We start from the raw sequence: 144,179 nt of genomic DNA, 5'->3' as shown, positions 1-144,179 counted from the left end.
GGCTTAGCCTCCTTGGACGGTGTCAATATCTATCTTCTGGGCATCTGTCAAGTCAGCAGTCTCCCCCATGAACTTTTTCATCATGCTCTAATTTTCTGAGACACTGAATTTTGTGTTTTCATCATCTGTAAGCCATAATAATCAAAGTTTCAAGAAATAAAGGCTTGAAATATTTCACTCTGTGTCACTAGCCTACAGTATATCATGTATGGGTTTGATTTTCTGAAATGAGTGACAAAAAATACTGTGTGTGTGTGTGTGTGTGTGTGTGTGTGTGTGTGTGTGTGTGTGTGTATAATAAAAGGTTGTCTATCTTTCTTACATTCTGCAGCACACACAGAAATACAGGAAGTCGTCCTTTCAAACTCAGTTTCTTACTTTTTGCTTATAATAAATGTTAAAAAGATCATTTCTGGCTAAATTCTAACACTGAGATGTTTTTATAATCTGTAATATGATAAATAAAGTTAAGTAACTTTCAACTTTAACATTTTAAATAAAGCAAAAACTAATGAAAGCAGTGAGTTTACCTCAGCAGAGCTTCTCTCTGTCCTTCAGCGTCTCCAATCTGAGCACTGGGACGATTCAGGATTATTTAATATAGTGTGTGTGCGTGTGCGTGTGCGTGTGCGTGTGCGTGTGTGTGTGTGTGTGTGTGCGTGTGTGATAATTCACCAGGCAAATGTATCAGTCCCATTAACGAGGCCACAGAGACTTGTATTTGAATGAAACAGTGATAATCTGAACAGGAAACACAGACTTTGACTGTCACACGCTAACATTAGATATCATTTCACTTCACGTCCTCTTAGTTTGGTGAATAATCAGCAGATAAATACTAAGGTGTGTCAGAGCCACAGAAACACATAAACAGGCTCAATGGATCCACTTCATGATTTACTGCAGCATCGTAGCAAATTCTGGAGTTTAGCATTTGTGGTGTACTCTTCTTCTTCATGGTCTCCTGTTCTGAGTTGTAAAGATTACATGTAAAAGCCGTAACATATCGTATAGTACTTTAGGCCTCATTCACCTGAGTAAAAAACATCTGATTTTCACATTTTCAGAATAATGAATATGTACAAAAATGTACTTTTTTCAAGACTTTCTTCAAACAAATTCATCAAGGTTAGAGATTATTGCATATTATGCTTTGAAAGAGTTGCAGACTCCTCGTTTTTGTCTGTTAAATGTATTGAAAACTAAAACTAAAGAGAGAAGCTCTTTAACTGTTCAACCGTGTCATTGTTTTGAAAATTGATTTTCATGGTCTTGGTTTTGTCTTCGTCTTTGTTTGTTTCCTTCTTGGTCTAGACTTGGTCTTGACTCCAAAAAGTCTTGGGCTGGTCTTGGTTTTGTTAAATTCTAGACTCAGGCTAACACTAGTGCTAGCTATTATTTATTGGTGTCATAGCTTTATTAAGTCACCCATGACTAAACAAAAACCCCCCACAGAGGAAGGTTCTGTCACTGTTCTACTTTCTTTATTTCTGTGTTAATCTTAAGTTAGTTGGCAGGGAGCCAGGGCCACTCCTTGTGATGTTTTTTGAAATCTTTTTTTTCACTATTATATCCTGTTATCTTATACCTTGGGCCATCACGAGTTGATAATGACATTTCCAACTCAGCACTGTTTTTCAGGGGCCAAAAAAACCCTTTTAGGGAAAAACTTCTGGCAAAATAATGTATCTGTGAATTTTAAGGTACTGCAGCTATTAATGCTCATATAACCCTGATATTTTGCATGGTGTATCCTGACACATAGTGGAAACTAGCAACAAAATATTCTGGGGATTGCTGTGTTTTTGATGTCAAATATCACCCTCAACATATCCCAAAAAACAAAAAAAATGGTCTGTCCGCCGGACAAATTGGCAACAAAAGTGACCATTTTCAAGCATTTTATGTATACCACTGCCTCATAAAAAGGGTTAGGGTTAACCCTTTCTCAGTTTATAAGCTTTAATTTAAGTCCAAGATGACCTTTCTATCTAGAGGATGACAGCTGCTATGACCAAACATCTCCATTGTACCTCAAATCGGAGAAAACGGAACCTTCAAACAGCTATAGTACGACATGGCTGGTGTTGGAGGACCCGTATGTAGAAAAGAAGGAAGCAGGCAGGCAGAAGTTACACTTCAAACTAAAGTTTCTTTATTAAAAACAAAAAGCTTTATATAGCGAGGAATATCCACCATGACATGAGGCACACCAAAGTGACAACAGAACGGAGCCTGAAACAGATGTAGGGTTTTAAAATGATAATATTAACAAAATATTTATTAGTGATGCCATCTTTTAAAGTGTCCTACATCACTTTATGCATTATTGATTAATACATTTTCCCTCATGTTGATTTTTGGCTTTGGTTCAAAAGTCTTATGAGTTATAGTATTAATAACAAAGAAGGTAGATTTCATGCATTCATTATAAAAAATCACAATATATATAATTTACAAGCACAATGATAATGAGCAAAGTCAATCCTAAAATACTACTACTGGTATAAAACATGATACTCATTTTGTACACAGATTCATATACATGTTATAAATGAAGTGTTTAATGTTCCATGTGTGTGTTTATGTGGAGTAAGTGTTTGTGAGGGGGAGAAAATAAATAAAATCAATTAATAAACGGGCTAAAATGGAAGTTAGGTTAACTATAATTTGGAGTTGATCAAAGACTTTCAGTTTGGGTTTACGACACCTTTGTCGAATGTGCTGTGCGTGCGTTTTATACTCCGTTCGTCAAGCTGGGTGGAAATGGCTCCAGATACATAGTCGGTGAAAGAAGAGTTCGGTTTGCTTCCGCAGGGTGCAGAATTTCTTTCCGTCTTAAGGCACGACTCGTGGAGATACCGTCTGGGCTTTTTCTGGGTCAGAAGATCTCTGGTCAACGTCTAGTGGTTGTTCTTTCAAACTGGACTCTTGGTCACGCACAAAGAAAGATTGTTCAAAAAGTTTACTGGTGGTATAATATTAAAAAGTTCTGGTTTCAAAAAGATGAAAAAGTTGCAGAGAGCATCAGTCTGAAAATAAAAGCTTGTTAAAGTTAGTTAAAATCTGGAGGTGGACAAGGCCCAAACTTCACAGGACAAACTTCAAAGTGATCTCATAATATCAAAACATAATTCATGTCATTTACAATGTGATAATAAACATTTCTGAGGGATGAATTGTTCCAATGAAAAACTCTTAAAGAATAATTCTTAAAGAAATAATTATTCACACTTTAGAAAAAAAAGACTCTTGGTCGATAATTAACAGTGAATGATTAAATCCTGAAACTTTTCTCTTGAGAAGACTTTGTCTGAATGCTGGTATTTCTAAAACTACAATAATATGTAAAACAGGAAAGTTTCTAGGATATAAATGATTAGGTTAATTACTTTAATCCCTCCTAATTTAAAACAAACAAACCAAAGATTATGGAATTTGGACTCTCATGATAGCCTACATCTAGATGAAACTGTTTGAGTTGTAAAGGTTACATGTGGAGGGCGTAACACCAACTGGTTCTCAGAGAAACTGGGTTTCATTGTAGTTTGATGGTCTGTGTGATCCACACTGGTCACACTTCAGGTCTGACTCTTCTTCTGACAGCAACATGCCAGTTTTCCCATGCGGTGCAGGTACAACAGAGGTAAGACCAGACTGGTGGGCATGTGTAACCATAGCCCTGACGCCTCCATCAGACAAAAGTCCATTTCATCTGAAAAAATGATCTGGTGCGCTGCAACAGGACTCATTATCCCTAAGAACCCCACCCACAGCACCACCGTTATGACCATCATGGTGAAGAAGGCCCTTTTCTTGGATTGGTTGACCCGCTCCCTGGCCCCGCCCACTTCCCCCGGCCCTGGACGAAGGAGAACACAAAAGACGGAGAAGCTGGTTACAGAGACAACGAGCAGAGAAGGGACCAGAATACAGAGTAAAGGAAGCATGGCCAGGTGATAGGGTGCCCACATCTGGAAAGTACTCCACAGGATGGATAGGATCCAAACACAGACGATGAGGGCATTCCTGATACCGACACCTCGGACGTTCTTTAGCTTCCTGTAGGTGATGGGATGAACTACCGCCACGTAGCGCTCCACACACGTCAGGACATGGAAGGAGACTTCTCCGATCAAATACATCATCACACAAGTTCTGGACACCATGGACCACACGTTCAGATAGAGGTAGTACCCCAAAATAAAAAACACAATGCCCACTGAGTAGATCAGCTCCAGAACGGCCCCATTGTAGGTGAAGATGTGAAAGTGACTCGAGGATTTGAAGGAACGCTTCTGCTTCCATTGATGGAAGGCCTGGCCGAGGATGAAGATGGTGAGAGGGAAGACGAAGGACAGTCGGACGACAGCATGACTAATGTAGACAAACTCACATGCTCGGCTCCTACCATAAAGAGAAAAGTTGTAGGACATTTTGATGAATCGAGGAGAAAATAGAGACCTGAAGAAGACAAGGAGAGAAGAAAGATATTAATAACTGCAACATTACAAGTGTTACCATCAAACTTATATTTGACTAAGTTATTCTAATCTTTGCTGTCAGGGTGTGTGGTAGAGGAGGTGGACCTCACCACAGGGGTCATTTTCATCAAACAAGACCAAGATGAGTTCTCTCCAGTTCTCCCTCTAAGGCAGGGGTGTCCAAACTTTTTGAAGAGGACCAGATTTAGCGAGGTGAAAATGTGTGGGGGGCCAACCATTCACCCTGAAAATCTTTCAACTAATAACATCAAATGCAAATAAACTATTTTATCTAAATCTAAATAAGTTTACATTAAAATCACTGCATTTTATATGTGAAGATCACAAAATGAAGAAAATGTGTCTGGAAAAAAAAAAAAAACTTTCCGGAATATTAAATATATCTGGGTTTATGTGCAACATTACATATGAAATGCTCACTGTAAATTCAAAACATGTAAACACCAACAATTATCTCATTCAGTGAAATATAAAGTTGCCTTTTTATTTTATTTTACTGTGATCAAGGTGCCAACGGGCCACATGTTACTGATTTCATGACAGAGGCTGTGGGCCAGTGGAAATCTGAACACAGGCCGCAATTGGCCCCCGGACCGGAGTTTGGACATGCCTGCTGTAAGGAATCAAAGAAGGGTGGATACTCTGATGTTTGGCTCATAGTCGGAACTTCTCTACCTCACACACAAGCTCGGGGTCCTTCCCCACCAGAGAGGTGACGTTCTCCATCCCTAGACCTAGACTTCTGTAGTTTTGTCTCATAGAGAACCATAGAGACCATAAAGTAGAAGAAGACATCTAACTGACATAGATTTATTAACAAAAGAAAACAAGAACAAGAGAACAACTCATCAGAACAATTTCACCGTGGAAAGACCTGGACCTGACACTAAGGATGTATAATAAAAAGTACTGAGTGGAGGCACCTCAGCAACTAATTAAACCACAACAACCTGAACATGTTAATGAAAGACAAACATCATTAATTAGTGTCACTTTGATTTAATCCTCATTGGTTTTTTGATTTTTTATGTTGAGTGTATTTCATACTTTGTTTGAGTTTTCACTGAAATAGACTAATACTTATATCACTGTAAACCCAAACAAGTTAACAGAACTCGATTGCAAGTTGATTAACTTAAAAGTCTAAATTTTCCAGAACTTAAAAGATAGGATTATTGGCTATAATAACTTTTTGATAACAGTTTAATGAAAGAGCTATTATATGAATTAAGTTCATTTTTAAATAATCCTTATTTGAAACAACAGAAATAACTTTATCATTCTTAGCTTACTTATAAGCAAATATAGTTAAAGTTACTCAAAAAGGAAGAACATGTTACACCAACTTGACAAAATTGTGTATATAAATAAAAGCAATATATATATATATATATGTATATATATCATTAAACTTCATCATTTTTCCTTATAATAAATGTTAAAAAGTTAATTTCTTCAAAGCCTACGGCTAAATCCTATCATTGAATTTAAACTTTAACATTTTAAATAAAGCAAAAACTAATGAAAGCAGTGAGTTTACCTCAGCAGAGCTTCTCTCTGACCTTCAGCGTCTCCAAACTGAGCACTGGGACCATTCAGGATTATTTAATATAGTGTGTGTGTGTGTGTGTGTGTGTGTGTGTGTGTGTGTGTGTGTGTGTGTGTGTGTGTGTGTGTGTGTGTGTGTGTGTGTGTGTGTGTGTGTGTGTGCGTGCGTGTGTGTGTGTGTGTGTGTGTGTGTGTGTGTGTGTGTGCGTGTGATAATTCACCAGGCAAATGCATCAGTCCCATTAACGAGGCCACAGAGACTTGTATTTGAATGAAACAGTGATAATCTGTCACACGCTAACATTAAATATCATTTCACTTTATTTGGTGAATAATTAGCAGATAAATACTAAGGTGTGTCAGAGCTACAGACCAAGCATTTCTAATCCAAACAAACAGTAGTTTATGTTGTACATTTTTACATAGAAACCATATTCACGTCTTACACTTATTATATAATTTATTAGAGCCATACAACAAATAAAAGCAGATAAATATCAGATAAATAACAGATAACTAGCCGATAAATGACAAATAAAAGAAAAAACTGATAAATAACAATAAACTTGCTGATAAATGACAGATAATTAACAATTTTTTAATTCAATTTCAATTCAACTGTATTTATATAGCGCAAAAAACAACAAAGTCATCTCAAAGCGCTGAACAAAATATAAAGTCCATAGTAAGAAAAAAAAACCACATAAGATCCACATGAACAAACATTTAGTGACAGTGGGAAGAAAAAACTCCCTCTTTTTTATATGAATAAATCTCCGTTAGAACCAGGTTCAGAGGTGGAGAACATCTGGTTCTACTGGTTGTTGTTAGTGAACAGAAGGACAAACAGAATAGAATAGAAGGATAGACTATCAGAATGTTCTAGACTAGTTGAGCTGTGAACCATTGATCAGGAACCACCAGCTCCAGCATCAAAACATCTGAAACAGAAAAGAGAACCCTCAGAGGAGAGGAGAAGACACAGACTGCAGAAAATCATGATACATTATGACACACTCGTTCCTCGTGGTTATGTTAATATTAAACATATTGCAGCATCTTCTATGCTCTGAAACGTTACCACTACAGACAAGGTTTCATCTTGTACTGGTATCACATGTAATGATCTATGTGGTGGACATCAGTGTAAATGGTGTGAAGCAGTGTGAGCAGTATGATGGTTTATACATCAAGGGACAGAAGTAGGAGGTTGTCTACAACCTGGTACAACTGTGTCTGACTGGACATCATCCCATTACAGCCCATTAGAGCTATGTGTGTAGATGGTGGATCAATAAATACAAATATTTGCTAAATAGGTGATAAATGACAGATAAACTTACTTTATAGCATCAGTGTTGTCGGCAGGTTCCATCAAACAAACACTACATGTAGTGCAATCTTTTGTGACAGCTACGCAGGTTTAATTATTGCCATGGGGGGCGGTGTGCCTTGCCAGGAGACCAGCCCCGCCTGATGCAGATCAGCCATTCCGGAAGGCACAGGCCGCATCCCCACATCCCTGCCATAGGGAAAGCCCCGGCACGGGCGAGTTCCTTGCAACACCGTGCCCCCCGCCCCCTAACATCATACACACCACATACCAGCCCTCAAGATCCGTCCCAGTAAGCCCCGGAGGGAGCCCGGCCTAGCCAATTGTTCCAGCGACAGCCTTGGTAATAGCGGACCCCAGGGAGCCAAGGCAGAGCGCTTCTTGCGCTTAAGAAAGACGGATGCTTTTTTCTCTGCTCCCTCCCACCCTTATCTGCCCTGCTGCTGCTTGTTTTGTCCTGTGCTGTCTTTTTGTCAGAATCTATTGGGAGCCTCTCTCTACATCTCTATCCAAAAACCAAACCTAGGGAATTTATCAGCTGGTATCTCAATGCATTCAACCACATTTTTTTGATAAAAAGAATGGGCAGAGGTGAGCCCTCTGTCCCGACGGAATGTTTGTGGTGAGATACAAGATGGACTCCTGGGACAAGTGGAGGATCATGTGTCTGTCTATCATTTCCGTTGAAGATGTCTACATAATTGGAATTATGGTAGCAGGTATGCTGCTGATTGGAGCTGGCAGTTTTCTGAGCTATTGCAAAGTCCAGATTACGAGATAAGGCCAATATATTGGATTTACTGCTTGAGACCTGGACTCCAAGGCTGACGGAAAATTGTGCTTAGCCTGGCCGAAAGCAAACCTCTTACAGGCGAGGCACCTGTCTCGAGCTCTTGGCATACGGTTGGTCCGAGCGCTATCACAATACCGGTCAATATGACCGACCTGTTGGCAATTAAAGCAGATGGGCTGGCCAGTAGCACTAAATCTAGGCTCCTTTCTCCCGGAAGGAGCCCGCTGCTGCCATGACATATGCAAATTTGCCACTTTCTCAGACAGGTCAAAAATTAAAGTCTGTGTGTGTTGTAACAATGAGCCTGAGCCTGAGCAACAAACTGATATATAAATGAGTCATCAGCATACAGTACAGACACAATGCACATTTATATTGTTGAGAGGAAGGGGGCGGGGTTGAAGTCCCATAAATCAGGGCTTAACCAATTCTAACACTTCTCCATCACATTCTTTTTTGCACTTATAAACCCATTTTATTTGTGATTAAAACAAGGATTTCCATCTTTAAGATGACGATAATAGTAAACTTCCTGGATAACATTGAATATTGTACAGATGAATAAATAAATGTGGTTATCACAGATTCAATGGACCATCATTTTGGGGGTCGGGGCCTGAGAAGGTTGAGAACCACTGCCGTAAATAATGGATATATTTCCTCTGAGCAGTAGATCTTGTATCTCTCCATCTTTACTTGACTTCATCTGCTGATCTTCTTGTTTTCCTCACAGCGTTTACTTTCCCACAGATAGACAACCGTCTGGTGTCCAACAATATGTTCATCCTCCTCTTGTGGAGAAAGGAAACAGTGAAACAGTCATTTGTCAGGAGGAGATTTCCCTGTAACATTAATTACGCTGATGATCATGTCATGCAAAGCGGCACTACTAAAGGTTCCCGCCCCCAAAGTTTCCCACCCCCCCACATCCATCCTGACGTGCTTGACTGCAGAGAACCATCAGAACTAGGAGCATCCGACATTCATCCTACACGTCCGTCAGTGCAAACATGGTGAGTTCATTCTGCTGCTGTGATGTGATGTTAACCTGAAGTTTAGGCTCCGCCCACAGTCTCACAGTGGGTCACAGGTAAAGGAAACGCAGCAAGTAATTCAGTGTTTTCAGAATGACAGGAAACTTTTGGGCTTTTGTCTCGATTTGAAATCCTTTCCTTTGTGTGTGCGTGTGTGTGTGTGTGTGTGTGTGTGTGTGTGTGTGTGTGCTGTTATTCCCAACCTAAGGTACATGTAGCGTGGAAATATACATGAAGTTCTTTTGAAGATAGGCTGATATTTAATGACATCAGTCAATGATAAAGAGTTGTTTGACTCTATATTGACACGTGAAATGGTCAAAGATGGCGAACACACCTTGTTGAAGATCATTAGCATTAATCAGAAATAAGATGTCATGAAATCTGTCTTTAACTCATTCAGTTCCAGCCATTTTCAGATTTTCTACCCCCTCAGTGCCAGCTGTTTTTGAGCATTTTGACTGTTTTTAAAGACCCATAGAATATTTTCTACTATGACTATCTGAAATCTGACACCAGATTCTGAAAGATTGAAAAAAAGAATTTGATTCTGGCTCGTTTCGTTCTTTTGTAATCAGCTGTTGAATAGAGCAAGTTTTACACAAATCTTCAGTTTCAGAGCAAAAAGCTGAGAAAAAAGACTTTTTCTAAAAAAAAATCCTGTCAGTGACTTTAAAGCTATTTTTTTTTTTTTTGCTTTAGTGACAACTGTAACATCTGAACATTCCTTCCTTATTTAAAACAAAACTAAAAGACAGACCAGGCTTTTGATGGCAAAATTATTATTATTTATCTATCTGGGTCGGAGTTGGATTTCTTACTATATTTTGGTGTTCCTCCAACTTTCTCTCCCGTCAGTCTGCACACACACGTAACTTCCTCATCCTCCCGGACATACAGAGTGTCACTGCGTTCCCCGTTATTTTTATCGTTTTATCTCACCATCGCCACATTATCCATGAGTTCCACACATGCTCTGGTCGAGTATCCGCTGCTGTGCGCTGCTGGGAACATCAAATCTCGTACGTAGCACCATTTTCTGTCTCATAAACTCCTTTCCTCTCTCCCTCTGAGCTCTGCTGAGCATGGATGATCTCTCATCCAAAGGTGCGCTGCTACCTCCTACGTGTCACCTATTATTTTGCTATCTGGCTCACAGGCTGGGGGTATTTTGTACACCCCCAACCCCCCCGACATGCAGGGATGACCCGTTTGGCCCGCTTAGCTGATGGTTTTATCTCACGATCACAACATCATCAATAATCCACTCAGGTCCACACATGTTCTGTGTTAGTATGTGGAGCTGTGAGCTGCTGGATACGTCACAATATCACTCTGAAGCGCCATAATCTCCCTTTTTCCTGCTTCTTCCTGCTTTGCTGGGTAGCATCAGTGGCTAATCTCTCATCTAAAGGTGCACTGCTGCCATCTTCAGGGCACAGTTGGTCACTACAACACCCCACAGCTTAGATATTGATGAGGGACCACCGCCAGGGTGTTTTCTAGTAATCCCCGTGAAAAAACGCAAATGACGAGTTATCTCATCAATGGCACTGAGCGTTTGGAATTGAGTGAGGGAAGTTGTTAACCTAACCCTTCATTATCCTAACCCTAAACCTAACCCTACCTAACCTAAACCTCTTTAGCCCCAATGGACCCGCCGGCGGGGGCAGCTCCATCCTCCTTGACTCTCACGAGTCTAAATGTTGTAAATAATGACTGAAATCACACATTCTATACCTCTCTGTAATCCTGAGAAACTATAGAAGCTAAAATTGTAGCCGACCCACATTCAGAACTAAAGATCACAGCACACACACTAGGCCATTATGTTCAAAGAGGGAAAAGTCGACAACTCTGCAAACTGGGTCGTTTTCCACTGCTGTGAGTCACAAAATAAACACAAATCTCTATAACAAGACTTTGTGAAACTATAGGCTGAGCTGAATCCACTGATATACAGGTCAGGTATGTTACGTACCGAAACAATGCCCCAAAATCTGTGTCTTATCTTTGTTGTTTCTAATCAGCAGTTGCTCAAATGTGCATAAAACTCCATATTTTGATAAATCCAAATCATGTAGTCAGATAGATACTGCCATTACACACATCTGAACATTTCTCACTCGAGAAATCCGTTCAGTGTGCGCTTAGTACTTGTGCATAAAATGGCCAGTCCCTCCTTTACCCAGCTCTGATTGGCCAGAGCGAAAGCCACTCCCATAGTGTTTGATATATCACTAAGGTCTACAGGTTCTGAGCTTTACAACGCTGTGTCAATCATTCTGATAGGTCAAAGCATTGCTGAATAACACCCTTGCATAACAGAGTCAAATCAAAAATATCATTACGCATGGCACAGCAGAAACCTGAATAAATAGAAATTTTGTGTTTATTTCAAGCCAAATTACAACACCTGACATATTACAGTTACACACTTGTTTGCAAACTTGTGGAAAAGTTTGGTACAGTTGTGGCAAAGTGAGCTTCAGTCTGAACTTTTTTGTACAAAATCATGTATCTTTGGCCTAATGTTTATTATTATCATCAAACTTGCTGCAGTTAATACACGTTAATACATGAGTTCAATTATTTCTGTTTTTATAGCCTTCGATAATGATAAGTGGCTTTATATTTGATATAAATCTAGATTTTATTTTATTTTTTTCAGATTTCTGTATTTAAAACATATTGTCACTCAGTATTCTAAAATTTCACATCATCTGTAACCACTAATGGTCCTACTTCAATCTGAACAAAAGTCAGCCATGTAGGTCTTGTAGAAGCTTAGAAAAACTTTGTTTGTTAAAGGTATGTGATTTACTGAGAAAAGTGGCTGGAACTTAAGAGGTTATTATTTCCTCCAACAAAGAACGGTTAATGAAAGGATTGTCTCTTTTCTGTTTCTGTATAGGTCACACCTACTAACTCCTCCTTCTCTCTCTACACCTTCTACGCCGTATGTCGGGGCTCCATCGTACGCAAGGTGCTAAACTATAGCTACGCCTTTGCCATCGTCTTCGTCCTCCTGCCGATCTTCGTCATCGTCCTCTTCCTCGGTTTCCAGCGGTGGAGACGTGGTCGCTCCTTGTCCCACACTGACGTCTTCACCCTTCACATGATGGTGGTGGAGATCTGCTGCATTGTGGGGGCATGTCTCTACACGTTGGGGGACATGGTCCCAAACCCGACGCTCATTACCAGCGGCGTGTTCCTGGTCAGCAGCTTCCTGTCGGCGGAGACGCTGTTCCACGTGCTGACGTGTTTGGAGCGCTACGTGGCCGTGGTTCACCCCGTCTCCTACAGGAAGCTGAGGGAGGGGGCGGCAGTGCAGGTCAGGAACGCCAGCGTGGCAGTGGTGTGGCTGGTCGTTGTCGTGTGGCTGATGGTAACCATGAGTTTTTACCCAAAGTTTCCATCTGCGCCGTTCATCCTGTTCATGGGCATCGGCGTGCTGGTCGTGGCGTTTTTCTGTCTCTCCGTCATGGTCGTTCTCATCCGTCCACCACCCGGGGACCGACCGCAGCTGGACCCATCCAAAACCAGGGCCTTCCACATGATGGCGACCATCACGGCGGCGCTAGTGGTGCGCTTCGTGGGCCTGTTGCTGTGCTATAGTGTGGAGTGGATGCTAAGCGCTAACTCCCAGGGTCCGTGTGGGCTGATGGAGATGGGCATGTGGATGACCACACCCAGCACCATGGTTCTCCCTCTGCTGACGCTGCACAAGGCGGGAAAACTACTCTGCTGCAGACCATGACCAGAACCAGGACCATGAACCACATCTGTAGTCCACTCACCGCCATCTTTGTAGCCTCTGTGTAGATAGTTGGTTAATGTATTTCTACAGATGTGAGTCAATAGACATGTGGTTTTCAACCAATTTGGGATTGCGAGACACTGGGCGGGGGTCCCCAGATGCCTTTAAGAAACTAAGAATATTTTTTGAACAATTTGAGCCCATTTTTGCTTATTTTTACCCTTTTTCTTCAACTACACCAAACTCACCATATTTTAATCTATTTTCAACACTTCTTTTGCCATATTTTTGCTCCTTTTAATAAATTTTTGCTACATTACTCCCAATTCTGACACTTCTACAATTCAATGTGTTTTTTGCACATTTTTTCCACTTTCAAAACATGTTCAGCACTTATAAACCCTTTTCCACCTAATGTCACATATGTTCACCCATTATTTAGTCAGTTTTAACCTGTTTTCACCATATTTAATGTTTAATTTATTTTTTTTTACCAATTTTACCTCATTCAAGAATTTTCATACCCATTATTTGTCAGTTTAAACTAATTGTTCCTACTTTTAGAATTACATTAACCTCTTACCTGTTTTTGAGTGAACCTTTTGTTGTTTTTATCCACTCTATTTTGCAACTTTTAACCAATTCTGTGTTTTTTTAAATCCCATTTCACCACCTTTTCCACCATTTTTGGTCAACTTTAACCCATTTTATTTCTGAAAATAGACACTGTCCTTCAAAATAAAGCATATCGACGTGTGTGTTACGTTGGATATTTAAATGTTGTTGTGGGCAATGTTTGGTGAGCGTAATGCAAACACCTGAGGGTGATCTGAAGGCTGATTTTCCTACAGGTATGATGAACGTTCCACCTGTTACGCTATAGAAACACAGCATTACCTCTGGTTTGCATTTGTTCCGTCACTAGTTTCAGCCGCACCTGCAACGTGAAATTGTCGTCCACTGTTTTTACAAATATGTCCTAAAACCTTCTAAATGTCCTTATTAGTAGATCTGTGTCTAAACACATTATTTAGCACCATATTTGTTTGATTAACTTTTAAAAATGGGACTACTTTACAGAGTCTGTGTTCCTCCATCTTCAAATCATGTGATTGATGATGTCACACGGCCTCACTGCCTGTAAACATCCCATTGTTTTCTATTGGAGTGAAACATTCACCCTGATTTATACATCATTTAGCAGTTTTTTTAGATCATTTAATAATTAGTAGCTTTTTACATCATTTACCAGCTTTTAACATCATTTAATCAGCTTTTTAATTCATTTTGTAGCTATTTTCAGTCAAAATGACAACTTGTGCTGCTTAACAGGAAAAGTTAAAGATGTTGATGTGAACCTCTTTTGTTTACAGAAAAAGGGTTAAAAAAAAAAAACAGTGTGACCTGGAAAAAAAACTCTGTGACCACAGGGGGTGACAGTTCCAACTCTGAGGTTTGGTAGGAGACAATGAAGCAGAGAAGAAGAGCTCTCCTCAGGGACCTTTACTCTCTCTTAAACAGTGCGCTGACACGCTGTGGTGGCTGAAGTTAAATAGTAAAGTACGGACTGTTGAAGACACACATTCCCTAAGGATAGAAGTGTTTTTAGGTGGAAGTCTGTGGTGTTTAGATCAGTAGTTCTAGTTTCTTCCATAGCAGTGCTTTGGAAATAAAAAGAATTAAAATTGTATGAAGACAAACAAAGAGCACGGAGAACATGTCTTTGATTCCAGTTTAATATTTAACACAGCAACTCACAGAGAAAATGTTACACAACACAATTATATAAATAAACAATAAACACCCATAATAAACGTTGAACCAACACTCACACTGTGGCACAACATTAGACAAATGGGAAGCATCTGTGAAGCAGAGCCTAAACACACACACACACACACACACACACACACACACACACACACACACACACACACACACACACACACACACACACGGCTCGTGATGAGTTCTTTTAAATTGTCCTGAACTGAGGCCTTGTCTTGTGGTTTTTAAGTGTCATCTGACAGAAGAAAAAAAATGTCCCGTATTTGTAAATCTAAATGTTAAATCTAAATGTTAAATCTCAATCTAAATGTTAAATCTCAATCTAAATGTTAAATCTAACTCTAAATGTTAAATCCAAATCTAAATGTTAAAGTGGTCACCAAGTGTAAAGCTAATGTTTAGAAATAATACAAAGTAGGCAGGTCAGCGTCTATTGATCACGCAGCCCCCCCCCCCAATATAAATTTTACATTTAGATATACATTTAGACTTTATTTTCAAGTGTACACATTTTATGAAATGGTAATAGATTGGGCAAAAAATGGTTGTCAAACTAAAACATACGTCTCAAAAGGTTTAAGTACGAATGCAATGGGTTTCAAACCCGAACCGTCATGGTGGCGCAGTAATGTAAATCTAACTGTTAAATGTAAATCTAAATGTTAAATTTAAATATAAATGTTAAATGTACATCTAAATGTTGCATTTAAATCTAAATTTTAAATGTAAATCTAAATGTTAAATGTAAATCTAAATGTTAAATTTAAATTTAAATGTTGAATTCAAATTTAAATGTTAAATATAAATCTAAATTTTAAATGTAAATCTAAATTTTAAATGTAAATCTACTTGTTAAAATGCTCACCAAGTGTAAAGATAAAAGTTTAGAAATTAAACAAAATAGGCAGATCAGCGCCTGTTGATCACGCGGCCACCCGACATTAATTTAATATTTAGATATACATTTAACATTTAGATTTAGACTTATTTTTCATGTGTACACATTTCATTAAATAGTAAGGGGTTAGGAAAAAAATGGCTGCCAAACTAAAGCTCACGTCTCAAGAAGTTTAAGTACGAATGGAACGGGTCGTCATGGTGACGCAGTGCAGCAGCGAGGCAGTTTCCTATTGCGCTGCAGAAACAGCAGCGGTAAAACCAAACTGCTCGGCCACGAGAACCAAATGACGTTTGTTCTCGCCAAACATGCGTCGCTGGTGCTCAGCGAGGAATCCACGGCTTCACACGCCAACATCCCGCCCAGACACAACCACAGCACCGCCATGATGGTGGCGATGGTGTGGAAGGCCCTCCTCTTTGATTGGCCGACGCGTGCCCCGCCCCCTTCCCCGGGCCGTGGGCGAATCAGAACGCAGAGAACGGAGATGCAGCAAAAAGACACGACGATGAGTGCGATGGCGATCACAACAAACTGAATGACTAAGGTGATGACGTAGTTGGTGAGAAAAGTGATGACCGACCAGACGACGCACAGCAGCCACACGGCGCCCACGCTAATGTTCCTGATGCGGACGCCATCCTGACCCTTCAGGGTCAGGTGGGTGATGGGATGGACCACAGCCATGTAGAGCTCCACACAGGTCAGCGTGTGAAACTGGATCTTCACGCACCAGCTGGTGTTGAAGAGCATCAAGCTGCTGCTCATTAACGCCATGTTGCCTCTGTACGCGCCACCGCAGTACAGCACGCACTCCAGGATGGACGCCATCTCCATGGCGACCAGGTGGAAGACAAAGGCGTCCGAGTGACTCATCGACGCCGCCGAGGAGGAACCACGGCGTTGCCACTGAGCGATCCCGTGGCAGAGGATGAAGATGAAGAGGGGGAGGAGCAGGAAGTTAGCGGTGCAGAAGGCAGTGAGGATGGAGATGCTGATGGAGCTCATGATGCAGTCAGTAGAAGGCGATGTAGACCAGGAACCATTACCGCTCTCAATGGTGGAGTTCTGATTATGAAGAACAGAAGAAAAATATATTAAGGTTTCTTTTATTCTAACTTTTTTTTAGGAAATTGGCTTTGATCTCCTGACATTTTTCGACTATCAACTTTCAGTCTTCCTCAGAGGCCTCTGCTGATCACTTTTTTTCCTCGCTCTTTTCTGCACATGCTATCAAAGGTTAACGCTACAAGAAGTGCAATAATTTTAAGACAGCAGTGCATGTTTTGTTATTGTAATTAAATAAATGAATTTATTTTATTGTATAATTGTGATCATCACCAGCCCTCCCTAAGGAAGGGTAAGAAACACTTTATTAAAGGGAGGATATAAAAAGGGAGAGTAGTGTTACACCTGGGTGAGGGGGTGGGGGGAGGGGGGGAAGGGAACAGGGAGGAGAGATTCAAGGTAGAAAAATGTAAAGGGTGGGAAGAGTTGATTATTTTAAAGTGAGAGTGAGATGTGTAGTTATAGTTGTGTATATTGTGTTTATTATGTTGTGTAATCAAACCAGTCAGGTGACCAGTGTGTAGCTTAGGTATAATGGTGGTGTCTGTGGACAGAGGGAAGGAGTGAGTGGTAAAACCTAAAACAGGTTTTTAGGATCAACGTGTCTAAAGTTAAGCCCAGTTTTATCTACAGTCTAAGACATGTCAGTGTATCATAGACCAGTGTATGTGTAAGAACCGCTACTGTAAACCAAAGTGCTGCCCCGGGCCCGAAGACGCAGCCAGCCAGCCCCCCCCCCCACGGCCAAGCAGCCCTCCAGGCGTCCCCAAGACACCGCCCCCCAACATACAAACCTGAGAAAGAAACCCTTAAAACCACAATGATCCAAAAAGAAGATCTCTGAAGAAGAAGAACCAACAAGTTAGTATTACTGTAGCAGGCTCTCTCTCTCTCTCTGTTGTTGCGATGGTGAGGCAGTGTGCGTCATGACAACATGAGTGATCAGAATGATTATAACAACAATTTAATGTTAACAGTTTCATATTTACACCTGCTCTAATGTGAAGCTCATAAAACCGTGAAAAATCCACAATTTAGCTGAGTCATTGTTTAGGCCTCAGGGTTCAAAGTGTGAGAAAAAAGGAGCTGCTTATAGTCTAGAAAATTACAATAGATACATAGATAAACAGATACATAGATGTATAGATGTATAGATAGATAGATAGATAGATAGATACATAGATAGATAGATAGATAGATAGATGTATAGATAGATAGATAGATAGATAGATAGATAGATAGATAGATGTATAGATAGATAGATGTATAGATGTATAGAGAGATAGATGTATAGATGTATAGATAGATAGATAGATAGATAGATGTATAGATAGATAGATAGATACATAGATGTATAGATGTATAGATAGATAGATGTATAGATGTATAGATAGATAGATAGATAGATAGATAGATAGATAGATAGATAGATAGATAGATAGATAGATAGATAGATAGATAGATGTATAGATGTATAGATAGATAGATGTATAGATGTATAGATAGATAGATGTATAGATGTATAGATAGATAGATAGATAGATAGATAGATAGATAGATAGATAGATAGATAGATGTATAGATGTATAGATGTATAGATGTATAGATAGACAGATAAACTCACCATATTTGTGGTTGTTCAGTGTGTATCTTCACTGTCTGTTCTGCTGTCACTGGTTGACTGAACATATATATCTACGTTTGTGGGTGCGTGCACATGTGTGTGTTGGTTTAATGCGTGGAAAAAGTAAAAAAACAGCACTTGGTGGTTTTTTTGCATCTTTGCACCATTTTCTGCTGAACTTTCGAATGCAAATGTTTGGGTTCCATTAACGAGAGAAGACGTAAAGACGTAAACAGTGTGAATATCAATGATGAGAAAAGTTTAAAACAACAATAGTATCAAAGCTGAGTAAATCCTGCTCGTTAACGCAAATGAGTTCATCTGAGTTACTAAATTAGTACGATTGATTTCAGTCATTTAAACAAACTATTATAGATCTAGGTTTCATAGATTTCATAGTAATTACTTTAATTTGTAAATATAATAATCATTTGTAGTAATAGTATCATCATAATCATCATTTTTATTAGTGTTATTATTATTACTATTTATTTCTAAAATACATGAGCAAAAATAGTAGATATACTGTTTTTTTTGTTTTTTGACAAACGCAATAATACAAGAAACAACTTAACAATATAGAAAATATTTGATGCAGATGCTTCCCTCTAGGAAAAACTAAAGCAAAACAATAATTACATACGTATATAACTGCATACACATACTTTTTGTGTTCTAAAGGGAGTGGGTGGAAGTATAAACGTATTAGTCCCGCCCCTTTTCCTACATTACAGAAACAATCTAATTTTCAGCATTCCTGTTTTCTAACTATTGCTGCTGTTAATAAATGTATTTTGTCTCATCTTCATATGATTTTCATTAAATACACAGAATAAAACATATTACGCACTTTAAAAATTGTCATATCAACGTAAACATATTTTCTTTATCTTTTCTTTTAAATGACTTAATGTTTGTTCTCATTAACGTACGGTTCCAGAATCGTATTCCACTAAAACACAAAAGCATTTCCTTGTTGTCTGCACACTAACAAACCTAAAAATAATTTCACTTCTCAGTTTTTAAGCCTCTTCCCTCTCAATAAAGAGCTTTTGAATAATTTCTGGTAATAATTTAATGTTGGCCTTGTATTAGATCTTGAATTGTTTGAAAAACTACTAAATCTGCAAATTTAAGTCACTTTGAATATCTAGCGTTATGTATATAGAGTATGTCTCTCTTTTGAAGTTTAACTATGATTGTAAATGAGTTTTGTAATTATTTTCCCACACTTCTGTGCAGTCTGTGAGATATTATATTAGAACCAGTGAACAGTAAAGAATATACTGTGATCCTTCATCTAAATACTCAGAACTGCAACACTTTTTGAAACCTTTTTATTTTTTATTTTTTTGCACGTACTTAACATGTTATATTATATCCATTTATCATATCCAATTAATTAGATTGTCCATAATAACGTGTAAAAATCTAATTTACGTGTTCAACACCATGCACCCAGATAATGCTTTTCTGCATTATTTGATTCTTGAACTAATCTTTGTGGATCAGAGCAAAACAGGTTTAAAATAAATAGAAAGAAGCAAACCCCATTCATAATCAGATAGAACAATAACAGATGATAGAGAATAATAAGAAATATTGTTAATATAGTATATGATCATTTATAAAAACGATGTGCCAAAAACAGGTTATAATGAATGAATGAATCTTTATTTATAAATGACAGAAACTCATCCGACATTAATGATGACACAACCATTATTATGTATACAGATCTATTCTTTATACGTCTATGACAAAGGACACACAAATACATTTTAGGGACACATTGTCATTAAATATTGATCTTTGTTTTGATCAACATGTTTAACCATCTATAAAACAAATAAAAACACACAAACACAATTATTGAATGAGTATAAATCTGCATTTTCCTACAGATTTTAAGAGACACACTTTCTCATGTGTAACGTAGAAAAGTAATTCCAGCAAGTTCTTTTTGACCAGGTAACCGTTTTTCAGGAAATTTACTTTGATCTCCTGCCAGTCTTCTTCAAAGGCGCCTCTGAGGAAGACTGGCAGTTGACAGTCGAAACATGTCAGGGGAATAAATGAATCCTTATCATTTAATCTAAAAACAAGACAAAAAATGTTTTACCTGGAAATCAAAAAAACATCAAAGCGGTCAGCATACGCCTCTGAAGAAGACTGGCAGTTGACATATGAAACATGTCAGGAGATCAAAGGAAATGTCCTGAAAAACAGTTGTCTGAATAAATTAAAGCATAACATACTACTCAAAACGTTGACAAAAAAACCTGCATGAATTTTTACATGGAAGTCAAGAAATCATCAAAGCAATAAGCAGATGCCTCTGAAGAAGACTGGCAGCTGACAGTCGAAACATGTCAGGAGAATAAATGAAACCTTAACATATTATGTTGAAAAGTTGTGCCAAAATATGAATCTGACCAGGATCAGTCTTTTGTTCAGGTCAGGCAACACAACGTTGCTCTGGTTTTGCGTAGATACAAGAGATGTTGGACCAGACTACTGGGAATGGTGAAGAAGAAACCCAAAGCCATCAGAACACACCGGAGCCTTGGTTCAAGTAGCTCCATTTGAATAATCACCAGAGGAACCAGGAAACCAAACATACTGAACCACAGGGTGGACAGTATGGCCAGAATGGTAAACAAGGCCTTGTCCTTGGATTGGTCGATGGCCACCTTGTCCTTCCCGGGCCCTGGACGACTCAGAACACAGAGAATGCTAATGCTGAAGATGGAGATAAGCACCAAAGGGGAAACCAGGAGGACCAGTATTGGGACGATAGGTATGCGAGGGTGGCTTAAAGTAAACAAACCGCTGAGCAACAAACTCAGACCCCAGACACTGGACACCAAGACGTTCCTGATCCGCACGCCGCGGGCATTCCTGAATCTCCTGTAGACAAGCGGGTGAACCACTGCCACGTAGCGCTCCAAGCAGGCCACGATGTGGAAACCAGTCTGTCCGCAGAAGACGGTGTAGGAACAGTAACCAGATAAGACCAAGACGGCGACCAGTTGGGGACTGAGCATACCAGGGATGTATAGAATCAGGGCCACGGCCCAGATCAGCTCCAGGAACACTACATTGTAGGTCAGCACGTCCGAGTGACTGCAGCCTTGGAAGGAGCGGTGTGGCCGCCACCGGTGATACACCTGGTGCAGGATGAAGGCGTTGAGCGGTAGCATCAGGACGATTCTGGAGCAGTTGAAGGCGCTCATGAAAGACAGGTATTCTGTGGAACCAGTACAGGTGAGGAAGGTTTGGGACGAGTTCACCGACATGTTGACTGCCGAGGGACACCTGAGGACGACCAGAAAAATCGATTAGCATCCCCTCATTCTGATCCTGAAACCAACCAAACAGCTCACAGAAAAACACCCAAAATTACTTGAAAAACTGACCGAAACCCTTTGTTGTTTCCTGTGTTAATGCTCAGATCAGGTCATGGTTCTAAATCTGACATGAATTTTGATCATGTGACCCTCAGATCAGACTTAACAACAGTTGCCAGCTCTGATCTAGATTATAGATTCAAAGCGAATTGACGTGTTTGGTCAGTTTTTTGTTGAAGACTTTTAAAAAATAATGGTTAGGAATGAATACCCACCTGTAGACGTTGGCGATCGACTGAACTCCCTACACTCTGACAGACGTGCTCTGGTCTCTGACAGACGTGCTCTGGTCTCTGACAGACGTGCACTGGTCTCTGACAGACGTGCACTGGTCTCTGACAGACGTGCACTGGTCTCTGACAGACGTGCTCTGGTCCCTGACAGACGTGCTCTGGTCCCTGACAGACGTGCTCTGGTCCCTGACAGACGTGCTCTGGTCTCTGACAGACGTGCTCTGGTCTCTGACAGACGTGCTCTGGTCTCTGACAGACGTGCTCTGGTCTCTGACAGACGTGCTCTGGTCTCTGACAGACGTGCACTGGTCTCTGACAGACGTGCTCTGGTCTCTGACAGGTAATGGATATGCGTCGGGATGTTGAATGTACATCGGACCACATTTGCATGTTCTAAAACAACCTAACAAGGAGTATGCAAATGTCCCTTTGTGTTCTTTTTTTGTGTTTGGAGTTGATAAATCTTTGTCACTGTGGGTTCAGAACCTGCTTTGTTCTGTTTCTATAAATAAAATGTTCTGCTCTTCATCTTCTTCCCATCTTCTACTGTTTCTGAGCTATGTCTCTCTAAATGCAGTGTAGTGTCAGCAACTTTCAGCATTGGGCATTCTCATTTATCTGTTCTTTAGAACAGGGGTTCTCAATCTTGGGGTCTGGACCCCAAAAATATAACAATTTGAGCCCATTTTTGTTTATTTTTACCCTTTTTCTACAACTACACCAAACCATATTTTAACCTATTTTCATCACTTTTTCTTGCCATATTTTTGCTCCTTTTAATGTATTTTTACTCCCATTTCTGACACTTCTACATCACGTTTCAATGCTTTTTCTGCAAAGTTTTTCCACTTTCCAGACATGTTCAGCACTTATAAACCCTTTCCACCACTTTTCCACCTAATGTCACATTTGTTGAGCCATTTTTGTCCCTTTTCACCATATTTCATGCATATTTTTGCCAATTTCACTACATTCACTCTTTGTCACGCCCATGTCCATTATTTGCCATTTTTTCACACATTGCTCCTACTTTTTCCAATTTCTGCCACTTTTTAGAATCAGAATCAGAATGTTTTTTTGCCAGGTACAGTTCAGAACAATTCTAAATCCAAAATACACAAAATTCATAGAGTACAAAAATACACAAAGCACAACACTGCTCTACAAAAAAACCCTGGCTTCCTGGTTCTGGGGTCTGGTTTAGGCCCTCCCTGGTCTCCTACATCCCGGCAGGTTCCTGTTTCTCTGCAGAAACAGGAGCGGTAACACCAAACTGCTGGGCACCTTGAAAATGACCACGCAGAACGGAACCATATGTTTAATGTAGCCCGGCAGCGACGACACCATGATGAGGTTCTCTATCAGTCCGACAAAGAACCGCATCCACAGGGCAAGCATGATGACCACCATGATGTGGAAAGCCCTTTTTTTTGACTGGTCCCCCCCGGTCCTGGTCACGTCTCCTGGTTTGGGACGAACCAGAGATGAAAGAACAGAGAAGCAGCAGAAGGACACGAGGACCAGGGCCATCAGTCCAAGACTCAACGAGAAGGAACTTGTCGCTTTGTGGTTGACATGAGACAAACCGGTTCCTGCAGTGATGCACAGCAGCCAGACACAAACTAGGGTGATGTTCCTGGTCTGGATTCCGGCTCTGGTCTTCAAGCTCAGGTAGAAAACTGGGTGGAGCACGGCCATGTAGCGCTCTAAACAAGTGAGGACATGGAACAGGACCGGCCCATCTTCTATGATCATGAAAATAATCATTGCAGACTCAGATAAAGGGAATTGGTGAGTGTAGATGTACGCAACGTAGATACAAGTCCCCAGGATCCCAAAGAGATCCATGACAATGGAGTTATAGGCGAGGACATCGGTGTGGCTCTGTGTCAGAGAAGAACTGGATCGTCGGTTCTTCCAACGTCGGTAACCCACAGAGAGAACAAAGCCGTAGAGAGGGAGGAGAGAGCTGTAGGCCACCAAGAATCCGATGATCACGTACTTTTCCTGGTTGGATCCAAATGGAAATGGATCTGAGGTGTTGGTGGAGACTCTGAGACACATGATGTGTGACGGGGGGTGGCTAAAGATGAGGAGAAAGAAAGAAAAGAAATGGTTTTGATACTCAAACAGATCCGTTTGAAATCTTAAAGGGGCAGTAAGATGAAAAATTAACTTTATAATGGTTTTTCTACAGTGATATACATCCCTTTAGCCTTAGTTCTTGTTTCATTCCTCTCTTGTTATTCCACATTTTGTAAAAAGTCAACTCCAAACAGGCCAGTTGGATTTTTGGGAAACTCCTCCTTCTGACAATTCTGGCTCCTCCTACCCTATAAGAACGTGAGCTCCTCCCTCTCAAACTACTTCACAGCTAAAACAAACATAGCGACGTGTTTGTGACCCAATGCTACGCAGTGGTTGGACAAAACAGTGGACTATCGACAGCCTGTTTTTAGGAGCGCTCTGAAACAGACTTTTCAGAGGCTAAAACTCCAGAAAACAGTTGAGTTTGGAAAAATAAACCTCAAATATAATACGCTCACTTTTAATGTCTCGTCTGTCTTTGCTAACAGTGATTAGCCTGTTAGCTTGTGTGTGTACTCACTACAACCTTTCAAAACAACCCATCTGTTCACACAAGCATTCAACTAATCATCTTCTCCACTCTTACTGCTTCCTGTGAAGCGTCTGAGTTTTATTTTGAAAAGCACCATAAAAGACTGACTTAAGAAAAACACTTTGTCCGATTTTGACAAATAAGCTATCGGCTAACTTTTTTCAACCCATTTCAACCTTTTTCAACCGTATTGGTAATGTTCAGCTAATGCTAGGTTAGTGCTAACAGTAGGCTATGCTAAGCTAATGCTAACACTAGGATAATGTGAATGCTGAGCTAATGCTAATGTTAAAGTTAGGCTAATGCTAAGCTAATGCAGTGCAACGCGGGCCAGCACGTGCATCCTCACTTGCATTTTCTTCAAGAAATGCAAATATTCTAGTTGTTATGAGGCCCGAGTGTCACAGACTGGCAAAGGGTCTCTTGCTCTCGTAGTAGCCCACTAAAGGGGCAGAGCCTATGCAAACGCCACGTACCCGTCAGTGACCCTTGTCATGTCGTAGGCATGCCCCTGCGCTTTCCGAAAATGTATAGTTCATGGTACTTAAAAAGGGGGAAACATTGTTATTGGGTTGGATTATTATTATTTATTTTTTTCCCGGTGTCAGAACCAACTCACCTACTTTTCACCCACTGAACCATTATGTAGAGTCACAAAAATTCTGGCTATTTCCAATTTTAAAAATGCAAAAATCTGACACACCAGCGCCCCCAAGTACGCCAAAAATGCATTACGAGATGACAAGACAAGTAGAAAATATTAATAAGACCACGCCAAAAAACACACAGGAAGTTCAGAATCTTGAATTGAGAGTTGAAAATATCAAAATTGCTATTTTTGCTCACATTGTATTTTAACGCATTTCTCCAAGTGCGTTTCACTGACGGGGTTCAAAATCACTGGAGATCATCTGGAGAAGTGGGACACCAAAAGATCTTTATAGAGTTTTGGTAACTTTTACAGTGTTTGGAGGGCGGAGCCGTGAATTTTGGGCAAAAATGACAAAATATAAATATTTGTACATACAAACTCTGATTTGTATTGGTTAGTTAACCCTAACTCTCGGCCCTAAACCAGCTCAAGGTGAAAAACGGACATTGGTGTGTTAGCGCCCCCTACAGAGTGAAGACAATTTAATATAGGGAAACATTGTATTTTAACTCACTTCTTTTTTTTTGAAAATGCTCCCATTTGCACATACAAACTTTTATTTGCGTCAAATGTAACTCAGTTGTTAAACTCTCGGCCCTAAAATAGCTCAATGTGGAAATACGGAAATTGGCGCGTTAGTGCCCCCTACAGAGGGAAGACAATTTAATATGGGGAAAAATAAAAATTAAATACGTTTGGAATTTTTCACAAAATTCTGTTTTGGCCTCTCGATCAAAAAAGTTAATGAGACGCATGTTTTATTTTTTATTGTGTTATTTTATATCGATATTCTCTCCATTTTGTGTTAATCTTGAAAATTGTCAGCTCAAACTTCAACACACTCTTCCTGGAGCTACTATTACTACTATTACTAGTACTACTACTATTATTACTATTACTACTACTACTACTACTCCAGCATTGTTGTTGGATGTGTTAGTACAACAAAAATCATAAATATGTCTAAGTTTATATCTCAATAGTATATTTCTGTCTAAACAAATCAATAATAACGCATTGATAATATAAAATTCACTGTTATATTATGTCTTTGTATGAACTTGAGGCGACACAGTGAAGGCGGTGCAGTAAAGTTGCATTTCTCACCCGAACATTGATCATTTAAAAATCAGAGGTGAAAGTAACAGATTACAAGTACTCACGTTACTTCTATGGGTACTTGTCCTTTTTTGAGCACATTTCTAAATCAATAATTTTATTTGTACTTCAGTACGTTTTAAAAGAAGTAATTTGTTACATTTTTACACCAAACTGTTACTAAGTAAATTATTATTTTTGGTTTTTAATATGATCAACGGACATTGTAAAACTACAAAAAAAAAATTAATAACCAGAAAACAGTCAAATGCATCACATCATAGCCGACCAATCACACTAAACATAATGCTAACAGTGCTAACTGAAGCTAACGAAAGCTAAATTTAACTGATATGTTAAGGTGACCATACGTCTGGTATTATCCTGGACATGACCTCTTTTCATTTGTTGTACGGACCGTCTGGGGATGTTTTACAAATTAATGTAATTAACTGGGTTTCCCAGAGACCTTGAACGCATCTTGGGAACATTCAAATTCGAAACAGCGTAACTCCGCTAATACTTGCTCTATCTGAGAAATTCCACCAGTTTCTGAAAGCTAACGAGTTGCTTTTATAGCCAATATGGTAAGAAATAAGTTTAATAATGTTTTTACTGTTTAATACAAACCATTGTTTATTTTATATCTGATAATGAGTTACATAAAGTTATGGCTGATAAATATCTCTGATTTCCGATAAATAAACCAGCTCAGACTTGATTTAATTGTTAATTACTGAGAGCAGAACTAATGACATATTTAGGTGTAATAATCACATTAAGTTACATTACTGTCTAATGGGACCAGCTTTGTCTGTGAACATGTGAAATATAATTACAAAATATTGCATTTCACAAGTCGGGACGGATGAATAGTGATGTTAGCTTCATGCTAACATGCTAACGTTTAAAGCACAACCTGTGACATGTTAGCTTTTATCTTCTTTTAAGTGTTAAATCTGATCATAAAGTAAATCAGTGGCTCTTTGTAGTTTAATGACAGTAAGACGTAGACTTTTTACTGGTCTATTCCTTTAAATGAAGTCGTTAGTGTTAGCGCTTAGCACAGTCTGATGTTTTGGTGGGTTCGCTTAGCATAGTTAGCTTTTGTCCAAAAAAAAAAAAAAGTTAACTTTTTCTTTATTTTATTCATCTGCTGCTGGAACTGTGCAAAGGTTGTCTTATCTTATCTTATAAATGTTGCTGCAGGTTTATGTGTGGGCGGCGCTCTGCTCCAGAGAATAAGTTGTCGACAAAAAAACTCAGGGACAATTTTGTCCAGTGGCCCTCACTAATTTCTGACATGGGAATTTATCATTTTTGTCATGGGATGACATATTCTTACCGGTGAGAATGTTTTTGACGATGTATCGTAAATGATAAAAAATCATTGGTGACTAACAATGCGCGATAAGTTGTCTTTGTTATAGAGAGAGAAATTGATTTCTTAACCGTATGGACAATAACAACTTGTTTATTTATTATATTTTATTTTGCCGTTATAAAGTGGACTAAAAAAAAGGTTGAGTACTTGGCAGAGGTCGGCCCTAGTGTCCTATTTTTTAGAAATCACAATATGGTGACTTTATGATATGTTGCTAATGGGCAATAAAAAACAGTTAAAACTACACACATATGGGTTGTTTGTGTGCTTGTGTCACAAATCCTTACCTCACAAGTAGTAGACCAGGTGTAAAGGACAGGTGTTACTGGGACCAGGTGTTGCTGGGACCAGGTATTGATGATCATCAGGTGTTGCTGGGACCAGGTGTTACTGGGACCAGGTGTTGATGATCATCAGGTGTTACTGGGACCAGGTGTTGATGATCATCAGGTGTTACTGGGACCAGGTGCGGGTGGTGGATGAACCAGAGAAAGACGTTTAACAGATGATGAACCTTTGTAATGTTAAACTTCCTAATCAGTGTTTGAAGCAGAACATCATTTAAATAATGGTTTTACTGACTAAACAGTGTTCACTGTATTTACATTAACGGACATTCTTCTTTTGTTATTCAAAGATTGTACCTGGACATTTGAATTGAATTAAATCCACATTAATGAACTTTATTTTGCTAACTTTGAACCTGACGTTTGACTTGTTCAATCATTTAAATAAAAAAAACATCAGTATGTGTGTATGAACACAATGTCCAATGTTAATGTTACTCAGTAATATTATTTATTTGGGTTTATTTGACGTGATACCTAAATATTCTGTCCAACTGCATTACTTTTAGTTAAAAAAGAAAAAAAGGTTTTAATGCATAAAATTAGACCAAATGTAGTAACTTTGTATGTGTGCGCTCACTTTAACATTAAAAATTACTTCTGTAATATATCTGTTATTCAGATTGTCCATTTATCATGTGGTGCGGCTCTCTAGCCATGACTGCTTTAAAATGACTCTTAATCTATTCACATTTCATTTCTGCCATATTTTAGTTTTCTTATCGTCCTGTATATGATACATATGTTTTTCTATATTTATTTCCATCATAATTTTCATGCATCCTTGCCTGATGAACAACATTATGTGGTTAAAATCCTTATACGTCACTGATCCTTTACTCTATGTTTAGTTATCAGTAGAATTATGCAAAGAAGGTCAGCTGATGTTTAAACCTTATATATATAAATTAAACCTTTATATATCTTCTCTAGTAATAGTAATAGTCATTACACTCTGAAAGGTATCTTTTTAAAGTGTAGAAACGTCAGTTTAGTGGCTTCATTGTTCAGAGTAATAACTATATAACTGGTTGTGTTAAAGGATCTCACCTGGTTTTTGTGTCACCTATGTTCCTCTGAGGCTCCGTCCAGCATCCGACTGATCCGACGCATACGACAACGTGTTAAAGCTAAAGTGCACGTCAGGTTTTCTTTAACCATTATGGTTATTTGCATGTTGCTGAACCACCCGAACAACGACTAAACAAACTTCACCAGGAAAATCAACCATTTAGTCTGTACAGCCCGAACCCTCATCAAAGCAAATATAGAACATTTAAAGCAGACATAGGCAACTGGCGGCCCAGGGGCCACATGCGGCCCCTGAAGTAAATGTACAAAATGACAAAAATACACAAAACAAAAGCAAAAATACATGAAAAAATACAAATAATTACAACACTGCAGGAAAATACAGTAAAAAACCAGATAAAAACACACAAAACTACTACATAAATGAACAAAACGACAAAAGTAATGCACAAATTTACACAAGACAACAGAAATGCACAAAAGGCTTCTCAATGAGCAAAACAAAAACAAACATACACAGAAAAACACACAATGACTATAAAAACTCTTTGTTCTTTCCTGTATTAATGCTCAGATCCCTTTTTATTCTAATGCTGACATGAATGTTGATTATGTGACTCTGATCAAACAAACACATTTTTTTTGTCCCGCTGTGATAATAGTTGCGTACCTCAAATTTAAAACCAGGGGAATTAGAACTGGAATTAATAAAGGACACAGAAGAGCGAGAGATTTATACGTTTATTGATGTAGAAATGCAAAATGAGTAGATTTATACCACTGAAGAAGCAGATGTTCATTCAAAGAAAATATTTAATTTCACCAGATGTTGACATGAAGCAGGTGTTCAGGTGTTAACTTACACACACAGAGTACAAGAGCTAATGAACAAAAACACACATTCACTTTCTTCAGCTTTGTAATAATTTCATTACAATGATTATTTTCAGATATCTACAAGTTGATTATTCAGAAATTCACACAATAATTCATGTTTTCTCTCATTTTTACTGTTTCCTGCGGGAAGAATTGAATGTTCTGAAGCAGTGGTTCTCAACCTTTTTAGGTTCTAGTTCTTTCTCTAACTTTTGAATCCAACTCCCCCTTATGTCTGACTACAACGTTTTAAAAAACAACTATAGATCATAATGTCCATCATTTTGTGTTGGTATTATTTAAATTATTCTCAGTGTGTGTTTTTAGTGTCTGTTATTTGTTAGTATTTTGTAGTGATCTTGTGTTTTTCTCTTATTGAGTGTGTCTTTGTTTTCGTTTTGTGTGTTAGTGGTAATAGTAAGTATTTTTGTGTGTTTTTGGTGTCGTTTTGAGTATTTTATTGTTGTTCGCCTGTTTTATTTATTATTCAGTATAATTTTTCTTTTAATTTGTGTGTTTTTTATGTCATTTTGTGAGTTGCTGGTGATATTTTGTATAATTACCATTCTTAACTAAAACTTAACTAAAAATAAACATGAAACCCTGTGTTTTTAAAGCATAGGACAAAGCAGGTCTGAAAATGGATTCATGGATATTTTTAAGATATTCATTTGTTAATTTTCCACTCTCTCTCTCTTAAATACACCCTATAGTACTATCGTGTACTCCTATTTGAGAACCACTGTTCTGAAGGGCCAGACTTGGCCCCCGGGCCCTGAGTTTGACACGTGTGATTTATCGGATCAGTTGGAAACACACCAGGTTGTCTTTACATTAAGTATTAGATTATTGTCATCAATCTATGGTTAGAAGTTTGATTAAAATGAGAAAGCAGATGATTCTGATGAATTAAATTTAAAAACCTTTCTGCGAACCTTCAGGCTCGGCCGGCGGACTTCTTTCTGATCCTCTGCAGGAAAAGCAGCGGAAGGACAAGCGAACACGGCAGGTGGAAGCCCGTGAAGGCGACCCTCACCACGCACGAGACAAAGGTATTTGGATCCACAAAGAAATGGATAATCAAAAACACAACGGCAAAGAACCTGACATATAGAGCCGCCATGATGGCAAACATGGTGTGAAAAGCCCGCCTCTTTGATTGGTCAATGCGCCCCCGGGTTACCCCCCCCACATCCCCTGGCTTTGGACCAACCAGAGCGCAGAGGACGGACTCACAGCAGAACAATACGACCAGAAAACCAAGACTCGCTGGTAAGATCTCTAATATATACCCACAGGAGTAATAGCCACACCAATTATTGAAAGGAACTAACAGCAGACTGATCAGCCACACACCCACAACGCTCAGGTTTCTGATCCGCACGCCGGACCGATTCCTCAGACCACGATACCGGACCGGGTGGATCACGGCCAGGTAGCGATCCACACAGGTGAGCGTGTGAAACAAGGTGAGCGCATTCTGAGTAAAGAACATCCAAGGTATTGCACCCTCGACTACATCGTTACAACCCATGATGGTGCAACTAACGTAGACACCAACCAACACATTGCCCAAGATCTCCACAACCACGGCGTTGTAGGTGAACACATCCAAGTGGCTCGTCATCCCAGAGGGGGAACCGGGTCGCTGCTTCCTCCACCTCTGGAACCCCACGTAGAGGATGAAGACAAAAAGAGGGAGAAGCAGGAGGTAGAAGGTGAAGAAACCCATCATGATGAACTCATGACCGCAGGAGACATAGGACGAGTTGGTCCACATTTCACTTCTGCAACAAAAACGGAAAAATCAAAATGAACATGGGACACTCAGCAGCTACATTGAGATGGTCAGAGTATCTCCAACACTGCAGATCTGTATTTGTCAGAGTTAACCTCATAAGCCCCAGCCACCTCTCCTCAAAAATCACATAACGTTTCTCTAAGCTTCTACATGACCTACTTTGCTATTTTTGTTCAGATTGAAGTAGGATCCTTAATGGTTACAGCTGATCTGACATTTTGGAACTATATAATACAGAGTGACAATAATTCATGTTTTAAATACAGAAATCTGTAGTCCGCCCCAAAATAGTAGATATTTACATCAAATATAAAGCCAATTCTCAGTTACGAAGGCTATAAAAGCAGAATTAATTTAACTAATGTATGGACATATCAAATACTATGGGAGTGGCTTGAGCTCTGACCAATCAGAGCTGGGTAAAGGAGGGACCGGCCATTTGACGCACAAGCAATATGAGCTCATTGGACGGATTTCTTGACTGAGAAGTGCTCAGATGTATGTAATAGTGGTATTTATCTGACTACACAATTTGAATTCATCAAAATAGGGAGTTTTATGCACATTGGAGCAACTTCTGATAAAATCAACAAAGGTAAGACACAATTTGTCATCATTGCTGACTTTTTCTGCTGTGTATTTTCAGGTTTTCTGTGTTTTGCTATGTTTATACGTTTCAACTGTCAGTCAACCTCAACTTAACATACTATTCAAAAAGAAGATGAAATTAATCTCACAGGAACTGTTACACAGAAGTCAAGTGAAACTTCAAAGGAAACATCAAAGGCCATCAGCAGAACTCCTCTGATGAAGACTGGCAGTTGAAAGTTGAAATATGTCAGGAGGTAAAAAAATAAAAAATATATTCCTGAAAAACCTTGCCTGAATAAACAAAAAACCATAACTTAACAAATTAATGTCTCTATGATTCTATGCAGAAATCAGACTCAAACCCTCTTGATCTGAACCCAAATAAACAAATTACTTGTTGTGATAGAGCTAGCAGCTAGTCATGGCTCAACCAAAACATTACGACCAGTAGAGTGGTTTACAAAATTAATTTTCACCAAATTTTGCTTTGAGGGGAAAGTTTCATGTTCTTTCTACAATTTACAATTACAAATGACTGCATTCATGTGATATAAACAAAGAAAAACTGTGAGCCCCTAAAAATATTGTAGTTTCATTAAATTGGTTAATTTAAGATATCAACAACTGGATTATTTGGTAATTTACACAATAATTCATATTTTCTCTGTCACGGCCCTCATGCCGTGAGTTTGACACTTGTGAACTAAGAAGTTATTTTAGTGAGTGTTTATTGGTTTATTCAAGAAGATCATTTGTTTAGTCGGCCGTCTGTCTCTGCGCACTTTGGTTTTGTTTGTGGCAACCCTGTCATTTGTTGCAGTAGAAGTCAACTCCCTGCTGGTCAATGATCGCCAAACGCTACTGATCTTTGACTTTCGAGCCTTGACTTGGTGAATATTAAATGTGGGAGGCATGGACGTTTTTGCACACCTCTCTTGTCTGGGATACCGGCTCACCTCCGTCGTGTGTCGGCTCCACCTTTGCGGAGAACGCGACGCAGACACCGGGGGAAGCGCGGTGGAAGGCTGGTCAAACCAAAGGCCAGGTTTCAGCCAGGATTGCGCAGGTAAACGCCAGATTGCTGGTGAACAAGTTTTTATTGTGTCTCACGGGCTGGATTTTTTCTGCGTAGCGTAGACGTGGAATGGCGTTGGTGAGTCGAGTGCCTTCGCTGAACTTTTGCCTGTTGACTTTACCTATCTGTCCACGCCAAGAGCAACGGGGCGTGGAGGTGGAGTAGCGACTGTCTATAAGAAAAGTGTTTAGTGTACACAGTTCGCTTTGAATGTTTCTACGTCAAGCTTTGAGATAAATGCTAGTTTTAGCTTCTGATCTTCCCGTGTTGTACGCTGTTGTATACAGGCCACCCAAATACAACAAAGACTTCCTCAGTGACTTTTTCAATTTCTAAGCTGAAATATTGCTGAAATGTGACCGCGTACTGATTGTGGGTGAGTTTCATATCCATGTATGCTGCACTTATGGTGAAATACTTAGTGCAGTCTGTTTCTGGACCCATACAGGAGCATGGACATACATTGGACCTGGTTTTAACATACGGTCTTTCAGTGTGTAAGTTGGTAGTTTGTGTTTTCAGACCACTTCTCTTTGACGTGCTACTTTTGTGTAATGTTAAACTGTGGCTCCTGTGTGCCGCTGTCATATAATCAACTCTTCCACTGCTGCTCAGTCACTATCGTACTGTATCAAAGAGCTTTCCATACATTTTCACTCAACTTGTCTATCATGTTTGGACATTGTGGCTCTGCTAAAAGCGAGGCGTGCCAAGCCTAGATCTGAGCCGTGGCTTAATGAGTCCACTAGCGCTGCTCAAAGTGAGTGCAGGAGAGCTGAGCGAGTTTTTTTTTCAAATGTTAAAGAACAGTTTGCATAACTATAAGAAAAGTGTGAAATCTGCCATGCTATGTATTTTGCTCATATGGTCACATCCAACAGGAACAACCCTCAGGTTCTTTTTAATTTGGTGAATTCTGTTCTTAATGTTCCTAAATCCAATAACCTAGAAGCGACACCAGCAGTGTGTGAAAACTTCTTGAACTTTTTCATAAATGAGGTTGTGACCACGAGGGCCCTTATCAGCCCTGCTCCTGTTGGCGTGTTCGATGATCTCACATGTTCTGTCAGTTTGAGCCTGTGACACACTCTCATTTAGAAAAGATGGTCAGTCAAATGAAGACGCCTGGTTCACCCTTTGATCCCATTTCTTTGCACTGAAATATTGATTTAAAAATGGCAGCAACTCCACCACCTTTCCTGTAAGTACGACACTTATTGAAATAAATAAAGTCTTGTGGTGAACTTTCATTGAGAATAGTATTACTGATACCATCATTCAACCATGTTTCATTAAGAAATAAAAAGTCCAAGTGATGTGTTAAAATAGTATCATTAATTAGTAGTGACTTGTTAACAAGAGATCTAACATTAAGAAGAGCTAATTTTAAAGACTTTACTGGAGACACTGGTGGACTTTTTGGATGACATGTTATAGGAGTCACATTTTTATCTCTATAAAGCTTTTTGCTTTTCTTTAATTTAACAATTTTACCTGTGTTACCTGTCACCACAGGAATTAAAGAAGCTGCATTAACTCCATAAGGCCCTGACTTTTTCTGGTTCCTAAAAATAGAGCTATTGCAGTCTAGACCCAGCACACATCAGACCTGTGTCGCTCTAAGATGAACACATCTGGCCTGAGGAGAAGAGTGATCCTGAGCCTGGTATCACTGAGGAGGGATGGGTGGTGCTGATTGGTTCTGTAGAGGAGATAAGATGGGACCATGGTGGGGTAAAGGGTGGGGTGTCAGATTTTTTTTATGAAAACAGTTACGTTATAAAGCACATTTAAACCCTGTTTAAGATGATTAAACTGAAATGGAAGCACAAACAAACGCTCTCGCGCACACATCAACACTCGTGCGCGCACACAAACACACAATAACTCATGAGAACACAAACACTTGTGGTGCAGCACACACAAATGCATGCACACGCACAAACAGTCATGCACGCACGCACTCACATTCCTGGTGCGCGAACACAAACACTTGTGGTACACGCACACACAAACAAACACTCATGCACGCACGCACACAAACACTCATGGTGCGGGCACAACTATTTGTGTGTGCACGCACAGAGTGTTTGTGTGCGTGCGTGTGTGAGTGTTTGTGCGCAGACACAATCACTCATGCGCACACACACAAACACTCATGAGCACACACACAAACACTGCAGGTGAAGTAAACGTCTCCGCATCACAGTCAGTGAACTATAAATCACACGACGTAACGAATCAATAATTAGTTTTGTTGCCAACGCTTTTAATAGTCGGTTTTTATCGATTGGTTGTTGCAGCCTTAATTCTTAACGTACCTTGTGGAGGAAGCTTCTCTGTGACGTGACGTTCCTCCAGTGTGACCACAAGGACTGAGGGCTGCTGGTTTAACGTTGATGGTTTTTCTGGATGTGATGGATGGTTCCCATCTGGGCAGGACTTAGTTTGGATATTGCAAAGCAGACATTAGCATCTATCACAGCTAAAGGAACATTTCACCTGCCAGTGGCACAAGTTCACGTTGAACATCTGAACTTTAATTCGCTTTTTCTGATTCTTCAATTTTTATTATTGGCTTTTTAAGATGAAACTTTAACGTGCTTTCAATGTTCGTAACCGTCATTAAAGCTGAGTAAAATCATCTTTATCGTTTAGAAATATTCCTGTTTTATATTTTAGGTTAGAAGTACAAAACACAAGTATTCATCTAAAATTTAACTAAATTCACCCAGAAGGAATTTCTATTTCCCTCTTTTTGTTTACGTGTGAGAATTAAAAATAGTTTTTTTTCCTTTTTGATGCCAGACCCAGAACGTACTACAGTTAGTATCCACGGGTCGTGCACGGACAGAACATCCTGGCAACGGTGGCTTTTCAAACTAAAACTCTTGTACCAAACTCCCCAAAATTACAACCAAGTCATCTTTCATTTTTCTCCATTTATCATTTTTATTTTAATATCGTTTCACAACACACTTACACAACATCAACACACATCATATATTTATACATACATATATTTCATTCAAATCACACACAAACACACACACACGTGTGTGCAACATGTAATAACACACAATGAGATCTACTTTAAATTCAATCCTATCAGTCATTCCCTTTAACTCTTTAATATTAATAATCTTTATTTTTGTATAGTAGTATTTATATTCTTTGTGTCTTTGTTCGTAGTTTAGACATTTGCTACTGTAATGAACCTATTATTTCATCTGTTTTGGCTTTATCTAATAATTCTTAGCTAGTTCTTAGGTTTTGTTTTACTCACTTTATGTTTAGTTCACTTATGTATCTACAATTTTTATTTATTGATTGATTTATTTGTGTTTAGCTTGTTCAGGGAAATACTGTTAAATTCCACCTCATGATATTTATAACAGAAAATAAAGATTAATTGAGTCCAACAGGTTCATTTTCTAACCGATACATCAGACGTGGTTCTCGGCGTCTGTAGGTGATTAGTCACATGTGCAGAGCTCTGTGATTAATCACATCTGTTTTAAAGGTTCTAGGTGTGGCTGCTTTCTTTCTATTGGCTGAGCACAACTCAAATGTTCAGCTTTTTTTACATGTATATATTATTGAGTGTGAGTGTATACGTTGTCGTAGTCGTTACACTCCAGGTTTAGGAGGCATAACGTAAGGCAGGTGGTTCTCAACCTTGGGGTCGCAAGACACTGGGAGGTGGTTTCCAGATGCCTTCAAGAAACGTAGATATTTTCTTAACAATTTGAGGCCATTTCCCTTTTTTTTGCCATATTTTAACCTGATTACATCCCTTTTTCAAAGACTTTTCCACACATTTTTTCCACTTATTATCCCTTTCCACCACTTTTCCACCTAATGCAGACCCGTCTCCAGACCTCTGTCTTTAGGGGGGCTGTAAAAACCATGGGTGGGAACAATTATCATTAGTTACTTTTTTATTTTATCATCACTGAAACAACTCCATCCTCAATAAAATGGGCTCAGATATAAACAGAGGAACTGATTTGATTATTGGCACCAAGTAGGGTCGCACGTGCCCACCATCAGCTACAGTGGGGGTCCTCGGTCTCTGGAACCTTTTATTTTGGGGGTCACGGGTCATTATATTGACCCATTAATGTCACTTTTAACCTCTTTTCAATATATTTAATGATTATCTTTTTGTCAATTTAACCACATTCACCATTCCTCATGCCCATTATTTGCCAGTTGAAACTAATTGTTCCAATATTAACACTTTCAACCCTTTTTACCACTTTTTCTGTCAGTTTTTATCCACTTTCAACCAATTTCTGTGGTTTTTAAAATCCCATTTCACCACCATTTTTGGTCACTATAAACCATTTTATTAGTGATTAAAACCATCTTTAAGATGACTATAATAATAATAATAAACGTTCCTGGATAACAGTGGATATTATTCAGATGAATAAATAAATGTGGTTATCACAGATTCATAGAACAATGGACCATCATTTTACTGACTTTATGTATGGACCCCAAAAATCTCTCCTTTATTCCCCCTTATAGATGGTCCTGTCTCCACATGACTGTTCTTCAATGTTCATGTCTGTGTTCAACCACCTTTTAATCTTCTAGAACATTACTTTTCTTTAAACAAAACTAAAACACTGTCTCCTAATTCTAGAAACAGAAGTTGTACAGGGTGAGTGGTGCTGGTTTGTTGGTAGTGAATAAACAGAGCAGATGTTAGCAGCTGGTTTTTATCCATCATCAGCCTGGAGTCAACCAATCAGGAGCCACTCAGTGGCTGTCGACGCCCCCTTCTTTAATAACCACACAGATGAGTTCCACCTGGGAGGAAAATATTATATTATACCCTTCCATAAAACACACAACAATCAAAGACCTTGGGTCATAATTTAACTACATTTTTCATGGCCATTATTCTCCAGTTTAAACTCATTTAAAGTTGTTATAATGCTCGTGCAACTTAACGTAAACATGCTCAGAGTTGATTAAACTAACACACATTAGCTGTTCAGGAATCAAGTTTCTCAGAGTAAGTCAACTCAGAGTTCAGGGATAGAAACTTTATAACATTTAGCAACAAACCACGCTTAAAAAATGCATGTGATTTTTTTTTATTTTATGTTACTTTTGACCAGATTTACAGCAATATTTTCTTTTCTCCTCCTATAAATATATATCTAAATGTTAAATGGAAATGTTAAATCTAAACCTAGATGTTAAATATAAATGTTAAATGTAGATCTGAATGTAAAATGTAAATCTTATATGTAAATGTTAAATATAGAACCTAAGTCTATGTTAAATATTTATTCTAAATCTAAACATTAAATGTAAATCTTTCAATTCAACTTCATTTATATAGCACAGAAAACAACAAAGTCAAAGTGCTCAACAATTTAAAATTCATAGTAAAAAAATAAAGATCCCAACAAGATCCACATGAACAAGCATTTAGCAATAGTGGGTAGAAATAATTCCTTTATTTTCTTAAATGTTAAATCTAAATGTATGTTAATTAAATCTATATCTCAATGTTAAATGTAAATTTTAAATCTATATCTAAAACTTAAATGTAAATCATACATGTTAAATCTAAACCTAATTGTTAAATATTACATGTAAATCTAAATGTTTAATATTAAATCTAAATGTTAAATATAAATCTATGTTCAAAATATGAAATTGATATCTAAATGTTCAATGTAAATCTTAAATGTTAAATATAAAATCTAAATCTATATGTTAAATATTAAATCTAAATGTTAAGTCTAAAATTTAGATTTAGATACACTAATCTATTCTCAGTAAATATGGTCACACAGAGGCTGCTTTATATTTCATGTGTTTTTAGTTTGATTTACAAATAGTTTTTGCAGCTATTGCTGATGCTTTGTCACGTGATGAAAAGCTCGACTAAGACTTATTTATTGATCTTTGGTGACTGACGACAACAAAACTTTTGCATGGAAAACAGTTTATATCCTTTTATTATTTACAGATTTTTCCCATCAGAGGAAGAGGGCGCCCCCTGGTGGCTCCTCATGTGTGTTTTCAAGCTGTGGCTCTGGCTGAAGCTGCAGTGGCAGACGGCGCACGTGTACGGCCGCTCCCCGCTGTGCGTTCTCACGTGCGCGCTCAGGTAGACCTTGCGTGCGCAGGCCTTCCCACATGTGGGGCAGACGTAGGGTTTCTCCCCCGTGTGCACGCTCAGGTGCTGCGTCAGGTTGCTACGGCGCTTGAAGCCGCGGCCGCAGTGCGAGCAGCGGTGGGGGGCGTCGCCGCTGTGTGTGCGTAGGTGCAGTGTCAGCGCCGTCTTCTTGTTGAAGCCCCGCCCACACTGGGCGCACAGATGCGGCCTCTCCTCCGAGTGTGTGCTCATGTGGTTATTGAGCTCCTGGCTCGTCAGGAACATCTTGCAGCAGACGTGGCAGAGGAAGGAGCGCTGGCGCTCCGTGTGGATCTTCTGGTGCTGCCGCAGCGCTCCCAGCAGCTTGAAGCTCTTCCCGCACTGAGGACAGCCGTGCGGTCTCTCCCCGGAGTGCACCATCATGTGGCGGGACAGGGAGCGGTAGTCAACCAGAACTTTACCGCACACGCCGCACTGCTGCGTCTTCTGTTGACTGTGCGTTTTGCGGTGACTCTTCAGCTGTTCTTTGCGCGGGAACGCTCGGTGGCAGATGTAACATCTGTGGAGCTCAGCGTGAACCTTCTGATGATCCTCAAACAATTCCTTTAACACAAACGTTTCCCCACACTCGGTGCACTCGTACGGAGGCTCACGGGAATGTTTGTCTAGTCCGTGCTGCACAAGAAAATGTTCCTTCAGGAGCTCCGCCGACTCCGAGGAGGCTCCGCCCACTCCACACGCACTTCCTGGTTCCAGTTTCTTCTTTTTCTTCTGCTCCCGTTTAGAAACAACATCCTGCTTCAGCTCCTCCTCCTTCCCGACTGAAGTCCACATTTCGTCGCTCTCGCCCGGCTCCAGGGCCGCGGCGTCCATCTCACAGGGAGGGGGCGGAGCCACTGCGCACGCTTCCATCTCCTTGACGCCAACGCTGCAGAAACAGGAAGTAAAGGAAACATGGACTAAAGGAAAGGTTGGAACAAATGATGAATCAAAAGAATCTAAGAAATCTTAAAAAAAGGAAGAAAAAAATAGAAAGAAGAGAAAAAGGGAAACGTAAAAAATTAAGAAAACAAAAAACAAAAAAAAACAACTTAAAGTAAAATTTACAATGTCTTCATCATGAATCATTGAATAAAAAATAGATTAAAATTAATTAAATATGATACAATTAATATTAATCAATAATTAATAAAAGTATTTAATAAATTTGAAAAAACCATCTACACTAAACTATTCAATACATGAATTAAGATAAAAAATATTGTTATATTTGAATATGTTCATGTATTTTTCTTTTTTCCAACAGTGTAATATTTCCTTTAGGGGACAATAAAAACTAAACTGGAAGCTGTTCAGGAACAAATGATCATTTAATGAGTTTAAAACCAGTGAAAAACAAAACTACCAACAAATCCAAAATTAAAAACATGAAACAGAACAAAATCCATTTAAAACCATTTTAAATTCAGTCAAAAACCAGTAACAAATACTAAAATACTATTAAATGAGTCTGAAACCAGTAAAAATAAAACAAACCAGTAGAAACATGGTTTAGTTCATCAGTGCTGTCTGCTGCCACCTGCTGGTTAGTTTCATTATTACATTAATGACATGTTCAGCACTTATAAACCTTTTACATCTAATGTCACATATATTGACCCATTATTGTCATTTTTAACATATTTTCACTATATTTCATGATTATTTTTGCCAATTTAACTACATTCAAGATTTTTATTGCCCACATTTTGCCAGTTCAAACTAATTTTCCCTCCATTTTTTAATTCCATTATCCACAATTTGCAACATTTAACTCTTTTTCACCATTTTTTGGTCACGTTGAACATATTTTATTTGTGATTAAAACAAAGGTTTAAGATGACTTTATACTATGACCCAAATAATAATACACTTCCTGGATAACAGTGGATATTATTAACTTACCTTTCTTCTGGCTCCGCCTCCTCCTTCAGACTGGAGGACTGAATGTTGCTGGTGATGTTGCTGGTGATGTTGCTGGTGATGTTGCTGGTGATGTTGCTGGTGATGTTGCTGGTGATGTTGCTGTGTTCCTCTGGTTCCTGGGTGAATACAGACCACCAAAGGTTAAAGGTCAGATGTTCTCAGTGTGAGCTCTGAGGAGGGCGACGCCCACCCACCTTCATCCTGATGAAGAGGATGGACTTCTTAATGCTGGCCTGGATCAGCTCTGGGGTTCTCCTCCCCTCCCTCAGAGGCTTTAGGGTCCATCCAGGTCCAGGTCCTGGTGCTGGTCCAGAGGTCAGCAGCTCCAGGTGCTTGGCTCTGAGCTGAGGGAACGTTCTAGTGAGTAGATCATAGAAGTTCTCCTCACTGAGGCCTGAAGAACATCTGAGCACCAGGACAGGACACCTCTGTAGCACTGAGAGGACAAAGATCTGATTTATGCTTTAATTTTAGACTTATTCATTTATTTTAGACCGTTTATTTATTTATTTTAGACTGATTTATGGTCTTCAACCAACTGAGTCAATTCTTAACATTCAACAAAATATTTGATAAATTTCAGTCAGGTTTTGGTTCTCATCACATCACAGAAACTGATCTGATCAAAGTGATCAATGACATAAGGTTGAACACTGATTCAGGAAAAGTATCTGTTCTCATTCTGTTGGATCTAAGTCTACATTTGACACTGTAGATCATACAATGTTGTTGCACAGATTGTAAACATGGGTTGGACTAAATGTTAAAGTAATGGTTTAAGTTCTACTTGGAGGATCAAAGTTATTTTGTAAACATTGTAAACTTTGAATCTGACAGATTACCAATGTCCTGTGGGGTTCCTCAGGGATCTGTTCTTGGACCTCTTCTGTTTAGCCTTTATATGCTTCCTTTAGGACAAATTTTACACAACTGTAAGGTTGATTATCAGAGCTACGCAGATGACACACAACTATATCTATCACTGAACCCAGATGACTATGGTCCCATTGAGGTGTTGTGTGACTGTTTAGAAAAAGTAAACTGCTGGATGAGTGAAAACTTCCTTCAACTAAACCATGACAAGATGGAGGTGATTGTCTTTGGTAACAAGGAAAAGAGGACTGCTGTCAGCAAGTATCTGAGTCTGGATCTTTAGAAGATAAAGACCAAGTCAAAAACCTTGGTGTTCTGATTGACTCAGATCTGACATTCAGCATCAGATCAAATCTATCACAAAAACATCTTCTACCACCTAAAGAACATCTCCAGAGTGAAAGGTTTAATGACTCAGAAAGATCAGGAGAAACTGGTCCATGCTTTTATCTCCAGCAGACTGGACTATTGTAATGGTCTTCATCAAACATCTACAGCTGGTTCAGAACGCTGCAGCTCAGGTCTGAACCAGAACAAAGAGGTCAGAACACATTACACTGGCTCCCAGTCAGCCTCAGAGGAGACTGTAAAGTTCTGCTGCTGGTTATAAATGTGTGAATGGGTTTGGTCCAGAATACATCAGTGAGATGTTAGTCAGGTATGAACCCAGCAGGTCTCTGAGATCTATGGACACAGGTCAGATAGTGGAGCCCAGAGCTCACAGTAACCATGGTGATGCTGTGTTTAGTTGTTATGCTGCAAAGAAGTGGAACAAACTGCAGCAGAGCTGAAGTCAGCATCACATGTGAACATTTTTAAATCAAAGTTAAAGGAACTTTTTTCTCTACTGTGTATGATTGATAGAGATTTATGGTCATGATGATGATGTCATGTGTTTGTTGATGATTTTAAATGTTCTTATTGATTTTAAACAGTTGAATGTTTTATCATGTAAAGCACATTAAGTTTCCTTGTGTATGAAATGTGCTATACAAATACAGTACATTTGCCTTGATTTATTCATTTATTTTAGACTGATTTATATATTTATTTATTGTTTTTATTTTAGAGTACAGTAATTTATTTACTCATTACTTTTAGATGGATTTATTTATTCACGACTGATTCTCACATTTATATATTTATAGTGATATATTTATTCATTTTAGTCCGATTTATTCATTTATTTTCAATGATTTATTTCTGTTTTCTCTTGGTGGTTATTGTGTTTTATTTTTGTTATTATTTCTGTTCCATATATCATGATTTTCCAGGTCCAACCATCAGATAAAGACGTGTACAGTTATTAGAGCTCAGAGTTATCAGGTGTGGGACCGTCGTATGGGCCTCGTACCATTCTTGGAGACAACGTTGGTTCCAGGCTGGTCCAGGATCCTGATCCTGAGGTGGATCCACTTCTTGGAGCTCTGAGTTCTACTGGAAAAACAACACTGACTTTACATCACATGACCTGGACCAGCTGAGGAGGGGGAGGAGGAGGGACTCACATGAGGGGAGGGGCCAGTTGCAAGTTCTCCAGACGTTCCTCTTTCTGTTCCTCCTCCAACAAGCAGCAGCTGCTCTTAGCGCCTGGACAACAAAAGGTTCACATGCTAATACACGCTAACACATGCTAATACTAGGCTTTTCACCGATCTGATAGGCTACATTGGATCAGCCGATATTTAGCATTTTATGTAATATTTCACTTGTATTTGTGCACAAAGGTGAAAACCTATCAGTTCCCTAACACACGCTAACACACACTAACACACACTAATAGACGCTAACACATGCTAAAACATGCAAATACGCTGCCAACACATGCTAACACCGCCAACACATACTAACACCGCTAACACACACTAACACATGCTAACACCACTAACACATGCTAACACACGCTAGACTGAAGCTAAACAGGAAGTCCATTAACACTTGTTTATAGTATGATTTCATTGTTTTGCCATTACTGCTGATTCTTAACTCACTCAGTGCCATTGACGAGACAATTTGTCAATTACGTTTTATCAAGGAGATTACTAGAAAACACCCTGGCGGAGATGACTCATCAGTATCTAAGCTGTAATGTGATGTAGTGACCAACTGTGACATGTAGGTGGCAGCAGAGCACCTTTAGATGAGAGCTCACCCGTGATGGGCAGAGCTCAGAGGGAGAGGAAAGGACTTTACGAGACAGAAAATGGAGCTACGAGAGTTGATACTGAAGTTTCCACCAGCTCACACTCAACCAGAGCCTGTGTGGAACTAAGTGGAGTATTCAGAGTGTCACGATGGGGAGAATAAACGATTAAAAAAAAAAACGGGCAAGCAGTGACACTCGGCATGTCCGGGAGAAGGAGGAGGAGGAAGTTGTGTGTGTGGAGAATGATGGGGGAGAGACTTGGAGGAATGCCAAAATACAGTAAGAAATCCATTCAACTCTGACATAGATAGTAAAATATTAATGATTTTTCCATCAAAAGCCTGGTCTCAGTGTTGTTTTATAGAAGGAAACTAATGATGTGTCACTAAAGCAAAAAATAAATAAATTGCTTCAAAGTCACTAATAGATTTTTTCAGAAAAAGCCGTTTTTCTCAGCTTTTTGTCACAAACTGGTGATTTGTGTGAAACTTGCCTCTGTTTAACGTCTGATTACAGAAGAACAAAACAAAATAGAAACCAAATTATTTTTTCTGATGAAAGTAGAAACTTTTATCTGTCAGAATTCAGATTGTTATAGTGTAAAATATTCTGTGGGTCTTTGAAAATCAGTCAAAATGCTCTAAAACGTCTGGAAATGAATGCGTTTTACACCACATACACCAGTGTTTCTCAACCTTGGGGTGGGACCCCATGTGGGGAAGCCTGGAATTAAAATGGGTTAGCCTGAAATGTCTATTAATTGGTTAATAATAATTATTATTATTATGACAAGTGACACACTATAAATATCAAATAAATGTGTTTCTACACTTTCTAATATAAATCTCGTTCAAATAAAATGCAGTATAAAAAACTCTAAGGTGGAGCATTAGGAACCACTGATATACACAGCGCAGACAAACTAAATCTATAATATATATAATTATTTATATTAGAACTATTATTGTATTATTGCCAACTTCTGTAGCTTAAAATTGAATAATATCAGAACAAACTAAAAACTGGCAAATTGAAATAAAATAATATATCCAAAAAAACAGACAAAATGACTAAAAATACTGAATAAGTACAGTGACATTTACAAAATGATTTTTTTAAAAATTAAAAATAAAATAAGAGAAAAATTAAACAAATCAAGAATAAAAACAAAGAAAATGAGTAAAAATACACAAAACAACAATAAAAAGTTAAAAACAAGTTATTTTATAGTTTCCTGTGTTAATGCTAACTGGTTATTAATCTAATGCTGACATAATATTAATGACGTCACTGACAGTAACCCACCCCTCAGTGCTGAGTGTGTCTCCTCAACCTGCGGTTCCCACTCCTCCATCAGCCGGTCAAAGGCCGCTAAGATGTCCCGGGTCGCTGCGTTCAGTCGGCCGCTGACGAAGCTGCGGAACTCGGCTGCTTTATTCATGTTTCCCGATGATTGGAGCTTTAGCTTTAGCTATGTTAGCTGTGCTCAGCTACAGCTGTGTGTCGCTACGGTACAAGTCCTCCGACTGGACACAAGGACCCGATAAAAGGTTCCGGCTCCTGACGTCACTTTATTTATTTATTTATTTATTTATTTATTTATTTATTTATTTATTTAATATCTTTGGGTTGACAGTTTGGAAATAATATTTAGTGAGTTTGAACTTAGAATTAGAATTAGAATAAAGACCAATCTGAGCAATAACACAGGAAACTACAAAGTCCAAATGTAGTTTGTAACGTAGTTAGGACTATTTAAGTTAGTTTAAGTCTAGTTTTAGTTTTTTTTTTATAATTCATATTGTGCTCTTTTTTGGAGTCATTTTGTGTTTTGGTTTTTTTTTTTGTGTATTTGTTGTGTGTGCCTTTATGTGTTAATTTTTAGTTTTATTCATAGTCTTTTGACTTTTGTTCATTTTGAGTATTTTTTGTTGTGTTTTTTTATTTCTTATTGTAATTTTGTGTATTTGTTGTATCTGATTTTCGAGCCGTTTTGTGTGTTCTCTGAATCATTTTGCATGTTTTTTGTGTATTTCTTGTGTGTGCATTTAAGTTTTAATTTTGACTTTGTTTTTTTAATAGTTTTTAGACTAAAATACAATGTAGTTTTATTCTTAATTTACTCATCAGGACTATTTCACTTACAGAGTTTTATTGTATATTTTTGGAGTCGTTTTGTGTTTTTTTCTTGTCTATTATATGTATTTTTGTTGCTGTTTTGTGCATTATTCAGTCAAAGTTTGAGTGTTTTTTCTTGTTGTTTTGTATAATTGTGTTATTTTGGGGTATTTTTCTGAAGAACCTCTACATACTGTATGTCTATACTGTATATTTAAATGTATAAATCCACGTTGTTGCCTGTACTCACATATAAATGTATCATGTTGGTTTAAAAATGAGCTCTGTGGTTTTCAGTTTGACGAGTCATGTGACTTCCTGTGAGCGATGAGCTGAGTTTTAGGGAAGTTCACACACTTGTTTCTCACACACTGTTGTTGTCGTCAGTTGTTTGGACGATGAGTGAGTCGAAGGATGAAGGAGAACCGTTGGATTCCTCTGATGCGTCTGAACAAGTGTGGAGTGAGGCGTCACACCAGTAAGAGTCCAAACACAAAACCAGCTCCTTTGATCCTGAGGAACTGTTCCCTCATGATCACGTTTCCATGGTAACATTTGCTTTGTTGTCAGGGGGACATGGACCGAGGACGACCTGAAGGAACTGGACTCCATCGGATTTGAGTGCGAAAAAACTGAGCTGTGTAGCATCGATGCTCAGGTCCAAGAACACGGTAGGACTTTTAGGCATTAGCATTAGTTAGCATTAGCATTAATGTCTCCAGGGACCTTTACTGATCAATATTACAGTTAGTGTTAGCATTATTGTCTACAGAGATTATTTCTGAACAATATTACAGTTACTGTGAGCATTAATGTCTAAAAAGATTATTTCTGATCAATATTAAAGTTAGCATTATAACTGATGTCTACAGAGACTATTTCTGATCAACATTACAGTTAGCGTTAGCATTAGTGTCTACAGAGATTATTACTGATACAATGAACAATACAGTTAGCATTAGCATTTGCGTCTAGAGACATCATAAGTAATAACATTATAGTTAGCATTAGCATCCATGCCTATAGAGACCATTACTAATCAACAATAGAGTTAGCATCAGCATTCATGTTTATAGAGACCATTACTGATAAATATTATAGTTAGCCTTAGCATTTGTGTCAATAGACACCATAAGTGATAACATTATAGTTGGCATTAGCATTGGTATCTCCGCGGCACTTTATCAGCATTAGCATTAGTAGTCGGCTTTGAATAGCCAGTTATAGTTAGCAGTAGAAGTTGTTTAACTCTGACTTTCATAGATTCTCTTTCAAATTTATAGTATTTTTTTTTTTTTGGTATTGTTTTAATTTGTTTATTTTATTTGTTTTCTATCTTGTTTTCATTCTTTTTCTTCTCTCAGATGTTCTTCTTCCCCAGCTTTTAAATGAACACAGACTGGCTCTGAAATCCAGCTGTGAACATGTGACCGAGGGAGGCGACCAATCAGGAGGCGAGACACTGCTGAGTCGCATCTTCACCGAGCTTCACGTCACAGAGGAAGAAACTAGCGTCCAAACTGGCAACAAAGATCTCCGCGACACCACCATCAGAGTCTGCGACATTTTCACTGGTAACAAAAACATAACAAAGACAATGATGCTAATGCTAACTATAGGTCATCACTTATGGCCTCTATATATGCTAATGCTAACTATAATGGTCATCACTTATGGCTTCTATAGATGCTAATGCTAACTATAATGTCATCACTTATGGCCTCTATAGATGCTAATGCTAACTATAATGTCATCACTTATGGCCTCTATATACAATAATGTTAATGCTAAAAATAATGTCATCACTTATGGTCTCTATAGATGATGATGCTAATGCTAACTGTAATGTCATCACCGATGGTCTCTGTGGATTATGATGCTAATGCTAACTTGTATTTATCAGTAAGATTTTTTTAGATGCTAATGATAATGCTAACTTTTATTTATCAGTAATGGCCTCTATAGATGATAATGCGAGCGCTAACTTTTATTTATCAGTCATGGTCTCTGTAGATGCTTTACCTTTCATCAGTAATGGCTTCTTTAGATGCTAATGCTAACATTACCTTCATCATTATTGGCCTCTATAGATGTTAATGCTCACGGCAACTATACCTTTTTATCAGTAATGGCCTCTATAGACGATAATGCTAAGGCCAACTTGTATATATTAGTAATGGACTCCATAGACAATAATGCTCATGCAAACTTTTATTTATCAGTAATGGCCTCTATAGACGATAATGCTAACGCTAACTTTTACTTTTCAGTAATGGCCTCTAGGGACACTAATGCTTACCTTACATTTTATCAGTAATGGCCTCAATAGATGATAATGCTAATGCCAACTTTTATTTATCAGTAATAGCCTCTATAGACACTAATGCAAATGCTAACCTTAACTTTTTATCAGTAATGGCCTCAATAGACTATAATGCTAATGCTAACTTTTATTCATCAGTAATGGCCTCTATAGACACTAATGCAAATGCTAGATGATAATGCTAATGCTACCTTTTCTTTATCAGTAATAGCCTATATAGACAATTATGCTAATGCCAATTCTTCTTTATCAGTAATGGCCTCTATAGACGACAATTCTAATTCTAATTTTACTTTATCAGTAATTTAATTTTCTTTATATGCTAACGATAATGCTAACTACTTTTTTATCAGTAATGTAATAATGTAAGTCAAAGAATGTATCTATTTTTTGTACGTCTATGATTTTGCTCTCCAGTAAGCATGTGAATCTCCATCACTGACGATTCGATACCTATCTCGATACACTACAGGCGATACGATACATTAGCGATACATTTCGTCCCTCCTGGCGATAGGCGTCAGGAATCGTTTCCTCACATTTGGAACTATTTTTATCAAACTGTCACAACAACAACAATCACTCTCAATGAGTAACTTACAGTGAGACTTTCAATAGTACAATGTCCATATTACTGTCTGCCAGACAGATACTAAAGTAGGCTGGATGTCTTTACAAATGAAGTAGGAGCTGCCATCACTTATTGCTTTAGCACAGGTAGCACTAGAGTAGCGCCTTGGGAAAATACATTTGCGATACTTCTCTCACCTGTTTTGCTGGTGCTCGGTTTGTATTCTGCCACGGAGGAATCTGATTTAGCGGGAGCAGCGGAGGCCTTAGGTGAGCTCCTAAATTTGTCATACTTCCCGGTCTCACGGTCTGAGTTTACCTCCATACTGAGATTATAACCCTAACCCTAACATAATCCAATAAACAAATAAAACACGTTTCTGTTCACTTTGAAAACAAAAATAAACAAAAACTAATTCTTTTTTTACTTATTATTTTTTCTAAGCAAAAATAAATGTTCCGGTAGTGCGCATGTGCGTGCATGCGCATATATGCGCATATACAATCTCAGTACAATGCGCACTCAGTACATGACACCGGCTTCCAGGAAGTAGGGACGCACTGATGGTGCATTCAATGTGCCTCGGAAACACAGGATAAAATTAAATGCGTGAAAAAACACGTGCAAAACAAAAATACGTGAAAAAATGGATGCAACGATGGATTTTATTGATGTAGGCACGCTCTGGATTTCACCCGTAAATACCGATGCACACTGAATGAATCGATACACTCACATCACATATTTATTATTTAGATACCCGATTTGTATCGATTAATCGCCTCATGCTTTCTCTCCAGGTCGTCAGAGATGCATCCGGTTGGTCCTCACCGTCGGTGTCGCTGGAGTTGGGAAAACCTTCCTGGTTCGGAAGTTCACCTTGGACTGGGCGGAGTGTTCGGAGAACCAGGATGTGGACGTGGTAATGGTGCTGTCGTTCCGAAAGCTGAACCTGATCCGATGCGAGCGGCTCAGTCTGCTGATGCTAATCCACCTCCTGCATCCCACCTTGAAGAAGGTCTCCGCCCAGGACTTGGTTCTTCTCAGGCTCCTGTTTATCCTGGACGGCCTGGACGAGAGCCGGCTGAAGCTGGATTATTGGGAAGGAGAGCCGGTGTTTGACGTGAGTCAGAGTTCCACGCTTGACGTGCTCCTGAAGAACTTAATCCAAGGGAACCTTCTCCCATCGGCGCTGGTTTGGATCACCTCCAGACCGGCAGCGGCCCATCTTATCCCCTCTTTGTACATCAGCAGAATGACCGAAGTCCGAGGATTCACCGATTCCCAGAAAGAGGAATACTTCCGGAGAAGGTTCTCCGACGTAGAGCTCAGCAGGAAGGTCCTCTCTCACATCCAATCCTCCAGGAGCCTTCGCACCATGTGCAAGATTCCCATATTTTGCTGGATCTCTGCCATGGTTCTGGAAAAAGTTTTGGCCGATGGCGAGGAGGACAAGCTTCAGAAGACTCTGACCAACATGTACTCGCACTTCCTGATGGTCCAGATGAGGAGGAAGCATCAGAAGTACATGGAGGCACATCAGGAGCTAACGGAGGTTGACCAGATGCTTCTGCTGAACCTTGGGCGTTTGGCGTTTGAGCATCTGAACGTCGGGAACATCATGTTCTACCAGGAGGACCTGGAACTCTGCGGTCTGGATGTGACCGAAGCCTCTGTGAACTCTGGAATTTGCACCGAGATCTTTAAAGAAGAATGCGTGATCTTCAAGAAACCGGTCTACTGCTTTGTTCATCTGAGCGTGCAGGAGTTCCTGGCTGCGGTTTATGCCTCCCACTGCCATTCCAACGGAAAAACGGCTTTGCTGAAGGGCTTCTTTAGAAAGACCTGGACGCAAGTCCTCTCAAACCCAATGTGTCTCCTGGAGACGGTGTCCAGTATGTTTGGGAATCACAGAATCTCCTCTCTTGAAGACTTTTTGATGAGAGCCTTGGAGAAATCGCTAGAGAGTAAAAACGGTCACCTGGACTTGTTTGTCCAATTTCTACATGGGCTCGCCCTGGAATCCAACCGGAGGCTCCTTTTTAAGCTTCTGGGTCCGGCAGAGAATGGTCCGATAGTTCTCAAGAGGATCGTAAAGAACCTGAAGCAGCTGAACCTGAGTAACATCTCTGCTGATCGAAGCATCAACATCTTCCACTGCCTGATGGAGATGAACCAGTTGTCAGTGGAGCAGGAGGTCCAGGCCTTCCAGAGGTCCAAGCGCCTATCTGGGAAGTTATCTGAGATCCACTGCTCAGGTCTGGCCTTCATTTTCCTGATGTCTGCGGAGCCGCTCGAAGAGCTGGACTTGGAGAAGTTCATCACCTCGCAGGAAGGACGACGGAGGCTGATCCCAGCAGTGAGGAACTGCAGGAAGGCCATGTGAGTATTAGTATAAGCAGGGAATACCGTTCAGATCAGAGTCAGGAAAAAGAGAGTCAGGTTTAACAGCTCCAGTAGTCGCTAATATGTATGCTAGTATGAACTCTCTCCTGGTCAGTTCTGGTCAGACTGCCCTAAGAAGGCCAGATTCCACAACACACTGATAACATTCACCAAGGTATCTGTCTGAGGAGACTCTGCTATGTTATGCATCTGACCAGCAACCCTAAAGCTGGACTTCATCTCATTCATCTAAAACCACCATAACAGTAGCTGTTGTAACTTATCTAATTGTTAGCATTAGCTTTTACAACTGATCTAACTGTTAGCATTAGTAATATCTGTTATAACTGCTAGCATAAGTAATAGCTGTTATAACTGTTCTAACGGTTAGCATTAGCTGTTATAACTGACCTTCCTGTTAGCATTAGTAATAGCTGTTGTAACTGACTTAACTGTCAGCAATAGCATTATTTGTGAACACCAACCCAACTGTGAGGATTATCAGATATTATAAACCCAGATTTAGCATTCACACAATAAATCACTGGACTGATGTTTATCATTAGCTGACATAGCTTTTAGCATTAGCTGTTATAACTTATGTAGTGTACTGACTTTGACTCCGCCCCTCCTTATTACTCTTCTCCTTTTTAATTAGTTCATGTGTGCGTGTGCTTGCAGACTGTACGATTGCGGCCTCACTGAGTCGCTGTGTGAGGTAGTGGCCTCCGCACTGACCTCTGACCCCTCCTACCTGACGGACCTGGACCTGAGCTTTAACCACCTGACGGACAACCACATGGAGCGACTCTGCGTGGGACTGAGGAGTCCACACTGTCGTCTGCAGGCTCTGGGGTCAGTCCAAACCTCTGTCTTTAGGGGGGCTGTAAAAACCATGGGTGGGCACGAATATTATTAGTCAACTTTAAAAAGCAATTTCCCCCTGGGATCAATAAAATAATTCTGATTCTGATTTTTTTAGCATCACTCACACAATTCTATCCTCAATAAAATGGGCTCAGATATAAACAGAGGAACTCGTTAGTATCTGAGGAAAAAAAGAGATATTTTAACAGTGACTCGAACAGATGAATGTGTCCGATCCTCACACTGCAATAATCTGATCAATAATCTGATCAAATCTACATCTTATATTGTTTATATACAAAGGCGTTTCAAATTAAAAGTGTGCTTTATCATTTTCACAGATTTCAATTACATTTACAGGCATTGGGAAAACCACATGTTTTGTGATTTCTAGACAGCCCAAAAATAATGACATCATGGCCTGTCAGGAGCCTGAACCGGAGAATACGCACAGGAGAGAAACACCTAAAGCCTTGTTTATGCTTGACATGCACGGGATGTTGTGAGGTGTGTGGGCCAAAAATGTTGTCACACACTAACACTCTTGCGCTAACACACCAACACTCTTGCGCTAACACACCACCACTCTTGCGCACACACTAACACTCTTGCGCACACACTAACACTCTTGCGCACACACTAACACTCTTGCAAGCACACAATCAACTTTCAGGGGAAAAATGATTGTGATTTTAATTGTAATTGTAAAAAATGCCAGTCAACATAGTTATAATTGAGTTGTAATTAAACATGGGTAATGTAAAAATGTAATTGACCTCCGACCCTCTGTGGTGTTGTGGTGACGTTGGTAACTGTGCTATACTCAGACTCAGCTGCTGTGGTCTGTCCTCCTCCTGCGTCTCCTCTCTGGTGTCTGCGCTGAAGTCCAGCTGCTGTGAGGTGAAACATCTGGACCTCAGTGACAACCCCCTACAGGACCAGGGGTTGAAGATCCTCTGTGGCTACTTAGAGAGCACCCACTGTAGGCTGGAGACGCTCAGGTGGACAGAATCACACTTAACATTATTGACAAATGAAAGGCGGGGCTTATCACTCACCTCTTTGTGCTGCTTCAGTTTGAGGAGTTGCAGGTTCTCCAAAGTGGGGGGTGTGTCTCTGGCCTCCGCCCTGAGGTCAAACAGGAGCCTCCGTCACCTCAACCTGCAGCTGAACCCAGTGCAGGAGGCGGAGCTACAGCTGCTGCAGAGAGAGGGAGGCCACCTGCACAGCCTCAGGTCTGTGAGCAAGTCAACATGTGATAAACAAACAAGTCAACATGTTATAAACAAACAATAAACAAGTCAACATGTGATAAACAAACAATAAACAAGTCAACATGTGATAAACAAACAATAAACAAGTCAACATGTGAAAAACAAACAATAAACAAGTCAACATGTGATAAACAAACAATAAACAAGTCAACATGTGATAAACAAACAATAAACAAGTCAACATGTGATAAACAAACAATAAACAAGTCAACATGTGAAAAACAAACAATAAACAAGTCAACATATGATAAACAAACAAACAAACAAGTAAACAAGGCACAAGGGAAAAAGAAAACAAGGGGTCTGCTTTCCTAAAAAAGTAAAGAACTAAAAATTGGGTCTGTTTACAAAAAACATTGTGTTTGTTTACCTTCTATATACTGTATGTTTGTTGTTTACCTTCTATATACTGTATGTGTGTTGTTTACCTTCTATATACTGTATGTGTGTTGTTTACCTTCTATATACTGTATGTGTGTTGTTTACCTTCTATATACTGTATGTTTGTTGTTTACCTTCTCACTTTGTTTATCTCCACATTGTGATGTACAGTATGTGCTTGTTTGTGCAGCGTAAACAACAGAACGTTTGGTGTGTCCACACATCAAAGTGGTGAGTATATTCAGGGTTTATTTCCTGTCCCTACAGGAAGTTGCAGTATTTTATCTTTGTAATTCTGAGACAAAAATCCTTCATTTTGCACCAAATGTTGCTTCAAAAGTTGAAACGTTTGTAAACGTTGGTTTGTTGTTTACTGTGTTTTTTCTGAGCAGATGATAAAGACCACGATGAAGACGACACAGGTATGGGGATGTGATTGGATGAGAAAGGATAAGTGGGCGGGTTTACTGTATGTGCTTCCTGACCTCTGACCTCTGACCTCGAGGGAAGTGTAAAGTTAAAGCTCCAGAGCCTGAAGAGTGGGCGGAGACTAAACAAACAGAGGTGAGATTAATTCATTAATTATTGAGCTTTATTTGTAGCACAGGCGTCATGATTCATATCAGGGATGTCCAGAAGCGTAGGCGGCGCACGGATCACCTACTATTCTCTTTCTGACCGCCTTCTACTCTTAAACATGTTCACAAATGATTGCTTACACCTTTAGCACCTAAATAATATCTGTAATATTATGTAAATATCTGTAAAAGTCACGTTTTTCTATTAACTCTATCTGCTAGCGCATAGCATCTCTTCTTCACGACCCAGAATAGCTGCATCCCAACCAAACACTGGGTTACCAGCGCCCTCTGCTGGTCCAAACTAATATCTGGTGGCTGCAACTGAAGGAAAACAATCATTCTCTCTAAACATTTCCCTAATAATATAATAAATCTTAACAGTCACAACATTACTGAATTCAACTAAATTAAAAAAAACATGATCTTTAAGAAAGAGTCAACAAAGAAAAGAATTGCTAGTAAGAATAATTCACAGACCAAATTTGAAAAAAGTAGATTTTGAGGGGGATTTTAATTCTTCTCTATGGAATTGAATATGTATTTTTTTTAAAAAAAACATTTATGATCAATATCATCATGAATCATGAATTAAACGTCCTGTGTCCAGGGTACTGGGAGTGGTACTGGGAGTGGTACTGGGGGGGGGGGGGGACCCCCCAGGTGTTGCGCGTCACCGGGTTTTAGCCTTATACCCTTTTTTAAAGCCTACTGCTTTTTTCTGGACTTTTCTGTCATAAGTTACAGCTGATAAACTGACATTAAAATGCCTTTAAACACAGTCAAAGTCAACGTATTCATATTTAAAGGAGACGCCTATGAATAATTAATGTCATTATCAAAACAGACCCGACTCGGGCCAGTTGGTGTTATGGTGTCAGTGAGGATCATGTGACCTTGTGAATTATTTCTGTTCACAGAGACAGGTTGTAAAAAGCCTTCCGTGGTCTAAACCAGTGGTTCTCAAACTTTTTTGGCTCAAGCACCTATTTCTCCCACCTTATGTCTGACTACAATATTTTGCTTAGAATTCTGTGAAAAAACATCTATAGATCATAATGATGAAATGAATGAGCGATAAAGCACATTTTAAAGAATCTCCTTTTGTAAATAAGTGAATGAAACAGTGTTTAGTGCCTCCTGTATAGATTTATTTCCTATCATCTCTCTCCTGATGTGGGACCAAGACTTTAGTGTTTTCAGTTCACGTTCTAATCAAGATCATTTATATCCTCCATTTTGTTCTATTTGTATTTTCCTTTGTTCTTTTTATTATTCAATACATTTTTCTTCTCTTTTATCCATGTTTCTCTGTTAGTTTTGTGTATTTTCTAGTGATCTTGTGTGTTTTTTCTCTCATTTAGTGTCTTTGTTTTAGTGTTGTGTGTTGCTGGTAATAGTAAATATTTCTCTCCCTTAGTGTGTGTGTTTTAGTGTCATTTTGTGTATTATGTTGTTGTTTGTCTGTTCTTTTTATTATTCACTATATTGTGCTCTTATTTTGTGAGTTGCTGGTAATATTTAGTGTGATTATCATTTTTAACTTAGAATAAACATCAATAAACATAAACATCTCTCTCTCTCTCTCTCTCTCTCTCTCTCTCTCTCTCTTCCTCAAGTACTCCCTGTAGTGCCATCACGTACCCCTAGGGGTACACGTGCCTTCATTTAAAAAACACTGGTCTAGAGTGTTTTTACTGAATCGTGACCCAATTCTGAGCTTCAATCTTTCAAACACTCGCTCGTTCGACTCTTTAAACTCTGAGTATCAGTCAAACGTGTGTGTGTGTGTGTGTGTGTGTGTGTGTGTGTGTGTGTGTGCGTGTGTGTGTGTGTGTGCGTGTGTATGTGTGTGTCAGACGCACCATTGAAGAACAGAAATCCTAAATTTGTTTTGAAAATTATGAACATTCTAAGAGAAGTTTGCTTTTATAGATGGTATGGTTCTTATGAACTTTGAGCTCCTTCCATATTTTTTCCAATGTGGTTTTCATACTGCAAATAGATAAAATAATAAACTGAACTGAAGATAATTCACTGTATTTTGCTTCCAGCCATTGAAAATGAGGATATTCACTCCTGAAGTGGAAACAAAGTCTATGCGGATCTCATACAGGTGTGTGTGTGCGTCATCTACACACAAACACACGCCAATATACACTCATCTGTAAATAAATGTAGATCAGCAGAAGCTCAAAGCCAAGAAATGGGACTAAGAACCAGGACTGGTGATGTTCTCTGATGGCTGTGGTTTTCCTTTTGTTCCAGGTTCAGGTTTCCTGCTGCAGGTCTGTTTCACTGTCGAATCACAAGGATCAGGTTTGATGTCAACCAGGAGGCGGAGCTAGTTTACCGGATGGTCCAATGGGACGATGGCCTCCTTCAGTCATCCGGAACGAAGACGCCCGCAGGACCGCTTTTCCACATGGAGTGCTCAGCTAATGCCATCCGTGGCCTCCAGCTGCCTCACTGTGAGAGGGAGGAGGGTGAGCGCCTCGTGTTTGACATCATGTTCTAGAAACTGAAGCTTTGTGAGACACCAAAGCAATATATGAAGCATACAGTGAAGTATGGCGCCATCAGCTGGTTAATCTCCAACATCAGTAAAAGTTCTCGTACATCAGTAAAGTGTGTTTAACAGTCCCTCCAGGATTTTGAGGCCAGTTTCTGTGACTGTTTTAAAAAAACTGCTGCAAAAGTTTCTGCATTTTGAGGTTTTATTACTTACTATAACTTTGCCTAAACTGGTCAATTTGCCATAAAACCTGATTGCCTTTGAATTCTCTCATAACAATACAGAAAAGAGCTCAGATTCACAATAATCTAACAAGATGTGGATTATTTTCATCACATTTTAAAGGTTTCCACTGCAGAGAATTTTACAGAGAATTAGTTTGTTTACATTTTTGAAACAAAAACTAAAAAATCCTAAAATACATAAATGCTTCTTTTCCTGTGAGAATCTCATAAATACACTCGTGTTCAGTCATTTGTAAATGTGTATGTGGAGATACCACCAGGGGGCACAAGCACAATGATATTGGCCGCTGCTACCGTTTTAGACGATACCTGTAACGAGGCTCTATCAAATATTATTTATAATAGTAGAGGTTAATCAGATTATTATCTTTAAAAGTCCTTCTAGAGCAGCAGAAGATCATTAACCAGTTGCGTTCGTGAGACACGTTTGTCTCTATTTTGCTCGAAAGAGTCAGTTTGGCTGTTGTGACACAGTCTGTAACCAGACTAAATGGTGATTCCGGTCGCACCGGGTGACTGCAGAACTTAATGTGGTTCACACAAAGCAGACGGACTTCAGCCACAATGTGCTGCAGAATCGACGAGAATCTTTAATCAGATTGGTTAAAATTGCGGAAATTTGCGGTGATTGGACAGAATTGCATGGCTGAATTTGTAGGGATTGGCTGAATTTGCATTAATTGTTGCAATCGCTGCATCGCGATTTCCTGGAGGGTCTGGTTTAACAATATTAAAAATTTTTCATATAAAACTAAAGTGTGTGAAAAATAACTGCATCTATCAATGCTTCTATCAATTCAGAGCAGAATATTAAAATGTTGTGAGATGGTTACAATAGGTTTGAGCCACTCTGTGTTTGTGTTGCTGCAGGGTTACATCTGAACCTGTTGTCGGTCGCTCACGTCTCTGAGGATGGTATGATCATGTTGGAGCCACTGAGGGTGACGGAAACCCACGTCGAGCTGAAGGTCCCTCACCTCTCCGCCTTCGGCCTCCTCTGGGACACCGTCCAAAGGCTCATCGGGACCTCGCGGTCCATCCACGGGCAGGTGATGCTGTTCCTGAGACCTCCCAGATGTGGACCGCCAGTTCTGGACGTGTTCCTGTTGCCGGAGAACGTTCCTGTGACTGAGGTTCAACACTGAGTCAAAAGTATCTGAATAAAACTTGGTAGATTAAAAAATATCATAAAAATTTACCTTTTAGTCTTCAGGACTTGAAACGTGTACCGCCACCTTATCGTGGTGGAGGGGTTTTAGTACACTAATGACGACAGGCTACAATGCCCCATGTAGGGTCCCCCATGGCCAATTGATCCTGGGGGAAGGGTTAGAAAGAGAGTGGTTCAGAGAGTAGTGTACCCTGCCCAGGGGGCCACCGAGACCACACCCTGGAGCCAGGCCCGGGGATGAGGCTCGTAGGCATGCACCTGGTGACTGGGTCAGGTCACCAGTCAGGCGAGGCCCGAAGCAGAGGCCAGTCTTCTCTAGAGGTGAGATGCATCGTGAAGGGGTGGCAATTCTTATTACCCCTGGCTGAGGGGCTGTACGTTGGAGTTTACGCCGGTGAATGAGAGGGTTGCCTCCCTCTGCCCCCAGGTGAGGGGACGGATCCTGACTGTTGTTTGTGCCTATGGGCCAAGCATTAGTTCAGAGTATCCACCCTTCTTGGATTCCTTAGAAGGAGCACTGGAGAGTCCTTCTTCTGGGGGTTCCCTCTTTTTGCTGGGGGACTTCAACGCTCACGTTGGCAACAACAGTGAAATCTTATCGGAACCTGAGTGGTGCTTTGTTATTGGACTTCTATGCTCTTCACAGATTGTCAATAACAAACACCATGTTCAGGCATAAGGGTGTCCAAATGTGCACTTGGCACCAGGACACCCGAGGCCGCAGTTTGATGATCGACTTCTTATTGTTGTTGTGGATCGGTGGAGGGAATACTTCAAAGACCTCCTCAATCCCACTGACTTACACGCCTTCCGGGGAAGAAGCAGGGCCTGGAGACCCAGGAATGGACTCTTTTATCTCTGGGGCTGAGGTTGCTGACGTGGTTAAAAAGCTCCTCAGTGACAGGGCCCCAGGGGTGGATGAGATCTGCCCAGAGTTCCTCAAGGCCCTGGATGTTGTGGGGCTGTCATGGTTGACACAACTCTGCAGTGCCTCTGGATTGGCAGACTGGGGTGGTGGTCCCTCTTTCCTGGGTGCGCTCCAACTATAGAGGGATCACATTCCTCAGCCTTCCTGGTAAGGTCTATTCAGGGGTACTGGAGTGGAGGGTGGACCAGCTCTACACCCTCAGCAGGTCTTGAGGGTTCATGGGAGTTTGCCCAAATAGTCTACATGTGTTTTGTGGATTGGACAAGGCATTTGACTGTGTTCCTCAGGTATTCCTGTGGGGGGTTCTCTGAGAGTATTGGGTACAGACCCCCTGATATGGGCTGTCCGTTCCCTGTACGACCAGAGTCAGAACTTGGTCCGCATTGGTGGTAGTAAGTCAAACTGGTTTCCAGTGAGGGTTGGACTGGTCCAGGGCTGCCCTTTGTCACAGATTCTGACAACTTTCATGGACAGAATTTCTAGGCACAGCCAGGGAGTTGAGGGGGTCCTGTTTGGGGGCCTCAGGATAAGGTCACTGCTTTTTGCAGATAATGTGGTTCTATAATAATAATAATAATAATAATAATAATAATAATAATAATGTATTGGATTTTATATAGCATTTTATCATAAACACGCAAAGCGCTTTACAGAATTAAGGCAATATTCTTTCACTCCACACTTAGTGGTGGTAAGCTACTACTGTAGCCACAGTTGCCCTCGGGCAGACTGACAAGAGCGAGGCTGCCATAGTGAACAATCGGCCCCTCCCACCACCATCAACACTCACTCACACACACAACATCCATACTAGGCAATGTGGGTGAAGTGCCTTGCCCAAGGACACAATGGCAGATACCACTGGAGCGACTGTCCCCCACTGTGGCCCCTGGAATTCTCAGTGGTTCTGTTGGCTCCATCAAGTCGTAACCTTCAACTCTCACTGGATTGGGTCACAGAGTGTGAAGCGGTGGGGATGAGAATCAGCACCTCCAAATCCTTTTATGGTTCTCGACCGGAAAAAGGTGGAGTGTCTTCTTCGGGTTGGGGATGAGGTCCTGCCCCAAGTGGAGGAGTTCATTTACCTCGGGGTTGTTCACGAGTGATGGAAGGATGGAGCGAGAGATTGACAGGGGGATTGGTGCGGCGTCTGCAGTGATTCGTCGTGGTGAAGAGGGAGCTGAGCCAAAAGGCGAAGCTTTGAATTTACCGGTGGATCTTGGTTCCTACCCTCACCTATGGTCATCAGCTTTGGGTCATGACCCAAAGCTCAGCCATCCGGGAGGGGCTCAGAGTAGAGCCGCTGCTGTCGCTGTTTTAGTCAGAGGGAAAACAACGATTCGACAGAAACGAGTCCAAAATTGTTCTTATCCTATTTTCTGTCTTTCAGCCCCAGTTTAAGACATCATGCATTAGGTTTATTTACGGTCGGGACATTTATTTCATTAGTTTATGGGCTTTTGTTGTGAAAATATGGAGGTGTTCATGATGAGGTTCTTCACTCTGTTCCTGAAGGTCGCTGCTCAGCAGGGAAACGCTCAGCGATTGAAGGTCTCCTCCTACTGCTGCTTCAGCTCTGGTGGAAACTACAGCGTTCACTGTGAGCCAAACGATCTTCAGATCCAGCCAATGGTGAGAGAGTCTGCTATCACTCACTGACTCACTCACTGACTGACTGACTCACTCACTGACTCACTGACTGACTCACTCACTGACTCACTCACTGACTCACTCACTGACTCACTGACTGACTCACTCACTGACTCACTCACTGACTCACTCACTGACTCACTCACTCACTGACTCACTGACTGACTCACTGACTGACTCACTCACTGACTCACTCACTGACTCACTCACTGACTCACTCACTCACTGACTCACTGACTCACTCACTGACTCACTCACTGACTCACTGACTCACTCACTGACTCACTCAATGACTCACTGACTCACTCACTGACTCACTCACTGACTCACTGACTCACTCACTGACTCACTCACTGACTCACTGACTCACTCACTCACTGACTCACTGACTCACTCACTGACTCACTCACTGACTCACTGACTCACTCACTCACTGACTCACTGACTCACTCACTGACTCACTCACTGACTCACTGACTCACTCACTGACTCACTCACTGACTCACTGACTCACTCACTGACTCACTCACTGACTCACTGACTCACTCACTGACTGACTCACTGACTGACTCACTCACTCAATGACTGACTCACTGACTGACTCACTCACTGACTCACTGACTCACTCACTGACTCACTCGCTGACTGACTGACTCACTCACTCACTGACTCACTCACTCACTGACTCACTGACTGACTCACTGACTCACTCACTGACTCACTGACTCACTCGCTGACTGACTCACTCACTCACTGACTCACTGACTCACTCACTGACTCACTGACTCACTCGCTGACTCACTCACTGACTCACTCACTGACTCACTGACTCACTCACTGACTCACTCACTGACTCACTGACTCACTGACTCACTCACTGACTCACTCACTGACTCACTCGCTGACTGTCGTACTGCTGTACGTTTAATTTCAGAGCGATCAGTTTCGCGAGAAGTTTGGGCCGAACTTCGATCCAACGTTCGAGGTCTTCCTGACCTCTGACCTAGAGAAAGTGACCCTGAAGGTGAAGAATGAAGAAATGACGCTTGTGGTGTGGGTACGAGACATTTATCTTCCCACATACGTTACAGGTATGTTCTTATTAAAGAGGGCAGATACCACAGTACTCTTTCATTGAGAAATTCATCCCCTTGCTGGACAATTTTACCTATGTGCAATATGTAAATTACACTTAAGTTATATTTATTTATCTTTTTGTTGAGTCTTTTCCTTGTTTTTGCACCTTTACGTATACTGTTGTTTGTATTTGTTAATTTAATCTGACTCTGGGACATGCACAAGAGTTCCGTTATACCTGTTCTTTAATGACATGTGCATATGGGAATAAACTTTTCTATTATTTGTAGTGTAAACATCTGCCACGTCAAGACTAAACGTTCATGGTAGCATTAGTGCTGTTTGTTATCATTCAAATGCTCCACCCACAGCTCAATGAGAAGGTGCTGTGCGTTCACAGGGACATGCAGCTCTCAGGTTTAAAATTATAACTATAAGTTATAGTCTGGAAAATATAGCAAAAAGCTATCAGCTATTCCTTTTTGACATCTGTTCCTCCCCCAGGTGAAAGGGGGGATCCTTCGGACAGGAACGCCACCATTGGGGAGTTCTCGCTACAGTCGGTGCGCTACAAGTTCATCGAGAAAGTGAGCAAGCCCACCCTGGAAACTCTCCTGGACCTCCTGCTGCAGAAAGGTGTGATCACAGACGAGGAGATGCAGTCGGCTCAGAGGGAGAACCGAGCACAGCAGGCGAGGGAGGTCATAGACATGGTGCTCAGGAAAGGCAGCGAGGCCTGTGCAGAGCTCAAGACCTTCATCCAGGAGGTGGATCCGTTCCTCTACAGACAGCTGGACTGCTCTCCTTCTCAGGGTTCTCTCCAGAGCTGTTGAGCGATGGGGCCCCCGACGTTTAATCGGTACTAATGTAATAATTGTTGCACACTTGGACACAAAGGGACTTCCAGCCGTTGTTTGAACTCTCTTTTTAATCTGAATAACCCAGAAACACATACATCAGCCACTAGGGATGTAACAATTCACTCAACTCCCGATACGATTTCATTCACGATACTGGGTTCACGATACGATTCTCTCACAATTTATTTTACAAAATGGGACTGTAGACAAATAATGATTGAAAAATATTCCTTTATTTTTTGGGGGGAAAAAACTATAAAATACTGTACAATTTTCCTTTTATTTTTCATTGTCAAAAGAATCCCTTGATAAACTATTCAAAACAATGCAATTTAATTAAAAATAAATCTAAATCTAAATAAATAAAGGAATAATACAAGTGAATTAATTTAAATTCTGGTTCTATAGTAAACAATGCAAAACTGCATAATAGTTCTTTTTAATTTTTGAAAGTGCAACTGAAAATGTATTTGTGCCTTAACAATTGGACTTTAAAAAAGAAACCAGTCTGCACTGTATTTACGTCAGATATTTGTTTGAACCAGCAGAGGGCGCTGGTAACCCAGTGGTCGGTTGGCAATGCAGCTAATCTAGCAGTGAAGAAGAGATGCTACGCTAGCAGACAGAGCTAATAGAAAAACATGACTTTTACAGATATTCACGTAATATTACAGATATTCTTTCGGTGCTAAAGGGGTAAGGAATCATTTATGAACATGTTTAAGAGTAGAAGGCGGCCAGAAAGAAAGTAGTAGCAGATCCCGCCCACCGCCTACACTTCTGAATAACTGCTGGTTAAAAGAAGTACTGCGATTAAATTTTCAGAAAATCGATCTCAACCGTGATACCTATGAATCGATTTTTAACTGCCTTACGAATAATCCCTATCAGCCACACCATCTGTTTAATACAGGCGATTGGCTCGGATGCTCCCGTCTTCACCTGAGGACCCCTGCCGCCACTTAGCTGCCCCTGATGCTGCCTGTGATCCTGCGCTTGGTAACCGTGAAAATCACAGTCCAATATGAAAAGTGTTCTTCAATCAGGAAGTAGCGTGTAGCGACACATGATGCTGCTCGTTTATAACCCCCAACAGATCATTCTACATGTGAACACATGTCAATACCGTCTGGTTGAAACGTGTTCAGGCTTCATTCGGGCCAGGTCTTCTTTTTACGGCTCAATTAAAGCTCCAATGTGTGCGTGTGCACATCCTAAAAAGAGAAAGCTTAGTGTAAGAAAAAAAGAGGGAAATAAAAACTGTTAGCGGGTTTGGCTCTCATTCGGCAGGCAGGCCTTTAGCAGCGTTAGCATGTTTCGCTTACCGAAGTGACAAAGACGTCGCGATTGAGTGAGTAACGCCTGCGTTAGCAAATCTAAAGAAATTTGAATTTGTCAGTCAGCTTCATCATGCTGCTGTTGCTGTTTTGATTTATGCAGATTTACCATTGGTTGACGTTTTTACGCCGGCCAATCAGATAGATTTGGGTGGGTGTGTTCTGGTCATTGGTTCGTGGAGGATTGAAAAAGAGAAGTTGAAATATCTCAGAACACAGACAGTTATGTTCTTTTTTGTCTTCTTTTTGAATAATATGTTCATATTATTACACGAAAGTCAAGGAAACATCAAAGTGATCAGCAGACACCGCTGAAGAAGACTGGCAGGGGGGCATCGTTTTTGTACTGATCATGCAACTTTGTTTCTGTTTTGATTTTTTTGTTCTTTTGTGGAAAACTGCATTTTATTTGTGTCTAGCATATAGTGCGACATTTAATGAATGTAATACTCTTAGTTTTTCATTTCTCATGGTCTGATTTATGATTAGTTTTCTTTATTTTTTGTTAAATCATAAAGATGTTTTTTTAAAAAGGGAAAGTGTTCAGGAAAAAATTAATTACACATTTCTACATTTTTGGACCTCAGCTTTTTCTTCTTTTTTTGGTTCTCTGTGTATAAATCTGAGATATTTTTTACATGTTTAAAAAAATGTAAATTAAATTAAATTGTACTGCTATAACAGTAATGTTCGAGATATTTTAATGCTATTCTTATTTAGTGACTGATATTTATTTTAGCGTCTTTTACTTATTTAATTTTATTTATATAATTTTAGTGTCATTCTTATTTATTTTCAGTGTCTTTTTCTTATTTAACTTTATTTATTTAGCATCATTGTTATTTTTATTTTTTTTAATCTATTTTCAGTGACGTTTACTTGTTTATTTATTTTTTTTAGTGTCATTGTTATTTATTTATTTTCCGTGTCTTTTACTTCTGTCATTTAATTTATTTAGTGACATTGATATTATTTTAATTATTTTTTTTAGTGTCATTATTTATTTTCAGTGTGTTGTTCTTATTTAATTTGATCTATTTAGTGTGATTGTTGTTTTATTTTTTGTGTATTTTACCTATTTTATAGTATGTATGTATTTAATTTAATTGTATTTATTTATTTTATTTCCCGCCCTCCCTCTGACGTGTCTTTGTTTCCGGCGCGGAGGACGCCCTATCACTCCCTGTTGTGATCGGTGTTCCTCCGCCTCGCTCTCCATCTCTTCACACTGGAAATAGACCGGCAGGGTTTGGTTGGTCTGTGAACCCGCGGCTCGCTCCTGCTTACGCCGTTCCGCGCGGACTGACCGTCGGTGCCCGGAGGCTGTTTCCACCGGAGGATCCACCGACACCTCGGACGCTTTCAGGCCGGCCGTGAAGCCCCGTTTCCCCGCCGCCAGTGTCGGTGACCGCCGGGATGTCCGTAGCGGGGCTGAAGAAGCAGTTCCATAAAGCGACGCAGGTGACAGTGCGCGCGCGTGCGTGCGTGTGTGTGTGCGCGTGTGTGTGTGTGTGTGTGTGTGTTTTTATTGGTAACGGTGAGCGCGCATTAGAACATGGTAACCCCCCCCCCCACTCATCCCAGACCCCCCACCCTCCCCATCGCGAGCGAGGTAATGTTACGTAACAGTGCACGAGCTGCAGGGAATTCCCGCCATCATCTTCATCGCCAACAGAATTGTATTTATTTAATAATGTATTTATTAATTTTAGTGAAAATTAAACTGATTAATTCTGAACAAAAACAAATGAAACGTGTAGCGACAGCAGGGCCGTAGCTCCACATTTTGGGCCCTGGGCACAAACCATCTTGGGCCCCTACTGTACACTTTTTTTTTTTCGCCCGGGAATTATACTGGTATTTGTGCATTATTATATGAGCTTACTTTTTATTTCCAAAAACTATTTGGGTCGTGACTCAATTTTTATATCACAAATGTCTGTGTTTGCTGATGTTTAGTGGTTGTACCATTCCCACTGTTTTAAAGGGGTACTAGTAGCGAGGAATAACAACCTGTTCATTTTCACACAGGCCCATTTAATTCACGTAGAAATGATCTCAAAATGTTTAAAACGCATTTTCGTACATAAATATTAAACAGACTTCTGATCCCGCCTTGGGCCCTCAGTACCCTTTACCCCCCCCCCCCAGTCCGACGCCCCTGTGAGCGAGTCATGCGCTTTTCCCAGAATAGACGTGAGACGCCACACCAGCCGTAACCATGGAAACGCTCGCTCACACCGAAGGAGGAGAGGATGCTCCTCTACGTCAGCAAACATCCAGGTGACTCGGTGAAGAAAGGAGATCCTGAGATGAATAAAACATGAACGCTCAGGCGTGGGAACATTAAAGACTAATAAATGATGACTAATTTAGCTCTGACAGACCATAGTTAGCTTCACCAGTGAGAAAACAAAGGAGTAAAGCTTCATTTATTCATCAGTCTGCCCCCACAACTTGACTGAAGGAACTCTATCCAGAGACCAGTGTTTGGTTAGCTTAGCATGTAGCCACCATCACAATGTGTTTGATTAGGTTAGCACGTAGCGACAAGTCCCAGATGTTTGGTTTGGTTAGCTTAGCATGTAGCGACCAGTCCCACATATTTGATTAGCTTAGCACGTAGCGACTAGTCCCACATGATTCATTAACTTAGCATATAGCAGCCACTCCAACATGTTTGTTAGCTTTGCATGTGGCCACCAGTGTGACATTTTTAGGTCGGCTTAGCATGTAGCGTCCAGTCCAATATGTGTAGGTTATCTTAGCATGTAGCAACCAGTCCAATATGTTTTGGTTACCTTAGCATTAATGACCAGTCACACATGTTTGTTAGCTTAGCATGTAGTGACCAGTCCAACATTTTTGCTTAGCTTAGCTTGTAGCGACCAGACCACATATTTGGTTAGCTTAGCACATAGCAAATAGTGCAATATGTTTGTTAGCTTAGCACATAGCCACCAGTCCAACATGTTCAGGTTAGCTTTGCACATAGCAACAATCCAACATGTTTGTTAGCGTGGCCTATAGCGTCCAGTCCAACTGAGTTAGGTTAGCATAGCATGTAGCATTCACGCCAATATGTTTAAGTTAGCTCAGCAAGTCGTAGCATCCATTCCTACATGATTGGTTAGCATGTAGCAACACTGGATAAACAGGGTCAAATGGTAAAGGGGCGGGGCTATGTCCTCTGGTGGAATAATCTCATTGGACGGATAAACACATCCTTAGTTTACAGCACACCAGAGGTCGTAGCTAATTGTAACGTTAATGCTAACTGTCAGCGTAGAGTCACTTCCTCTCCATCAGCTGAGAGAGGTCTGAGCCCCGCCCCCCCCCACCCTGCTCTCCACGTGCAGTACCTGAAGGGTGATCAATTATTAAGTGTGTGAGTGAAATATGATGGTGCTTTCCCTTTGCACGTGTGCAGTTGCCACGACAACACCGTATCCACAGGAGGCCTGTTAGACTGCAGAGCCACTCGTGTCCTTTCAAAATAAAAGCTATCAGATCAAATCTCCTCCTCCTGTCAGTGCTGTTGTGTAACTCTACACTGTGTGTATTGGTGTGTAACTAGGATTGTGTACATGTGTGTGGTTTCCTCAGCTTCTGATCCTCATTTTGTGTGTTTTCCTGTTCATTTTGTGTGTTTTTCTCATCTTTTTTTTGTTATTTTATTTCAACTTTGAAGTACAGAGCTACAAAATGTGTGTTATCTTCTTGTGTTTGGGCTTTTCAGGTCATTTTGTGTAATTTTGTTGCACTGTGTATTTTTGGTAATATTTTGTGTGTTTTTGCTGTTGTTTTGTGTATTTTTGTGCGTTCTGTCATTTTGTTGTTTTTGTGGTTTTGTGTGCGTTTTTGCAATTGTTTTGTGTATTTTTCTTAGAGTAATATTCTGTAGTTTTTGTAATTTTTTGTATTACTGGTAATTTTTGTTGTAGTGTTGTTTATTTCTGAGGTAATATTTAGTTTTTGAAGTTGGGTTTTTGTGTATTTCTGTCCTCATTTTGTGTTATTTTTTTGTTAATTTTGTGGTCAACTTGTTCATATTTTTTGTGTGTTTCTGTAGTCTATTTGTGTGTTGTTAAGGTCATTATTTTATATTAAAAAAAATGATCTTTTGTATTTTTCTTGTTAATTTGTGTGTTTTTGGGGTCAACGTGGTAATACTGTTTACTTTTTTATTGGCTTTTGTGATCATTTTATGTATTATTTGTTGTTTTGTGTAATTTTGGACATGTTTTGCATTTTGCCATCATTTTGTGTAGTTTTTTAATAGTAATTTGCTATTTTTTGTAGTTTTTTGTTTTTCTGGTCATTTTTTGCTGTATTTTTTCTTGTTTTGTGTATTTTGTGTATTCTGCTGTAGCTTTGTGTATTTTTTTTATAATAATTTGCTTTTTTTTTCCCAAACTCTGGGTTTCTGCTTGTAGAAAGTCAGCGAGAAAGTGGGCGGAGCCGAGGGCACCAAGCTGGACGATGACTTCAAAGAAATGGAAAAGGTGAGTTTCTCAAAGTGTTTAATTGATCATTGATTGGTTGATTGATTGATTGATTGATTGATTGATTGATTGAGTCGTCCTGTAGAAAGTCGACGTGACCAGTCGAGCTGTGCTGGACATCATGACCAAGACCACTGAGTACCTGCAACCTAACCCAGGTGCACACACACACACACGCACACACACACACACACACACACACACTCACACACACACACACACACACACACACACACACACACACACAGAGCACCGTTATTGAACCCCTGGCTCCTCCCCTTCCCCCAGCGTCCAGAGCCAAGCTGAGCATGATCAACACCATGTCTAAGATCAGGGGCCAGGAGAAGGGCCCCGGGTACCCCCAGGCTGAGAGCGTCCTGGGAGACGCCATGTTGAGGTTCGGCCGCGAGCTGGGGGAGGAGTCCTGCTTTGGTGAGTAAAACATGCCCTTCAAAATAAAAAAAGACGCATGCAAAACATGTTTTGATTTTTTTGTTTTTGCTTTAAAAAAAATGTTTGTGTGTTTTTCTCACTTTGTAGCATTTTCTTTTGTGATTGAAACAGGTTAACGCAGAGTTTTGTGTGTATTTAAAGATTTGTTGCAGATTATTGTGATTTTGACCATTTGAGGCACATTTGATTTTAACATTTTGTCGCAGATTTTTGTATTTTTTGACACTTTTGAAAGAAGATTTTTGTGTTTCACACTTTGTAGCAGATTTCTTTGTGATTTTGACACTGTTACCAAAGAGTTTTGTGTGTATTTGACACTTTGTAGCAGATTATTGTCTGGTTTTGAATCTCTAAATTTGTTTTTGGCACTTTTAAAGCATATGTTCACAAATGTGTGTTTGTATTTAAAGTGCATAAATCCCAGTTGTGTGTTTCTCCTGGATGTTTCTTCTGCTCTAACTGTCTCTCTCTCTCGCTGCGTGTGTGCGTGCGTGTGTGCACGTGTGTGTGTGTGCTCAGGCTGGGCTCTGATTGATGCTGGTGAGGCCATGAAGGAGCTGGGGGAGGTGAAGGACGCCCTGGACATGGAGGTCAAACAGAACTTTATCGACCCTCTGCAGAACCTGCACGACAAGGACCTGAAGGAGATCCAGGTGAGACGCACACACAAAAACACACACAAAGAGAGGTCACTGTGCGAGCTAAGGTGTGTGTGTGTGTGTGTGTCACTTCACTTCTTTTCCTGCACTCGACGAAGGCGGTCACATTTTTCTCTGCTCCCTCTCCCACTCTTATCTGTCCTTGCTGCTGCTGCTACTGCTTGTTTTGTCGTGTGAATCTAATAGGAGCCTCTCTTTACATCTCTATCTAAAAACGGAAATTATGGAATTCATCAGCTGGTCTCTCAGTGCAATCGACAAAAAGAACGGGCAGAGCTGAGACTGCCTGTCCAGACGGAACGTTTGCTGCTGAACACGCGCTTGACTCCTGGCGGAGCGTTGTGTCTGTCAAAACTTTCCGTGGAGGATGTGGAAGACATCTATGTGATTAGAATTATGGTAGCAGGCATGTTGCTGATTGGAGCAGGCAGCTTTCTGACCTATCGCAAAGTCTGTTTTACGTTGGCAGCTGTTTGGGGAAGACTGCCAGTCATTTCTGATGGATTTTGCAGGGTTCTCAAGACTCATGTGATGAACGAACTCAAAAGAATGTTTACACTGAATTGGAACCAACTTGGAGAAAATAAATGCTCGGCTGCAAGTTAAGGCCACTTTATTGCTGAGACCAGGACTCAAGGCTACACTAATTGTGCTAGCCTGAATCAAAAACAAATTGCTTATCATCATTGGCTCCCACAACCAACCGTTGGTCTCCATAATGTTTGTGTAGACATGACGCTCCCCCTCTCCCTTCTCCTCCTCCTTTTCCCCCACGCCACCTGGACTTCTGTTTTACCCAAGGTCGTCACACGTCATCTGACTGGAGCATCTTGGAGCGAAGAGATTGTTTTTCAACGCCTTCGTTGTTCCTCCGTGTTTTTGTTGTGACTGTGTTTGTTTTTGGTGAATGTACAGTGATGAGGTTTTACACTGTGCTGCCTAATAGGGAACTCAGTTTAGGACCTGCCTTTTTCCCTCTCCCTTTCCTTCTGTTTCCCCACTTTTCAGTTCTCACACAGTTCTCCCGCCCTGTCCCCCCATGTTGTATGTGATTTTTTTTTTTTCATGTTCTTGGACGGGATGAAACTGTACTAATTGCCCCACAGGAATGAGTAAAGTTTTTCTGATTTTGATTGTGTGTGTGTGTGTGTGGTGTGTGTGTGTGTGTGTGTGTGTTGTGTGTGTGTGTGTGGTGTGTGTGTGTGTGTGTGTGTGTGTGTGTGTGTGTGTTGTGGGTGTGTGTGTGTGTGTGTGTGTGTGTGTGTGTGTGGTGTGTGTGTGTGTCAGCATCACCTGAAGAAGATGGAGGGCCGACGTCTGGACTTCGACTACAAGAAGAAACGTCAGGGAAAAGTTCAGGATGACGACATCAAACAAGCTCTGGAGAAGTTTCACGAAAGCAAAGAGATCGCAGAGCAGAGCATGTTTAACCTGTTAGAGAGCGACGTACGATACACAACTACACACAGAGCAGAGCACTGTTTGTTGTGTTTGTGTTGTGCTAAACTGTGCGTGTGTGTGTGTGTGTGTGTGTGTGTGTGCAGATAGAGCAGGTGAGTCAGCTGACAGCCTTGGTTCAGGCTCAGTGTGAATACCACAGTCGAGCATCTGAGATCCTGCAGCAGCTCTGCAGTAAGATGGAGGACAGGTGAGGGCGGGGCTTCCTAGCAGGGATGGGGGGGCGGGGCTAAGGGGACCTACAGCTGAGCACTTCCTGTGTGCTCCAGGATAAAGGAAGTCTCCAGCAAACCCAGGAAGGAGTACGCACCCAAACCCAGGATGACTCTGGAGCTGCTGCCGCCCAGCGAGAGCCACAACGGAGGGATCCACTCAGCCAAGAGTCCAGGAAGGTCACCAGGTAGAGCTGTTACTACAGTCAAAATCTGCTAAAAAGTGTCAAAATCACAAAATATGTTTTTATGCCGGCAGCGCCCTCCAGTGGGACATTTTTGTAATTTTAAGCCTCGGTTTGGGTTGATCATGTGACCGCAGCACTTTCTGCGTTCTGTTCCAGCGCCGATGGACCAGCCGTGCTGCCGAGCGCTCTACGACTTTGAGCCGGAGAACGAGGGCGAGCTGGGCTTCAAAGAGGGCGATGTCATCACGCTGACCAATCAGATCGATGACAACTGGTACGAGGGCATGATTCACGGCCAATCGGGCTTCTTCCCCATCAACTACGTGGATATCCTGGTGCCGCTGCCGCCACACTAGGCTCCTCCCCCTTTTCCTACTAATTTTCCTGCTGCTGCCTCCTCTTCTTCTTCTCCTTCTCTTCTTCTTCTCTTCTCTTCTTCTCTTTCTTCTTCTTCTTCTTTCTTCTGTGCTCCTGTGTAATTCTGCTTCCACCAAACGGACAAACGTGAGAAGCCTGAGGCGCGGTTGGACAAGAAGACGTCGTTCTCCGGCCGCTCGGCGTCTGCGTGACGCCTCAGGACGTACAAGCATGTTTGTGCGTCTGTTCTCGCCTCTTTCTTCTTTCTCCGTCTGTGCTTTTATTTAAACGTGCTGCCTTGGAAAGTCTCAGCATTCCCACAGTTCCACTTTTCACCGCTCGGTGCATGAAGCTTCACTTTGAGTCGCCCCCCCACCGTGGACTCTAGCTGCACGCCGCAGAGCTTTTCCTCGGAAGTATTGGAGGCGGAGCTTGTCCCAGCTTAACTGTTGACCTCGTCTGATTCGTGGCGTTGCATGCTTTGGTAGAAATGTCGGTTTGTTGAAGCTTCAGACGTTACCATTTTCCATTAACCGCCTAGTCGGCCTGTGACGTCTACCGCACGATCGATCATTATCGCAAGAAAATGAAGGTTCAGACACAAAAGATATTCACCAAGTATTATTTGACACGATCGTTTGTAAAAAAAAATCTTTTTTTAAAAACGTTCTAAGGATTCCAACCCTTCTGCGCGGAAAACAAAGATGACCAAATGAGGGCAAAGAATTGTGCTAAAATAATCTTGCCCAGACTGCGCGGTTGTGCGCGATAGTGCAAGATTTGAGCGTTCTTACCGTTTCAACCTCATCATTGTTAGTAATTAACCTTAAATTAATGAAGTAGAACCGGTCCTGGAGAGCTCTGTGAGCTGGGAGAAGAAAAGAAGACTGAGCAGCCATTGAACCAAAAACCTGCCGTTGAAGTTTTAGTTACGAAACCGTTCAGCCATTGCGTATTTCGTTACGACACCTAATCCTTTGGAAGCTTCTGGAAACTCCTTCTGGATACGTCGACACAGATTTCATTAGTGTACGGTGAGACCGGACGAGATCATTCTCTGAGGTTTTGTTACGTCGTATGTGCTAGCAATGCTAATGCTAACGAGTTCCGTAAGCCGCAACTGCTTGGCTTCACATTCCCATCGTACTCAGTGCCTGAATGTTGAATAGCTCGTCCTAAACGTAGAACACATGGAGAACGTTGAAACGTGTTAACGTTGTCCGTCCGTCTTTTGTATTTTGTTGTGACTCGTAGCGATATAACTATTTAAAACCACTCCCGCCATTCCCTGTTGGTGTTCAAATGGTTTTCTATGATGTGGGACATTACTTTAGTCCTTTAGCTCAGAAACCGCAACAAATTTGTTGTTTGAAGTATTTTTGAGATAGAAACTGAAACATTTTAAATACATACACCGTGAAGAAAGTTTTACAGTTGACTATAGGCATTTAAAGCCACAACAGTAGATTTCAGAGCTATAACAAAAGGTTTTTGTTTGAAATAATGGTTAGCTAGCTAGCTACCATTTTAGCCATCGCTCTATCTAAGCTGTTAGCTCAATATTCAGGCAAGGCAAATATATTGTATAGCTATTTCATAGAGAAGGCAAATCAATGTCCTTTACGTGAATTAGCATAATTAGCGTTAGCTACATGCTATTAGCATTACGAAAGCTTTCAGTTCTAAATACAGGTTGCCTCTTTTTTTAGCTAGCTATTGTTTTATCACCCGAGCTTTGCTGTTAGTAAATATACGAGCCCATTAGTTAGCTTTTTGTGCCCATGTTAAGTTAGCTGTTAAGTTAACTAACTAGCAATCTAGCTCTGAAGCTAACTAGCCAGGAAGCTAGATAGCTTTACATAGAAGCTAGCGTTTGTGTTGGTTTTTCTTTGTCTTTGAGGGACGAAAAGATGCCAATAAATAAAATGATTATTAATGGTTGCATTAAAAACACAGTTAGTTTTAGCTACATGCTAATCATCGGCACATAGCACTGGAGATGTACACAAGGAATCACAAGGGTTCGTTTTACTTTAATAACGTCATTGATGTGTTTTTAATTTATTCACACGTTTAGAGAGAAAGTACTCGCTCATTGCTACTTTCACAAATAAGCAGGAAGTCGCATCCCTATATAAAGGAAGTAGCTAGGACTACGATGGATAGCTAGCTGCGTTTAGCATTGTAGTTTTTCTGTAATGCTACGGAACGAGGTAAATGCATAGCTTTCTGTCTTTTGTTCTTTTGCCAAAGTAAAAAACGTGGAACTCGTAATATGACAAAAATGATAAAATAATAACGTTTATTTCAATGTTGGGGAAGTTTTAGAGAGGAATGTAAATGTCAGGATTCTTCAGTCTGTAGTTTGTCGCCTGAGATTTTCTCTGAATTTTTTTGAGGTTTTGTGTCTTTTTTTCAACAAAGAAGGAATTTAAAGAGTCCTAATGTTTAAAGTTACCTCACTTTTTAGTTTTTCGCTAATATGCTTGTTGCACACACTTCACGTCACCATTCTTTTGGTGTTAAAACCGTTTCTCCATCAAGGACCTAGCATAGCTTTAGCCTCCAACTTGTTCTTTTATTGGTTTATTCACTGGAAACTGTCTCAGAAAGACTTTTCGCACATTTCAGTACCTTCGAAAAGTTTTCGGTTTGAGTATAAGTCCGGAAAGATTAAGGTGCGACTTCTATGTGAAATTGTAAAGTGTTTATATAAGAGTTGACGGCGACACTTCGGTTTGAATCAACATCATTTTGTAACGATGCATGCGGGGATCCTACTGACACTCTGGTTTGTTTGCCTTTGTGCTATGCTAAGCTAACGGAACGCTATTTTTCCGAACCAAACCACATTGTTTTAATAATGGATGGAGAAAATGAAAAACGGTCTCCACTGCCACAACAGCCGTACGGCTGTTGGAGATTTTTAAGCCCCGCCCAGTATGCCGACGTCACTTGTTTACATGTTTAGGCAAAACGTTTCTCCTTGTATTCGCATGTTTCAGTATATTTGTCTCTGACATGCCGTAGTTGGTGCAGAATAAACAACACTAACTTGTTAACTAACTCGTCTGCAGTTGGATTAACTGAATTCCAGCTTATAAGTCGCAACTTTTACGCTTTAAAGTGCGACTTATACAACGAGCCGTGACGTCTGTGGCCTTTGCCTGTCTTCTAGTGAGCTGTATTTATTTATTTATTTATCTATTTATTTATTTATTGGTTTGTTTACTCATGGGAGGGGGGAGGGGCTAGCTGTGACACTAACTCTAACTGTTGGACGACGTAATCTAAGAACAGTGTATGTGAAAGTGCTCGTTTGTGAAGATGAACTGCATTAAATAAAACACAAAAACACTTCTATGAAGACGACTTTGTTATTATTGCAGTTGGATGTGTGTTGATTGTTGAACGCTTGTTACCGTGGTGATGATGGATGACCACGGGCTGTCACGTTAGCGATGTCTGGGACTCAAAGTGGTTTATTTAATAGAAGTAAATGAGCTAAACTAAATAGTGTATTTAATAAAAGCTAATAAAAATACAAATGTTGATTAGGACCTAAAGTTTCTGATTGGAATAAATTTACTTATTTATTGTATAATCCTGAATTTTTGTATTTATTATTATTTTTTAAGGTGACTTATAGTCCAGAGCGACATATACTGTATGTGGATGTTTTCCGCCTCTATCACCATCTAGTGAGTAAACATGTGAACTGCACCTTCCATACTATTATCATTTGATGCCTTCATGAACTCTGACAGGTGTTGGAATTTTTAGGGTTGGTAAAAATAAAAGGTTTAAGACGGGGGTCAAATACACACCAGTTTAATCTCAAGTGGGGATTGAGAAATTTCAACATTATTCTACCCTATATACTAAATGTAAAGTAATGGAAGTTACAAACAATATTTAACCTTTACATTTACTTGAGTCTGTGATCATTTTTTATTCAATTTGGAACAAAAATTGTGGAATCATTTTAATAAAATTGCAGGAATTGATAAAACTTCCAAACTAAAAGACTTTTTTTTTTTTTTTTTGTGTTTAATGTTATTTTTAGAGCTATTTTAATGCATTTGATGTTAAGTGATTAAGAAAGTGGATACATATATAAATACAATTAAAAATAAAAATGCAAGTTAAGCCCACACATCTAAAACAAAAGCACAGTAAGTGAATTAGCATTAGCATCAGTGTTTATAATGTAGGTTTCAATGTTTATAAAGTATTTGCACATTAATAAATCCATCTTACCACTCAGTTCGATAAATTATTGAATAGTTTAAACAGTACTCTTTATTAAACACAATCTAACGAACAGGAAGCGAAACATACACTTATACAGAAGGTTGAATATAAAACAAAGACGTAAAAATGTAATAAACTTTGATAAACGGTCTGATTCTTCGTTGAAACACTAATGTCAGATTATTTCTTTTGGTACGTGAATGCATCACAGGTTTGACCCACTTTCATCTCGCGCCACAGAAGCCTCTCGTCGTCCAATCAGATTTCAGAAACCACCCGGAAATGGACTGTGTGCCTTCACAATAAAACCCAGTGTTACGGTTATAGTCGCAGAACGAAACGAAACGATTTTTATTTCTATTTACGGTATGTTTGCTTTTCCCCTATTTTATTTCCTTTAACTTAGTAAGTGTGTTTAAAATGCGCTCACTTCCCGTTTTTTTAATTTATTATTTTTAATCAACTTTATTTTATTTGTATATATGTATCAAACAAATTTATATTTACAGATGAATCACAGTAATTATTTCACATGTAAAAGTAACTCAAACCTTTAATGTTGAAAACAAAACAAAAACTTTGCAAAGTAGCTCCTTTTTAATGATACAAGCAGAACGGATTTTTATTGTGGAGAGTTCAACCGGAAGCTTTATTTTATTATGGTGGGCTGCCTTCACAGCCAGCCCGCGTGTTGATCTACAGTATTGCTGAAACAAGGCTCAGAACCAGGACCAGGACCAGCACCATGGAAATGAAGAAGAGGATCTCCCTGGAGCTCCGGAACCGCTCTCCCTCTGAGGTGAGTGCCCGCCCTGAGAGCCCCTGAGCCCGGCTGCGCTGCACGGCTTACTCCGGCCCTCCGGAGGCGGAGGACCGGGAGCACATGGCCGGGTTTGGAGCCTCTGAGCGGGGCTGTGGATCCGCACCGAGTCCCCCTCAGACCAGGTTTTTTTAAACCATGTAAAAACGACTTAAAAAAAAAATAACCCTAATGTTTGTTCGTTTATGATCCACCATGTGGTGCGTTCACTGCGCATTCACAGCCTCAGAAAACACTAATAATCTAACTAGTAAATATATATATAAGTACATTAGGATAAGTGAGTGGCATTTTTGAGATTATTATAAAGTTTGTTTTTATTTATTAATGTGCCGTAGTTTGCATTTTGTCACCGAGTTTAATGTAATTTGTGGAAAAAAAGTTTTTTAGTAAAACAGGTTTTTTTTTCTCCCACAATTGTTGATTAAAAATGGCTTCCATTGAGTGATAAAGGCATGGAACAAGTATTGTGGAGTGTTATTGTAACTGAATTGTGTAATAATTTACACAGTGATTCTAGTTTTCTCTGGTATCGTTGTTTTCTCCTGCGGGACACGGTGGATGCTCTGAAGGGACACATTTGAGCCCCCGGGCCTTAAGGTTGATACGTGGATTTAAATAATAACTTAGTAACCAAACCGTTCTTTATTTATCCTTGAAACTCAAGAATTAAATCTTAATTTATGGTGAATAGCGACTTTTACTGCAGTGCGACTTATAGTCCCTGAACGATGGGAACTTCCTGTGAGTCACAAAATAAACACAGATCTCTATAACAACAGACAACATGAACCTACAGACTGAGCTGAATCCACTGATATACAGGTCAGGTATGTTACGTATCAAAACAACGCTAAAAAAGTCAGTAATGATGACAAATGGTGTCTTATATTTGTTGATTCTTATCAAAAGTTGCTCCAATGTGAATAAAACTCCATATTTTGATAAATCCAAACTGTGTAGTCAGATATCGCTATTACACACATCTGATCACTTCTCAGTCGACAAATCTGTCCACTTAGCACTCATGCGTAAAATGGCCAGTCCCTCCTTTACCCAGCTCTGATTGGCCAGAGCTAAAGCCACTCCCATAGTGTTTGATATATCACTAATATCTACAGGCTCTGGGCTTTACAATGCTGTGTCAATCATTCTGATTGGTTGAAGCATTGCTGAACTAGACACATGCGTAACGCCACCAAAGAGTGGAACCATTACACATGGCACAGCAGAAACCGAATGAAAATGGAAATGTGTTTATATCAAGCTAAATTCAAACACCTAGTGGTCAAACAAGAGACTAACAATGATAGGAATCAATTTAACCGATATATTATAGTTAAACACTGGTGGAAAACTTTGTTACAGTTGTAGCAAAGTGAGCTTCAGCCTGAACTTTTTTTGTACAAAAACATGTTTATCTTTGGCCTAATGTTTATTATTATCACCAAACTTGCTGCAGTTGATGTTAATACATGAGTTCAATTATTTTTGCTTTTACAGCCTTTGATAATGAGAATTGGTTTTATATTTGATGTAAATCTCTAGGTTTTTTTGGGGCGGACTACAGATTTCTGTATTTAAAACAGGATTTATTGTCACTCAGTATCATATATTTACAAAATGTCAGAACATCTGTAACCACTAAGGGTCCTACGTCAATCTGAACAAAAATTAACCATGTAGGTCATGTAGAAGCTTAGAAAAATGTTATTTGTTATAAGTATGTGATTTTTTTCTGAGAAATGTGGCTGGGGCTTTTAACTTCCTGTGACGTTCTAGAGCTGGTTTTTAACTTCCTGTGACGTTCTAGAGCTGGTTTTTAACTTCCTGTGATGTTCCGTAGGTTCAGGAACTGGTTCTCGACCACTGTCGGAGCAGTGATGGAAAGATGGAAGGTCTCACAGACGAGTTCTCCAACCTGGAGCTGCTGAGCCTCATCAATGTGGGCCTCACCAGCATGGCTGGGGTCCCCAAGCTGGACAAGCTGAGGAAGGTGAGTGACCGCACGCACACATTAATAACTTCATATTAATATTAAAACACTTTTAACAGCAGCTGTAGTTCCGTCTGTGTCCACTGGAGGCAATCAGAGCAGAGCTAAGAATTTAATTTAGTAAATACATTATAACACGTTTGGTATTTTTATATTTATAGATTTTTTGTTTTTATTAAAAAAAAAAAAAAAAAAAAAAAAAAAAAGCAGACTAAAACTAAACCAAATTTTGTGTGTTTTTGTAATTCAGGTTTTTTTTTGGTCATTTTGTGTTTATATTTTTTATATTTATAAAAGGTATTTATTTCAACAAACGACTAAAACTAAACTAAGTTTTGCATGTGCTTTTGTTACTTTGTTTCTTTGTTGTACATTTGTTGTTTAATATCTTGGTTATTTTGTGTAATTTTATGTTTTTTTTTTATTACTTTATTATTTTGTTTTGTTGTCATTTTGTGTTTATGTTCCTTTATGTAATTTAGTGTATTTTTGTGTAATTTAATGTATTCATAAAACCTTTTTATTTCAATAAATTACTAAAACTAAACTCAGAATTTTATCTTTTCAAAATAAAGGTTCCTTTTTATTCACATTTAATTTAATTATTTTATTGTTTCTGAGAAAAGTTCATGAGCAGATTTCCAGTTGAGGAATAAGTATCTGTTTCCAACTGTGGCCCTTCAAAATAAAAGCTGTGTTAGCTTAGTTAGCTGGTGGCTAACGTGTGCTATCGTGCGCTGCAGCTGCAGCTCAACGACAACAGGATCTCGGGCGGTTTGGAGGTTCTCGCTGAGCAGCTGGTGAACCTGACGCACCTGGACCTCAGCGGGAACAAGTTCAAGGACATCGGGACGCTGGAACCGCTGGTGGGTGGAGCTTAGCCTAGCGTCAGTAGTTAGCGTTAGCTAGCGCTCTAATGCGTGTGGTTTGCAGAAGAAGCTGCGTGCGCTGAGGAGTCTGGACCTGTTTAACTGTGAGGCCACCAACCTGCACACCTACAGGGAGTCCATCTTTAAGCTCCTCCCACAGCTCGTCTACCTCGACGGATACGATGCAGACGACTGCGAAGCGTCGGACTCTGACGGAGACGCTTATGGCGTAGAGGACGAGGATGAGGAGGGTGAGGCGATTCATTAATATGATTTATTTATATTAATGATTTATTATTCATGTATGATTGATATTTATTAATTTAATTTATATATATTTATTAATTTACATTTATTTATGATGATTTATCTACATTTATTTATATTTGTATATTTATGTATGATTTATTTATATTTATTTATGATTTATTCATATTTATGATTTATATTTACTAATTTGTTCATTTATATTATTTATTACTTATTTTTATTTATTTATATATTTATTTGTTTTTTTTTTTGATTTATTTGTATTTATTATTTTTTATGTTTATATTTATTTATTCATATATATATATTTAGGATTTATTTATATATTTATGATTCATATTTGTTTATATTTATTTAAATGTTTAGAACATATTTATTTATATCTGTGTGTGTCAGTGGGAGTGTCTGAGGACGAGGATGAAGATGACGTGGTGGTCGAGGAAGACGACGATGAAGACGACGACAGCGAGGTGAGTCCTGATTGGTGGATAAAGGAAGTGATGACATATCTGTAGGAGGAGCTTAACTCGTGTGTGTGTGTGTGTGTGTGTGTGTAGGACAGCAGGATAAACGGTGTGGTGGACAGTGAGGATGATGATGATGACGGTGAGTTTTTACAGACGTATAGTTTAACTGTGACGATGAAGATGATGAAGGCGCTAACGTGTGATTGGTCGATGTTTGACCGTCTGCAGACGAGTCGTCGCCGCTCAAAGGAGAGAAGAGGAAGAGGGACGCTGAGGAGGAGGAGGATGATGATGATGATGAAGATGATTGAGTGACCCCTGAACCTTTCCTGGAGCGATCCACATTTTTCAAACGCTCAATTTCTTTTTTTACGTCAAATTATTATTATTTTATTTCCACTTGTTTTTTGTTAACTTGTTTTGTTAAATTTTTCAAATTTTTCCTGTAGTTTGTTTTTATTTAAATTTTTTAATAATTTTGACTTTTTTTGTAGTTTATTTTGTGGCATTTTCTTTAAAGTTTTTTCATTGTTTTTTTGAGGTGTTTTTGTGTTAACTTGTTGCACACCAGGAGCTGCTATGATGTCTTCACCAGAAGCTCCGCCCCCTCCCCTCTCCGCGCTCAGGGCTGATCGTTTTTGTTGCAGCAGCTTTTTAAGATATTTTTGCTGAAAAGTTTAATTTTGTGATTTTTTTTTTTTTTTATTACTTCCTGTAAATTAAATGCAAAATAAACCCAAAGAACTTTGTAAATAAAATCTTAACATTTTGATCCTCTGCCTTCATTTCATTTATTTACAGATGTTGGTCTTTAGCTCCAGATGTTGTTGGTCTTTAGCTCCTGATGTTGGTCTTTAGCTCCAGATGTTGTTGGTCTTTAGCTCCTGATGTTGGTCTTTAGCTCCAGATGTTGGTCTTTAGCTCCTGATGTTGGTCTTTAGCTCCTGATGTTGGTCTTTAGCTCCAGATGTTGTTGGTCTTTAGCTCCTGATGTTGGTCTTTTAGCTCCTGATGTTGGTCTTTAGCTCCTGATGTTGGTCTTTTAGCTCCTGATGTTGGTCTTTAGCTCCTGATGTTGGTCTTTTAGCTCCTGATGTTGGTCTTTAGCTCCTGATGTTGGTCTTTAGCTCCTGATGTTGGTCTTTAGCTCCTGATGTTGGTCTTTAGCTCCTGATGTTGGTCTTTTAGCTCCTGATGTTGGTCTTTTAGCTCCTGATGTTGGTCTTTAGCTCCTGATGTTGGTCTTTTAGCTCCTGATGTTGGTCTTTAGCTCCTGATGTTGGTCTTTTAGCTCCAGCTGAGCAATTCTAACCTGACGACACATGGAGCTCCGAGTTGAAACACTTTAATCTAATTGGAAGGCATTAGAATGCTGACTCATGGTTTACGTACGTCTCTGTGGTTAAGCGCCACCCTCAGCGCCATAAGCTCTTCCTGCTGCCGGTGAAGCTCCTGCAGCAGCTGAAACACACAACTTCACTGTTGTCACTTTCTGTTTGATCATTTTGTGTCTCAGGTTGAGGTCAGCGTTAACTTTATAAACTAGTCATTGCTCAACGGCTTCATGCTGTTTAGTGACACGTGAGGTTAAAGGTCACGTGATGCTCTGACCTCGCTCCCACTGGGTGGCACTGCTGCCTCTGAGGGTTGGAGGCGGAGCAACGAGAAGGAGCCAGTCCCATCCGGCTGCCAACCCAACAGCTCACTGACGTCTTTGGGGTATTTGGCATTCTGGTAGGACAGCTGCTCCTCCAGGAAGTCCTCCAAGGACAAGAAGAAGAAATGACATAACGGAAATAAAAAGTTAACGAGGTAAAAGATAATTTACCTTCTTGTCGCAGGGAAACTCTGTGCTGAATGTGAGACGCGGCTGAAACCGTGGTGAGCTCAGCGGCCTCGCTGGGCATTCTGGGTAAGGGTTTGGGACCAAGACGCCTGGTTTCAGTGACATCATCAGCGGCTCTGTGGGCGGAGTCAAACCTGAGGGCTTGGTCGCAGATGGACACAGAAGCTCGGCTCGTGTCTCGCACCTTTTTCTGCGCCCTGCAGCCACTCTTGTGCCGTCACAGCCGCGCGGTCTCCTGCCGTTGCCGGATACAGATCCTTCTGGAACGTTCTGGACTGAAACCATCAATAGACGATTCCTGAGCACCCAATGATGTTTCCACTGAGTCCTAAAACCAGCAGAAACCTCACCTCTCTCCTCGGGACCACCACGGACAGCGGCTCCACCGTGGCTTTGACCGCGATCACTCGATAGAAGCGGAAGATCTCGCAGGCACTCACGTCTAGGCCGCGTTTGGGCATCACTCCTGTAGAGAGTCAACACAACTCAATTCTGTAGCGCATACAAATACAGGTCGACAGACAATGTGCACCAATCTTTGTGTTGTGAAAATAACTACAAAAGTATCCAAACATAACTAGAAAAGTGCACAAAAAAGTATAAAACAAGGGCTTTTTAAAGGAACCAACTGTGAGAGGTGTAGGAGACGTTAGTGACACGTTTATGTTGATGGTGAGAACAGATGGCTGTGTGTGTGTGTGTGTGTGTGTGTGTGTGTGTGTTAGTCTCTGACCGAGGCCTTTCTGTGGTACTCGACACCTGAACTCCGTCAGGAAGCTAATGTAGGGCGTTTCGTTGCTCAGCTCGTAGCATCTGATGGTCGTGTCTCCCTGTGAACAAACGCACGTGTCACCTTCCCTCACTGGCTCCGCCCACAACACTTGTTCTCCACCTCACCAACGTTCACTTTTAACTGTTAAAACTTGAAGGTGTTAGCCTAATGATGTTAGACTGTTGTTAGCCTGATGGTGTTAGCCAGATTTTGTTAGCTTGATGGTGTTAGCCTGATGTTGTTAGCTTGGTAATGTTAGCCTGATGTTGTTAGCTTGGTAGTGTTAGCCTGATGGTGTTAGCTTGATGGTGTTAGCCTGATGTAAGTACATGTGCTAGCATTCTGTCCTGGGGGTGGAGCTTTGGAGAACCTCTAAATCTGCTGTAAATCTTTGGCCTTGTGGGCGTGGCAGTTGCAAACCTTTCCAGCGAGGTAGAGCATGCGAGTGTCTGCGTCGTAGAACGGGAAAATAACGCCCGCCGAAGCATCCAAGATCTCTTCGTGCAGAGGTTTGGACAAATCCTCCTGCACACAAAAGTCAGGCTCAACAAATCTGACTCTGAGGTTTAGTGTTTAGGTTTAGTGCACAGGAATCTATGACCACAGGAGGCGCCATTTCACCACCTCAGTAAGTGTTTGTGGTGAGTTTGAACAACTTTCTTTGACTTTCCTACAGAAGTTTCTCACTTTAACTGAAGAAAAAACTGTTTGATTTTCATTTCCTAGAAAAAGTGTTTTAATTGTATGTTTTTTTAAATGATCAAATGTTCTTACGGGGTCCCAGAGAACGGCCTGTCTCTGGTTCCAGGGGGAGCGCCCCGTTGTCAGCAGCATCCTCAGACCGCCCATGTACAGCACTTTGTAGACTCTGTGGCTCCTAGTGTTGGACACCTGCACAAACATCACACACACACGCGCGCTTAGTGTCCGGCATCCACGGGCAAGTGGAAGTCCCACTGTCACCTGCAGGACCCGCCCTGTCCTCGGGTCCAGAATGCGCACTCGTCTGTCCTTGGAGGCAGCGGCCAAGCGGCTTCCATCCCCACTGAAGCTGACGGACAGCAGTAGCGCCTCAGAGGGATGGCGGCGGTGGACGGGCATGAGGACCACTCGGACCGGGCGTCTGAGGACGCTTCCTGTCTGGGATACGTCCCAGAGGAGAACCTGCAACCCCACAGGAAGGTTCGTACCTGTCAGTCTTTGACTTGTGTGTACCTGCACCAACCAATCAGACACCTCACCCTGTAGTCGTAGGCGGAGCTAAGCAGCAGGTTCTCCGCGGTTGGATGCCACTGGATAAGCCCAACCCTCCTGCAGTGACCAATCAGAGTCTTCCTGGCCCTGAGGAGCTCCTGCTGGACTCCACAGTCGGGGATGTCCCAGATCCTCACCTATAAGCAGAAGACAGCTGTCAGCAGGGCGCCAAACAGGCTCCACCCACCAACCAGCAAGTGCGGGAGTCCTACGGTACAGTCCTCGGAGCACGAGGCCACACAGTGGTCGTCGAACGGGTTCCACTTCACATCCAGGACCGGCCCGCTGTGGCCGCTCACCCTTGGGTGCCGAGGGTCCACCCTGCCTGTCTGATTGATGGGCAGCACCAGGAAGGACCCGCCCCCGACGCTCTCCGTCACTATGGCGATGAAGCTGGGATTGGCTGAACAGAAGTGGTTGTCATGGACGCTGCCCGTGATTGGCACTCCCGTGTAGCTGTCGTCACAGCTTCCCGACTTTCCCAAAACATGGCGGAACTTTGAGTCGCGGAACGACGGACGCCAGGACTTCTGTAAGACAGGGAAGGGGGCGGGGCTAAGTGCTCACATGGTTTATCGCACGCTGAAAAACAGTGTGTAGGTGGGCATGAATCAAGCCCCTTCACAATAAAAGCCCTACATCTTATTCTCTGCAGGAGCCTGGGTGGTTTATTTATATAGAAATAAACACTAAAGTCAAAACATGGCAGAGCGTCCTCAGGCAGAGGCCTTGGTGAATGCCATCAGTGTACAATGGTATCTGGCCTGCTTAAGACCAGGAGAGAGTTCTGTAATTACATATCGGATAGATAGATATATGTATAGATACAGTAGATAGATAGATGTATTCTAGATAGATAGATACTAGATTGATAGATGTGTGTAGATATAGATGTAGGTGTTAAAGTACAGCTGTGTATTTTCAGTTCTCATCAATGATGCACTCTGCTGTCGGTGTAGACAATCATAACGTGATCAATAATAGATCCGTCCGTTCAGTGCGTCTCTGTCCTGGTTAAACATTCATGGCTTACATACGTCCTCTCTGCTGCTTCACCTTTCAACTCTGACTTTTATTGTGGCGGGGGACGATCGGCGTACCTGAGACGAGGGACGCCGGATCCTCGGACATGATTAGGATTCGTCCTCGTCAGTCACAATTCATAATTCAGTGGACTTTACAGGTTCTCACGCTCTGTTTGTGTACTTTATATAACTAGTGCAGTGTCCGTAGGAAGTATGTATTTCTATAGAAAAGTGGGAGGAGCCACACACACACAGACAGAGATTCCTTGCTTTTATAGAGAGATGCAGGTTTCATACGAACCAAAAACATAGTGTACATAAGCTAATATTCCCACAATATACAAAGCCAATCTACAATTAAGTTACTAATACAAAAATGTATACAAATTCAAAAGAAAACTTATATAGAAACATTTATATAGAGTCAAATATGGAAATGTATCTAAACTAACAGAAACACACATAAAGCTAGCAGAAGAAAGGAAATGAAATATTTTAAAAGTGTACATAGGATTATATACAGGCAAAAACAAGTGACAATAAAGATTAACTATTGAAGATATTACGTTAATAATACAGAAACACAAACAAATGTTTACTAACATTTATATAGAAACTAAGGCAAATCGATAAAAGCGTTGGCAACGAATTTCATTATTGATTTGTTACGTCGAGTGTTTCTAGGGATATAAAACTATTTCACCACTCGTGAATATGACGTTATTGTAGCTTAGCTCTGTGTCTGATTATCATTTATTGTTTTAGTTTTTCACTAGTGACATAAAAATATGAAAACATTACATTTATTTTTGAAAACAATATTTATGTATAACAGATGTTTTTCTATATATTGTTCTATTCGTCCATATCTCAAAGTATTCATCAGTTCAAACTAAACATTTACAGTGAATATTAAATAATCACTGAACAATTGATAAAAATATCAGATTTTCTAAGACCAAAGTGTGTGGGATCTTTGCTGAAATGACTCTAGAAATCATTATGTATATATATTTACATATATATAGCAGCTAATATAGAAACTAAAATATGATGAAAGATGAAGATCTCACCTCAGGTCCAGGCATGTTGGAGGGATGTGTGTGTGTGTGTGTGTGTGTGTGTGTGTGTGTGTGTGTGTGTGTGTGTGTGTGTGTGTGTGTGTGTGATCCCTGACATTGTAGCTGGGAGGTTTCTGCGCGGCTGCTCCCACACAAACACGGCGAGCACCTGATATGACAGGCAGCCGTTAGCAGAGCGTCACCGGGAATGACCTTTGACCCTCAGACGAGTCACACGCAGCCCCTCGGCCTCATTTCATGTTCACGTCCTCCCCGCTAACGCCACAAAAAGGACAACAAATGTACACAAAATCACTGCAAAAACAATGAAGATACACAAAGTAACTTGAGAATCACACAAAATGACTCCGAAAACACAACAAAATACACAAAATGACAGCAAAACAACAAGAAATACACAAAATGACTCAAAAACAACAAAAAATATCACAAAAACACCTTAAATTACTCCATAGAAACAAAAAAGTATCATAAATGACAACAAAATCACAGAAAACTACAACTACTATACAAGAAAGAGAAGAAAAATACTCTCAATGAGAAGCAGAGAGGTGAGGGGGCGTAGCCTTGATATGGGGGCGGGGCCGTGGGTTAATGAGAGCACCACCTGTGAACAGGATAGTTGTGAAAGGCTACATTTCCACTTCCTGTTGGTGATAAACCCTAAGAACAGCTGCCTCTTCATCTCACACAGTGAACACTGTAGCTGGTTCTCAACCTCTGGTACCTGCACAGGTGAGTCCCTCTAACACTGCTTCTACTTCCTTGTTCTCTAACTTTTCAATCCAAGTCCCCCCTTATGTCTAACTACTACATTTGACTCAGAATACTGTGATAAAACATCTATAATCATAATAATAATGAATAACACACATTTTAAATCATCTAACTTTATAAATAAGTGAATGAAACAGTATTTAGTTCCTCCTGAATACATTTAATTCTGTAGTTTTTATTATTTACGTTCATCTCCCTTGTGATGTGGAACCAACACTGACCTTTGTGTTTCACTTCATTGTGTTTTTTGTGTAATTAAGTTGTTTTGTGTGTTTGTGGTGTCATTTGGTTGTTTGTTCTTTTTATTATTGAGTATATTTCCTCTTATTATTTAAATTATTCTCCCTCAGTGTGTGTTTTTGGTGTCATTTGGTTGTTTCTTATCTCATTTGTCAGTTCTTATTGTTATTCACTATATTTTTCTCTTTGTCGTCCTTTTGTCAGTTACTGGTGACATTCAGTGATTTTCATTTTTAACTAAAGATAAACATTAGAAAAAGCCCATATTTTAATGCTTTTATTTGTTAGTTTTCTTCTCTCTCATGAACCCCCTGTAGTGCGGTCACGGACCCCTAGGATGTACACGTACCCCCATTTGAAAAACACTGCACTAACACACACACACTTGCTCTGAACTGAACTAAGAAAAGCAACACAATGTTCTCTATTAGGACCAAAGGTAAACCAGCAATGCAACACATCCACGGGAACCAAAACTAAGGTCATCGCTGTCACGTACATTTTCCTCTGAAATTGTTCAGTTCTTCGGGTCAGTGCGATGGGCGTGGCTTATCTGCAAACGGAAAAACCTTTACGGTCTCGATTTCCAGCAGTGAAGACTCATATTTTGATAGAAACCTCATTATTATGATTAAAAACTATGCAGAATGTCTACCGTACCACTTTGTGATGTGAAACTCTACGAGTGTTCTCATTGGTTAAAATCGTTTAGTATATTATTCGCGCACCAGCTCCTTTTTCTGCGGAAAAGACAAAGCGAGAGTAATTTAGAATTTCTATTACACCAATAAAGAGCAGTTAGCCAACACCGCCCCTAAAAAATACCACAACAATATCCTCAACAGATTTATATCATGAATTTGAAATAAAATCAAGGGAAATGTGATTGCGATCAAAGTCATGTCCCTTTAAATATATCTACAGTAAACACCAGACACTGATTGTTTCACACACACTTCCTCTGCTGACCTGTGGGGGGCAGCAACATCTACTATAAGAACAATAATGGAGGCTAGAGAGAGGATAATATACTTTATTAAAATAGAAAAAGGACAAACACATGTTCCCAAAAATACAGCCATGACAGAATTCTTTGCTTTTATGGTTTAAATAAATGAAATAAAGATGGAGAAAACAGAAGAGATATGACAGTCAATATTCATAAAGATTACCATCACCAGTTTAAGTTGATATCACAATAAAAACAGAAAATACAGCAAAAAAAGTAATGACATTTTTGTCCAAATGTCACTCAAACAACCAGACTTATGACATACCTTAAATGTTTTCATTTACTTTATAACTTATAACTCGTTTTTTCAATATTTCAATGCATATATTAAATGAATTAATAGGTTAATTTAATGTGCTTTACATGATTAGAGTGCAATAGAAAACATTAAACAGTTGAGAAATCAATAACATTAAAATCAACAATAAAATGATTTAAAAAAAAAGTTGCATTTAACTTGACGTTACGACCCCTCTACGATGTAATACAACATAAACAGGACGCCTCACACACAAAGAATGATTATCAAATGTAGTTATTAACAAAACTCACGCCTCCAGACTGCGACTAAAACGGTCACATATGCGACTATTTTGTCAGTGTGCGAGAGTGAAAAATGTATCTGGTGACATCGGTGCGAGTGCGTATGGATGATGTTATTATGGACGGAGCGACTGAGCGTTTCATCACGTCCCATAGTGCACTTCTCTCTCTCGCGCTCACGCAACTTTGCTGCGGGTAATGCAACGGTGAATACGCCAAGTATAAACCCCAATGTGCTCATTTGGAGTGCGCACGGTCCGCTATGAACGGAGCCAGGCATAACGAGTCGTTCACTGAGTTCACGCTCACATTGAGAGCAGCAGTGAAAAGGAAGAATGTGCTGAGCTCAGCGATAGAGCGTACACACTCATCAGAATCATGGAGGGACCAGAACTGATGGACTATGATACCAGGACAGATGTTCAGCTGTGGTTCTCTCAGGGCAGGGGTCTGCAACAGAGTCCTAACTCAGAGCTTCCCCATAACAAGTCATATTACATATCACTCACACGTGCTGTCCCTTACACGTGCTGTCACATATTGATCAGCTGTTTGTTAATAAATTAGCCTGTGTAGCATTTAGCATCAGCAAATTTAACCCAGAATTATCTTTCTTCTCAGACTTCATTTTAAATAAAATTATCTAGATTTATATCATAAATCATTATTTTGAGAAAATATATTAAGATATGAGTTATGGTCCATATCACCAGCCCTAGTAGGAATGTTTACAGTATTTTAATATTAATAAAGGTCGACCTACCAGATTATAATCACATCATTGTATTTAATAAGTGGGTATTTTAGATTTATTGTACATCTATATTAATATATAAGTGATACTGGAGCTTGGTTGGGGGGTGAGACGACTGGTAGTGGAGCCAGAAAACTTCCCTTATTTTCAAATCCAAAACTTGACAGTTATGACTTTGACTCTTATACAATGGCTCCCTATAGCTTTAAAAAAAAACTAAAACTATTGAAATAAATAGTTATTTTTTACTGAAGCTATTAATGACAAATAAAATCATGATATAACAATTTATTAACCTAAAATAAATCACGTTGTACAGTGACTCAGCACTTTCCCACTTCATCTACAGACCATCAACTTTCCTCCACCTGTGACTAAAGTTTTAAATCTCTGGTAAGAAACTAAACCAACAAAAACACTATTTCTGGAAGAAAATACAGATTTTAATTGTGTGGGAACAGATTCATTTAACGTAAGAATTTGAAGATGAAAGAGTGCGACCAACGTCAGTGCCACCACTGGAAAAGTTAGTGTAGAGCCCTGAAAATTCTTAAAAGTAGCAACAGAACAAACTAAAAGGGACTGGAGACCCTGGCCAAACTAAACAGAAGTAGGGAGGACACTGGGCCAACCCTATACAGGGCCGTCGTCCCAGCGTCCACCCTCTAACCTACAAAACTTACACAAGACTAAAACTACACAAAGACGAAAACAGGACTACCAGAAATCTCCAGCCCAAACTAAAATAACAAACTTACAGGACATTGAGTAAGGAGCTGAAGAACTTTGTTTTCCTTGTTTTTTGACCTGTTGTTGTCCCTTATTGATGGATGGCCCATGTTGGGTACTAACGGTGTTGTAGTGCTTGTTTGATGTTTGATTTCTTCTTCGTGGGTAAATTGAATGTTTCTGGTGGCGTCTGTGGTGTATAGGTGATTAAGGTTTAATGATAAAATCCAATCAGGACAAAAGCAGAACTGTCCGGAGTTCCCACACTTATCATTTATCGGTCAATCCCTACTAACTGGTATCCATCGCCTCCTCAAGGTCGAGGATCTGGATATGTTTGTTATTCTTCGCTACTTCTTTTACTTTAGCCAACACACCCTGGCTTGTGGGGTCATCAGTACGGCTCTTCAGATTATTCACAAACTTCTCAAAGATGGCGATCAGGGGTTGGGCGTACTCAATCACATACTCGATCTGGCCATCTGTTGGTTTATTAAACATGAGTCCTGCAGTGTGCAAACCAAAAACTCTGCCATGGCCGTCAATCACTGGTGATCCTGAAGCTCCGTGATATAAGAAGGTGTTGTAGGTGGGATGTTCCTCACTCTCCAGTAAGTCCTGAAGGCCTTGGTCGTTGAGATGATTAATGAGTGGTCGGATTGGGAAGAGCGACTTTCTGTAGGGCTCTAAACACTCTTTGACGACATCTTTCCTCTTCTCTTTCTCTATGATCCAAGTCGGATCCATCCGCAGGATCTCTCCTTTGGGGTGGCCAATAATACAGGCTTCACCTGTTTCAGGGAGAGGCCCAAACTTGTTCAACAGCCCCTTTGGGACTTTCATGGGTCTTCCATTTTGCTTCCAGCCCTCAGGATGGAGCTCCACTATGGCATAATCAAGCTCAGAGTCGATGTCTACAAACAACTTCTCGGCCTCGAAGCAGTAGAAGTCATTGTACGGCTCAGGGTCGACATAGTTAAACAAGGCAAACACATCAATCTCGTCATGAAGCTCTCTTCCATCAGTGCAGTTTTGAAATAAATGTGCATTTGTGATGATGTAATTATCAAAGAGCACAAAGCCTGTTCCTGAGCAAACATCTCCAACTCTGACTTTACAAACGGACTCGCCTAGTTTGTGCATCTGCTTCTGCCTGAACACCTCGCTGAAAGACTGCTGGGCCTTTCCGAAGTTCACTTTCTCCACTTTCACCGTGTTGACTTCAGCCCTGTTCTCCATCTCCTCCTTCAGATGTGGGAACTGTTCACACAGTAACTCATAGATCTCCATCAACTTCTCCTGGGTCAAAGTGTTTGTCCCCTCGCTCGTCTTTGTGGATGCAACGCTGCGCCCTCGCATGTCAGCAACTTCCTTCACTGACTTATTTGCCACGTCTTCCTGATTCTTTCCATCCTTGCCACTTTTGTTCAGGGGAAGACGGATCTTGAACTTATTGTTGTGGAGGTTTTTGACCTTTTCAGTGCTCACAGTGAGTGTGTTTTCATTATCATTGTTGGACAGTTTAAAAGACTCGAGGTAATCCAGGAAGCGCCCGTCCCTTCTAAAGGTCTCCATCACAGTAGCTCCCTTCTCTCCATAAACACAGAGAAACTTAAACATTTTAACAGCTCCCTGGTTCCTGAACAGCTCCTTGGATCGAGAGTTAACTCCTCCCACTGTATCAATGAAGAAGACTGAGTACTCCTCTACAGGACGGATCAAAGTGTAATCTACACCTTCTGCTCTCTGTTCCACTTCCTGTGTCTCCCAATAGAGGGTCAGCGTTTCTCCTTCCTCGAGACACGTACAAGGGAAATGTGTAGGGATGATGGTCTCTTTGTCTCCTTTACCCATGTGTATAATAATACCATCATCAGCCATCTTTGCGTTCCACTCACTGTGGGATTTCAGCACCTGCAGCACCGTGCGTGGATGTTCACAGTGAACAGAGTATTCATATCGATCGTTTGAGCTGAACTTCACATTGAGTGTATGTGAGTGTCCATCCTGAAAACAGATCAGAACATAAAATAACATTTCATAACAACAATAATAATTCACTCATGAGTTAAAAACTAATATGTTAAAGTTTGTTTACTCTGAACCAGCAGTTCTGAATGAACAAAGAGGTCAGAACACATTACACTGGCTCCCAGTCAGCCTCAGAGGAGACTGTAAAGTTCTGCTGCTGGTTATAAATGTGTGAATGGGTTTGGTCCAGAATACATCAGTGAGATGTTAGTCAGGTATGAACCCAGCAGGTCTCTGAGATCTATGGACACAGGTCAGATAGTGGAGCCCAGAGCTCACAGTAACCATGGTGATGCTGCTTTTAGTTGTTATGCTGCAAAGAAGTGGAACAAACTGCAGCAGAGCTGAAGTCAGCATCACATGAACATTTTTAAATCAAAGTTAAAGGCGCTTTTTTTTTATCTACTGTGTATGATTGAGAGAGATTTATGGTCATGATGATGATGTCATGATGATTTTACTGATGATTTTAATTGATTTTCCTGATGATTTTAAATGTTCTTATTGATTTTAAACAATTTAATGTGTTATCATGTAAAGCTCATTGAGTTGCCTTGTGTATGAAATGCGCTATACAAATAAATTTGCCTTGTTGAAAGGTTTTTTTTTTTTAATTGTATTATTTTGAATTGATGCTAATATTTGTTTGAATATGATATTTATTTAAAGTTACTCCCAGTGTCTTATTAATTCCAATAAATAATTCCCATAAAGAGTTTATATTTCTCAATATTCCCAAAATTTCCCATCTTAAGTTCCTGTGGAAATTCACCAGAAATGTTCCCCCATTTTTCTTCCCTACTCATCGTTTTCAACAAAGCTTTTAAGAAAGTAGTTTTTATTCTAAAGTGCTCACCACAGGGTCAGTCTTCTCCTCTTTCACTTTGACTGGACTAGAAGGGTCAGCCTGAAAACACAACATCATATTACATCACCAGGAATGTTGAACATTCTGTATTTTCAGTCTGCAGCGCCCCCTGCTGCTGAACCTGCAGAAAACTCACATTGTTCCACTGGATGTTTGTGAGCTTTTGTCATTTAAACAGTTACTATAAGGTCGTCTTAACTGTATGTGTGAGATAATCACTAATGAAGTTTAGAAAAGAGCAAAACCTTTGAAACCAGAGGGAAAAATAACTTTCATAACTTATTTTGACACGTCACAGTTTGCTTCCTCAACATTTTGATCAGTTTAGGTTTTGATCATTGAATTTTATGTTCCAAAAACAAACAAAAACGATTGATTATTTAATTTTCAAACTGAAATTTAAGGCATATTTCTTCATCAGGGTCAAAAAGGGAAAAACACACATTTAAAAATTGGTTGATTTTCCATTTTTGTTTGTAAAACCAGAAAAACAAAACAATCCCCGAGGTTCATTCAGATATTTCTTGACTTATTCTTTGACTTAGTATTAACATTAACAAAGCATTATCATGAACCTTGCATTAACAATAACCTAGCACTAGCCTAACATGAACCTAGCATTACCATTAACATCTCTATTTATATTCTAGTTTCCACTGTTGTCATTGTTTTTCATTTTAATTCACGTACCGCACTATGACAATGCGCGTACCACTGGGGGTACCCGTACCCTACTTTGGGAAACTATAGGGTCTACACAACATAGGCCAAGAAAAACACACACACACACACACACATTGAAGCACTTGTCCATATTTGACAATCTATCTCCAGTAATAGATTGTTTTTCTCAACAAAAACAATATCTTATCATAATGAGCATATTTTTTTTTTTATCCACAAGTACAGATTACTAAAAACCAAACAGTCATTCCTTACTTTTCACATCAAACTGTCCTTTTTTTCCTACTTCATGGAATCTAAACATGTTGTTACAGGTGAAAATACCATCGATGAACTGAAACTTAGTGTTTGTTTAGTTTTCCATAAATAGATATTATTTAACACATCTGTTGTTTTTCTCTCTAGTCTATGAACATTTCACATAAACTACATGAATTACTCACTGTTTTGTTGTTAAAATATTTACGGATGTCTCCTGTTCCTGGTCCTGAACTCCTTCCTCGTTTGTGAGGCATTTTCACCTGATGACTGCTTTTCACCTGATGACTGCTTTTCACCTGATGACTGCTTTCACCGCTGGTAAAGACTAAAGAGTAATGGCGGAGGGTTTGCTCGTTTATAAATGCCCGCCGACATAGCGGAAGACAAAGCTCCGCCTTAGCCCTCCTCTGATTGGCTCTATCCGCTCTACATCACTGACGTCAGCCAATGGGCACTCGCCCTCAAACTGGTGACGCACTGCGGACCCCAAAAGCGAAACTAAATTAAAAGTCGTAAAATGTGAACTAAAAATATCACAAATACACACATTTCTAAACATTTTCTGTCGGACCGAAGCAGGGATTTATATTTTAGTTACACTGCATCTTTTAAAAGTGACTGAAATACACAAATGGCTAAAAAAACAAACTAGTGTCTATATTATTGTTTAAATATCAGTTTTCTCAGCAAAATTGTGAACAGCTGACAAGATAAATACATAATTTATATAAAACAATTTTGTGTTTGTTACATTTTTCCACCTTGTGAACACACATTGATTTAGTTTTGCTACCACACACACAGTGCGACCCCCAGTGGACAAATACTGAACAACAGTTACTGACAAAGCAACTGATCAATAAAGCAGAAGTACAGCGCTTAGAGCTCCCCCTAAAGGTAACTTTGGTTATGTCACTGTCATAAACACTTCACACACCCCGCCCCCCTGACCCACCCCACAGCTACATACAACAGTGACACTAAGGGTACTTTCACACATATAGTCCCATGTGACCAGTATGAGGAAGAGAGACAAGTAAAATAAATGATGGGAGTAATACAGAAGTGTGGTAATGTGTGTGCTGACAAAGTTGCTTTGAAAATGGATGGATATGTGTGTGTGCTGCCTGATGTACTGCTGCTGAGTTGAGCCATTCCTCAGACAAAGGTCTTCTCTACCTTTTTTTGCTGCCATGATATAAGTTTGAGAAAAGTGAATTAGTAGATACTGTGTGTAGCCACGAGGCTGGTCATAATCTAGCATTAGTGTGTGTTGGGCTGACGTAAGGTAGTACATAGCAAGTGCTGTTTTATGGCCAGAGACAGCGAGGGTGGGGGGATGGGTGGAATAAAGAACTTTTAATCACCCCATAAACACTAGTATTACCCTCAAGGACTATGAGAAAGATTTAAAATGAAAAGTCAAACTCAAGGCCCGGGGGTGAAATTTGATATTACAAAAAACAATGTGTAAAAATACTAAGTAATTTAGTTGTAAATCTCAGCTCTTCCCAATACATAAATTCAATTAATATTTACAATATTTGCCAGGGAATTTTGAGTCAGAATCATGTATTATAGTTTTTTTAATGTCATCATTTCTTTTGTCATTACATTTTTCTTCATTTCTTTAACTTTTACATTTTCTTTTCCTTTGTATTTGTCAGAATGGTGTAGTACTTTTTAAGAGTAATGACATTTTGATGGAATTGTGTATTTTTTGTTCGTTTTAAAGTAAACTTTAATCTCAATTCTTTTAACATTTTGCAGTTTCCCCGTTGCTTTCGTCATTTTTAACCACAAAATATTTATAGTATCCAAAATCCTGCAATTTGACTGAAATTTTACTAACTTCTCCCAAACTGAATAATAAAAAAAAAAAATTAAACTCAAGGAAATTTAAATAATGATATTGTCTCTAACTTTCATTACTCTACATATAATTTATAGGGCAGAATAATGTTGAAAAAGCAAGTTTTTCTGTCTACAATTTGTGGCTCTTTTCAGATCAAACTGGTGCGTATTTGGCCCCTGAACTAAAATATGTTTTTAACACCAGAGTTAAAGTAAAGAGACTAAAAATGTGTTTACGTCAAACTTTTATTTCATCATTTAACTCCAATGTGACGACCAGGATCTGAAGCAGCTTGACGTGGACCTGCAGGAGACAAAGATCACGTTTAGAGACCATGTCGGATCATCGGCGACACACGGACAGACGTTAAGACTTCGCTCAGACATCCAAGGAAGATTTGGACCGTCACGGGTCCTCAGACCTCTGGAGGAAACTACGAATGGCAGGAAAACGTCATCACAGCGAACAGAAAAAAAACAAAAAAACAGAAAGTGAACGTACCTTCATCACCTGGATCCAGAACCAACATCGTCTGATTCCATCATCAATAACCTGAGAACAAGAGGGAAATGAAAAATTGCTCATTTTTTGTGCGTTATTCATCTGTAATCAATCGCGATTAGTAAGAGTTAAAAAGCCGTTTAGAAAAATAATAGCGAAAGTTATGTTATCTTTATGATTTAAAAGGAAGCAGTTTGTTATTGAATCACTTGAGATTAGACACGCCCCCTAACAGATACCAGCATTAGCATAGCGACAAGCACTACACCCAAAATAGGATTCATCTAATGTCATCATTTGTATGTATATTGTTTCCTTTCCTTTATGCATTTTAAAACTGCTTTTCAACCTTGGGGTTGTGACCCCATGTGTGTTCGTCCAAAATGTCTAGTATATTTTAATTATTTTTACATTACCAGAATCTTTATTAAATATGAATGTCATAAAAAGTAACGAAACAAATTATATATTTTTACACACTCAATATAAATTAAATAGTTCAATAATGAACATTTTATTTTGTAATCATTCTTTAAGAAGTTAAAAACACCACCCACACTCTAAACTTTCACTTCCTGTAAATATCTGATCTAGTGCGTTTGTTCTACAGCTGCTTCGCTCAGACATCCAAGGAAGATTAGAACCGTCACAGGTTGTTAGAACCTCTGGAGGAAACTACGAATGGCAGGAGAACGTCATCACAGCGAACCAGCAGTTGTTCACACATCATATACTAGGTTTCTGCGATAAATCGCAATATTTCACTGCGCGATTAAAACACCGCTTCAAAAATGTCCAAATCGATTTTTAAAATCATGTTTTTCCAACTAAAAAAAAAAAACTCGAAGTAGTAAGCAATATTTCAGCAGAAATATCCTTTAATTTAACAGTTTGATTTACATACCACTTATTTTTAATATTTGTACTTGGATTAAGTAAACATAAATTGTTCTTTGTAAAGTCTTGACAATATATATTGTACGGTAGAGCTGCACGATTATGACCAAAATGATAATCACGGTTATTTTGATCAATATTGTAATCACAATTATTTATCAAATTTGGTAAAAAAACTGTTTTTAATTATTACACTACTTTTAAACAAACAATATGTTCACAGTTCAAACTTAAGCATTAAATTATTATAATAAAAACATTTTAAATAATTAACCCAATGTACCAAAGACTAACTCAATTAATACACTATTACAGAGCCCATATTATAATTATTCTAGATAATCAGCTTTATTTAATCATGTGATCACAATTAAAAGTCAAATAATTGTTTCAGATACTGACCCTGAACGCCTCACAGCTCCACGACGATGACACCAGCGCCAAAACTGAAAGAAGAGACGCTACACGTTAGACACACACACACACTGAGCATTAGTTAAACGGTTAAATATCATTTTAACGTTCGCTCAGACATCCAAGGAAGATTAGAACCGTCACAGGTTGTTAGAACCTCTGGAGGAAACTACGAATGGCAGGAGAACGTCATCACAGCGAACCAGCAGTTGTTCACACATCATATACTAGGTTTCTGTGATAAATCGCAATATTTCACTGTGCGATTAACACATTGATTAAAAAATGTCCAAATCGATTTTTAAAAATCATATTTTTCAATTAAAAAAAACTAGAAAAGAAATATTTCAGCACAAATATCCTTTAATTTAACAGTTTGATTCACATACCACTTATTTTTTATATTTGTATGTGGATTAAGTAAACAAATTCTTCTTTGTAAAGTCTTGACAATATATATTGTACGGTAGAGCTGCACGATTATGACCAAAATGATAATCACGGTTATTTTTTATCAATATTGTAATCACAATTATTTATCATACTTGGTAAAAAAAAAAAAAAAATGTTTATTACACTAATGTTAAACAATGTGTAGAGTTTACAGTGCAACATTAAATTATTATAATATAGACATTATAAATAATGAACCCAATGTACCAAAGGCAACCTGAATTAATACACTATTACAGAGCCAATATTATAAATGTAAATAATCAGGATTATTTAATCATGTGATCAATTAAAAGTCAAATAATTGTTACAGATACTGACCCTGAACGCCTCACGCAGCTCCACGACAAAACTGAAAGAAGAGACGCTACACGTTAGACACACTGAGCATTAGTTAAACGGTTTAATATCATTTTAACGTTCGCTCAGACATCCAAGGAAGATTAGAACCGTCACAGGTTGTTAGAACCTCTGGAGGAAACTACGAATGGCAGGAGAACGTCATCACAGCGAACCAGCAGTTGTTCACACATCATATACTAGGTTTCTGCGATAAATCGCAATATTTCACTGTGCGATTAAAACACTGCTTCAAAAACGTCCAAATTCATTTTTTAAAATCATGTTTTTCAATAAAAAAAAAAAAAAACTCAAAGTAGTAAGCAATATTTCAGCAGAAATATCCTTTAATTTAACAGTTTGATTTACATACCACTTATTTTTAATATTTGTACTTGGATTAAGTAAACATAAATTGTTCTTTGTAAAGTCTTGACAATATATATTGTACGGTAGAGCTGCACGATTATGACCAAAATGATAATCACGGTTATTTTGATCAATATTGCGCATGCACACACACACTCTCTCTGAACTAATGTATGGACATTAACTGCACCACCAGTGTGTAACTGTAATATGTCAGATTGGTTCCAATCATTGTTAGTCTCATGTTTGACCACTAGGTGTTGCAATTTGGCTTGAAATAAACATCCATTTTTATTTAGGTTTCTGCATTTTTGGTTCCACTCTTTGGTGCTGTTACGCAGCCGTCAATTAAAAAAAAACAAAACATCAATAATTAACATTGTATCTGCAGCTGTCATTTGTTTAACAAGCAACTCTAAATAACTTAAAACACATATTTAACAGGCATAATTTGTTCTTTAATGAGACCTCCGTAATAGACAATGTTATGTTTGTGATTTATATTTCTGTTATTAAATGTTTAAACGGCTCACCACACACACCTTCAGCTGGATGAGGCTCTAACTCAGACCATGGTTGGATGTAGAACCATCAACCTGAGCATATCCAGGTCTCATCCAGGACCAGGAGACCTACAGACACAATCACAGTGAGTCAAACTCATCTTCATCACGTGTTACAGTTAAACTGTTGAATATCATTTTAACGTTCGCTCAGACATCCAAGGAAGATTAGAACCGTCACAGGTTGTTAGAACCTCTGGAGGAAACTACGAATGGCAGGAGAACGTCATCACAGCGAACCAGCAGTTGTTCACACATCATATACTAGGTTTCTGCGATAAATCGCAATATTTCACTGTGCGATTAAAACACAGCTTCAAAAATGTCCAAATTTTTTAAAATCATGTTTTTCAATTAAAAAAAAAAAAAAACTCAATATTTCAACAGAATTATCCTTTAATTTAACAGTTTGATTTACATACCACTTATTTTTTATATTTGTACTTGGATTAAGTAAACATAAACTGTTCTTTGTAATGTCTTGACAATATATATTGTATTGTAGAGCTGCACGATTATGACCAAAATGATAATCACGGTTATTTTGATCAATATTGTAATCACAATTATTTAACAAATTTGGTAAAAAACTGTTTTTATTACACTACTTTTAGACAAACAATATGTTTACAGTTCAAACTTAAGCAATAAATTATTATAATAAAAACATTTTAAATAATTAACCCAACGTACCAAAGACTAACTCAATTAATACACTATTACAGAGCCCATATTATAATTATTCTAGATAATCAGCTTTATTTAATCATGTGATCACAATTAAAAGTCAAATAATTGTTTCAGATACTGACCCTGAACGCCTCACAGCTCCACGACGATGACACCAGCGCCAAAACTGAAAGAAGAGACGCTACACGTTAGACACACATACACACTGAGCATCAGTTAAACGGTTAAATATCATTTTAACGTTCGCTCAGACATCCAAGGAAGATTAGAACCGTCACAGGTTGTTAGAACCTCTGGAGGAAACTACGAATGGCAGGAGAACGTCATCACAGCGAACCAGCAGTTGTTCACACATCATATACTACGTTTCTGCGATAAATCGCAATATTTCACTGTGCGATTAAAACACTGCTTCAAAAACGTCCAAATTCATTTTTTAAAATCATGTTTTTCAATTAAAAAAAAAAAAACTCAAAGTAGTAAGCAATATTTCAGCAGAAATATCCTTTAATTTAACAGTTTGATTTACATACCACTTATTTTTAATATTTGTACTTGGATTAAGTAAACATAAATTGTTCTTTGTGAAGTCTTGACAATATATATTGTATGGTAGAGCTGCACGATTATGACCAAAATGATAATCAGGGTTATTTTGATCAATATTGCACGCACACAGTAACTGTAATATGTCAGATTGGTTCCAATCATTGTTAGTCTCATGTTTGACCACTAGGTGTTGCAATTTGGCTTGAAATAAACATCCATTTTTATTTAGGTTTCTGCATTTTTGGTTCCACTCTTTGGTGCTGTTACGCAGCCGTCAATTAAAAAAAAACAAAACATCAATAATTAACATTGTATCTGCAGCTGTCATTTGTTTAACAAGCAACTCTAAATAACTTAAAACACATATTTAACAGGCATAAATTGTTCTTTAATGAGACCTCTGTAATAGACAATGTTATGTGTGATTTATATTTCTGTTATTAAATGTTTAAACGGCTCACCACACACACCTTCAGCTGGATGAGGCTCTAACTCAGACCATGGTTGGATGTAGAACCATCAACCTGAGCATATCCAGGTCTCATCCAGGACCAGGAGACCTACAGACACAATCACAGTGAGTCAAACTCATCTTCATCACGTGTTACAGTTAAACTGTTGAATATCATTTTAACGTTCGCTCAGACATCCAAGGAAGATTAGAACCGTCACAGGTTGTTAGAACCTCTGGAGGAAACTACGAATGGCAGGAGAACGTCATCACAGCGAACACACACACAGACACACACACACTGACCTTTGTCTGCTACTGGACAGCAGCGTACACGCACACGCCTCCAGTAGAGGATGTTCCTGCTGCGATAGTCCTGGGACTGAAAGAATGAGTCCATCGATCAATAACATTATTACAATAAGTCACAAATGAAAACACGTAAACTGAAATCACACTAAAACTACGTTATTACTATTTTATTAATGCTAACGCTAAAGTACACCTCCGTAGAGCTGCGACTCGATTTCATAATCGATCAGATAGTATGTCTTAGTAGCCCAAATAGTAGAACACACAGACATTAGTACTAGTAAACACACTTGCACACTTTATTGACAAAGTTCGCTTAGAATCGATAACATTTCAAAGACAATTGATTTGTTGTCTCAGCCTTACACCTCAGTTACTGTTAATAAATCTGAATTATTCCCACACTTTATATGAAAGGGGAATTAAAGCTGTTAAACTCACTCTATTGAAAAAAAACTCTGTTTCTTAAAGTTAACATGTTGTGCTTTACTGAAAAGCTACAAATATTACGGTAATCACGTGAAATAGTTGCCAGAAAAACGTCGCGTTCGCATCTTTAAACACATGGAAACTTACCATTTAAATTGTAAATAGTTTTATACATTCTAAATCGTATATATTTGGGGAATTAAATAGTGAGCCTTCATTTTTTTCTTCCTATTAAATGTCTAATATCTATTTCTTTTTTTTACCGATATTAAACTGGTAGAAAACGTAAAAAATTGTAAAAATGCGGAGATGTTAATAATACAGGCGTTAAAGGGTTAAACTAGGTAAAAACGAGTTTGCATTCTTTTTTTACACTTACGTGACTCACTACCCTAATATTACTATTAATTACATGTTTATTATAGCCATTAAAGTTATTCAGCTCTGTTATAAATGAAATACTACTGTAGGGAAACCACGTGGTCAGCGGCCGGAAACACGTGAAAATAAAACCACCTCGTCAGAGTCTGATCTGAAATAAATTATTATTATAAATCAGTTTGTGTAACTATCGTTATATGTTCCCACAGGAACAGTTTTACATCACCACACCGTATTTGATCGAGTTTTAATCTACGTTTAATTTCTCCAACATGGGAAACATTATCCGCCTCCATCCGTTAAATAAAACCTTAATATGAGCATGAAACGACCAAACAGTAACTACAAACATCTAAATTGACGATAAAAGGTGAGATTAGTGAGAATAAAAGCAGGATTGAGGAGATATTTACCAGATTGTGTGTCTACTAGTGCCATCGTTGAATGTGAACGAACGGAAGTCTCCGGTTTTATTTTATACTCTCAGACCGGAAACAGTGCCCCCTGCCCACCGGAAGTGGAGCTGCAGCATCATCCCACCGTGAGTCAGGAGTGTTAAAAACAGTGTTTCACTCAGAAGTTCATTAATAAATACACCGCGGTGTGATGTAAAGTCTAGACTAGTAAACTTTACCGGATATAAAGCTGTATTCATTGATAATTCAAACGTTTAGTCGGTGTTTTTTAGCGCAAAGTGTCGCACGTGTAATCACAGCTGTAGCATTGTAGCATTTCACTTTATGATCTAAACCAGGGCTTCTCAAACCTGGGGTCAGGACCCCAATTGAGGGCGCTAGACACTAGGAGGGGTCGCCAGTTCCCTTAAAATAAACTAAGAATATTTTTGTAAAAATTGCAGCCCATTTTTGTTTATTTTTAACCTTTTTCTGCAACTACACCAAACTTGTAATATTTTAACCTATTTTCATCACTTTTTCTTGCCAAATTTTTGCTCTTTTTAATATATTTTTGATGCATTGCTCCCATTTAATTCTGACAAATGCACATTTTTTTCCACTTTCAAGACATTTTCCGCACTTATAATAATAATAATTAATAATAATAATCCCCTCGACCCTGACAAATAGGAATAAGTGGGTCTGAAAATGTATCGATAGATAATAATAAACCTTTTTCATTATTGTCACTTTTAACTTCTTTTCAACCTTATTTTATGCTTATTTAAGCTAATAATGAAATGTATTTCACAGGCATAATTAGATTAGGTTTGATAAACTTTATTAATTTTTGTCGACCTATATATATATTTTTTGTATTTGTTGTCATGTTTGTGTATTTTTGTTGTTCTATATTTGTGTTGGTTTTTGTGTATTTTTGTTGTCATTTTTGTGTGATTTTGTTGTAATTTTTGTGTATTTTTGTTGACCTATATATATATATATATATATATATTTGTCATTTTTGTGTAATTTTGTTGACAAACATTTTTGTTGCCATGTTTGTGTATTTTTGTTGTCAAAAACATACTTGTAATTTTTTACTTTCTCTTTCACAATATAACATTACTAATGATTCAATATATTTTACAGGCATTGTTTTGTTTTATATTGTGTTTGGGGGGGATTCAATCACAGCCAATCACTGAGCAGGACAGAGACGGCGCCCCGCCTACAGCATCAACACTGACTGACAGACAAAGCCCACCAATGGGAGCCCTCCTGCCTCCCCTCCCCCCTCCTTTCTCCGTCAGTGATGCTGCTGCTGCTGCTGTTGCCGTGACGATGATGATGATGATGATGAGGAGGAGGAGGAGGAGAAGAGGAGGAAGACGATGCCATGATGCGAAGGATTCAGGATGGAAAACAGACGGCGACAGCACGGTGAGAGAGTGTGTGTGTGTGTGTGTGTGTGTGTGTGTGTGTGTGTGTGTGTGTGTGTGTGTGTGTGTGTGTGTGTGTGTGTGTGTGTGTGTGTGTGTGTGTGTGTGTGTGTGTGTGTGTGTGAGGCCTGTCTGTCAGTAAAACAGCGAGAACTGGTTTTTCCTGCAGTAGTACATACTGACGCAGGCTGATCCTGGTTCTATTACTTGTTCTATAACTGGTTCTATAGCTGGTTCTCATAGCTGGTTCTATTACTGTTCTATAGCTGGTTCTATAACTGGTTCTATAAATGGTTCTCCTCCTGGTTCCTATAACTGGTTCTATAACTGGTTCTATTACTATAGCTGGTTCTATAACTGGTTCTCCTCCTGGTTCAAGAACTGGTTCTATTACAATAGCTGGTTCTATTACTGGTTCTCCTCCTGGTTCCAATAACTGGTTCTATTACTATAGCTGGTTCTATAACTGGTTCTCCTCCTGGTTCAATAACTGGTCATATAACTGGTTCTCCTCCTGGTTCTATAACTGGTTCTATAGCTGGTTCTCCCCCTGGTTCTATAACTGGTTTCATAACTGGTTCTATTGCTGGTTCTTACAAAACCAATGAAAGGACAGCCCAGATGACATCTCTGCATGTGTTTATTTGAGTCTTTTTCAAACAAGTCACAAGATGACATGATAACCAGTTGATCCATAACACCAACTGGTCAAACTAGTCCCAAGATATAATGACGACAAGACGAACCATGAACCCAAACTGGTTTGAGTGCTCAGTGAGTCAGAAACCAGTCACAAGATAATATGATCACCAGTTGAATCGTAACACCTACTGGTACTATACAACAGTAAACAGTCACAAGATTACATGATCACTGGTTGAACTGCAACAATTTGTAACATAATCCCTTACATGACTCAATCTGAGTACTGTAATCTGATTACTCTGATTTCAGATGTCAATAATAACATGTTCAGGCATCAAGAGAAAAGATCTGATTTCCTCCTGTTACTGAAAACAACGTAAAGCTTTGAGATCATCAGCAGGTAGTAAACATCACGTTAAAAACACCCAGAATAAAATACACCTTTTCACGTGTGCATAACATCAGTGCGGAATATAAAAGAGAAGCTAACGTTAGCATGCTAACTGTGATTAGCCTGTGTGCTAACGTTAATTAGCTTCTGCCCAGTTAAAATATAGCCTGAAAGTTTGTCAAACGTCAGTAGAAAGTGTTTCCATGCGGAGCCTGTTTTTTTTAGCCGTTATCTCACACATCCATACGCGCTCTGTGCTACAGAGAAAACACAACAAACGCATTGTTAGCGGTTCGGGCTCCCGCTCTGCCCCCCCTCCCACGTCTATTTCTCACTGCTCGTTTTACGACATCATTGATCGAGTGACCGATGCAAATAGTTCTTTTTTCTTCATATTTACGTTTTGGCTTCTGGGAATTTAATCACGTTGGTAGAAAATAAAAATAAGAGATATGGATATGCACATCCTTGACATTGTCCCTATGAGATGACATACGTGTCATTAGTGCTCCTATAGGAGGAGCTCCACGATAAAAGAGTTGCAGAAGAAAAATAATAAGAACTCCAACAAGAACAATGTATGGCAATGTTCAATTGCCAAATACATTACATAATTGTAATGAATGATGAATTATGCGATTACAATTATAATTTAGTCCATTCCTGGTTACTTGCACACACCTCAGCTGTGTCTCCTTCATGGTTCAGACTCAGTCCCATGTGGAGCGGCTCAGTGAAGGTGGTCTTCACTCTGTGGAGCAGAGTCATGGTGTCACCCACGCTGTAGAAGCTCAGAGACCCTCCTCTGTGGTCCACGTAGACCCCCACCCTGGAGGAGCGTGGTCCCGGGACCTCAGTGGAGACCCTCCTGTGGTAGAACGTGTATTTATTGTGCGTGCACTGCAGCCTCCATGACTTGTGGTTGTATCCAAACACACAGTCTCTCCCTCCCCAGTCTCTGCTGATGCTCTCATAGGCCACGACTACACCGACCCCTCCCCTCACCACCTCCACCTCCCAGTAGCAGCGTCCAGTCAGACTCTCTCTACTCAGGACCTGTGGACACCTGATGAACCTGTCCTGATGATGATGATGATGCTGATCTTCTCTCATTAATGTTACTTTTCTGTTTCCTTCTGATAATCTGAGGTGTGTGTGAGCTGTGTTTGGATCCAGAGTGATTTCCTGTGAATACTCTAAGAATCCAGCTCTGCTCGTGGGCTCTGGCAGCTGTGGAACCTTCACTCTCTCCATAGTCCCACAGACTTTGGTCCAGTCCTCCATCAGGATGGTATGGAGATGCTCTGTGAGCTCCTGGAAGCAGCTGTGAGGATGTGTGTGTGTGATGGAGGAGTGTGTGGACACACTGGGCGCTGACAGGGAGCTGTAGCTGAGGACAAACTGGATGTGGTCCTCAGTGGTGGAGATCTGCTGCAGCTCAGCGTCTCTCTTCTTCAGCTCACTGATCTCCTGCTCCAGCTTCTCCTGAAGCACTCGCACCAAGCTCACCTCAGCGTGCTGCTTGGATCGGACCTCCTTCTCCAGCTCAGAGCTTCTTCTGTGGAGGACACGGATCAGCTCAGTGATGATCTGCTGACTGTGCTTCACTGTGTGATCAGCAGAGAGGTTGATGTTCTCCACCTGCTGTTTAAGCAGCTCCACATCTTTCTCTCTGTCCTGGATGTTCTTGTGGATGTCAGCTCGACTCTCCTGCAGCTCTCTCTGCCTCTCAGTGTGTTCTGCTGCAGCTGAAACCATGTGGTGGCCTTTATGTTCCTCCATGGAGCAGAGAATACAGATACCCTGCTGATCAGTGCGACAGAACATCTTCATCACCTCATCGTGACGAGAGCAGATGTTCTCCTGGAGCTTCTTGGAGGGATCCACTAGTCTGTGCCTCTTTGAAGGAGTGACTTCATTGTGTCTCTGAAGATGTTTCTCGCAGTACGACGTCACACAGGTCAAACAGGACTTGACGGCTTTCAGTTTCCTCTCCGTGCAGACGTCACAGGCCACATCTTCAGCTGCAGCAAAGCTGGGATCTCCTGCAGCTTCTTGGAGTCTGCTCTCCTTTAACTGGTCCACTAACTCTGCCAGCACTATGTTTTTCATCAGGACAGGCCTTGGTGTGAACCTCTGTCTGCACTGAGGACAGCTGTACACGTCCTTCTCCTTCTCTCCATTCCAGACGCTGCCGATACACGTCCTGCAGTAGCTGTGTCCACAGGGAACGCTCACTGGTTCCTTCAGGAGCTCCAGACACACGGAACACGAGAGGCTTTCTATCTGCAGCTGAGCCATCTCACCTGTACTGCTTTAAAACCCAGTCTGACTGCAGTTTTACAGGAAAGAGGGTGTGTCTGAGTTACACACAGCAGCAGGGACGGAATGTTGCTCTGGAATCCAGGGAATGTTTCTGAGCAGCTCTACGCGTTGATGTTTACATTTATGAGAAGCTCTACTCAAGGTCATATTTAAGGTCAAGGTCAGTTTGCTGTTTTTCCTGCATTATTACTTTCAATTTAATGAGTAAAAGATCAACATAAAGGGAAGATATTTAGCTCTAAACAACCTGTAAATATCACACAAAATAAACCCTAAAAGAAACAAAGCAAACAGAATTATGATAGAAGTTTAACAGCCCAACAGTTTCTAAAGGGATTAAAATAAGATATACAGTACAGAGAAAACAATTCCCAACTTATAGTGTAAACAGGTTCCTGACAAACACAAATTAAATAGAATAAATCAACACTAGAATGTGCTTCAGTAATAGTATTTACACAATAAAAAAGGCTCAAAATGCACATGGGCTGATGTTTTATCCCATACAGTATATTAGTGCATGTGGGTCACTCTATTAGTGTTACTGTATGATATTCATTTATTTCCACTTATTTATGATTAATTTATTTTCTTAAAAAAGTACATGTAAAGCAAAAATAACCGCATTCATCAATAATTTCTGGCGACCCCAAAGACGCTTTTTTTCTAGAATTAGATCTTGATGATGTTCGATCTCATATATATATATGTATATATATATATATATATATATATTTTTTTTTTTTTACTGTATTTTAGTTGAACTAGATTTAGTGAAACTATAGAAATACAGTTATTTAAGATTGTGTTGTTTTAATTAAAAAAAAAAAGAATAATAATTAAAAAATTTCAAGAATCTGTTTCAGGTGACCCCACATGGGGTCCCGACCCCGAGGTTGAAAAACACTGATTTAGTGGCTCCTGAATAGATTTCTATAGTTTTTATCATTTCCAATCATATCACGCCTTGTGTGGGACCAACACTGACCTTTGCATTTTCAGCACCAGCACACACACACACACACACACACACACACACACACACACACACACACACACACACACACACACACACACAGGATGCTGATTGGTCCAGAGACAAGACAATACCAGAGCATTGAGTTTCAGTGACAGTCGGAGACAGTGGTGGGTGTGTGTGTGTGTGTGTGTGTGTGTGTGTGTTTTTGGGGGGGAGGACCTTAAACAGGATTAAAGGATCAGCAGAGATACCTAATCTCTATAAACCTCATCAATAATTCACAAACAGAAACCCTTAAAGCCACATCAATGTGACTGTACTGTGGTATCTGCACTCTGTCAGTGTGTGTGCAGCAGGTCCTTGAACTTGTGTTTAGTAAATAAAGCCTCTGATTTTCAAGGTGAAATGTTTCTAATTTTTGGGCATATTTGGGAATTCTTTTAATATTGATTTAACAGATGGTGGAGAGGCTAAAAATCTGATTTAGACGCTTTTCTACTTCTTATGATTTTATTATACAGGTTAAATAATTAGTGATTTCTGTCTGTGTTTATTATACAGGTTAAATAATTAGTGATTTCTGTCTGTGTTTATTATACAGGTTAAATAATTAGTGATTTCTGTCTGTGTTTATTATACAGGTTAAATAATTAGTGATTTCTGTCTGTTTATTATACAGGTTAAATAATTAGTGATTTCTGTCTGTGTTTATTATACAGGTTAAATAATTAGTGATTTCTGTCTGTTTATTATACAGGTTAAATAATTAGTGATTTCTGTCTGTTTATTATACAGGTTAAATAATTAGTGATTTCTGTCTGTTTATTATACAGGTTAAATAATTAGTGATTTCTGTCTGTGTTTATTATACAGGTTAAATAATTAGTGATTTCTGTCTGTTTATTATACAGGTTAAATAATTAGTGATTTCTGTCTGTGTTTATTATACAGGTTAAATAATTAGTGATTTCTGTCTGTTTATTATACAGGTTAAATAATTAGTGATTTCTGTCTGTGTTTATTATACAGGTTAAATAATTAGTGATTTCTGTCTGTGTTTATTATACAGGTTAAATAATTAGTGATTTCTGTCTGTTTATTATACAGGTTAAATAATTAGTGATTTTGATAAATAAGCTATTAACACGTTCAGAAAGTTCCAGAGATTTATGCTATCACTTTTATAATTAGTAATTTTTAAATTTTTTCAACAAATTTAAACCTTTTTCAACCTTATTGCTAATTTTCAGCTAATGCTAGGCTAATGCCAATGTTAGGCTAATGCTAACGTTAGGCTATTGCTAATGATAACAATAATACATTTTATTTGTAATGCACTTTATATTTGACACTAAATGTCAAAGTGCTACATTGGACGAGTTAAAACAGTAATACAAAACATATTTTAAAAAGACAGGACTAAAAACAAGCATTAACTGTTAAAAATATAGGATTAAAAAGAAGCATGCTAGGTTAATGCCAATGCTAACATTAGGCTAATGCTATGTTAATGATAATGCTAGGTTAAGGCCAATGCAAGGTTAATGCTAACATTGGGCTAATGTTAATGTTAACGTTAGTCTAATGCGAATGCTAGGTTAATGCTAACTTTAGGCTAATGCTAATGCTAGATTAATGTTAACATTAGGTTAATGCTAACGTTAGGCTAATGCTAGGTTAGTTGTAATGTTAGGCTAATGCCATGGTTAGGTTAGTGCTTATGCTAGGTTAATGGTAACGTTAGGTTAATACTAGGTTTGTGTTAATGCTAGGCTAATGTTAATGCTAAGCTAATGTTAATGCTAATGCTATTGTTAGGCTAATGCTAAGGCTAGGTTCGTGCTGATGCTAGGTTAGTGCTAATGCTAGGTTAATTTTATGTAATGCTAACTAATACAAGTGCTAATACAAATGTATGGTAATGCTAACTAATACCAATGCAAACTAATGCTTATGTTAATGAATGCGGATTAATACTAATGCTAACGAGTGCTAGCTAATGTTAATGCTAATACTAATGCTAATGCAAATTTATGCTAGTGCTAAGTAATGCTAAGCTAATGCAGTGTGACGTGGGCCAGCGCCTGCATCCTCACTTGCATTTTCTTCAGGAAAAACAAATATTCTAGTTATTCTTATTATTTGTCCTGGGAAAAAAAATGTGTGAATCTTTGAAGATGGATCCCAAACCTAACGTTTATGTCTCGACCCACAAGTTAAAAACTTCTGCATTAGGAAGTACGAAGTCCAAAGATTTTAACAGATATCAGATTAACTCCAAAACACCTTCACATTGTGATCAGATCTTCTGGTTCTGTTCTCCCTCACAACACTGTCTAGTGTCTGGGACTCTGGGATCAAAGGGATTCCCCCCAATTTTTTGTTGCACCCCCATCTCCTCAATATCCGTTGCCATGGAAACCGCTGCCTCTGCTTCTCCATCTCCCTTTGAAGATGTTTGACCTACATTCTTCGTTTCTCCACAAACCGTCAAAGGGATTTTACTCAAAACCATCCGATTACCAATAATATAACTTCTTAGTTGATTATAACAATTGAACAAGAACATAACTTTATGACCCCTGACGTGTTGGCAGAAGCAGTTTATGATAACATGAAAGAAACCAAAGGTATTTTCAGCGTTCAGGTTTAACAAAAATATTTGTTTACCAATAACAATGATGTTTTTGGGGTACACTTATGTTACTTTGTTTTGTCAGATTTTGTTATTGTTTGCATGCTTCTGCAGTCATATAGTCTGTTGTTTTCTGTGTTTTGGGGTCATTTTTTTTTTAATTTTTTTTTTATTTGTTTGTTTGTATTTATCAGACCCTCCAGGAATTTGTGATGTTGCGATTGCAGCTATTAATGCAAATTCAGCCAACCCCTGTAAATTCTGCACGGCCCTGCAATTCTGTCCAATCACAAGTTTTCACAATTTTTAACCAATCTGACTAATTCCGTGACCCACCAATTTTCACGCCCCTCTGTCAGGTGACGGGTATAAAAACTTGAAGGTGTTTTAGACCTCTTTGATAAATATTATCCCTAGAGCACACAGCTTAATAAAACAATTTGCCCTCAGCTTTTTTTAATTTTTGTCTAGCAATCATCATGTGGTCATAATGTTTTGTCGCTCATTTGTTGGTCTTTTTTCTCAACAGATAACGATGGGAACCCAACGCTAACACGTGACGCTACAAACGCATCGCTAGCTCCACATCGTCCAGTCTGATTTTCCTGTTATTCAACCAGGAATTTATCATATTTAGGACTGTCCTCATCAAGGAAGTCAGCAGCAGAGACCATACACAATATCACAAGACAAGACAACGTAACTAAAGACAAGACAAGAAGAGATGTGATACGATAACGCAAGACTAAAAAAAATAACTACAGACGAGACAAGACAAAATACGATTAGTCAAGACGAGAATAGATATCGAAGAACGTGACAAGTCAAGATACTAGACGATAACTCAAGACAAGACAAAATAACTACAGACGAGACAAGACGTTACGATAAATCAAGACAAGAAAAGATATCTAGAAATGAGACAAGTCAAGATACTAGACGATAACTCAAGACAAAATAACTAGACAAGACGAGACACAATAAGTCAAGATAAGACAACTTAAGACAGGACAAGATAAGTCAAGACATGATACAATAACTCAAGACAAGGAAAGATAATTAAAAAAAAAAGACAAAACAAGTTAAGATAAAATCAGATAACTCAAGACAAAACAAAATAACTACAGTTGAGACAAGACATTACGATAAGTCAAGACATGATACAATAACTCAAGACAATTAAAAATAACTAGAAACGAGACAAGTCAAGATACTCAACGACAATTCAAGACCAGACAACTTAAGACAAGTCAAGATACTAGACAATAACTCAAGACAAGGAAAGCTAACTCAAGAAAAGAAAAAACAAGATGAGATACAATAAGATAACTCAAGACAAGACAAAATAACTACAGACAAGACAAGATACGATAAGTCAAGACGAGAAAAGATATCTAGAAACAAGACAAGTCAAGATACTCAACAATAACTCAAGACAAGAAAAGAAAAAACAAGATAACTAAAGACGAAACAAGATATGATACAAAAAGATAGGACAAGACAAGAGAAGACAAGACAAGGCAGCCGTCTGAACTGGACATTTTAAACAACCATCTTCACCAGTTGAGTTCAAAGACAATACCAAACCTTGGACGTTTGGACCATCTTCATGGGTTAATGTAATCCAGGACTATCTGATACTGTGATCTTCTGACTAACTCCAGGATGAGGTTTGGTTAATCTAAGTTCTGAGTAGATCCAATCATATCGACCTTCTCCAGACAGAGGGAGGGGCTTAGTTAGGAGCCTCACCGCCCGTGGTTGTGGTCGGGTCGGCCCATGGAGGCCCACCAACACTCTCCAGACAGCAGCAGCGAGGAGTGCACCGTCCTGGAGGCTCCGCCTACAAAAAACAGCTGCCTGCAGCATGCAGGGAAGGTGAGACGAAAACTAAATTCACCCTTTCACTCTCCATTAGGGTTTATTTTACTCTCCATTAGGGTTTATTTCACTCTACATTAGGGGTTATTTCACTCTACATTAGTGTTTATTTCACTCTCCATTAGGGTTTATTTCACTCTCCATTAGTGTTTATTTCACTCTCCATTAGGGTTTATTTCACTCTATATTAGGGTTTATTTCACTCTCCATTAGTGTTTATTTCACTCTCCATTAGGGTTTATTTCACTCTCCATTAGGGTTTATTTCACTCTACATTAGTGTTTATTTCACTCTACATTAGTGTTTATTTCACTCTCCATTAGGGTTTATTTCACTCTACATTAGTGTTTATTTCACTCTCCATTAGGGTTTATTTCACTCTCCATTAGGGTTTATTTCACTCTACATTAGTGTTTATTTCACTCTCCATTAGTGTTTATTTCACTCTCCATTAGGGTTTATTTCACTCTCCATTAGGGTTTATTTCACTCTACATTAGTGTTTATTTCACTCTCCATTAGTGTTTATTTCACTCTCCATTAGGGTTTATTTCACTCTCCATTAGGGTTTATTTCACTCTACATTAGGGGTTATTTCACTCTACATTAGTGTTTATTTCACTCTCCATTAGTGTTTATTTCACTCTCCATTAGTGTTTATTTCACTCTCCATTAGGGTTTATTTCACTCTCCATTAGGGTTTATTTCACTCTCCATTAGGGTTTATTTCACTCTACATTAGGGTTTATTTCACATTTACAAATACCACAACAAATTTATTTTTGAAAACAAATTTACATTATCTAAAAAGTTACACTTTTACAAATTTCACAACAATTTTACAATCTTGAAAACAAAATATAATTATCCTTAAAAATATATACAAATACTAAAATACTTTAAGAAACACCACAACAAATTTACATTTTAAAAAACTAATTTACATAATTAGCTGAAAACTTTTACGAATGCCACAACAAATTAACAATTATAAAAACAAATACACATAATTATCTAAAAAAAAAAAAAAAAAAGACAAATAGCCAAACACTTTTACAAATGTTGAAATAGATTTACAATGACAACATCCCTCTGCGTATGATTTCACGTAACAGTGATGAGTAAAGTATAAGTAAAGTGATAAAATAATTAATAACATGTAGCAAAAAATGGTCCAAAAGTGACAGAAACGTGGCAAGAACAGAGTGAAAAGTTACTAAAAGCAGTTAAAAGTAGCAAAAAAATAGTGAAAATATGGAACAAAATGGGGCAAAAAGTATTGTATTGTGCAAAAGGAGCTTATTTGGATGAAAGGTAAATATTCATCCATCCATCCATCCATCCATCCATCCATCCATCCATCCATCCATCCATCCATCCATCCATCCATCCATCCATCCATCCATCCATCCATCCATCCATCCATCATTGTGACAGTGAGCTGGTGTGTCCTCAGGTAGCAGAGCTGTACTGTTCGGTGTGTGAGTGTGCGCTGTGTGAGGACTGCACCCCGGACCACGTGGACCACCCCCAGGTGGCCCTCAGCCAGGAGCTGGAGGGCCACAGGAGCTGTTTACAGGAGAGGCTGGGGGCCGCGAAGGACAGGTGGGACACACTCACATCTATCAGTGATACTCTGATCCAGGGGTTCTCGACATTGGGGTGGCAAAACTAAGAATATTTTTAACAATTTGAGCCAATTTTGACTTATGTTTACCCTTTTTCTGCAACTACATTAATATTTTAAACTATTTTAATCACTTTTTCTTTCCATATTTTTGCTCCTTTTAATGTATTTTTGCTACATTTCTCCCATTTCTGACACTTCTACATCACGTCAATGACTTTTCTGCACATTATTACACTTTCCAGACATGTTCAGCACTTATAAACCCTTTCTACCACTTTTACACCCAATGTCACGTACAGTATGTTGACCCATTATTGTCACTTTTAATCTCTTTTCACCAGATTTCAAGATTATTTTTGCCAATTTAACCACATTTACGATTTGTCATGCCCATTATTTGCCAGTTTAAACTAATTGTTGCTACTGTTAAGCGGGTCACTCGAGGCTCTGTGAGAGGTGTACGTAAAAGCACCTTCAGTCAGTCTGCCTGGTCCGTTAGAGGAGCCAGAGAGTGTTAAACAGCAGAGCACACACACCTACTGGTGAACCTGACATCATTTACTGTGAGATGTCATGTTTGTATGCTTTGTTTATCCTGTAAATAGTGTTTTTTCCCTAATGTGTGAACTTGATTAGTTTTTCCTATCATGTATGTTTGTCGTGTTAATGTAGTTTATGTATTTTATTTACTTTTTTAACATCATGGCCAGGGGACAACAGATGAAAAATAGCCTCCTTGGTTAATTCTGACTTCTTTACACATGTTTAATCATGTGTTTTATTAAATTACATTATCCCCTATTGAAATAAACTAAACTGAAACTGAAACATTGACACTTTGAACCCTTTTAACCAATCCAAAACACACAAAATGACTTTAAAATACACACAATTCATAGAGTACAAAATTTCACAGAGCACAAAAAAGAAATCAAACAAAACAAAAGTAAAAAAAAACACAAAAGGATTTGAAAATACAAAAAATAGCAACAATAAATTACACAGAACATGCAAATAAGCACAAAAAAAGTGCACAAAACAACAGCAAATCACAAAATGTCACATAATTACTTATAAAGTAGACAAAATAAAACCAAATGACAACATAAACACCCAAAATGACTCTGAAATAGACAAAATAACAACAAAAATACTGAAATGACCAAATAAAACGCAGAAAACCTTTCTTTCATCTGCAACTACACCAAACTCACCATATTTTAACCTATTGTCATCATGTAAGCGACGTGGGTGTGTGAGGTAAATAAGTCCAAATCCACAGGTTCTACTCATAACTGCTTTTATTCAGAAAGCTCTGAAAAACCACAGACGACTTATGTTTCCCCTTCTCTTCTTCTTCTCCCTTTTCCCCTTAGCTAACCTCTAGCACACCTTACGGTAACACACTGCAGCAGCGTGCTAATCAGACCATGAGCATTAAAAAATATTGTAAACCTCACACAAAACAGTGCTGTAAACAGTCTTACAATCACTTTTTCAAAGCCTTTTCTACACATTTTTTCATCTTTCCAGACATGTTCAGCACTTATAAACCCTTTCCATCACTTTTACGTTTAATGTCACATATTGTTGACCCATTATTGTCACTTTTAACCTTTTTTCACTATATTTCATGATTCATTTTTTGCCAATTTAACCACATTCACCACCGTTTAAACTGATTGTTCCAATATTAACACTTTGAACCCTTTTTGCCATATTTTTGGCCCGTTTTTGCCCACTCTAATTGGCAACTTTTAATCAAACTCTTTAAAATCCCATTTCACCACCTTTTTCACCATTTTTATTAGTGATTAAAACAAGGATTTCCATCTTTAAGATGACTATAATAATAATAATAAACGTTCCTGGATAACAGTGGATATTATTCAGATGAATAAATAAATGTGGTTATCACAGATTCATAGAACAATGGAACCTTTATTTTGAAAATGTTCTGCTCTAACCAGTCATAGCTTCACCGCTAATGTAAGGAACACTAAGTTATCGTCAGCGTAGAGGTTGACTTTCACCTCACTGTAACTTCTTCATTTTCTGATGATCATTATCTGGAGAATATCAGGTTAGCCACATAGCTAATGCTAAGCTACGTGTCTACCACATCTGTGGTGATCAGTTTGTTCTCCTTCCTTCAGAGTCGTCCAGATTTCTGATTCGCTCTCCATCGTCAAGGAGATCCTTCAGCAGCTGACCAATCAGAGAGCCTCCATCGAGGAGGACATCCAGTCCAGCTTCGAAGACCTTCACAAGCAGCTGGACGTACGGAAGAGCGTCCTCCTCATGGAGCTGGAGGTCACGTATGGACTGAAGCAGAAGGTGAGCTCTCCCCCTCTGCTGGAACGCAGTGTGGTTCTAGACCTTCTTCAGGCTGCAACCCGCCAAAATAAAGGTTCCAGAGACCAGGGTCCATCCATAAATTCAGTAAAATGATGGTCCATTGTTCTATGAATCTGTGATAACCACATTTATTTATTCATCTGAATAATATCCACTGTTATCCAGGAACGTTTATTATTATTATTATTATAGTCATCTTAATAATAATAAAATGGTTCAAAGTGACTAAAAATGGTGGAAAAGGTGGTGAAATGGGATTTTAAAAACCACAGAAATTGGTTAAAAGTTGCAAATAAGAGTGGATAAAAACAGACAGAAAAAGTGGTAAAAAGGTTTCAAAGTGTCAATATTGGCATTATCACATTATCAGTATTTTTGTTGTTGTTTTGTCTATTTTGGAGTCATTTTGGGTGTTTATTAAGTAATTATGTGACATTTTGTGTGTTTTTGTTGTCGTTTTGTGCATTTTTTATGCTTATTAGCAAGTTCTGTGATTTTAGTGTCATTTTTTGTTATTTTAAAAGGAGCAAAAATATGGCAAGAAAAAGTGATGAAAATTGGTTAAAATATGGTGAGTTTGGTGGAGTTACAGAAAAAAGGTAAAAATTGGCAAAAATGGGCTCAAATTGTTAAAAAAAATATTTGTCCAGGTCCTCCAGGCCCAGATGGAGCGCCTGGTGCGAGGAGAGGAGGAGCTGGAGGCGTCGTGCTCCAGGACGGAGGAGGCTCTGACGGAGGAGGCCAGCGCCGCCAGTCTGCAGGTGGAGCACCAGCTGTCGGAGAAGCTGCGAGAGCTCACCATGGGGCCCGGGGCCACCACTCAGCCGGAGGAGAACGACCAGCTGGACCTGGACATGGAGACGGACGGGCTGAGGAAGTCCATCCACAACCTGGGAACCATTGTCACCACCAGGTGAGGAACATGAACCTCATCACACACACTTAGACATTATTTAAAATGATGCAAAATACTGAATTAATTATTAAAATGGCCAAATCAATAAAAAGCCAACATGCCTGAACCAAGCATGGTCAAAACATGTGTTTTCATACCTATAAATAGACATCAGCCAATTAAAAGTAGTCATATGAAGCAACGCAAGATGAGAGTAGCATGTATTGGCCCCTCCCACACCTTGTAATTGGAGCCAATCACAGACTCAGACAGAACAATGAAAGGCAGAAAAAGGTGAGGTAATTTAAGTCTTGTCTTTTTGTGTACTTTTGTTGTCATTTTCTGTAATTTTATATATTTTTCTGAGTAATTTTGTGTATTACTGTTGTTGTTTTGTTCATTTTTGTTGTAGTTTAGTGTGTTTTTGGAGTATTTTCAGTGTTTTTCTCTTGTCTTTTACTGTTGTTTCCTGCAATGTTGTAATTCTTTGTGTTTTTAATGTATTCTTGCTCTTGTTTTGTGTATTTTTCTGTCATTTTTTACATTGACTTTAGGGGCCACATAAAATTAGACCGAGGGCCGTCAGTTGCCTATGTCTGATGTAGGGTGAACAATTTTTGGATTTCCAAAAAAGAGGACACTGGGCCGACCTCTTCAAACTCAAAGTACTCCACGTTTTCTTGAATCTACCTTGAAATGGTAAACTACAATATAATAAATAAATAATTATTGAAACAATGAGAAACATCTTCTTCTAGACATTACAACTATAAGAAAAAACTCAAGGCTTAAAGAACAGTACATAATCATTAAATATACACTTTAATAAATAACCTTTTCATCTCTTTCTTTCTCTTTTCCTCGTGTGTGATGATTTCTTCAGAATAAAGCAGTGTCTTTAATGTTTCCATCACGTGTGAGTAAAGTTACCGTAATAAACCACATTGGCTTTAACGAACAACTGCCTAGCTTTCAGAAACTCCTGGAGTTTCTCAGATATAATATAACGTTAGCATTAGAGTTAAGTTTATTTGAATTAATGTGTTGCCTGAGATGCGTTCAGGGTCCCTGGGAAACCAGCACAGTTCCATTAATTTGTAAAATATTCCCAGACAGCCAACACAAGACATGGAAAGAGGACATGTTTAGGGTAAAACGGGTCATATGGTCACCCTACATTATGCACATACGTTAGAACGTTCCCTACTAACGAATATTTATCTTTTCAGATCTAACGAAAGTGAAACCACAGATCTTTGAAATCTTCATATAAACATAAATCCTGTCAACTGAAGTGGGCGTGACTTCTCTGTTCCACAGCGCCGTGGCCAGTCAGAGCGAAGCCATGGGCACCGGGTTGGAGCAGTGCATTGTGGGACATCCGGCATCTGTTACCATAGTAACCAGAGACAAGTCTGGAGGAGCGTGTAAGAACGGGAACGCCATTCTGTCAGCAGAGGTAGGTATTTGTGCTGCGTGAGTATGGAGGTACAAACAACAATAATGGATTTGTAATTTAAAAAAAAGATTAGCAAACAAAACTAACATTATTCATTTAAAAAAAATGTTTTCTCTTGAAACTACACATTTTGTTTGCATTTCCTGAAGTTTTGGTTGCGATTCAACTTCCAAATGACCCTGCAGCCTGTGACGGTGACGGGTCGCGGCGCATGCACTAATTGTAATTGGGAACCGATCATCATTCGAAACTGACCAATGACAAGACTTCTAACATTATCCGAAGGAGGCCCCGCCCACAAGTTGAAGTGCAATTAAACCTTGAGGAAACATAAACAAAATGTATCTTTTCATGAGAACATGTTTTCCACATTTACCAGGTTTAGTTCCCGAATAATGATTGTACACTAGTATTCAGGTGTATAGACTCTGACAATGTAGAGCAGACATAGGCAACTGCCGGTCCGGGGGCCACATTCTCCCCAAAACAAATCAACAAAAATTGTATTTCAAGAAGTTGGAAGGAATATAAAGCCTGGCATAATAAACAAAATAACTCCCAAAACACATAAAATAACAGCAAAGTGCACAAAATACACAAACACAAAATGACAAAGACAGACACAACATCCACTGAAACACAATGACTACAAAAACAACACATTAGCAGCTCCAAAGACACACAAAATTGTACAAAATTACAGGAAAATAAGAAAACGACAAAAATGCAGAAAGTGACCCCAAAAATGCACAAATCGACAAAATAAATGAAGAAAATGACAGAAAAAATACACATAATTACAACAAGAACACACAAAATGGCAAAACTGACACCACAAAGACAAACCATTTTTTTCACACTGTATTAATGCTTAGCTTAGTCATTATTCTAAATGCTGACATGAATGTTGATCATGTGACCCTCAGATCAGATACAATCACATTTTTGTGGCCCCCGCTGTGATAGAGTTGCCCATCTCTGACGTAGAGAAATGACTAATCGAGACTTCTTGTTGCAGATCTTCACTCCAGACGGCAGCATCGTAGACGGAGAGATGGTCGACCACAAGAACGGGACGTACGAGTTCGTCTACACGGTGCCCAAGGAGGGAGACTTCTCTCTGGCGCTCCGTCTCTACGACCAGCACATCAAAGGAAGTCCCTTCAGACTGACCGTCAACAAACCCTCCGAGGCCGATGTGGAGGTGAGTATATCTAATGTCCGACTAGGCAGGGGTTGCTGACCTTAACCTCTTCAACCCCAAATACAAAATAAACATAGATCTCTATAACAAGAGCGTACATGAACCTACAGGCTGAGCTGAATCCACTGATATACAGGTCAGGTATGTTACGTACCAAAACGCCATAAACTTAGATTCACAGTGGAAAAATCAGCAATGATGACAAATGGTCTTATTTTTGTTGTTTTTTAACAAAAGTTGCTCCAATGTGAATAAAACTCTATATTTTTATAAATCCAAATCGTGTCATAAGATAGATATTACGCACATCTGATCACTTCTCAGTAATGAAATCCATCCAATGAACTTTTAGTGCTTGTGCGTAAAATGGCCAGTCTCTCCTTTACCCAGCTCTGATTGGCCAGAGCTAAAGCCACTCCCATAGTGTTTGATATCAACATTATCTACTGGGCTTTACAATGCAGTGTCAATCATTCTGATTGGTCGAAGCATTGCTGAACTAGACACATGAGAGAGTGGAAGGGGACACATGCGTAACAGCACCATAGAGCATGGCACAGCGGAAACCTGAATAAAAATGGATGTGTTTATTTCAAGCTAAATTGCAACATCTAGTGGTCAAACATGAGATTAACAATGATTGGAATCAATGTGTCTGACATATTACAGTTACACACTTGTTCCCAATCTTGTGAAAAACTTTGGTACAGTTGTACCAGGGGAACAACTTCTTTAAGCAGCTTAGTTGGGATCAGATCTGAAAGGCAGGTCGATGGTTTGGAGGATGAAATAATAGAGTTAAGTTCCTGAAGTCCTATATGTGTGAAACAGTTTAGGTTAGGCCTATTTACATTTAATGGTACAGCAGGCCCAGGTGAAGGCAGGGAGTGGCTGATTTTATCTCTAATCTTGTGAATTTTATCATTAAAAAATGTCATAAATTAAATTAAATTAACCATGTAGGTCATGTAGAAGTTTAAAAAAACTTTATTTGTTATAGGTATGTGATTTTCGGTGAAAAGGGTCTTAAGAGGTTTATCGTCCCCCCTCTAACCTGAATCCCTACCCCCCCTAACTAGAACCTGTGTTCTCTCCTTCCAGGTTTCTCCTTCCACCACCACAGCCACAAACTCTGCCGCCAACGCGACGCCATCCACAGGCTCGTCCGAGGGATTGAAGCGGCGAGGAAAGTCTCCGGGCCAGAAGAAGAAGGGCTCCAAAAGAGCCAGCAGCGCTCTGGGAACGCCGCGACGCAAAACCCAGAACCCCATCGAGGACGACCTAATCTTCAAGATCGGTGAGACCCTCCTTTAACCCTCAGGACCCCTTTGAAAAAACATGACACTCTTCATAAAACTAACACGTATAATTCAGATCTTTTCAACAACCCCAGACCTACCTACAGTATATATAGATATAAATATAACTATCAGTATAATTCTGTATCCTTTTATGTTTTATGCACTTTTTGTCATTAAAAAAATAAAAAAATAGATTTCAATGAGAAAAACAAAATATGCATTAAAACAAAACAAAAAAAAAAAAAAAACAAGGTGGAAAGTGAAATTGCAAAAGTTGAAATAGGTTGAAGGTCGTGGCTGAACATGTTAAAGGTCAAAATCAGTTAAAGAACGGCTGGGAATGAAGGGGTTAAAAGTTGAAAAAAGCAGAAATTTCCAATAGAAATGAATGGGAAAGAAAACATTTAATATGTCAAAAAGTTTAAAAGTTACAAATTATAAAAGCGAGAGGATAAATTTCAGAAACGTTCTGAATTTTGTGATGAATTATTTGTCAAAATGGGACAAACGGTGTGGGAGGGACTAACTGTATCATCCAGCTTCACTAACACCCTATCATCCTGAACACACATTAGCATTAGCTGAACATTAGCAATAAGGTTGAAATGGGTTAAAAAAGTTGGAAAAGCTGAAATGGGTTGAAAAAAGTTTAAAAAGTTACAAATCACAAAAGCCATAGCATAAATCTCAGAAACTTTCTGAATTTTTTGATCTCTTATTTGTCAAAATCAGACAAACGGTGTGGGAGGAGCTAACTGCATCCTCACTAATAAATGATATTCAAAGATTGTGTACCAGGTGTAACCCAACACCTTATCATCCTGAACACACTGGTCGGTTTAAAGGTGTGAAACCTCCTAAAAAGCTTTAGACCTTCATGGTCACTGATTAGTGTCTGTTTCAGGAACGAAGGGCAGAAACAAAGGAGAGTTCACCAACCTACAGGGAGTGGCCGCCTCCTCCAACGACAACATCCTCATCGCTGACAGCAACAACCAGTGTGTGCAGGTAAGCTCCGCCTCCACAGCAACAACCAGTGTGTGCAGGTGAGCTCCGCCTCCACTTCCAATCTTAAATTTTTTTCCAAGATGATGATATTTTTTAGTTTTTGACTGTATTCAAACATACAGTAAACAATACAAAAAATAAACGTTGATTTTAACAACCAACAATGTTATGGACTAAAGCAGTAACTGCTAATCTGAGCCAAACAGCATTATACACACACATACTGTATATATTTAAATAAGTGGAAAGAAACAGTATTTAGTGCAGTGGTTTCCAACCTTTTTTAGATTGTCACCCCATTTTTATTTCAAGAATTTCTGACGATATTTTTTTCTAGAATGAGTTTTTAATCTTGTTTGAGCTCAGATATTTTTTTCTGCATTTTAGTTGAACTACATTTATATTTTACAAAGTGAATGTATATAGAGATACAGTTGTTTAAGATTGTGTGATGTTTGACTTAAAAAAAAAGAATAATAATTCAAAAAATTGCAAAAATCTATAAATTTTTTTGAAATTTCAGGCGACCCCACATGGGATTGAAAAACGTTGATTTAGTGGCTCTTGAAAAGATTTATTTCTATACTTTTTATCATTTTCTGGACCAAAGCCTAACACTTTATTTGTTAATTTTCTATTCTCTCTCTAGTACCCCCTGTAGTGCCATTGCGTACCCCTAGGAGTACACGTACCCCCATTTGAGAAACTCTGCTCAAGATCATTCCATTCCAATTCACAGTGGAAAAAGTCAGCAGTGATGACAAATGATGTCTTATCTTTGTTGTTTCCTATCAAAAGTTGCTCCAATGTGAATAAACCTCCGTATTCTGATAAATCCAAATTGTGTGGTTGGATAAATACCACTATTACACTTACCAGCCATTTCACAGTCGAGACATTTGTCCAATGAGGCTCATAGTGCTTGTGTGTAAAATGGCCTGTTCCTCATTTACCCAGCTCTGATTGGCCAGAGCTAAAGCCACTCCCATAGTGTTTGATATCACCAATTTCTACAGGTTATGATCTTTACAACGCAGTGTCAATCATTCTTGGCCAAAGCATTGCTGAATAACACACATGCGTAACACCACCAAAGAGTGGAACGGAAAATATCATTACGCATGACACAGCAGAAACCTGAATAAAAACAAATGTGTTTATTTCAAGCCAAATTTCAACATCTCGTGGTCAAACATAAGATTAACAATGATTGGAATCAATTTGTCTGACATATTACAGTTACACACTTGTTTTCAAACTTGTGGAAAACTTTGGTAAAGTTGTGTCAAAGTGAGCTTCAGCCTGAACTTCTTTGTACAAAAACATGTTTATCTTTGGCCTAATGTTTATTATTATCACCAAACTTGCTGCAGGTGATGTCCATACATTAGTTCAATTATTTCTGCTTTTATAGCCTTCGATAATGATACTTGGTGTAAAATGTAAATCTTTATTTTTTTTGGGACTACAGATTTCTGTATTTAAAATATCATTTATTGTCACTCAGTATCATGTATTTCCAAAATGTCACATCATCTGTAACCACTAAGTGGCTGGGGTTTAAGAGGTTCCATTTTTCTCATTTTGTCAATTAGTTTTACACTATTGAAATGAAATTATTAATATCTTGTCCAGAGCAAAATATGTTCGTGTCATTAGCAAACATAATGAACTTCAAAATTTGGGACACAAACTGTTTTTTCCCTTTATTTAACCAGGAAAGTCTCATTGAGATTAATAACATGTTTTTCAAGAGAGTCCTGTAAGCAATTACAGTAAGTCTAGGGGACTTGCTCAAGGTCCCACAGTGGGTTTGAACCTGAAATCCTCTGGTTTTAAGCCCACTACTGTAACCACCAGGCTACCACTGCAGTTGTGACCTTTGCTTTGCCATCAGAATGTGCGTCCCTAGCCGCTTCCCGTATAAAAAGTGATGCTTGTTGGTTTTCTGCAGGTTTTTTCCAACGAGGGAGAGTTTCGGAGTCGCTTCGGCGTGCGAGGACGCTCTCCGGGTCAGCTGCAGCGTCCCACGGGCGTGGCCGTGCATCCCAGCGGTGACATCATCATCGCCGATTACGACAACAAGTGGGTCAGCATCTTCTCCTCTGAGGGAAAGTTCAAGGTTGGTGTCCTCTAGACGTCATGGCTGTGTGTTATAATAATAGATAGGACTACAAAGACCTTAATCTTTGGTTTGGTTGGCTGGCAGGCAAAGCTCGGCTCAGGGAGGCTGATGGGGCCGAAGGGAGTGTCGGTGGACCACAACGGTCATGTGATTGTGGTTGACAACAAGGCCTGCACCGTCTTTATCTTCCAGTTGACCGGGAAGCTCATCACCAAGTTTGGAAGCCGAGGAAACGGAGACAAACAGTTCGCTGGTAGAGTTAAAAGTGTGGATTATCTTAGCTTTTGTCAGTGGAGTCATGGTTTCTGATGCTTCTGGTCTCCTTCTGAAGGTCCCCACTTTGCAGCGGTGAATAAGAACAATGAGATCATTGTGACTGACTTCCACAACCACTCAGTCAAGGTACAGCACTGTTTAAACTTTACAAAGTTTCTATGGTTATTATAGACTTCTTTCATTGGCTTCTACCAGAATATACTATAAAAATATCTGTTATCAGTCTTTAAATCTACAGTAATTCATACTTTCAAGCCACCTTCTCCTGAAAACATCCTGGATAAGAGGTGAATCATCTAAATCTAGAGTTTTGATGAAGAGATGATGGTTTCTTCTTCGTCTGTCAATCAGGTTTTCACTCTGGAAGGTGAGTTAGTGCTGAAGTTTGGCTCAAACGGTGAAGGTAACGGACAGTTTAACGCCCCGACCGGCGTCGCTGTGGACGTTAACGGGAACATCATCGTGGCAGACTGGGGCAACAGCAGGATTCAGGTGTTCTTTATTTATCGGTTAATGACATTAACATGATATTATTATTCAGCATCTCTGAGTTCATTTACAGGAATGATGAAGGTTGTGGAGACTCATCTTTATATAGCAGGGGAGAGATTTTTGGGGTCCATCCATAAAGTCAGTAAAATGATGGTCCATTGTTCTATGAATCTGTGATAACCACATTTATTTATTCATCTGAATAATATCCACTGTTATCCAGGAATGTTTATTATTATTATTATAGTCATCTTAAAGATGGAAATCCTTGTTTTAATCACTAATAAAATGGATTCAAAGTGACAAAAAATAGTGGAAAAAGTGGTGAAATGGGATTTTAAAAACCACTAAAATTGGTTTAAGTTACAAATTGTGGGTAATAAAATAAAAAAAATATGGTAATTTTGTTTAAACTAGCAAAATAAAGGCATTCAAAATTGGGAATGTATTGAAAAGTGGTTAAAGGTGACAATAACGGGGCAACATATGTGGCATTAGGTGAAAAAGTGGTTAAAAAGTGCTGAAAAATTCTTAAAAGTGGAAAAAAATGTGCAGAAAAGGCAGTGAAATTAGATGAAGTGGCATAAAGTTTACTGTTATTTGGGCCATAATATATTGTAATATTAAAGATGTAAATCATTGTTTTAATCAGAAATAAAATGGGTTCAAAGTGACCAAAAATGGTGGAAAAGGTGGTGAAATGGGATTTTAAAAACCACAGAAATTGGTTAAAACTGGCAAATTAGAGTGGACAATATGGCAAGAAAAAGTGATGAAAATAGGTTAAAATATTGCAAGTTTGGTGTGGTTGCAGAAAAAGGGTAAAAATAAGCAAAAATGGGCTCAAAGTCTCCAAGGTTGAGAACCCCTGTTGTATACAACCTAAAGTCCCCGACATGGTCTGAATGATCCTAGTCCCAAACATCCAGGCAGTGTTTTAGCTGCTAGAGTTTGTAAAAGCTATTTCTAAATGCTAACCCTCTCCCCAGGTGTTTGATGGCAGCGGTTCCTTCCTGTCCTACATCAACACGTCGGCTGATCCTCTGTACGGCCCTCAGGGTCTCGCGCTGACCTCGGATGGACACGTGGTGGTGGCCGACTCTGGAAACCACTGCTTTAAAGTCTACCGATACCTGCAGTGATGGAGAGGGCGGAGCTTGGGAGGACGGGGGGAGTAAAGTAAGGCCGTGATAAAACTCTCCGACTGAAAGCGACTAGTGCATGAAACGCTGCCTGGAGCTCTGGGAGGAGCCGACGGACCAAGACCACGATGAGAGTGACGACTCCTTAGGTTTTTATTGGATTTGGAGGCGGATCGTAATCAAAGGTGCATGTGACTACGAATTATGCAACGACAAAATTCATGATGTCCCTGTTCATCGTCCACATCAGGAGGTCAGTGGAGAACTTCACTAAGAGGACCAACTAACGGGTCACTCTAGGTTTGAAAGTGAGGAATGTGTCTGTAGATTGTCATGTTATTCATCTCCTATTCCTTAATCTGACCTCTGAACCCCAAACCTGAACCCTAATATAGAACTAACTAATCCTGTTGGATGGGAGGTGAAACGTCTTGATGTCAACTTTCTTCAACTAAGCTACCCGATTCAACAGAAAGAACCTTCACACACTTCACTTTAATGTCTTTCCAGTAAAACGTACACAAACAACCAGTGGAGCATCATGTTAAGTTAAGGTTTACTTCATTCAGACAAGGTTTTTCAGGAATGTTTTATCTTCTGATATGTTTCGACCGTCAAATACCAGTCTTTGTCAGAGAAGTTTTGCTGATCTCCTTTAATGTTTCCTTTGAAGTTTAAGTTTTAATTGACTTTAGTTTATAGTTCCAGCAAGATTATTTTTTATCTTCTTTTTAAATAGTATGTTAAGGTTTCATTTATTCAGATAATGTTTTTCAGGAAAGTTGACTTGATTACATGGAAGTCAAGTTAAACTTCAAAGGAAACATCAAAGGCGATCAGTAGAACTCCTCTGACAAAGACTGACACTTGACAGTTGAAACATGTCAGGAGATAAAAAATGTCCTGAAAAACCTTGTTTGAATAAGTGAACTCTCAACTTATACTATTCAAAGAAGACAAAATGAAACTCGCTGGAACTTTTACATGGAAGTCAGGTGAAACTTCAAAGAAAACATCAAAGGCGATCAGTAGAACTCCTCTGAGGAAGACTGGCTGCTGTGTGTCAGTACAGACAGATTTTCTGATGAAAAAAAAATCAAAACAAAGTGAAATAATATCCATAACTGCACCATTAATGATGTAAAAAGCTCACAGGGATCCATGTACTTCCTGTTTGGGTTGTTGAATGTTTGAGGATGAGTTGTTTTTTAAGTTGTGGATTGTTTTCTTTACAGAACGTGCTTTGAGTTGTTGGCCTTCAGTCTTTGCTCGACTTTTTTAGTATCTTTGAGGATCTTTTCAGGAATGTCTTGATGGTTAGTACGAGTCGTCTAGAATGTTTCTGTCCATTCTTTGGTTTTTCTCTACGATGTTTCAGCTCTCAATATTTTACTGGTTCTTCACTGTCTCAGAAACCTCTGAAGTCTGAACTCTCGTAATACAATGACGTTAAAGAAAAACTTTGTAGAACATCACTGTAGCATCGAAAAGGTTTTAGTTTGTAAGTAGACGCTGAGTTTGAACCTCTTCAACACCAACTTTTACAGCCTTCGATAATGAGAATTGGCTTTAAATTTGATGTAAATCTCTAAGTTTTTTGGACTACAGATTTAAAACATGATTTATTGTCACTCAGTATCATATACTTCAAAATTTCACATCATCTGTAACCGCTAATGGTCCAACTTCAAAAAATAGCCATGTAGGTCATGTAGAAGCTCAGAAAAACGTTATTTGTTATGGGTACGTGATTTTTGGAGAAAAGTGGCTGGGGCTTTAGAGTGACAACAAAAAGTCACACGATGGAACACAGCTTTAATCTGTTCTTTTCTCGCTGGTAGACATTTTGTTTTTGCAGTTTAAAAAGACAGTGAAGGTTCAGTAAAATGAAGCATCTAATCTGAGCTTTTGGCGGGTCATCTGAAGAAGGTCGTCGTTCAGTTTGATTGTGTTTCACTTTGTGCTTTAATAAGATGATTAAGTGCTCATTTATACTTTTCACTATGATTGTGATTCTTACGTTTGTTTAATCGACCTTGACGAAAGGCAACGCGACCACCACGGTGAAAGGCCCACACTTTAAAAACATGCATGTTAGCATCTCAGGAGGCTCTTCAGAACTGAACTGAACTGACTGGTCAGAGTTCAGGAGGGCAGTGGTCGATCCTGAACCAACATCGTGACCTAACGCTCAACTCCGTTACCACAGCTACTAGCTATGCTAACGGAAGTTGGTCACCAGTTGCAATGGAGCTGTAACCATTGGATCTCAGTACGCCAAAAAACCTCACAAACTCACAAAAACCAGTTTTACTCATGACTGTGAGGTTTTCACATACAAAGCAAATTTGCAAATAAGAAACATACCTGTCAAAAAAATACAGCTCGTTTTAGACTTACTTGAAACATTTCTTAAAATGTTTAGACCTTGCGTAGCGTTACGCATCTGTACCTCTAAAGTTGCGTTCACACCAAACACGACTTCAGCGACTATAGTGGCTTAAATCGCCCGTGATGAGTTGCTTGAACATAGTCATGCTTTTTGATCGCTTAATCGCTATATCTACCCCAGTGACGTGACAACCGGGGGAGAAACTCATTGCCGATTGGATATCACGACACAGCGTCACACGAAGGTGCTTGAAAAGTTTAAAATTTTCAACTTTGTGCGACTTCTAATGACTCATTTGCTCAAGTTGTGACACTTGAAGTGGTTTTGTTTGACATTGCGTCATTTATTGATTTTGAATGTAATCTAGGGGCCAAAGTTGCGTTGGTGTGAACGCACATTTAGTACTGTGTGACATGATTTCTGTTGTTCTGTTTCAGCCACTTCTTCTTTTTCTTCTTGGTGGTTGTTCACCATATCTTATCCTATACTAATAAACAAATGATGTGCACCTTTTAAGAACTATTTTATACCTTGGGTCATAAACTATGGAGAGTCACAATTTTGGACAGGAAATGTTACATGTTGGTTGATTCCTGTTAGCTGTTGCTAAGCAACAGAGGTTTACATTTTCTGAACATATCGGTACACTGAACGCAGCTTGTAAACGTACATGTTCAGAGCACTACTACATTTCTGCTTTCACGGGCGGGTGTCATGGCACTAACCGCACCCGCGCAAAATTGTTTCTTCTTATTTTCTTGTGGCTGTTACCTTTTCTTTTTGGGCATCCTCCCGTCTATGACCACATATCTTTTCACACAGCTTTCTTCACAGTTTTGAACCATATTTGTGCATTTCCAACACCTAACTACTCAGTCATGGCTCGTTTCTGCTGCTAACAACAGCTCTGTGCGTTAAGCAAATTCTGATGCTGAGTGAATGTAAGTGCGTCTATCCTGTCCAAAAATGTGACTCTCCATAGTTGATGCTCGATTGTATAAAATTGTTCTAAAAAATCAGTTGAATTTTTTTTTTTAAAAAGGTGCACATATTTGGTTTATTGGTAACACAAACATTTTTTTTTGTTCTATACTGTACATTTTCACTACAAGTACCCAAAGTTACCTAACAACTGGTGTTTAGTTCCTTCTACTGCTGATGTTCTCTGGCTGAGTTGGGGGGGGTGGACTAGTTGCTCAGTTCAGACCTGGAGAACCTCCTGATAGTCCTTCAGTTCACTAATGTTCATTAGCTCCTGGTAATGACTGTCCTTAACGCTGCATTCGTCTCGTTCTGCTCTTTGAATCCTTCAAAATAAAAGGTGTGTAACTAATACTCACTCACACTCCACCCTGAAATAAAAACTACTCAACATCCCTGGCTGTGCTTTGTTTCTGCTCTGTTGTTTCAACTCACAGTGGAAAACCTCCTTGCCGACGTATAGCGTGTCTCCATGGCAACCAAAACCGTATGGAAACCAGGCGGCTGCAGCCTTTCCGGGGCTTTTTGTTATAGCGCGACGTACACAAATCAGACACAAAGCATCACATATCTCACAAAGCTTTATTTATGCAGATCTATACACAGCATGACTCTAACGTTAATATATATATATATATATATATATATATATATATATATATATATATATATTCTCAGCAGCAGAACTTTCAATACAACCAAATAAACACAACACAAAAAGTGGAATAAACATAATTTTTTTTAGTGATTTTGTGTGTTTTTGTTGCCATATTCTTTCTTTTTTGTGGTTTGGTGTGTTTTTGTGGTAATTTTGTTGAATCTTTGTGTGTATTCTGTTCTCATTAATAATGTTCTGGTGTCAGTTTGTTTTTAATAATTGCATGTGTTTTAGTTTTTTGTGTATTTTAATAGTGTTTTCTTGTATTTGTGTGTTTGTAATTACTTTGTGTTTTTGTTCCACTTTTTATTGTGGTTTTGCATATTTCTGTAATCATTTTGTATTTGTGTGTGTTTGTAGTTACATTAGGTTACCTAGTTTATTACATACTTGTTCACGCACTTAGATAAGTTACTTATTTAGGTAGTTATTACATAATTATGTAGTTGTTTGGTTAGTTACTGTGATTAAGAGTCCCTGAGACAAACCAAGTATGTGGGACTGGTGGCTACGTGCTAAGCTAACCAAACATATGGAACTACGCGTTAAACTAACCAAACATATGGAACTGATCGCTATGCGCAAAGCTAACCAAACATATAGAACTGATCGCTATGCGCTAAGCTAACCAAACATATGGAACTGATCGCTATGCGCTAAGCTAACCAAACATATGGAACTGATCGCTATGCGCTAAGCTAACCAAACATATGGAACTGATCGCTATGTGTTAAACTAACCAAACATATGGAACTGATCGCTATGCGCAAAGCTAACCAAACATATAGAACTGATCGCTATGCGCTAAGCTAACCAAACATATGGAACTGATTGCTATGCGCTAAGCTAACCAAACATATGGAACTGATCGCTATGCGCTAAGCTAACCAAACATATGGAACTGATCGCTACGCGCTAAGCTAACCAAACATATGGAACTGATCGCTATGCGCTAAGCTAATCAAACATATGGAACTGATCGCTATGCGCTAAGCTAACCAAACATATGGAGCTGATCGCCACGCGCTAAGCTAACCAAACATATAGAACTGATTGCTACGTGCTAAGCTAACCAAACATATGAAACTGATCGCTACGTGCTAAGCTAAGGACAGGTGAACAGACACGCAGGTTGAAGAAATATTACAAATGAAAAGAAGAAGTTTTCTCAAAGAATTGAAAAATAAAACGTACATAATAAAGTAAGAGACTGCGCTGCTGTCCCTGAGAGAGACACGTTCACGCTGATCCGCCGCTGCGCGCACACACCTACAGTTTCCCAATGCGGTGCAGATAGAGGAGCGGCATCACGGCATTACCGGGCAGTAAGAACCAGAAGGTGGACATGACCAGGAAGCAGGCGTCGTCATAGCTGAACAGGTTGGAGATGAAGAGCGCGTCACACACCATCACGCCGCCCATGCTGATCAGCAGCGTTCCCAGGATGCTGAAGATGGTGGTGAAGGCCTTCCTCTTCCTGCGGTCCACGTGCTCTCGTAGCGCGCAGGAAGCCCCGGGGGCGGCCCCCCTGAGGCTGCGCAGCACCGCCACGCTGCAGAAACACACGGCCACCAGCGCCACGGCCAGCAGGAAGAAGTAGGTGATCACGCTAATGTTGCTGATGGTTCCGGGTGAGAACACTAGCCACGTGGCAAACAGCAGCCACACGCCGCACACGCTAACGTTCCTGATGCGCACGGCGCTCTGGCTTTTCAGAGACACATAGGTGAGCGGGTGCAGCACGGCCAGGTAGCGCTCCACACAGGTGAAGGAGTGGAACTGCTCCTGGTGGCACACAGGAAGGAACCAGAGTCAGGATGTTAATTTATAACAGAATACGCTGCTACGTGCTAAGCTAACCAAACGTGTGGAACAGGTGACTACGTGCTAAGCTTTTTTTTTTTTTAATCTTTTTTATCTTGTCTGCACATGGTGTCAAAGGTCAACACTTCAAGAAGTGCAATCATTATGAGACAGCAATGCATGTTTTGTTATTGCAATAAAATAAATTGATTTATTTTATTGCTTAATTGTGACCATCACCAGCCCTCCCTAAGGAAGGGTAAGAAATCTTTTATTAGAGGGAGGATATAAAAAGGGAGAGCAGTGTTACACCTAAGTGGAGAGGGAGGGGGAAAGGGAGCAGGGAGGAGAGACTCAAGGTAGGAAATAGAAAGGGTGGGGAGAATAGATTGTTTTACAGTGAGGGTGAGATGTGAAGTTGTAGAATATATTGTGCTTATTATGTTGTGTAATCCAGCCAGTATAGTGACAAGTGTGAAGCTTATCTATAATGGTGGTGGCTGTGAACAGGGGAAATGAGTGAATGGTAGTACCTAAAGCAGGTATTTGGGATTAACGTGTCTAAAGTTAAGCCCAGTATGAGTTTTATCCCACATCCCAAGGCGTGCCAGTGCATCGTATACCAGTATATGTGCAAAAAAACGCTACCGCAAACCCAGGAACTGCCCCGGGCCCGCAGATGCAGCCAGGCCAGCAGAAAGAGTGGGGACCAGGCAGCCCCAGGCCACCCCCCCCACGGCCGAGGAACCCCCCAGACGCCCCCAAGATTCCAGGCTGAGAGGCGGCCCCCCCCCCCACTGACTTTATAATGAACAAAAAAAAAAAAAATTGTAACAAGATTTTCTAAAAAATCTTTTCATAACAAAGATTTTTGTTTTTGGATATGCGTGTTTCTCCATTCTGAAGGGTTTTATCGTAAGCAAAATTTATGATTTCGTGGTGGTTTTTGTAGTAATCATCAACATTTTTGACATTTTTGACATTTTGCCATTTTTATTGAAATTGAGATTTAACAAGTGGTTATTTTTTAATAGAACGTTTTCTCATAATAAAGGTTTTTGTCATAAATATACTTTGTTAATGTGATTGACAATTTTTGATAACATTTAATCAAAATGAAAATTCACGCCAAACAGTTTTTCATGATGAACACTGAAAATGTTTTTTTTTTTCACAATAGAAGTTTTGGTTGTAATTGTAATTTTTGTCATAATTGTCATCTTCAACGTAACCAACTTTTTCATCACAACAATTTTCATCGTGAACATTTTTGTTGTAATGGACATGTTTTTTTTCCCGTAAAGAACGTTTTTGTTGACGCACCTTAACCGCCCAGGCGATGCAGACCAAGTCGTATCCAAAGTACAACATGGGTAACAGAGAGAATTGCAATCCGAAGCAGAACAGGGCGGAGCCTAACACCTCCAGGAGCGTCATGGCCGCCGCATTGAAGGTGAAGAAGTCGCAATGACTGACAAAGCCGCGGCCACCGTCGCGTTGCCTCCATTGCTGGAAACCGAGCAGGATGACGAGCAGACACAGAGGGACGCTGAGCACCAGGTTGGAGCCGGTGACGGCCATCAGGATGAAAAGGGGCGGGCCTTTGGAGCGGCTGCACTTTTCCAGCCAAACATTGATGTTATGTATGAACGAGGCGTTCAGGGACATTTCTGAGGAAGAAGAAGAATTTCTGATCGTCACTCGCTGAAACCACAAATTGTCCCACGTACTTCGGTCTAAAAATTACAGAATTTTTACCAATTGTTCCGTCAATAGTCGCACTTAACATTTTTAGTTTAATCTGATGATTGCTTTTTGAGGTATGGACAATTTAGTGAGGGGGGGTTGGGTTTGTGTCGATTTTTGCACGTCCTTGTTTTTTTTTTCCATTTTCAACTTCCATTATTTCAGGAGCTACTATTTACAGCAATATTTGTGAAATTTACTTGTTTTACTTAAAAATATAATGTCAATGTTAAATCTAAATGTTCAATCTAAATGTAACATTTAAATATAAATGCTGAATTTGAATGCAAAACGTTAAATATAAATCTTAAATGTTAAATGCAAATCTTAAATGTCAAATGTAAATCTTGAATGTTACATTTACATATAAATGCTAAATATAAATTTGAAATGTTAAATCTAGCATTTAGATTTAGATTTAACATTTAAAATTTACATTCAACATTTAGATATAGCATTTAAGCATTTGTATTTAGATTTAACATTTAGAGTTTAATATAACATTACAAATTAACATTTTGATTTAGTTTTAACGTTCACATTTAGATTTAAATTTTAAAATGTACATTTAAAATTTAGATTTAACATTTAGATTTAAATGTAACATTTCAATGTAACATATTTTTACGAGAAAAGTAAATAGTACATAAATCATAATAAATAATTGACATGGTTTTTTTAAAATGTGGTTTGTTGCTAAATATTGCTGTTAGAATGCACAAATTTATAATCTCTCACTAAATTGTCCATATCTCAAAAAGTTTTCATCCGATCAAACTAAAAATGTACAGTGTGAATATTGAATAATTGGTAAAATTATCAGAATTTTTTTAGACCTTTTGTTGTAACGACAGGAAACGACCCTTTGATTTTCAAAGTAAAATGTTTGGTAGAAATCAGTGAAGCAGGGAGTTTTACCTTAGACCTGTCGTTGCGTTCGTAGACGTTTCTTTGGTCGTTGCTGTAGAAACGTTTTCCGTCTGAGGCGTTTCCTCGACTGTGAATGTTTGAGACTGAGCTCAACTCGTTTGAATTCATATTTCACGCTGACTTACAGCAGGCAAATCATCAGCCTCGCCCGACACACGGGATAAAACATATATATTATAATATGAATCTAAATAGCATCAACATGTGTAAAGTAATAAGAGCAGTAAAATAGAGGTCATGTGACAGAACGTCCTTTATTAGATTATCTTTAATCAACTTTACAGATACATAATTAAATAATATTTATATATTATAATACATCAGAAACAGTTTATAATGAAACTTAGACAAATCTCTATTCTATACCAGTGGTTCTCAAACTGGGGCTGGCCCCCCACCACAGGGCGTGGTAGAGAGGGCCGTCCTTATCTGAATATGTTAAAGTTAGAATTTTACAACGTAAATAAGCTTTTATTTTTTGTAGCGTTTTTTTCTCTCCTATTTTTTTTCTTTCTTCTTTTAGTTTTTCTATTTTTTAGTTTTCTAACGTTTCTTTTTTCTTCTAGTCTTTCTCTCCTCTTTTTCATTTTTTCTTCTAGTGTTTCTTTCTTTCTTTCTTTTTTTCTTTCTTTCTTTCTTTATCTCAATCTTCACAACAGAAGCAAAATCTAAACAATAAAAGCCAACATTGTATAATAAACATGTTCTAATCACTACACAGAGAAAAACAAACAATAAACACAGAATCATAGCATCGTGACCTCTTTAGTTCGTCTTGTTTTTATAGTTTTTACAAGACTTTAAAGTATAGTCTAGTTTATTCCATATTTTTTACTAATCCATTAATTGCAGAGTTTTTCATGGGGTTCCTCAGGGCTCAATCTGTGGCCCTTTATTATTATTATTATATATATGAATTATTTACCCACATCTACAAACATTTTATTACTGTGTTATTTGCTGATAACGCCACTCTTACAATAACTCACTACGACTTAAATCACTTGATAGAATGTATGCAAATGATGAACTATCGTCAATCTCTAAATGGTTTCAACTCAACAAATTAAAACCTAATATAAAGAAACACAAGTTCATAATCATTTGAAATATAAAAAAATCTTACCTTAAACAACAAGCAAAATCATACATGAATGGATCTGAAATTTTCCAAGTAAATACCACAACATTTTTTGGGATTATTAGTTGACGAAAGACTTCGTTTTCTGCGTCAGCTCCACATTCTTTTTTGTTTTTAAATCATCAGTTATACAATTCTACCAATTCACAAGCTAAACATCTATCTGACATGTTTGTTTTATTTATAGAAACAAAGACGTTTCCGTCACTTTTTAAAATGTCTTTACTTTTACTTCAAATATACAATTGTACAAGTACAGTATTGACAATAATTATTCTCTAAATCTAGAGACAGAATTTTGTATTTCTTTTTTAATTTTCTTCAATATTTATTTCCATTGTCTTTTCATATTAATTCCTGTGTACTTGTTTATACTTTATTTGTCCTCGTGTATCAAAGATTAATTGTGCATTTTTTCTCCTGATTTTATAAGTGTTTATTTAACAGCCTTTATTTTAAATTGTGTGCTTATTAAAAGGGGCGGAGCTGTTATACAGGGCTTCTTTCCCTCTTTGCATCTTTAAAGTAGTTTTTTCTTTAATGTGTGCTAAATAAATAGTAATAAATTATAGTAATAAACACAGATGCTATATTTAAACCTTTAGAAACAAATCTGTAGTAAAAACAACACTAACACACACACACACGGCTCAACAGTTGGTTTGTGTTGTCTGTCTTGTATGTGTGTGTATAAGAGAGTGTGTATACACTGCTTGTTTTTGTCTCCACTCAGGTGTTCTTCATCCTCCGATGACTCTCTGTTTGGACAGAGAGTTGAACATCAGTCTAGACACTGATCTAGAGATCAGTCTACATCTAAATCTGTCTGGACAGAGAGTCTAGACATTGATCTAGAGATTAGTCAAGACATCTGTCTAGATATCTGTCTGGACATCTGTCTAGACATCTGTCTGGACATCTGTCCCCCCGTCCGTCCCATCATAAACATTTAGTAAACAGAAAACCCTGTTTGAAACATCTAAAGATGTTCTGCTGATGATCTCATGCTCAGCGGTTAGGGTTAGGAAACAATGAAACAATCGTCACTCCAAGCAGCAGGTCAGTTTTCCCGCCCTTTGCAGGTACAGCAGAGGTGAAACCACACTGCTGGGCAGGTTAACCGAAGCAAGTAGAAAATGTACCCAGAAGGAGTTGCTCACAGAATTCATGCCCAAACCTTTGAGGGCTGTGATCACTAAGAGGTCAAGGAACCAGATCCAGATTGAAGAGGAGATCACCGCAATGCTGACGATGGCTCTCTGCTTAGACTTTTCCACTCGCTCTACCTCCTTGGCTTTTTTCCCAGGTCGTGGACCAATCAGAGTGCAGAGGACAAAGACAGTGCAGAAGGAGACGGCCAACACGGCGAGTGTTAGGTTGCACAGCAGAGGGATGTTCCTGTATTCCAGTGGGATGGTTGTAGACACGCCTACCACAGCCAAGCACATCAACCACACGCCAGCGGTGAGCGCGTTCCTCAGTCGGATCCCTCTGGAATGCCGAAGTCCTCGGTAGGTGACAGGATGAACCACAGCCAGGTACCACTCCATGCAGGTCAGGAGCAAGAACAGAGACTCTCCGTAAAGGAGGATGTCGCCCAAAATAAATCCCAGCTCAATCATCAGGCAATGACACATGAAGAGTCCCACAATGTAGACGACCAACCCCACAATCCAGATCAACTCCAAGGCCACCATGTGGTACGTGAAGACATCAGAGTGGCTCGCTGTGGTGAAGACGCGCTGCTTCTTCCTCCGCCGGTGAGCGATTTGCAGCACGAGCGCATAGAGCGGCACTAGTAGGAGAGTTCGCAACACGTTGAAAGCACATTGGAAGAATATGCTCATGGTGGTCTGGGTGCACGAAGAGTTCCCAGACGAAGCAACGGAGAACATCGCTCTGAGGAGGAGAGTGTCAAATTACTATAGAACAGTCTCCAAACCAGGAGGAAACACAGCTTAGGACTAGAAGTCAAACTACTAGCTATTCAAACCAGTTTATAAAGATCCAAAACTCATGAAATACACGTTTCAACAAACATTTTAAACCAGGACCAATTCCGTAAATCTATCTAGTACAATTCAAGATATATATACTTTAAGATTTGCTGCGATATTCAAAGAAAAAGTTTGTAGAAGGATCAAAGAAAACCAGAAGCAAGAAACAACTGTTCAAAAACTTTCAACCCACAAAAAACTTCTCTTTCAGACCAGTTTTCATTCAAACTCTAAACCAATTAAAAACGGATTAATACAAATGCCCGTAATTTCTGCTCACATTTGACGTAGAAAGTCCTCGTTTCAGACGTGTACGTTTGCTGACTGCAAAGATAAGTCCTGATGCATGCGTGACTCGGTCGCACTGATGAGAAAATGCCTCCGCCGTCTTATTTTCATAAACAGTCAGGTTCAGTTCCAGTCCAATCATCTGTGTTTGACAGAATTCAAATGATGATGGATTGTTATTCGAACCAGTAGTCACGCCATTATCCATCACGGGCTGACCCACAGTACGGCCTCACCTCAACAAAAACCACTGATCTGGCAGCAAAGCATTAAAGTCACAAGAAGAACACTCAGACATACTTCATCAATGTGTAGAATTGTCCCACAGGGAGTTATGAAGATAGTTCACATGGTCTAACATGTCTAGGTTCACACTAGGGATGTAAGGATGTATCCTAACCCTGGATCTCCACTGCGTAACTGCAGCACAATCTATCTTCAGTCCGTCAATCTTCACCGGCCCCTGTTTTGCTAAAAATCGATCCAAATAAGAACGTATTAAAATTGATACAGCGTTGCATTTAAGTCTAGCTTGTTTAGATGTATGTAGAGGAGAGTCAACATCTATTTGTGCATCTTTCTTGCGCTAATCTAAACACATATGATTTACTGAGAAACGTCAGAACCCGTGGTATAACCATCGAAATTAAGCCAAAACCCGACCAGGATTGTCATATCACTTTTCACTGTATTGATGATTTAAAAAAATGTCTTTTTTTTTTTTTTTTACAGTTTATATATCTAATTCAATTTTTTTTTTTTTGCCCCCCCTGCCAAGAATCTCAAACTCCGCCAATGCCTATTACACTCCTAGCGGTAACCATGGCGATAATCTCGACCACTGAAAGTTCCAGTTAGAGTATCTGCACACTGGTTTCTGTCGAATGGTTCTTATGATATTCAGAGAACGTCTGCATCAAACAAAGATAAGTTAAACAGCTTAGTGGGTGTAACCAGGAGGGAGGAAAGAAGGTGTTGGAACTTTTAAGGAGACTTTAGAACTTTAGTTTCTGCAGGAAGTTCTTACCCTCCGATCGCTAGAGTCTATTCTAGATATAAAGTATTCGGCTCTTTCCTGATGGAAACAGTTGTTCGCACGACTACAACGTACACAATGTGAAGACACGTGAGGATTTTGGTGCCTAAAGGGTGAACCGTGAGATTTCTGTTCCTCTATGAGCTGTTGTGTTTGCAGCGTGGCAGTTTCACCGCCCTCTGCAGGTAGAGCAGTGGCAGCATCAGATTCCCGGGAAAAACCAGCCAACCGCTGATGGACGCCATGGAACAGGTGGTGGCGCCAACCGAGACGTACAGAACCCTCCTGGTCAGCGCACCAAGAAACCTGAGCCAAAGGACCAGCATCACAGCAGTGATGGTGAGGAAGGCCTTCTTCTTGGTCTGCCTTGAGCAGCCGGCGCCATTTCCAGGCCGCGGGCGAATCAGGACTGACAGGGCGGAGAGGTTTGACAGAGAGACGACGGCCAGAAAGACACTCAGCACGGTCCAATCGGTGACGGTCATTAGCGCTGTGGGAAGAACTTTGTAGAGGGCGAACATCACAAAGCAGAAGAGCCAAACACACGCCACTGCCACGTTTCTGACTTGGACCACGCCCGCCTGCCTCAGAGCGCGGTAGCTGATCGGATGGACTATGGCAAGGTAGGGCTCCACACAGGTGAGCACACCCAACAGCGACTGACCGGGCGAGACAAAGAAGTGCAAGTCCATTCCCAAAGACATCAGACGCTCCTGTTGGCGCCTGGCCACGCCCGACAGGAAGCAGCAGAAGCCTGCGATACTGATGAGCTGCAGGGTCATGTCGTTGAAGGTCAGCACGTCCCCGTGGGCCGCGTCAGAGCTAGAGGAGCACCGCCTCCTCCATCGCGGGTATTCGATGTAGAGGATGTAGATGAAGAGTGGGAGGAGGAGGACGTGGGCGACGGCGAGAGACAGCGACACTTTTGAGCTCAGCTGGATTTTTAAGCAGAGGATGAAGCTGGTTGTGTAGGACTCCTCCCACTCTGTGGTGTTGGACTCCTCCCACTCTGTGGTGTTGGACTCCACCCACTCTGTGGTGTTGTACTCCACCCACTCTAAGGTGTTGGAAAACATGTTGGAGTTTCTGTAAGCAAAGACAGAAGAAAAACAAGTAAGTATCCTGATCTAAGTGTGTTGTTTGTTCTTTAGTTTATACATTTTCAAATCATTTTGAATCATTGAAGGCATCATAAATATCTCCCCTCCTTAAAGTGATCCTCCACTCTTTTTACAAAACTGTCCTACAATATTCTAAATGTCCTTATTAGTAGATCTACTGTATGTCTAACCAAACACATTATTTTGCACCATATTAATTACATTTTCTTTTAAATATGGGACTTCTTTACAGTTTTACAGCCTGTGTTCCTCCATCACGTGATTGATGATGTCACACGGCCCCACTGCCTGTAAACATCCCATTGTTTTTTATAGGAGTGAAACATTCAGCCTGATTTATAGATCATTTAACATTCATTTTTCTTTCATTCATTGATTAACAACAAAAAAATAAATCAATGTAAACACAAATATTCCCAAATCTTGAAATAATTTACAAAGAAAACATCAACAATATGATAAACAACAAAAAAGAATTTTAATAAAATGGCTGTCGGCCAACAATTCAGTAAATATTTGATGTTTTCTATACCTTTTATGGCAGTTACACTAAACATCTTTCATTATATTTCCTCAACACACTCGCTTTAATTGTTCTTTTAAATTTCAGTTTGGTTACATTACTTTTATCTTGAATCAGTTTTTTTAAATTTTTATTATTATTATTATTATTTTATTTATAATAATTGGTTAAAAAAATGTTTTATTGAGCTTTAAACATAATTTGCAGAATAAATGTAAACAATTTTTCAAATGAACAATTTAATTAGATTTTTTGATCTCTATATTATTTTCTCCTGATTGATACACACATGCTGCTTTTTTTTTTACATTGTTTATTTACAGTATTTATTATTGATCAGCATTTGTTCCTGTTTAGTTTGTATTAAATGCAACTGTGTGACTTCAACTACTGGACATTGTTCTCACACGTTACAATGTTCGTACAATTAATAGTTGGATATAATTTCACACTGGAAATGAGAAAAACATGAATCAGTATGAAACTAAAGTCAGGTTTGTTCAGTTTTTTTGATTTAAAAATTCACGTTCAATGTCAAACGTGAGGTTTCCTAAAATACTTTGATTTTTTTAGTCCAAAAAGACAATATACTGTATTCACCAGCGTTTGTTTGTCTGTTTGCAAGATTACAACATAGATTTTGACCAAATTGTAACCAAAGACAGAGTTCACATCATGAAAGATTCTCTCTCTCCTAATTGGCCAATTTAAAGGTAGTCATTGAGAGGCGTTTCTGAAATGTAAGTCAATTATCCCACAACGTTTAATAAAGACTGGATTATTCATTTCATGGAGGTTTTTTTTGTACTCACCAACGATCTTGACTTTGTTTCTAAGGATGATTCCAATCAGTCATTAGTGTGGACCCTGAGCCCGTCACAGTGACAATGATGCATCGAAAAAGCTTTCATCAGAGAAACCACACGGCTGTTTTTGCATCATGCAAATCTCAGCGGGCAGAAAAACCAGCTGAGAGGGAGTAAAACAGTCAGGTATGCACACTCTATATGTTGTATATCTACAGTAATAATAAAGGGGAGGGCTTTCATAAAGTCAGTAAAATGATGGTCCATTGTTCTATGAATCTGTGATAACCACATTTATTTATTCATCTGAATAATATCCACTGTTATCCAGGAACGTTTATTATTATTATTATATTCATCTTAAAGATGGTTTTAATCACTAATAAAATGGGTTCAAAGTTAACAAAAATGGTGGAAAAGGAGGTGAAATGGGATTTTAAAAACCACAGAAATTGGTTAAAAGTTGCAAAGTGTGGGTAATGGAATTTAAAAATATGTGGGAAATTCAGTTTAAACTATGGGCATTAAAAATCGTGAATGCAGTTAAATTGGCAAAAATAAAAAATAAAATGTAGTGAAAAGAGGTTAAAAGTGACAATAATGGGTCAACATGTGACGTTAAGTGTGAAGTGTTTATAAGTGCTGAAAATGTCCTAAATGTGGAAAAGGCATTGAAATGTGATGAAGTGTCAGAAAGTTTAAATAGTCATCTTAAAGATGGA

General features: G+C 39.3%; 8 protein-coding genes and 1 long non-coding RNA gene across 16 annotated transcripts; 4 read left to right on the top strand and 5 right to left on the bottom strand.

Moving 5' to 3' along the window:
* Positions 1-39,439: 39,439 nt before the first annotated feature.
* LOC114480132 (zinc finger protein 485-like) lies at positions 39,440-46,103 on the bottom strand. 2 transcript variants are annotated; one of them, XM_028473990.1, is made up of 6 exons: positions 45,887-46,103; positions 43,944-44,025; positions 43,790-43,872; positions 41,757-41,998; positions 41,542-41,678; positions 39,440-40,525 (listed from the first exon to the last, which is right to left on the bottom strand). In XM_028473990.1, exons 1-6 carry the CDS (start codon positions 46,020-46,022, stop codon positions 39,463-39,465), a joined length of 1,743 nt encoding a protein of 580 aa, XP_028329791.1. In that variant the 5' UTR covers positions 46,023-46,103; the 3' UTR covers positions 39,440-39,462. The 2 variants fall into 2 exon arrangements, with proteins under 2 accessions (XP_028329791.1, XP_028329792.1); XM_028473991.1 differs by having other exon boundaries at positions 43,790-43,869.
* On the top strand, positions 46,004-63,646 carry LOC114480112 (protein NLRC3-like). 5 transcript variants are annotated; one of them, XM_028473959.1, is made up of 17 exons: positions 46,004-46,131; positions 47,087-47,177; positions 47,270-47,370; positions 48,064-48,273; positions 50,394-51,975; positions 52,660-52,833; positions 53,673-53,846; positions 53,922-54,080; positions 54,691-54,731; positions 54,893-54,922; positions 55,006-55,064; positions 57,133-57,194; positions 57,347-57,564; positions 58,709-58,971; positions 61,453-61,569; positions 62,522-62,678; positions 63,169-63,646. In XM_028473959.1, exons 2-17 carry the CDS (start codon positions 47,098-47,100, stop codon positions 63,495-63,497), a joined length of 3,756 nt encoding a protein of 1,251 aa, XP_028329760.1. In that variant the 5' UTR covers positions 46,004-46,131; positions 47,087-47,097; the 3' UTR covers positions 63,498-63,646. The 5 variants fall into 5 exon arrangements, with proteins under 5 accessions (XP_028329760.1, XP_028329762.1, XP_028329759.1 ...); XM_028473961.1 differs by having other exon boundaries at positions 47,266-47,370; XM_028473958.1 differs by lacking the exon at positions 46,004-46,131 and having other exon boundaries at positions 47,038-47,177.
* A 2,384-nt stretch (positions 63,647-66,030) lies between these two features.
* sh3gl2b (SH3 domain containing GRB2 like 2b, endophilin A1) lies at positions 66,031-75,928 on the top strand. Its single transcript, XM_028474001.1, has 9 exons — positions 66,031-66,322; positions 69,298-69,366; positions 69,452-69,524; positions 69,655-69,798; positions 70,339-70,472; positions 71,766-71,924; positions 72,023-72,126; positions 72,206-72,336; positions 72,493-75,928. The coding sequence occupies exons 1-9, from the start codon at positions 66,278-66,280 to the stop codon at positions 72,690-72,692; spliced, it is 1,059 nt and encodes a 352-aa protein (XP_028329802.1). The 5' UTR covers positions 66,031-66,277; the 3' UTR covers positions 72,693-75,928.
* Positions 75,929-77,578: 1,650 nt separating this feature from the next.
* On the top strand, positions 77,579-82,010 carry LOC114480146 (putative acidic leucine-rich nuclear phosphoprotein 32 family member C). The gene is made up of 7 exons (XM_028474010.1): positions 77,579-77,746; positions 79,614-79,763; positions 80,507-80,629; positions 80,697-80,883; positions 81,299-81,372; positions 81,460-81,508; positions 81,598-82,010. Exons 1-7 carry the CDS (start codon positions 77,693-77,695, stop codon positions 81,678-81,680), a joined length of 720 nt encoding a protein of 239 aa, XP_028329811.1. The 5' UTR covers positions 77,579-77,692; the 3' UTR covers positions 81,681-82,010.
* Positions 82,011-82,353: 343 nt separating this feature from the next.
* On the bottom strand, positions 82,354-87,354 carry LOC114480761 (coronin-2A-like). Its single transcript, XM_028475181.1, has 13 exons — positions 87,340-87,354; positions 85,454-85,771; positions 85,229-85,378; positions 84,951-85,151; positions 84,762-84,878; positions 84,408-84,512; positions 83,949-84,045; positions 83,566-83,681; positions 83,400-83,490; positions 83,198-83,331; positions 82,981-83,130; positions 82,762-82,830; positions 82,354-82,681 (listed from the first exon to the last, which is right to left on the bottom strand). The coding sequence occupies exons 1-13, from the start codon at positions 87,352-87,354 to the stop codon at positions 82,616-82,618; spliced, it is 1,629 nt and encodes a 542-aa protein (XP_028330982.1). The 3' UTR covers positions 82,354-82,615.
* A 3,919-nt stretch (positions 87,355-91,273) lies between these two features.
* On the bottom strand, positions 91,274-95,560 carry LOC114480130 (protein FAM111A-like). Its single transcript, XM_028473988.1, has 3 exons — positions 95,430-95,560; positions 94,291-94,341; positions 91,274-93,410 (listed from the first exon to the last, which is right to left on the bottom strand). Exons 1-3 carry the CDS (start codon positions 95,499-95,501, stop codon positions 91,695-91,697), a joined length of 1,839 nt encoding a protein of 612 aa, XP_028329789.1. The 5' UTR covers positions 95,502-95,560; the 3' UTR covers positions 91,274-91,694.
* A 1,769-nt stretch (positions 95,561-97,329) lies between these two features.
* Positions 97,330-103,918, bottom strand: LOC114480150 (uncharacterized). Of its 3 annotated transcripts, none has more exons than XR_003676060.1 (9): positions 103,864-103,918; positions 102,635-102,710; positions 102,339-102,437; positions 101,451-101,509; positions 100,618-100,707; positions 99,689-99,719; positions 98,903-98,946; positions 97,604-97,654; positions 97,330-97,405 (listed from the first exon to the last, which is right to left on the bottom strand). It is a non-coding gene; the product is annotated as an uncharacterized LOC114480150 (long non-coding RNA). The 3 variants fall into 3 exon arrangements; XR_003676059.1 differs by having other exon boundaries at positions 101,451-101,494; XR_003676058.1 differs by having other exon boundaries at positions 101,451-101,494; positions 102,348-102,437.
* A 43-nt stretch (positions 103,919-103,961) lies between these two features.
* LOC114480126 (tripartite motif-containing protein 2-like) lies at positions 103,962-128,656 on the top strand. Its single transcript, XM_028473979.1, has 15 exons — positions 103,962-103,991; positions 105,001-105,291; positions 112,795-114,143; positions 115,602-115,750; positions 117,932-118,112; positions 118,784-119,046; positions 120,349-120,487; positions 121,506-121,691; positions 122,793-122,988; positions 123,897-124,000; positions 125,955-126,122; positions 126,210-126,378; positions 126,457-126,527; positions 126,753-126,893; positions 127,883-128,656. Exons 3-15 carry the CDS (start codon positions 114,045-114,047, stop codon positions 128,033-128,035), a joined length of 2,019 nt encoding a protein of 672 aa, XP_028329780.1. The 5' UTR covers positions 103,962-103,991; positions 105,001-105,291; positions 112,795-114,044; the 3' UTR covers positions 128,036-128,656.
* On the bottom strand, positions 106,016-108,627 carry LOC114480133 (E3 ubiquitin/ISG15 ligase TRIM25-like). The gene has a single exon (XM_028473992.1). It carries the CDS (start codon positions 108,625-108,627, stop codon positions 106,972-106,974), a length of 1,656 nt encoding a protein of 551 aa, XP_028329793.1. The 3' UTR covers positions 106,016-106,971.
* Positions 128,657-144,179: the final 15,523 nt, after the last annotated feature.

The sequence above is a fragment of the Gouania willdenowi genome, chromosome 18 (assembly GCF_900634775.1).
Source record: "Gouania willdenowi chromosome 18, fGouWil2.1, whole genome shotgun sequence".
NCBI lineage: Eukaryota > Metazoa > Chordata > Actinopteri > Blenniiformes > Gobiesocidae > Gouania > Gouania willdenowi.
This window is presented reverse-complemented; position numbering and strand designations above follow the sequence as displayed.

Coding starts and splice junctions, on each gene's coding strand:
- LOC114480133 (XM_028473992.1), bottom strand. CDS start 108,627: ATGGCTCAGCTGCAGATAGAAAGCCTCTCGTGTTCCGTGTGTCTGGAG.
- LOC114480112 (XM_028473959.1), top strand. CDS start 47,098: ATGAGTGAGTCGAAGGATGAAGGAGAACCGTTGGATTCCTCTGATGCG. Junction 57,195..57,346: donor TCTATGCGGATCTCATACAG/GTGTGTGTGTGC, acceptor CTTTTGTTCCAG/GTTCAGGTTTCCTGCTGCAG. Junction 57,565..58,708: donor TCACTGTGAGAGGGAGGAGG/GTGAGCGCCTCG, acceptor GTGTTGCTGCAG/GGTTACATCTGAACCTGTTG.
- LOC114480761 (XM_028475181.1), bottom strand. Junction 84,513..84,761: donor AGGCCGTTCTCTGGGACCCC/GTAAGAACATTT, acceptor TTTTGTGTGCAG/GAGGATTTGTCCAAACCTCT. Junction 82,682..82,761: donor TGGCGCTTAACCACAGAGAC/GTACGTAAACCA, acceptor ATGTGTCGTCAG/GTTAGAATTGCTCAGCTGGA.
- sh3gl2b (XM_028474001.1), top strand. CDS start 66,278: ATGTCCGTAGCGGGGCTGAAGAAGCAGTTCCATAAAGCGACGCAG. Junction 71,925..72,022: donor TTAACCTGTTAGAGAGCGAC/GTACGATACACA, acceptor GTGTGTGTGCAG/ATAGAGCAGGTGAGTCAGCT. Junction 72,127..72,205: donor TGCAGTAAGATGGAGGACAG/GTGAGGGCGGGG, acceptor TGTGTGCTCCAG/GATAAAGGAAGTCTCCAGCA.
- LOC114480126 (XM_028473979.1), top strand. CDS start 114,045: ATGGAGGCCCACCAACACTCTCCAGACAGCAGCAGCGAGGAGTGCACC. Junction 118,113..118,783: donor CGTATGGACTGAAGCAGAAG/GTGAGCTCTCCC, acceptor ATATTTGTCCAG/GTCCTCCAGGCCCAGATGGA. Junction 126,894..127,882: donor GGGGCAACAGCAGGATTCAG/GTGTTCTTTATT, acceptor CCCTCTCCCCAG/GTGTTTGATGGCAGCGGTTC.
- LOC114480132 (XM_028473990.1), bottom strand. CDS start 46,022: ATGAATAAAGCAGCCGAGTTCCGCAGCTTCGTCAGCGGCCGACTGAAC. Junction 41,999..43,789: donor CAACGTTGTCTCCAAGAATG/GTACGAGGCCCA, acceptor TTGTCCTCTCAG/TGCTACAGAGGTGTCCTGTC. Junction 41,679..41,756: donor TCCTCTTCATCAGGATGAAG/GTGGGTGGGCGT, acceptor GTATTCACCCAG/GAACCAGAGGAACACAGCAA.
- LOC114480146 (XM_028474010.1), top strand. CDS start 77,693: ATGGAAATGAAGAAGAGGATCTCCCTGGAGCTCCGGAACCGCTCTCCC. Junction 81,373..81,459: donor ATGAAGACGACGACAGCGAG/GTGAGTCCTGAT, acceptor GTGTGTGTGTAG/GACAGCAGGATAAACGGTGT. Junction 81,509..81,597: donor TGAGGATGATGATGATGACG/GTGAGTTTTTAC, acceptor GACCGTCTGCAG/ACGAGTCGTCGCCGCTCAAA.
- LOC114480130 (XM_028473988.1), bottom strand. CDS start 95,501: ATGCCTCACAAACGAGGAAGGAGTTCAGGACCAGGAACAGGAGACATC. Junction 94,342..95,429: donor AATATTTTAACAACAAAACA/GTGAGTAATTCA, acceptor TTGTGTTTTCAG/GCTGACCCTTCTAGTCCAGT. Junction 93,411..94,290: donor AGGAGAAGACTGACCCTGTG/GTGAGCACTTTA, acceptor ATCTGTTTTCAG/GATGGACACTCACATACACT.